Raw genomic sequence first — 144179 nt, forward strand, 5'->3', positions numbered from 1 at the left:
ATAAACAGTATATAAACACTCTGAATAGGCTACATGTCATATTAAACAGTATATAAACACTCTGAATAGGATACATGTCATATTAAACAGCATATAAACACTCTGAATAGGATACATTTCATATTAAACACCATATAAACACTCTGAATAGGATACATGTCATATTAAACACCATATAAACACTCTGAATAGGATACATGTCATATTAAACAGTATATAAACACACTGAATAGGCTACATGTCATATTAAACACCATATAAACACTCTGAACAGGCTACATGTCATATTAAACAGTATATAAACACTCTGAATAGGATACATGTCATATTAAACAGTATATAAACACTCTGAATAGGATACATGTCATATTAAATAGTATATAAACACTCTGAATAGGATACATGTCATATTAAACAGCATATAAACACTCTGAATAGGATACATGTCATATTAAACAGTATATAAACACTCTGAATAGGTTACATGTCATATTAAACAGTATATAAACACTCTGAATAGGATACATGTCATATTAAACAGTATATAAACACTCTGACTAGGATACATGTCATATTAAACAGCATATAAACACTCTGAATAGGATACATGTCATATTAAACAGTATATAAATACTCTGAATAGGATACATGTCATATTAAACAGTATATAAACACTCTGAATAGGATACATGTCATATTAAACAGTATATAAACACTCTGAATAGGATACATGTCATATTAAACAGCATATAAACACTCTGAATAGGATACATGTCATATTAAACAGCATATAAACACTCTGAATAGGATACATGTCATATTAAACAGCATATAAACACTCTGAACAGGATACATGTCATATTAAACAGCATATAAACACTCTGAATAGGATACATGTCATATTAAACAGTTTATAAACAGTATATAAACACTCTGAATAGGATACATGTCATATTAAACAGCGTATAAACACTCTGAACAGGATACATGTCATATTAAACAGCATATAAACACTCTGAATAGGATACATGTCATATTAAACAGTATATAAACAGTATATAAACACTCTGAATAGGCTACATGTCATATTAAACAGTACATAAACACTCTGAATAGGCTACATGTCATATTAAACAGTATATAAACACTCTGAATAGGCTACATGTCATATTAAACAGCATATATACACTCTGAATAGGATACATGTCATATTAAACAGCATATAAACACTCTGAATAGGATACATGTCATATTAAACACTCTGAATAGGATACATGTCATATTAAACAGCATATAAACACTCTGAACAGGATACATGTCATATTAAACAGCATATAAACACTCTGAATAGGATACATGTCATATTAAACAGTATATAAACAGTATATAAACACTCTGAATAGGCTACATGTCATATTAAACAGTATATAAACAGTATATAAACACTGAATAGGATACATGTCATATTAAACAGTATATAAACAGTATATAAACACTCTGAATAGGCTACATGTCATATTAAACAGCATATAAACACTCTGAATAGGTTACATGTCATATTAAACACCATATAAACACTCTGAATAGGCTACATGACATATTAAACACCATATAAACACTCTGAATAGGATACATGTCATATTAAACAGCATATAAATAATCTGAATAGCATATTAAACAGTATATAAACACTGAATAGGATACATGTCATATTAAACAGTATATAAACACTCTGAATAGGCTACATGTCATATTAAACAGTATATAAACTCTCTGAATAGGATACATGTCATATTAAACAGCATATAAACACTCTGAATAGGCTACATGTCATATTAAACAGTACATAAACACTCTGAATAGGCTACATGTCATATTAAACAGTATATAAACACTCTGAATAGGCTACATGTCATATTAAACAGCATATATACACTCTGAATAGGATGCATGTCATATTAAACAGCATATAAACACTCTGAATAGGATACATGTCATATTAAACACTCTGAATAGGATACATGTCATATTAAACAGCATATAAACACTCTGAACAGGATACATGTCATATTAAACAGCATATAAACACTCTGAATAGGATACATGTCATATTAAACAGTTTATAAACAGTATATAAACACTCTGAATAGGATACATGTCATATTAAACAGCGTATAAACACTCTGAACAGGATACATGTCATATTAAACAGCATATAAACACTCTGAATAGGATACATGTCATATTAAACAGTATATAAACAGTATATAAACACTCTGAATAGGCTACATGTCATATTAAACAGTACATAAACACTCTGAATAGGCTACATGTCATATTAAACAGTATATAAACACTCTGAATAGGCTACATGTCATATTAAACAGCATATATACACTCTGAATAGGATACATGTCATATTAAACAGCATATAAACACTCTGAATAGGATACATGTCATATTAAACACTCTGAATAGGATACATGTCATATTAAACAGCATATAAACACTCTGAACAGGATACATGTCATATTAAACAGCATATAAACACTCTGAATAGGATACATGTCATATTAAACAGTATATAAACAGTATATAAACACTCTGAATAGGCTACATGTCATATTAAACAGTATATAAACAGTATATAAACACTGAATAGGATACATGTCATATTAAACAGTATATAAACAGTATATAAACACTCTGAATAGGCTACATGTCTTATTAAACAGCATATAAACACTCTGAATAGGTTACATGTCATATTAAACACCATATAAACACTCTGAATAGGCTACATGACATATTAAACACCATATAAACACTCTGAATAGGATACATGTCATATTAAACAGCATATAAATAATCTGAATAGCATATTAAACAGTATATAAACACTGAATAGGATACATGTCATATTAAACAGTATATAAACACTCTGAATAGGCTACATGTCATATTAAACAGTATATAAACTCTCTGAATAGGATACATGTCATATTAAACAGCATATAAACACTCTGAATAGGCTACATGTCATATTAAACAGTACATAAACACTCTGAATAGGCTACATGTCATATTAAACAGTATATAAACACTCTGAATAGGCTACATGTCATATTAAACAGCATATATACACTCTGAATAGGATGCATGTCATATTAAACAGCATATAAACACTCTGAATAGGATACATGTCATATTAAACACTCTGAATAGGATACATGTCATATTAAACAGCATATAAACACTCTGAACAGGATACATGTCATATTAAACAGCATATAAACACTCTGAATAGGATACATGTCATATTAAACAGTATATAAACAGTATATAAACACTCTGAATAGGCTACATGTCATATTAAACAGTATATAAACAGTATATAAACACTCTGAATAGGATACATGACATATTAAACAGCATATAAACACTCTGAATAGGATACCTGTCACATTAAACAGTATATAAACAGTATATAAACACTCTGAATAGGCTACATGTCATATTAAACAGTATATAAACAGTATATAAACACTCTGAATAGGATACATGTCATATTAAACAGTATATAAACACTCTGAATAGGCTACATGTCATATTAAACAGTATATAAACACTCTGAATAGGATACATTTCATATTAAACACCATATAAACACTCTGAATAGGATACATGTCATATTAAACACCATATAAACACTCTGAATAGGATACATGTCATATTAAACAGTATATAAACACACTGAATAGGCTACATGTCATATTAAACACCATACAAACACTCTGAACAGGCTACATGTCATATTAAACAGTATATAAACAATCAGAATAGGATACATGTCATATTAAACAGTATATAAACACTCTGAATAGGATACATGTCATATTAAACAGTATATAAACACTCTGAATAGGATACATGTCATATTAAACAGTATATAAACACTCTGAATAGGATACATGTCATATTAAACAGCATATAAACACTCTGAATAGGATACATGTCATATTAAACAGCAAATAAACACTCTGAATAGGATACATGTCATATTAAACAGTATATAAACAGTATATAAACACTCTGAATAGGCTACATGTCATATTAAACACCATATAAACACTCTGAATAGGATACATGTCATATTAAACAGCATATAAACATTCTGAATAGGCTATATGTCATATTAAACAGTACATAAACACTCTGAATAGGCTACATGTCATTAAACACCATATAAACACTCTGAATAGGATACATGTCATATTAAACAGTATATAAACACTCTGAATAAGATACATGTCATATTAAACAGCATATATACACTCTGAATAGGCTACCTGTCATATTAAACACCATATAAACAATCTGAATAGGATACATGTCATATTAAACACTCTGAATAGGATACATGTCATATTAAACACCATATAAAAACTCTGAATAGGATACATGTCATATTAAACAGTATATAAACACACTGAATAGGCTACATGTCATATTAAACACCATATAAACACTCTGAATAGGCTACATGTCATATTAAACAGTATATAAACACTCTGAATAGGCCACATGTCATATTAAACAGTATATAAACACTCTGAATAGGATACATGTCATATTACACACTCTGAATAGGAAACATGTCATATTAAACAGTATATAAACACTCTGAATAGGATACATGTCATATTAAACAGCATATAAACACACTGAATAGGATACATGTCATATTAAACAGTATATAAACAGTATATAAACACTCTGAATAGGCTACATGTCATATTAAACAGTATATAAACAGTATATAAACACTCTGAATAGGATACATGTCATATTAAACAGTATATAAACACTCTGAATAGGCTACATGTCATATTAAACAGTATATAAACACTCTGAATAGGATACATGTCATATTAAACAGCATATAAACACTCTGAATAGGATACATTTCATATTAAACACCATATAAACACTCTGAATAGGATACATGTCATATTAAACACCATATAAACACTCTGAATAGGATACATGTCATATTAAACAGTATATAAACACACTGAATAGGCTACATGTCATATTAAACACCATATAAACACTCTGAACAGGCTACATGTCATATTAAACAGTATATAAACACTCTGAATAGGATACATGTCATATTAAACAGTATATAAACACTCTGAATAGGATACATGTCATATTAAATAGTATATAAACACTCTGAATAGGATACATGTCATATTAAACAGCATATAAACACTCTGAATAGGATACATGTCATATTAAACAGTATATAAACACTCTGAATAGGTTACATGTCATATTAAACAGTATATAAACACTCTGAATAGGATACATGTCATATTAAACAGTATATAAACACTCTGACTAGGATACATGTCATATTAAACAGCATATAAACACTCTGAATAGGATACATGTCATATTAAACAGTATATAAATACTCTGAATAGGATACATGTCATATTAAACAGTATATAAACACTCTGAATAGGATACATGTCATATTAAACAGTATATAAACACTCTGAATAGGATACATGTCATATTAAACAGCATATAAACACTCTGAATAGGATACATGTCATATTAAACAGCATATAAACACTCTGAATAGGATACATGTCATATTAAACAGCATATAAACACTCTGAACAGGATACATGTCATATTAAACAGCATATAAACACTCTGAATAGGATACATGTCATATTAAACAGTTTATAAACAGTATATAAACACTCTGAATAGGATACATGTCATATTAAACAGTATATAAACACTCTGAATAGGATACATGTCATATTAAACACTCTGAATAGGATACATGTCATATTAAACAGTATATAAACACTCTGAATAGGATACATGTCATATTAAACAGCATATAAACACTCTGAATAGGATACATGTCATATTAAACAGCATATAAACACTCTGAATAGGATACATGTCATATTAAACAGTATATAAACAGTATATAAACACTCTGAATAGGCTACATGTCATATTAAACAGTATATAAACAGTATATAAACACTCTGAATAGGATACATGTCATATTAAACAGTATATAAACACTCTGAATAGGCTACATGTCATATTAAACAGTATATAAACACTCTGAATAGGATACATTTCATATTAAACACCATATAAACACTCTGAATAGGATACATGTCATATTAAACACCATATAAACACTCTGAATAGGATACATGTCATATTAAACAGTATATAAACACACTGAATAGGCTACATGTCATATTAAACACCATACAAACACTCTGAACAGGCTACATGTCATATTAAACAGTATATAAACAATCTGAATAGGATACATGTCATATTAAACAGTATATAAACACTCTGAATAGGATACATGTCATATTAAACAGTATATAAACACTCTGAATAGGATACATGTCATATTAAACAGCATATAAACACTCTGAATAGGATACATGTCATATTAAACAGTATATAAACACTCTGAATAGGTTACATGTCATATTAAACAGTATATAAACACTCTGAATAGGATACATGTCATATTAAACAGTATATAAACACTCTGACTAGGATACATGTCATATTAAACAGCATATAAACACTCTGAATAGGATACATGTCATATTAAACAGTATATAAATACTCTGAATAGGATACATGTCATATTAAACAGTATATAAACACTCTGAATAGGATACATGTCATATTAAACAGTATATAAACACTCTGGATAGGATGCATGTCATATTAAACAGCATATAAACACTCTGAATAGGATACATGTCATATTAAACAGCATATAAACACTCTGAATAGGATACATGTCATATTAAACAGCATATAAACACTCTGAACAGGATACATGTCATATTAAACAGCATATAAACACTCTGAATAGGATACATGTCATATTAAACAGTTTATAAACAGTATATAAACACTCTGAATAGGATACATGTCATATTAAAGAGTATATAAACACTCTGAATAGGCTACATGTCATATTAAACAGTTTATAAACAGTATATAAACACTCTGAATAGGATACATGTCATATTAAACAGTATATAAACACTCTGAATAGGCTACATGTCATATTAAACAGTATATAAACACTCTGAATAGGATACATGTCATATTAAACACTCTGAATAGGATACATGTCATATTAAACAGTATATAAACACTCTGAATAGGATACATGTCATATTAAACACTCTGAATAGGATACATGTCATATTAAACAGTATATAAACACGCTGAATAGGATACATGTCATATTAAACAGTATATAAACACTCTGAATAGGCTACATGTCATATTAAACAGTATATAAACACTCTGAATAGGCTACATGTCATATTAAACAGTATATAAACAGTATATAAACACTCTGAATAGGATACATGTCATATTAAACAGTATATAAACACTCTGAATAGGATACATGTCATATTAAACAGCATATAAACACTCTGAATAGGATACATGTCATATTAAACAGCATATAAACACTCTGAATAGGATACATGTCATATTAAACAGTATATAAACAGTATATAAACACTCTGAATAGGCTACATGTCATATTAAACACCATATAAACACTCTGAATAGGATACATGTCATATTAAACAGTATATAAACACTGAATAGGATACATGTCATATTAAACAGTATATAAACACTCTGAATAGGCTACATGTCATATTAAACAGTATATAAACACTCTGAATAGGGTACATGTCATATTAAACAGCATATATACACTCTGAATAGGCTACATGTCATATTAAACACAATATAAACACTCTGAATAGGATACATGTCATATTAAACAGTATATAAACACTCTGAATAGGCTACATGTCATATTAAACAGTATATAAACAGTATATAAACACTCTGAATAGGATACATGTCATATTAAACACCATATAAACACTCTGAATAGGCTACATGTCATATTAAACAGTATATAAACAGTATATAAACACTCTGAATAGGATACATGTCATATTAAACACCATATAAACACTCTGAATAGGATACATGTCATATTAAACACCATATAAACACTCTGAATAGGCTACATGTCATATTAAACAGTATATAAACACTCTGAATAGGATACATGTCATATTAAACACCATATAAACACTCTGAATAGGATACATGTCATATTAAACACCATATAAACACTCTGAATAGGATACATGTCATATTAAACAGTATATAAACACACTGAATAGGCTACATGTCATATTAAACACCATACAAACACTCTGAACAGGCTACATGTCATATTAAACAGTATATAAACAATCTGAATAGGATACATGTCATATTAAACACCATATAAACACTCTGAATAGGATACATGTCATATTAAACAGCATATATACACTCTGAATAGGATACATGTCATATTAAACACTCTGAATAGGATACATGTCATATTAAACACCATATAAACACTCTGAATAGGATACATGTCATATTAAACACCATATAAACACTCTGAATAGGATACATGTCATATTAAACAGTATATAAACACTCTGAATAGGATACATGTCATATTAAACAGTATATAAACAGTATATAAACACTCTGAATAGGCTACATGTCATATTAAACAGCATATAAACACTCTGAATAGGCTACATGTCATATTAAACACCATATAAACACTCTGAATAGGCTACATGTCATATTAAACACCATATAAACACTCTGAATAGGCTACAAGTCATATTAAACAGTATATAAACAGTATATAAACACTCTGAATAGGATACATGTCATATTAAACAGTATATAAATACTCTGAATAGGATACATGTCATATTAAACAGTATATAAACACTCTGAATAGGATACATGTCATATTAAACAGTATATAAACACTCTGAATAGGATGCATGTCATATTAAACAGCATATAAACACTCTGAATAGGATACATGTCATATTAAACAGCATATAAACACTCTGAATAGGATACATGTCATATTAAACAGCATATAAACACTCTGAACAGGATACATGTCATATTAAACAGCATATAAACACTCTGAATAGGATACATGTTAAATTAAACAGTTTATAAACAGTATATAAACACTCTGAATAGGATACATGTCATATTAAACAGTATATAAACAATCTGAATAGGCTACATGTCATATTAAACAGTATATAAACACTCTGAATAGGATACATGTCATATTAAACACTCTGAATAGGATACATGTCATATTAAACAGTATATAAACACTCTGAATAGGATACATGTCATATTAAACACTCTGAATAGGATACATGTCATATTAAACAGTATATAAACACGCTGAATAGGATACATGTCATATTAAACAGTATATAAACACTCTGAATAGGCTACATGTCATATTAAACAGTATATAAACACTCTGAATAGGCTACATGTCATATTAAACAGTATATAAACAGTATATAAACACTCTGAATAGGATACATGTCATATTAAACAGTATATAAACACTCTGAATAGGATACATGTCATATTAAACAGCATATAAACACTCTGAATAGGATACATGTCATATTAAACAGCATATAAACACTCTGAATAGGATACATGTCATATTAAACAGTAAATAAACAGTATATAAACACTCTGAATAGGCTACATGTCATATTAAACACCATATAAACACTCTGAATAGGATACATGTCATATTAAACAGTATATAAACACTGAATAGGATACATGTCATATTAAACAGTATATAAACACTCTGAATAGGCTACATGTCATATTAAACAGTATATAAACACTCTGAATAGGATACATGTCATATTAAACAGCATATATACACTCTGAATAGGCTACATGTCATATTAAACACAATATAAACAATCTGAATAGGATACATGTCATATTAAACACTCTGAATAGGATTCATGTCATATTAAACAGTATATAAACACTCTGAATAGGATACATGTCATATTAAACAGTATATAAACAGTATATAAACACTCTGAATAGGCTACATGTCATATTAAACAGCATATAAACACTCTGAATAGGCTACATGTCATATTAAACACCATATAAACACTCTGAATAGGCTACATGTCATATTAAACACCATATAAACTCTCTGAATAGGCTACATGTCATATTAAACAGTATATAAACAGTATATAAACACTCTGAATAGGATACATGTCATATTAAACACCATATAAACACTCTGAATAGGCTACATGTCATATTAAACAGTATATAAACAGTATATAAACACTCTGAATAGGATACATGTCATATTAAACACCATATAAACACTCTGAATAGGATACATGTCATATTAAACACCATATAAACACTCTGAATAGGCTACATGTCATATTAAACAGTATATAAACACTCTGAATAGGATACATGTCATATTAAACACCATATAAACACTCTGAATAGGATACATGTCATATTAAACACCATATAAACACTCTGAATAGGATACATGTCATATTAAACACCATATAAACACTCTGAATAGGATACATGTCATATTAAACAGTATATAAACACTCTGAATAGGCTACATGTCATATTAAACACCATATAAACACTCTGAATAGGCTACATGTCATATTAAACACCATATAAACACTCTGAATAGGCTACATGTCATATTAAACAGTATATAAACACTCCGAATAGGCTACATGTCATATTAAACAGTATATAAACACTCTGAATAGGCTACATGTCATATTAAACAGTATATAAACACTCTGAATAGGATACATGTCATATTAAACACCATATAAACACTCTGAATAGGCTACATGTCATATTAAACACCATATAAACACTCTGAATAGGCTACATGTCATATTAAACAGCATATATACACTCTGAATAGGATACATGTCATATTAAACACTCTGAATAGGATACATGTCATATTAAACACCATATAAACACTCTGAATAGGATACATGTCATATTAAACACCATATAAACACTCTGAATAGGATACATGTCATATTAAACAGTATATAAACACTCTGAATAGGATACATGTCATATTAAACAGTATATAAACAGTATATAAACACTCTGAATAGGCTACATGTCATATTAAACAGCATATAAACACTCTGAATAGGCTACATGTCATATTAAACACCATATAAACACTCTGAATAGGCTACATGTCATATTAAACACCATATAAACACTCTGAATAGGCTACATGTCATATTAAACAGTATATAAACAGTATATAAACACTCTGAATAGGATACATGTCATATTAAACACCATATAAACACTCTGAATAGGCTACATGTCATATTAAACATTATATAAACAGTATATAAACAGTCTGAATAGGATACATGTCATATTAAACACCATATAAACACTCTGAATAGGATACATGTCATATTAAACAGTATATAAACACTCTGAATTGGCTACATGTCATATTAAACAGCATATAAACACTCTGAATAGGATACATGTCATATTAAACACCATATAAACACTCTGAATAGGATACATGTCATATTAAACAGTATATAAACACTCTGAATAGGATACATGTCATATTAAACACCATATAAACACTCTGAATAGGCTACATGTCATATTAAACAGTATATAAACACTCTGAATAGGATACATGTCATATTAAACACCATATAAACACTCTGAATAGGATACATGTCATATTAAACAGCATATAAACACTCTGAATAGGATACATGTCATATTAAACAGCATATAAACACTCTGAATAGGATACATGTCATATTAAACAGTATATAAACTGTATATAAACACTCTGAATAGGCTACATGTCATATTAAACACCATATAAACACTCTGAATAGGATACATGTCATATTAAACAGCATATAAACATTCTGAATGGGCTACATGTCATATTAAACAGTACATAAACACTCTGAATAGGCTACATGTCATTAAACACCATATAAACACTCTGAATAGGATACATGTCATATTAAACAGTATATAAACACTGAATAGGATACATGTCATATTAAACAGTATATAAACACTCTGAATAGGATACATGTCATATTAAACACTCTGAATAGGATACATGTCATATTAAACAGTATATAAACACTCTGAATAGGATACATGTCATATTAAACAGCATATAAACACTCTGAATAGGATACATGTCATATTAAACAGCATATAAACACTCTGAATAGGATACATATCATATTAAACAGCATATAAACACTCTGAACAGGATACATGTCATATTAAACAGCATATAAACACTCTGAATAGGATACATGTCATATTAAACAGTATATAAACAGTATGTAAACACTCTGAATAGGCTACATGTCATATTAAACAGTATATAAACAGTATATAAACACTCTGAATAGGATACATGTCATATTAAACAGTATATAAACACTCTGAATAGGCTACATGTCATATTAAACAATATATAAACACTCTGAATAGGATACATTTCATATTAAACACCATATAAACACTCTGAATAGGATACATGTCATATTAAACACCATATAAACACTCTGAATAGGATACATGTCATATTAAACAGTATATAAACACACTGAATAGGCTACATGTCATATTAAACACCATACAAACACTCTGAACAGGCTACATGTCATATTAAACAGTATATAAACAATCTGAATAGGATACATGTCATATTAAACAGTATATAAACACTCTGAATAGGATACATGTCATATTAAACACCATATAAACACTCTGAATAGGATACATGTCATATTAAACACCATATAAACACTCTGAATAGGATACATGTCATATTAAACAGTATATAAACACTCTGAATAGGCTACATGTCATATTAAACACCATATAAACACTCTGAATAGGCTACATGTCATATTAAACACCATATAAACACTCTGAATAGGCTACATGTCATATTAAACAGTATATAAACACTCCGAATAGGCTACATGTCATATTAAACAGTATATAAACACTCTGAATAGGATACATGTCATATTAAACACCATATAAACACTCTGAATAGGCTACATGTCATATTAAACACCATATAAACACTCTGAATAGGCTACATGTCATATTAAACAGCATATATACACTCTGAATAGGATACATGTCATATTAAACACTCTGAATAGGATACATGTCATATTAAACACCATATAAACACTCTGAATAGGATACATGTCATATTAAACACCATATAAACACTCTGAATAGGATACATGTCATATTAAACAGTATATAAACACTCTGAATAGGATACATGTCATATTAAACAGTATATAAACAGTATATAAACACTCTGAATAGGCTACATGTCATATTAAACAGCATATAAACACTCTGAATAGGCTACATGTCATATTAAACACCATATAAACACTCTGAATAGGCTACATGTCATATTAAACACCATATAAACACTCTGAATAGGCTACATGTCATATTAAACAGTATATAAACAGTATATAAACACTCTGAATAGGATACATGTCATATTAAACACCATATAAACACTCTGAATAGGCTACATGTCATATTAAACATTATATAAACAGTATATAAACAGTCTGAATAGGACACATGTCATATTAAACACCATATAAACACTCTGAATAGGATACATGTCATATTAAACAGTATATAAACACTCTGAATTGGCTACATGTCATATTAAACAGCATATAAACACTCTGAATAGGATACATGTCATATTAAACACCATATAAACACTCTGAATAGGATACATGTCATATTAAACAGTATATAAACACTCTGAATAGGATACATGTCATATTAAACACCATATAAACACTCTGAATAGGCTACATGTCATATTAAACAGTATATAAACACTCTGAATAGGATACATGTCATATTAAACACCATATAAACACTCTGAATAGGATACATGTCATATTAAACAGCATATAAACACTCTGAATAGGATACATGTCATATTAAACAGCATATAAACACTCTGAATAGGATACATGTCATATTAAACAGTATATAAACTGTATATAAACACTCTGAATAGGCTACATGTCATATTAAACACCATATAAACACTCTGAATAGGATACATGTCATATTAAACAGCATATAAACATTCTGAATGGGCTACATGTCATATTAAACAGTACATAAACACTCTGAATAGGCTACATGTCATTAAACACCATATAAACACTCTGAATAGGATACATGTCATATTAAACAGTATATAAACACTGAATAGGATACATGTCATATTAAACAGTATATAAACACTCTGAATAGGATACATGTCATATTAAACACTCTGAATAGGATACATGTCATATTAAACAGTATATAAACACTCTGAATAGGATACATGTCATATTAAACAGCATATAAACACTCTGAATAGGATACATGTCATATTAAACAGCATATAAACACTCTGAATAGGATACATATCATATTAAACAGCATATAAACACTCTGAACAGGATACATGTCATATTAAACAGCATATAAACACTCTGAATAGGATACATGTCATATTAAACAGTATATAAACAGTATGTAAACACTCTGAATAGGCTACATGTCATATTAAACAGTATATAAACAGTATATAAACACTCTGAATAGGATACATGTCATATTAAACAGTATATAAACACTCTGAATAGGCTACATGTCATATTAAACAATATATAAACACTCTGAATAGGATACATTTCATATTAAACACCATATAAACACTCTGAATAGGATACATGTCATATTAAACACCATATAAACACTCTGAATAGGATACATGTCATATTAAACAGTATATAAACACACTGAATAGGCTACATGTCATATTAAACACCATACAAACACTCTGAACAGGCTACATGTCATATTAAACAGTATATAAACAATCTGAATAGGATACATGTCATATTAAACAGTATATAAACACTCTAAATAGGATACATGTCATATTAAACAGTATATAAACACTCTGAATAGGATACATGTCATATTAAACACTCTGAATAGGATACATGTCATATTAAACAGTATATAAACACGCTGAATAGGATACATGTCATATTAAACAGTATATAAACACTCTGAATAGGCTACATGTCATATTAAACAGTATATAAACACTCTGAATAGGCTACATGTCATATTAAACAGTATATAAACAGTATATAAACACTCTGAATAGGATACATGTCATATTAAACAGTATATAAACACTCTGAATAGGATACATGTCATATTAAACAGCATATAAACACTCTGAATAGGATACATGTCATATTAAACAGCATATAAACACTCTGAATAGGATACATGTCATATTAAACAGTAAATAAACAGTATATAAACACTCTGAATAGGCTACATGTCATATTAAACACCATATAAACACTCTGAATAGGATACATGTCATATTAAACAGTATATAAACACTGAATAGGATACATGTCATATTAAACAGTATATAAACACTCTGAATAGGCTACATGTCATATTAAACAGTATATAAACACTCTGAATAGGATACATGTCATATTAAACAGCATATATACACTCTGAATAGGCTACATGTCATATTAAACACAATATAAACAATCTGAATAGGATACATGTCATATTAAACACTCTGAATAGGATACATGTCATATTAAACAGTATATAAACACTCTGAATAGGATACATGTCATATTAAACACCATATAAACACTCTGAATAGGCTACATGTCATATTAAACACCATATAAACACTCTGAATAGGCTACATGTCATATTAAACAGTATATAAACAGTATATAAACACTCTGAATAGGATACATGTCATATTAAACACCATATAAACACTCTGAATAGGCTACATGTCATATTAAACATTATATAAACAGTATATAAACAGTCTGAATAGGATACATGTCATATTAAACACCATATAAACACTCTGAATAGGATACATGTCATATTAAACAGTATATAAACACTCTGAATTGGCTACATGTCATATTAAACAGCATATAAACACTCTGAATAGGATACATGTCATATTAAACACCATATAAACACTCTGAATAGGATACATGTCATATTAAACAGTATATAAACACTCTGAATAGGATACATGTCATATTAAACACCATATAAACACTCTGAATAGGCTACATGTCATATTAAACAGTATATAAACACTCTGAATAGGATACATGTCATATTAAACACCATATAAACACTCTGAATAGGATACATGTCATATTAAACAGCATATAAACACTCTGAATAGGATACATGTCATATTAAACAGCATATAAACACTCTGAATAGGATACATGTCATATTAAACAGTATATAAACTGTATATAAACACTCTGAATAGGCTACATGTCATATTAAACACCATATAAACACTCTGAATAGGATACATGTCATATTAAACAGCATATAAACATTCTGAATGGGCTACATGTCATATTAAACAGTACATAAACACTCTGAATAGGCTACATGTCATTAAACACCATATAAACACTCTGAATAGGATACATGTCATATTAAACAGTATATAAACACTGAATAGGATACATGTCATATTAAACAGTATATAAACACTCTGAATAGGATACATGTCATATTAAACACTCTGAATAGGATACATGTCATATTAAACAGTATATAAACACTCTGAATAGGATACATGTCATATTAAACAGCATATAAACACTCTGAATAGGATACATGTCATATTAAACAGCATATAAACACTCTGAATAGGATACATATCATATTAAACAGCATATAAACACTCTGAACAGGATACATGTCATATTAAACAGCATATAAACACTCTGAATAGGATACATGTCATATTAAACAGTATATAAACAGTATGTAAACACTCTGAATAGGCTACATGTCATATTAAACAGTATATAAACAGTATATAAACACTCTGAATAGGATACATGTCATATTAAACAGTATATAAACACTCTGAATAGGCTACATGTCATATTAAACAATATATAAACACTCTGAATAGGATACATTTCATATTAAACACCATATAAACACTCTGAATAGGATACATGTCATATTAAACACCATATAAACACTCTGAATAGGATACATGTCATATTAAACAGTATATAAACACACTGAATAGGCTACATGTCATATTAAACACCATACAAACACTCTGAACAGGCTACATGTCATATTAAACAGTATATAAACAATCTGAATAGGATACATGTCATATTAAACAGTATATAAACACTCTAAATAGGATACATGTCATATTAAACAGTATATAAACACTCTGAATAGGATACATGTCATATTAAACACTCTGAATAGGATACATGTCATATTAAACAGTATATAAACACGCTGAATAGGATACATGTCATATTAAACAGTATATAAACACTCTGAATAGGCTACATGTCATATTAAACAGTATATAAACACTCTGAATAGGCTACATGTCATATTAAACAGTATATAAACAGTATATAAACACTCTGAATAGGATACATGTCATATTAAACAGTATATAAACACTCTGAATAGGATACATGTCATATTAAACAGCATATAAACACTCTGAATAGGATACATGTCATATTAAACAGCATATAAACACTCTGAATAGGATACATGTCATATTAAACAGTAAATAAACAGTATATAAACACTCTGAATAGGCTACATGTCATATTAAACACCATATAAACACTCTGAATAGGATACATGTCATATTAAACAGTATATAAACACTGAATAGGATACATGTCATATTAAACAGTATATAAACACTCTGAATAGGCTACATGTCATATTAAACAGTATATAAACACTCTGAATAGGATACATGTCATATTAAACAGCATATATACACTCTGAATAGGCTACATGTCATATTAAACACAATATAAACAATCTGAATAGGATACATGTCATATTAAACACTCTGAATAGGATACATGTCATATTAAACAGTATATAAACACTCTGAATAGGATACATGTCATATTAAACAGTATATAAACAGTATATAAACACTCTGAATAGGCTACATGTCATATTAAACAGCATATAAACACTCTGAATAGGCTACATGTCATATTAAACACCATATAAACACTCTGAATAGGCTACATGTCATATTAAACACCATATAAACTCTCTGAATAGGCTACATGTCATATTAAACAGTATATAAACAGTATATAAACACTCTGAATAGGATACATGTCATATTAAACACCATATAAACACTCTGAATAGGCTACATGTCATATTAAACAGTATATAAACAGTATATAAACACTCTGAATAGGATACATGTCATATTAAACACCATATAAACACTCTGAATAGGATACATGTCATATTAAACACCATATAAACACTCTGAATAGGCTACATGTCATATTAAACAGTATATAAACACTCTGAATAGGATACATGTCATATTAAACACCATATAAACACTCTGAATAGGATACATGTCATATTAAACACCATATAAACACTCTGAATAGGATACATGTCATATTAAACACCATATAAACACTCTGAATAGGATACATGTCATATTAAACAGTATATAAACACTCTGAATAGGCTACATGTCATATTAAACACCATATAAACACTCTGAATAGGCTACATGTCATATTAAACACCATATATACACTCTGAATAGGATACATGTCATATTAAACACTCTGAATAGGATACATGTCATATTAAACACCATATAAACACTCTGAATAGGATACATGTCATATTAAACACCATATAAACACTCTGAATAGGATACATGTCATATTAAACAGTATATAAACACTCTGAATAGGATACATGTCATATTAAACAGTATATAAACAGTATATAAACACTCTGAATAGGCTACATGTCATATTAAACAGCATATAAACACTCTGAATAGGCTACATGTCATATTAAACACCATATAAACACTCTGAATAGGCTACATGTCATATTAAACACCATATAAACACTCTGAATAGGCTACATGTCATATTAAACAGTATATCAACAGTATATAAACACTCTGAATAGGATACATGTCATATTAAACACCATATAAACACTCTGAATAGGATACATGTCATATTAAACAGCATATAAACATTCTGAATGGGCTACATGTCATATTAAACAGTACATAAACACTCTGAATAGGCTACATGTCATTAAACACCATATAAACACTCTGAATAGGATACATGTCATATTAAACAGTATATAAACACTGAATAGGATACATGTCATATTAAACAGTATATAAACACTCTGAATAGGATACATGTCATATTAAACACTCTGAATAGGATACATGTCATATTAAACAGTATATAAACACTCTGAATAGGATACATGTCATATTAAACAGCATATAAACACTCTGAATAGGATACATGTCATATTAAACAGCATATAAACACTCTGAATAGGATACATATCATATTAAACAGCATATAAACACTCTGAACAGGATACATGTCATATTAAACAGCATATAAACACTCTGAATAGGATACATGTCATATTAAACAGTATATAAACAGTATGTAAACACTCTGAATAGGCTACATGTCATATTAAACAGTATATAAACAGTATATAAACACTCTGAATAGGATACATGTCATATTAAACAGTATATAAACACTCTGAATAGGCTACATGTCATATTAAACAGTATATAAACACTCTGAATAGGATACATTTCATATTAAACACCATATAAACACTCTGAATAGGATACATGTCATATTAAACACCATATAAACACTCTGAATAGGATACATGTCATATTAAACAGTATATAAACACACTGAATAGGCTACATGTCATATTAAACACCATACAAACACTCTGAACAGGCTACATGTCATATTAAACAGTATATAAACAATCTGAATAGGATACATGTCATATTAAACAGTATATAAACACTCTGAATAGGATACATGTCATATTAAACAGTATATAAACACTCTGAATAGGATACATGTCATATTAAACACTCTGAATAGGATACATGTCATATTAAACAGTATATAAACACGCTGAATAGGATACATGTCATATTAAACAGTATATAAACACTCTGAATAGGCTACATGTCATATTAAACAGTATATAAACACTCTGAATAGGCTACATGTCATATTAAACAGTATATAAACAGTATATAAACACTCTGAATAGGATACATGTCATATTAAACAGTATATAAACACTCTGAATAGGATACATGTCATATTAAACAGCATATAAACACTCTGAATAGGATACATGTCATATTAAACAGCATATAAACACTCTGAATAGGATACATGTCATATTAAACAGTAAATAAACAGTATATAAACACTCTGAATAGGCTACATGTCATATTAAACACCATATAAACACTCTGAATAGGATACATGTCATATTAAACAGTATATAAACACTGAATAGGATACATGTCATATTAAACAGTATATAAACACTCTGAATAGGCTACATGTCATATTAAACAGTATATAAACACTCTGAATAGGATACATGTCATATTAAACAGCATATATACACTCTGAATAGGCTACATGTCATATTAAACACAATATAAACAATCTGAATAGGATACATGTCATATTAAACACTCTGAATAGGATACATGTCATATTAAACAGTATATAAACACTCTGAATAGGATACATGTCATATTAAACAGTATATAAACAGTATATAAACACTCTGAATAGGCTACATGTCATATTAAACAGCATATAAACACTCTGAATAGGCTACATGTCATATTAAACACCATATAAACACTCTGAATAGGCTACATGTCATATTAAACACCATATAAACTCTCTGAATAGGCTACATGTCATATTAAACAGTATATAAACAGTATATAAACACTCTGAATAGGATACATGTCATATTAAACACCATATAAACACTCTGAATAGGCTACATGTCATATTAAACAGTATATAAACAGTATATAAACACTCTGAATAGGATACATGTCATATTAAACACCATATAAACACTCTGAATAGGATACATGTCATATTAAACACCATATAAACACTCTGAATAGGCTACATGTCATATTAAACAGTATATAAACACTCTGAATAGGATACATGTCATATTAAACACCATATAAACACTCTGAATAGGATACATGTCATATTAAACACCATATAAACACTCTGAATAGGATACATGTCATATTAAACACCATATAAACACTCTGAATAGGATACATGTCATATTAAACAGTATATAAACACTCTGAATAGGCTACATGTCATATTAAACACCATATAAACACTCTGAATAGGATACATGTCATATTAAACACCATATAAACACTCTGAATAGGATACATGTCATATTAAACAGCATATATACACTCTGAATAGGATACATGTCATATTAAACACTCTGAATAGGATACATGTCATATTAAACACCATATAAACACTCTGAATAGGATACATGTCATATTAAACACCATATAAACACTCTGAATAGGATACATGTCATATTAAACAGTATATAAACACTCTGAATAGGATACATGTCATATTAAACAGTATATAAACAGTATATAAACACTCTGAATAGGCTACATGTCATATTAAACAGCATATAAACACTCTGAATAGGCTACATGTCATATTAAACACCATATAAACACTCTGAATAGGCTACATGTCATATTAAACACCATATAAACACTCTGAATAGGCTACATGTCATATTAAACAGTATATAAACAGTATATAAACACTCTGAATAGGATACATGTCATATTAAACACCATATAAACACTCTGAATAGGCTACATGTCATATTAAACATTATATAAACAGTATATAAACAGTCTGAATAGGATACATGTCATATTAAACACCATATAAACACTCTGAATAGGATACATGTCATATTAAACAGTATATAAACACTCTGAATAGGCTACATGTCATATTAAACAGCATATAAACACTCTGAATAGGATACATGTCATATTAAACACCATATAAACACTCTGAATAGGATACATGTCATATTAAACAGTATATAAACACTCTGAATAGGATACATGTCATATTAAACACCATATAAACACTCTGAATAGGCTACATGTCATATTAAACAGTATATAAACACTCTGAATAGAATACATGTCATATTAAACACCATATAAACACTCTGAATAGGATACATGTCATATTAAACAGCATATAAACACTCTGAATAGGATACATGTCATATTAAACAGCATATAAACACTCTGAATAGGATACATGTCATATTAAACAGTATATAAACTGTATATAAACACTCTGAATAGGCTACATGTCATATTAAACACCATATAAACACTCTGAATAGGATACATGTCATATTAAACAGCATATAAACATTCTGAATGGGCTACATGTCATATTAAACAGTACATAAACACTCTGAATAGGCTACATGTCATTAAACACCATATAAACACTCTGAATAGGATACATGTCATATTAAACAGTATATAAACACTGAATGGGATACATGTCATATTAAACAGTATATAAACACTCTGAATAGGATACATGTCATATTAAACACTCTGAATAGGATACATGTCATATTAAACAGTATATAAACACTCTGAATAGGATACATGTCATATTAAACAGCATATAAACACTCTGAATAGGATACATGTCATATTAAACAGCATATAAACACTCTGAATAGGATACATATCATATTAAACAGCATATAAACACTCTGAACAGGATACATGTCATATTAAACAGCATATAAACACTCTGAATAGGATACATGTCATATTAAACAGTATATAAACAGTATGTAAACACTCTGAATAGGCTACATGTCATATTAAACAGTATATAAACAGTATATAAACACTCTGAATAGGATACATGTCATATTAAACAGTATATAAACACTCTGAATAGGCTACATGTCATATTAAACAGTATATAAACACTCTGAATAGGCTACATGTCATATTAAACAGCATATAAACACTGAATAGGCTACATGTCATATTAAACACCATATAAACACTCTGAATTGGCTACATGTCATATTAAACACCATATAAACACTCTGAATAGGCTACATGTCATATTAAACAGTATATAAACAGTATATAAACACTCTGAATAGGATACATGTCATATTAAACACCATATAAACACTCTGAATAGGCTACATGTCATATTAAACAGTATATAAACAGTATATAAACAGTCTGAATAGGATACATGTCATATTAAACACCATATAAACACTCTGAATAGGATACATGTCATATTAAACAGTATATAAACACTCTGAATAGGATACATGTCATATTAAACAGCATATAAACACTCTGAATAGGATACATGTCATATTAAACACCATATAAACACTCTGAATAGGATACATGTCATATTAAACAGCATATAAACACTCTGAATAGGCTACATGTCATATTAAACAGTATATAAACAGTATATAAACACTCTTAATAGGCTACATGTCATATTAAACAGTATATAAACAGTATATAAACACTCTGAATAGGATACATGTCATATTAAACAGTACATAAACACTCTGAATAGGATACATGTCATATTAAATAGCATATAAACACTCTGAATAGGATACATGTCATATTAAACAGCATATAAACACTCTGAATAGGATACATGTCATATTAAACAGTATATAAACAGTATATAAACACTCTGAATAGGCTACATGTCATATTAAACACCATATAAACACTCTGAATAGGATACATGTCATATTAAACAGCATATAAACATTCTGAATGGGCTACATGTCATATTAAACAGTACATAAACACTCTGAATAGGCTACATGTCATTAAACACCATATAAACACTCTGAATAAGATACATGTCATATTAAACAGTATATAAACACTGAATAGGATACATGTCATATTAAACAGTATATAAACACTCTGAATAGGCTACATGTCATATTAAACAGTATATAAACACTCTGAATAGGATACATGTCATATTAAACAGCATATATACACTCTGAATAGGCTACATGTCATATTAAACACCATATAAACAATCTGAATAGGATACATGTCATATTAAACACTCTGAATAGGATACATGTCATATTAAACACCATATAAACACTCTGAATAGGATACATGTCATATTAAACACCATATAAACACTCTGAATAGGATACATGTCATATTAAACAGTATATAAACACTCTGAATAGGATACATGTCATATTAAACAGTATATAAACAGTATATAAACACTCTGAATAGGCTACATGTCATATTAAACAGCATATAAACACTCTGAATAGGCTACATGTCATATTAAACACCATATAAACACTCTGAATAGGCTACATGTCATATTAAACACCATATAAACTCTCTGAATAGGCTACATGTCATATTAAACAGTATATAAACAGTATATAAACACTCTGAATAGGATACATGTCATATTAAACACCATATAAACACTCTGAATAGGCTACATGTCATATTAAAAAGTATATAAACAGTATATAAACACTTTGAATAGGATACATGTCATATTAAACACCATATAAACACTCTGAATAGGATACATGTCATATTAAACACCATATAAACACTCTGAATAGGCTACATGTCATATTAAACAGTATATAAACACTCTGAATAGGATACATGTCATATTAAACACCATATAAACACTCTGAATAGGATACATGTCATATTAAACACCATATAAACACTCTGAATAGGATACATGTCATATTAAACACCATATAAACACTCTGAATAGGATACATGTCATATTAAACAGTATATAAACACTCTGAATAGGCTACATGTCATATTAAACACCATATAAACACTCTGAATAGGCTACATGTCATATTAAACACCATATAAACACTCTGAATAGGCTACATGTCATATTAAACAGTATATAAACACTCCGAATAGGCTACATGTCATATTAAACAGTATATAAACACTCTGAATAGGATACATGTCATATTAAACAGTATATAAATACTCTGAATAGGATACATGTCATATTAAACAGTATATAAACACTCCGAATAGGATACATGACATATTAAACAGTATATAAACACTCTGAATAGGATGCATGTCATATTAAACAGCATATAAACACTCTGAATAGGTTACATGTCATATTAAACAGCATATAAACACTCTGAATAGGATACATGTCATATTAAACAGCATATAAACACTCTGAACAGGATACATGTCATATTAAACAGCATATAAACACTCTGAATAGGATACATGTCATATTAAACAGTTTATAAACAGTATATAAACACTCTGAATAGGATACATGTCATATTAAACAGTATATAAACACTCTGAATAGGCTACATGTCATATTAAACAGTATATAAACACTCTGAATAGGATACATGTCATATTAAACACTCTGAATAGGATACATGTCATATTAAACAGTATATAAACACTCTGAATAGGATACATGTCATATTAAACACTCTGAATAGGATACATGTCATATTAAACAGTATATAAACACTCTGAATAGGCTACATGTCATATTAAACAGTATATAAACACTCTGAATAGGATACATGTCATATTAAACACCATATAAACACTCTGAATAGGATACGTGTCATATTAAACAGTATATAAACTCTCTGAATAGGATACATGTCATATTAAACAGTATATAAACAGTATATAAACACTCTTAATAGGCTACATGTCATATTAAACAGTATATAAACAGTATATAAACACTCTGAATAGGATACATGTCATATTAAACAGTATATAAAAACTCTGAATAGGATACATGTCATATTAAACAGCATATAAACACTCTGAATAGGATACATGTCATATTAAACAGCATATAAACACTCTGAATAGGATACATGTCATATTAAACAGTATATAAACAGTATATAAACACTCTGAATAGGCTACATGTCATATTAAACACCATATAAACACTCTGAATAGGATACATGTCATATTAAACAGCATATAAACATTCTGAATGGGCTACATGTCATATTAAACAGTACATAAACACTCTGAATAGGCTACATGTCATTAAACACCATATAAACACTCTGAATAGGATACATGTCATATTAAAAAGTATATAAACACTGAATAGGATACATGTCATATTAAACAGTATATAAACACTCTGAATAGGCTACATGTCATATTAAACAGTATATAAACACTCTGAATAGGATACATGTCATATTAAACAGCATATATACACTCTGAATAGGCTACATGTCATATTAAACACCATATAAACAATCTGAATAGGATACATGTCATATTAAACACTCTGAATAGGATACATGTCATATTAAACACCATATAAACACTCTGAATAGGATACATGTATTATTAAACACAATATAAACACTCTGAATAGGATACATGTCATATTAAACAGTATATAAACACTCTGAATAGGATACATGTCATATTAAACAGTATATAAACAGTATATAAACACTCTGAATAGGCTACATGTCATATTAAACAGCATATAAACACTCTGAATAGGCTACATGTCATATTAAACACCATATAAACACTCTGAATAGGCTACATGTCATATTAAACACCATATAAACTCTCTGAATAGGCTACATGTCATATTAAACAGTATATAAACAGTATATAAACACTCTGAATAGGATACATGTCATATTAAACACCATATAAACACTCTGAATAGGCTACATGTCATATTAAACAGTATATAAACAGTATATAAACACTCTGAATAGGATACATGTCATATTAAACACCATATAAACACTCTGAATAGGATACATGTCATATTAAACACCATATAAACACTCTGAATAGGCTACATGTCATATTAAACAGTATATAAACACTCTGAATAGGATACATGTCATATTAAACACCATATAAACACTCTGAATAGGATACATGTCATATTAAACAGTATATAAAAACTCTGAATAGGATACATGTCATATTAAACAGCATATAAACACTCTGAATAGGATACATGTCATATTAAACAGCATATAAACACTCTGAATAGGATACATGTCATATTAAACAGTATATAAACAGTATATAAACACTCTGAATAGGCTACATGTCATATTAAACACCATATAAACACTCTGAATAGGATACATGTCATATTAAACAGCATATAAACATTCTGAATGGGCTACATGTCATATTAAACAGTACATAAACACTCTGAATAGGCTACATGTCATTAAACACCATATAAACACTCTGAATAGGATACATGTCATATTAAAAAGTATATAAACACTGAATAGGATACATGTCATATTAAACAGTATATAAACACTCTGAATAGGCTACATGTCATATTAAACAGTATATAAACACTCTGAATAGGATACATGTCATATTAAACAGCATATATACACTCTGAATAGGCTACATGTCATATTAAACACCATATAAACAATCTGAATAGGATACATGTCATATTAAACACTCTGAATAGGATACATGTCATATTAAACACCATATAAACACTCTGAATAGGATACATGTATTATTAAACACAATATAAACACTCTGAATAGGATACATGTCATATTAAACAGTATATAAACACTCTGAATAGGATACATGTCATATTAAACAGTATATAAACAGTATATAAACACTCTGAATAGGCTACATGTCATATTAAACAGCATATAAACACTCTGAATAGGCTACATGTCATATTAAACAGCATATAAACACTCTGAATAGGATACATGTCATATTAAACAGCATATAAACACTCTGAACAGGATACATGTCATATTAAACAGCATATAAACACTCTGAATAGGATACATGTCATATTAAACAGTTTATAAACAGTATATAAACACTCTGAATAGGATACATGTCATATTAAACAGTATATAAACACTCTGAATAGGCTACATGTCATATTAAACAGTATATAAACACTCTGAATAGGATACATGTCATATTAAACACTCTGAATAGGATACATGTCATATTAAACAGTATATAAACACTCTGAATAGGATACATGTCATATTAAACACTCTGAATAGGATACATGTCATATTAAACAGTATATAAACACTCTGAATAGGCTACATGTCATATTAAACAGTATATAAACACTCTGAATAGGATACATGTCATATTAAACACCATATAAACACTCTGAATAGGATACGTGTCATATTAAACAGTATATAAACTCTCTGAATAGGATACATGTCATATTAAACAGTATATAAACAGTATATAAACACTCTTAATAGGCTACATGTCATATTAAACAGTATATAAACAGTATATAAACACTCTGAATAGGATACATGTCATATTAAACAGTATATAAAAACTCTGAATAGGATACATGTCATATTAAACAGCATATAAACACTCTGAATAGGATACATGTCATATTAAACAGCATATAAACACTCTGAATAGGATACATGTCATATTAAACAGTATATAAACAGTATATAAACACTCTGAATAGGCTACATGTCATATTAAACACCATATAAACACTCTGAATAGGATACATGTCATATTAAACAGCATATAAACATTCTGAATGGGCTACATGTCATATTAAACAGTACATAAACACTCTGAATAGGCTACATGTCATTAAACACCATATAAACACTCTGAATAGGATACATGTCATATTAAAAAGTATATAAACACTGAATAGGATACATGTCATATTAAACAGTATATAAACACTCTGAATAGGCTACATGTCATATTAAACAGTATATAAACACTCTGAATAGGATACATGTCATATTAAACAGCATATATACACTCTGAATAGGCTACATGTCATATTAAACACCATATAAACAATCTGAATAGGATACATGTCATATTAAACACTCTGAATAGGATACATGTCATATTAAACACCATATAAACACTCTGAATAGGATACATGTATTATTAAACACAATATAAACACTCTGAATAGGATACATGTCATATTAAACAGTATATAAACACTCTGAATAGGATACATGTCATATTAAACAGTATATAAACAGTATATAAACACTCTGAATAGGCTACATGTCATATTAAACAGCATATAAACACTCTGAATAGGCTACATGTCATATTAAACACCATATAAACACTCTGAATAGGCTACATGTCATATTAAACACCATATAAACTCTCTGAATAGGCTACATGTCATATTAAACAGTATATAAACAGTATATAAACACTCTGAATAGGATACATGTCATATTAAACACCATATAAACACTCTGAATAGGCTACATGTCATATTAAACAGTATATAAACAGTATATAAACACTCTGAATAGGATACATGTCATATTAAACACCATATAAACACTCTGAATAGGATACATGTCATATTAAACACCATATAAACACTCTGAATAGGCTACATGTCATATTAAACAGTATATAAACACTCTGAATAGGATACATGTCATATTAAACACCATATAAACACTCTGAATAGGATACATGTCATATTAAACAGTATATAAAAACTCTGAATAGGATACATGTCATATTAAACAGCATATAAACACTCTGAATAGGATACATGTCATATTAAACAGCATATAAACACTCTGAATAGGATACATGTCATATTAAACAGTATATAAACAGTATATAAACACTCTGAATAGGCTACATGTCATATTAAACACCATATAAACACTCTGAATAGGATACATGTCATATTAAACAGCATATAAACATTCTGAATGGGCTACATGTCATATTAAACAGTACATAAACACTCTGAATAGGCTACATGTCATTAAACACCATATAAACACTCTGAATAGGATACATGTCATATTAAAAAGTATATAAACACTGAATAGGATACATGTCATATTAAACAGTATATAAACACTCTGAATAGGCTACATGTCATATTAAACAGTATATAAACACTCTGAATAGGATACATGTCATATTAAACAGCATATATACACTCTGAATAGGCTACATGTCATATTAAACACCATATAAACAATCTGAATAGGATACATGTCATATTAAACACTCTGAATAGGATACATGTCATATTAAACACCATATAAACACTCTGAATAGGATACATGTATTATTAAACACAATATAAACACTCTGAATAGGATACATGTCATATTAAACAGTATATAAACACTCTGAATAGGATACATGTCATATTAAACAGTATATAAACAGTATATAAACACTCTGAATAGGCTACATGTCATATTAAACAGCATATAAACACTCTGAATAGGCTACATGTCATATTAAACACCATATAAACACTCTGAATAGGCTACATGTCATATTAAACACCATATAAACTCTCTGAATAGGCTACATGTCATATTAAACAGTATATAAACAGTATATAAACACTCTGAATAGGATACATGTCATATTAAACACCATATAAACACTCTGAATAGGCTACATGTCATATTAAACAGTATATAAACAGTATATAAACACTCTGAATAGGATACATGTCATATTAAACACCATATAAACACTCTGAATAGGATACATGTCATATTAAACACCATATAAACACTCTGAATAGGCTACATGTCATATTAAACAGTATATAAACACTCTGAATAGGATACATGTCATATTAAACACCATATAAACACTCTGAATAGGATACATGTCATATTAAACACCATATAAACACTCTGAATAGGATACATGTCATATTAAACACCATATAAACACTCTGAATAGGATACATGTCATATTAAACAGTATATAAACACTCTGAATAGGCTACATGTCATATTAAACACCATATAAACACTCTGAATAGGCTACATGTCATATTAAACACCATATAAACACTCTGAATAGGCTACATGTCATATTAAACAGTATATAAACACTCCGAATAGGCTACATGTCATATTAAACAGTATATAAACACTCTGAATAGGATACATGTCATATTAAACACCATATAAACACTCTGAATAGGATACATGTCATATTAAACAGCATATATACACTCTGAATAGGATACATGTCATATTAAACACTCTGAATAGGATACATGTCATATTAAACACCATATAAACACTCTGAATAGGATACATGTCATATTAAACACCATATAAACACTCTGAATAGGATACATGTCATATTAAACAGTATATAAACACTCTGAATAGGATACATGTCATATTAAACAGTATATAAACAGTATATAAACACTCTGAATAGGCTACATGTCATATTAAACAGCATATAAACACTGAATAGGCTACATGTCATATTAAACACCATATAAACACTCTGAATTGGCTACATGTCATATTAAACACCATATAAACACTCTGAATAGGCTACATGTCATATTAAACAGTATATAAACAGTATATAAACACTCTGAATAGGATACATGTCATATTAAACACCATATAAACACTCTGAATAGGCTACATGTCATATTAAACAGTATATAAACAGTATATAAACAGTCTGAATAGGATACATGTCATATTAAACACCATATAAACACTCTGAATAGGATACATGTCATATTAAACAGTATATAAACACTCTGAATAGGATACATGTCATATTAAACAGCATATAAACACTCTGAATAGGATACATGTCATATTAAACACCATATAAACACTCTGAATAGGATACATGTCATATTAAACAGCATATAAACACTCTGAATAGGCTACATGTCATATTAAACAGTATATAAACAGTATATAAACACTCTTAATAGGCTACATGTCATATTAAACAGTATATAAACAGTATATAAACACTCTGAATAGGATACATGTCATATTAAACAGTATATAAACACTCTGAATAGGATACATGTCATATTAAATAGCATATAAACACTCTGAATAGGATACATGTCATATTAAACAGCATATAAACACTCTGAATAGGATACATGTCATATTAAACAGTATATAAACAGTATATAAACACTCTGAATAGGCTACATGTCATATTAAACACCATATAAACACTCTGAATAGGATACATGTCATATTAAACAGCATATAAACATTCTGAATGGGCTACATGTCATATTAAACAGTACATAAACACTCTGAATAGGCTACATGTCATTAAACACCATATAAACACTCTGAATAGGATACATGTCATATTAAACAGTATATAAACACTGAATAGGATACATGTCATATTAAACAGTATATAAACACTCTGAATAGGATACATGTCATATTAAACAGTATATAAACACTGAATAGGATACATGTCATATTAAACAGTATATAAACAGTATATAAACACTCTGAATAGGATACATGTCATATTAAACAGTATATAAACACTCTGAATAGGATACATGTCATATTAAATAGCATATAAACACTCTGAATAGGATACATGTCATATTAAACAGCATATAAACACTCTGAATAGGATACATGTCATATTAAACAGTATATAAACAGTATATAAACACTCTGAATAGGCTACATGTCATATTAAACACCATATAAACACTCTGAATAGGATACATGTCATATTAAACAGCATATAAACATTCTGAATGGGCTACATGTCATATTAAACAGTACATAAACACTCTGAATAGGCTACATGTCATTAAACACCATATAAACACTCTGAATAGGATACATGTCATATTAAACAGTATATAAACACTCTGAATAGGATACATGTCATATTAAACAGCATATATACACTCTGAATAGGCTACATGTCATATTAAACACCATATAAACAATCTGAATAGGATACATGTCATATTAAACACTCTGAATAGGATACATGTCATATTAAACACCATATAAACACTCTGAATAGGATACATGTCATATTAAACACCATATAAACACTCTGAATAGGATACATGTCATATTAAACAGTATATAAACACTCTGAATAGGATACATGTCATATTAAACAGTATATAAACAGTATATAAACACTCTGAATAGGCTACATGTCATATTAAACAGCATATAAACACTCTGAATAGGCTACATGTCATATTAAACACCATATAAACACTCTGAATAGGCTACATGTCATATTAAACACCATATAAACTCTCTGAATAGGCTACATGTCATATTAAACAGTATATAAACAGTATATAAACACTCTGAATAGGATACATGTCATATTAAACACCATATAAACACTGAATAGGCTACATGTCATATTAAACAGTATATAAACAGTATATAAACACTCTGAATAGGATACATGTCATATTAAACACCATATAAACACTCTGAATAAGATACATGTCATATTAAACACCATATAAACACTCTGAATAGGCTACATGTCATATTAAACAGTATATAAACACTCTGAATAGGATACATGTCATATTAAACACCATATAAACACTCTGAATAGGATACATGTCATATTAAACACCATATAAACACTCTGAATAGGATACATGTCATATTAAACACCATATAAACACTCTGAATAGGATACATGTCATATTAAACAGTATATAAACACTCTGAATAGGCTACATGTCATATTAAACACCATATAAACACTCTGAATAGGCTACATGTCATATTAAACACCATATAAACACTCTGAATAGGCTACATGTCATATTAAACAGTATATAAACACTCCGAATAGGCTACATGTCATATTAAACAGTATATAAACACTCTGAATAGGATACATGTCATATTAAACACCATATAAACACTCCTAATAGGATACATGTCATATTAAACAGCATATATACACTCTGAATAGGATACATGTCATATTAAACACTCTGAATAGGATACATGTCATATTAAACACCATATAAACACTCTGAATAGGATACATGTCATATTAAACACCATATAAACACTCTGAATAGGATACATGTCATATTAAACAGTATATAAACACTCTGAATAGGATACATGTCATATTAAACAGTATATAAACAGTATATAAACACTCTGAATAGGCTACATGTCATATTAAACAGCATATAAACACTCTGAATAGGCTACATGTCATATTAAACACCATATAAACACTCTGAATAGGCTACATGTCATATTAAACACCATATAAACACTCTGAATAGGCTACATGTCATATTAAACAGTATATAAACAGTATATAAACACTCTGAATAGGATACATGTCATATTAAACACCATATAAACACTCTGAATAGGCTACATGTCATATTAAACAGTATATAAACAGTATATAAACAGTCTGAATAGGATACATGTCATATTAAACACCATATAAACACTCTGAATAGGATACATGTCATATTAAACAGTATATAAACACTCTGAATAGGATACATGTCATATTAAACAGCATATAAACACTCTGAATAGGATACATGTCATATTAAACACCATATAAACACTCTGAATAGGATACATGTCATATTAAACAGTATATAAACACTCTGAATAGGATACATGTCATATTAAACAGCATATAAACACTCTGAATAGGCTACATGTCATATTAAACAGTATATAAACACTCTGAATAGGATACATGTCATATTAAACACCATATAAACACTCTGAATAGGATACATGTCATATTAAACAGCATATAAACACTCTGAATAGGATACATGTCATATTAAACAGCATATAAACACTCTGAATAGGATACATGTCATATTAAAAACCATATAAACACTCTGAATAGGATACATGTCATATTAAACAGCATATAAACATTCTGAATAGGCTACATGTCATATTAAACAGTACATAAACACTCTGAATAGGCTACATGTCATTAAACACCATATAAACACTCTGAATAGGATACATGTCATATTAAACAGTATATAAACACTGAATAGGATACATGTCATATTAAACAGTATATAAACAGTATATAAACACTCTGAATAGGCTACATGTCATATTAAAAACCATATAAACACTCTGAATAGGATACATGTCATATTAAACAGCATATAAACATTCTGAATAGGCTACATGTCATATTAAACAGTACATAAACACTCTGAATAGGCTACATGTCATTAAACACCATATAAACACTCTGAATAGGATACATGTCATATTAAACAGTATATAAACACTGAATAGGATACATGTCATATTAAACAGTATATAAACACTCTGAATAGGCTACATGTCATATTAAACAGTATATAAACACTCTGAATAGGATACATGTCATATTAAACAGCATATATACACTCTGAATAGGCTACATGTCATATTAAACACCATATAAACAATCTGAATAGGATACATGTCATATTAAACACTCTGAATAGGATACATGTCATATTAAACACCATATAAACACTCTGAATAGGATACATTTCATATTAAACACCATATAAACACTCTGAATAGGATACATGTCATATTAAACAGTATATAAACACTCTGAATAGGATACATGTCATATTAAACAGCATATAAACACTCTGAATAGGATACATGTCATATTAAACAGCATATAAACACTCTGAATAGGATACATGTCATATTAAACAGTATATAAACAGTATATAAACACTCTGAATAGGCTACATGTCATATTAAACACCATATAAACACTCTGAATAGGATACATGTCATATTAAACAGCATATAAACATTCTGAATGGGCTACATGTCATATTAAACAGTACATAAACACTCTGAATAGGCTACATGTCATTAAACACCATATAAACACTCTGAATAGGATACATGTCATATTAAAAAGTATATAAACACTGAATAGGATACATGTCATATTAAACAGTATATAAACACTCTGAATAGGCTACATGTCATATTAAACACTATATAAACACTCTGAAAAGGATACATGTCATATTAAACAGCATATATACACTCTGAATAGGCTACATGTCATATTAAACACCATATAAACAATCTGAATAGGATACATGTCATATTAAACACTCTGAATAGGATACATGTCATATTAAACACCATATAAACACTCTGAATAGGATACATGTCATATTAAACACCATATAAACACTCTGAATAGGATACATGTCATATTAAACAGTATATAAACACTCTGAATAGGATACATGTCATATTAAACAGTATATAAACAGTATATAAACACTCTGAATAGGCTACATGTCATATTAAACAGCATATAAACACTCTGAATAGGCTACATGTCATATTAAACACCATATAAACACTCTGAATAGGCTACATGTCATATTAAACACCATATAAACTCTCTGAATAGGCTACATGTCATATTAAACAGTATATAAACAGTATATAAACACTCTGAATAGGATACATGTCATATTAAACACCATATAAACACTCTGAAAAGGCTACATGTCATATTAAACAGTATATAAACAGTATATAAACACTCTGAATAGGATACATGTCATATTAAACACCATATAAACACTCTGAATAGGATACATGTCATATTAAACACCATATAAACACTCTGAATAGGCTACATGTCATATTAAACAGTATATAAACACTCTGAATAGGATACATGTCATATTAAACACCATATAAACACTCTGAATAGGATACATGTCATATTAAACACCATATAAACACTCTGAATAGGATACATGTCATATTAAACACCATATAAACACTCTGAATAGGATACATGTCATATTAAACAGTATATAAACACTCTGAATAGGCTACATGTCATATTAAACACCATATAAACACTCTGAATAGGCTACATGTCATATTAAACACCATATAAACACTCTGAATAGGCTACATGTCATATTAAACAGTATATAAACACTCCGAATAGGCTACATGTCATATTAAACAGTATATAAACACTCTGAATAGGATACATGTCATATTAAACACCATATAAACACTCTGAATAGGATACATGTCATATTAAACAGCATATATACACTCTGAATAGGATACATGTCATATTAAACACTCTGAATAGGATACATGTCATATTAAACACCATATAAACACTCTGAATAGGATACATGTCATATTAAACACCATATAAACACTCTGAATAGGATACATGTCATATTAAACAGTATATAAACACTCTGAATAGGATACATGTCATATTAAACAGTATATAAACAGTATATAAACACTCTGAATAGGCTACATGTCATATTAAACAGCATATAAACACTCTGAATAGGATACATGTCATATTAAACAGCATATAAACACTCTGAATAGGATACATGTCATATTAAACAGCATATAAACACTCTGAATAGGATACATGTCATATTAAACAGTATATAAACAGTATATAAACACTCTGAATAGGCTACATGTCATATTAAACACCATATAAACACTCTGAATAGGATACATGTCATATTAAACAGCATATAAACATTCTGAATGGGCTACATGTCATATTAAACAGTACATAAACACTCTGAATAGGCTACATGTCATTAAACACCATATAAACACTCTGAATAGGATACATGTCATATTAAACAGTATATAAACACTGAATAGGATACATGTTATATTAAACAGTATATAAACACTCTGAATAGGCTACATGTCATATTAAACAGTATATAAACACTCTGAATAGGATACATGTCATATTAAACAGCATATATACACTCTGAATAGGCTACATGTCATATTAAACACCATATAAACAATCTGAATAGGATACATGTCATATTAAACACTCTGAATAGGATACATGTCATATTAAACACCATATAAACACTCTGAATAGGATACATGTCATATTAAACACCATATAAACACTCTGAATAGGATACATGTCATATTAAACAGTATATAAACACTCTGAATAGGATACATGTCATATTAAACAGTATATAAACAGTATATAAACACTCTGAATAGGCTACATGTCATATTAAACAGCATATAAACACTCTGAATAGGCTACATGTCATATTAAACACCATATAAACACTCTGAATAGGCTACATGTCATATTAAACACCATATAAACTCTCTGAATAGGCTACATGTCATATTAAACAGTATATAAACAGTATATAAACACTCTGAATAGGATACATGTCATATTAAACACCATATAAACACTGAATAGGCTACATGTCATATTAAACAGTATATAAACAGTATATAAACACTCTGAATAGGATACATGTCATATTAAACACCATATAAACACTCTGAATAGGATACATGTCATATTAAACACCATATAAACACTCTGAATAGGCTACATGTCATATTAAACAGTATATAAACACTCTGAATAGGATACATGTCATATTAAACACCATATAAACACTCTGAATAGGCTACATGTCATATTAAACACCATATAAACACTCTGAATAGGCTACATGTCATATTAAACAGTATATAAACACTCCGAATAGGCTACATGTCATATTAAACAGTATATAAACACTCTGAATAGGATACATGTCATATTAAACACCATATAAACACTCTGAATAGGATACATGTCATATTAAACAGCATATATACACTCTGAATAGGATACATGTCATATTAAACACTCTGAATAGGATACATGTCATATTAAACACCATATAAACACTCTGAATAGGATACATGTCATATTAAACACCATATAAACACTCTGAATAGGATACATGTCATATTAAACAGTATATAAACACTCTGAATAGGATACATGTCATATTAAACAGTATATAAACAGTATATAAACACTCTGAATAGGCTACATGTCATATTAAACAGCATATAAACACTCTGAATAGGCTACATGTCATATTAAACACCATATAAACACTCTGAATAGGCTACATGTCATATTAAACACCATATAAACACTCTGAATAGGCTACATGTCATATTAAACAGTATATAAACAGTATATAAACACTCTGAATAGGATACATGTCATATTAAACACCATATAAACACTCTGAATAGGTTACATGTCATATTAAACAGTATATAAACAGTATATAAACAGTCTGAATAGGATACATGTCATATTAAACACCATATAAACACTCTGAATAGGATACATGTCATATTAAACAGTATATAAACACTCTGAATAGGATACATGTCATATTAAACAGCATATAAACACTCTGAATAGGAGACATGTCATATTAAACACCATATAAACACTCTGAATAGGATACATGTCATATTAAACAGTATATAAACACTCTGAATAGGATACATGTCATATTAAACAGCATATAAACACTCTGAATAGGATACATGTCATATTAAACAGTATATAAACACTCTGAATAGGATACATGTCATATTAAACACCATATAAACACTCTGAATAGGATACATGTCATATTAAACAGCATATAAACACTCTGAATAGGATACATGTCATATTAAACAGCATATAAACACTCTGAATAGGATACATGTCATATTAAAAACCATATAAACACTCTGAATAGGATACATGTCATATTAAACAGCATATAAACATTCTGAATAGGCTACATGTCATATTAAACAGTACATAAACACTCTGAATAGGCTACATGTCATTAAACACCATATAAACACTCTGAATAGGATACATGTCATATTAAACAGTATATAAACACTGAATAGGATACATGTCATATTAAACAGTATATAAACAGTATATAAACACTCTGAATAGGCTACATGTCATATTAAAAACCATATAAACACTCTGAATAGGATACATGTCATATTAAACAGCATATAAACATTCTGAATAGGCTACATGTCATATTAAACAGTACATAAACACTCTGAATAGGCTACATGTCATTAAACACCATATAAACACTCTGAATAGGATACATGTCATATTAAACAGTATATAAACACTGAATAGGATACATGTCATATTAAACAGTATATAAACACTCTGAATAGGCTACATGTCATATTAAACAGTATATAAACACTCTGAATAGGATACATGTCATATTAAACAGCATATATACACTCTGAATAGGCTACATGTCATATTAAACACCATATAAACAATCTGAATAGGATACATGTCATATTAAACACTCTGAATAGGATACATGTCATATTAAACACCATATAAACACTCTGAATAGGATACATGTCATATTAAACAGCATATAAACACTCTGAATAGGCTACATGTCATATTAAACAGCATATAAACACTCTGAATAGGATACATGTCATATTAAACACCATATAAACACTCTGAATAGGATACATGTCATATTAAACAGTATATAAACACTCTGAATAGGATACATGTCATATTAAACAGTATATAAACAGTATATAAACACTCTGAATAGGCTACATGTCATATTAAACTTCATATAAACACTCTGAATAGGCTACATGTCATATTAAACACCATATAAACACTCTGAATAGGCTACATGTCATATTAAACACCATATAAACACTCTGAATAGGCTACAAGTCATATTAAACAGTATATAAACAGTATTTAAACACGCTGAATAGGATACATGTCATATTAAACACCATATAAACACTCTGAATAGGCTACATGTCATATTAAACAGTATATAAACAGTATATAAACAGTCTGAATAGGATACATGTCATATTAAACACCATATAAACACTCTGAATAGGATACATGTCATATTAAACAGTATATAAACACTCTGAATAGGCTACATGTCATATTAAACAGCATATAAACACTCTGAATAGGATACATGTCATATTAAACACCATATAAACACTCTGAATAGGATACATGTCATATTAAACAGTATATAAACAGTATATAAACACTCTGAATCGGCTACATGTCATATTAAACAGTATATAAACAGTATATAAACACTCTGAATAGGATACATGTCATATTAAACAGTATATAAACACTCTGAATAGGCTACATGTCATATTAAACAGTATATAAACACTCTGAATAGGATACATGTCATATTAAACAGCATATAAACACTCTGAATAGGATACATTTCATATTAAACATCATATAAACACTCTGAATAGGATACATGTCATATTAAACAGTATATAAACACACTGAATAGGCTACATGTCATATTAAACACCATACAAATACTCTGAACAGGCTACATGTCATATTAAACAGTATATAAACAATCTGAATAGGATACATGTCATATTAAACAGTATATAAACACTCTGCATAGGATACATGTCATATTAAACAGTATATAAACACTCTGAATAGGATACATGTCATATTAAACAGCATATAAACACTCTGAATAGGATACATGTCATATTAAACAGTATATAAACACTCTGAATAGGTTACATGTCATATTAAACAGTATATAAACACTCTGAATAGGATACATGTCATATTAAACAGTATATAAACACTCTGACTAGGATACATGTCATATTAAACAGCATATAAACACTCTGAATAGGATACATGTCATATTAAACAGTATATAAATACTCTGAATATGATACATGTCATATTAAACAGTATATAAACACTCTGAATAGGATACATGTCATATTAATCAGTATATAAACACTCTGAATAGGATGCATGTCATATTTAACAGCATATAAACACTCTGAATAGGATACATGTCATATTAAACAGCATATCAACACTCTGAATAGGATACATGTCATATTAAACAGCATATAAACACTCTGAACAGGATACATGTCATATTAAACAGCATATAAACACTCTGAATAGGATACATGTCATATTAAACAGTTTATAAACAGTATATAAACACTCTGAATAGGATACATGTCATATTAAACAGTATATAAACACTCTGAATAGGCTACATGTCATATTAAACAGTATATAAACACTCTGAATAGGATACATGTCATATTAAACACTCTGAATAGGATACATGTCATATTAAACAGTATATAAACACTCTGAATAGGATACATGTCATATTAAACACTCTGAATAGGATACATGTCATATTAAACAGTATATAAACACGCTGAATAGGATACATGTCATATTAAACAGTATATAAACACTCTGAATAGGCTACATGTCATATTAAACAGTATATAAACACTCTGAATAGGCTACATGTCATATTAAACAGTATATAAACACTCTGAATAGGATACATGTCATATTAAACACCATATAAACACTCTGAATAGGATACGTGTCATATTAAACAGTATATAAACTCTCTGAATAGGATACATGTCATATTAAACAGTATATAAACAGTATATAAACACTCTGAATAGGCTACATGTCATATTAAACAGTATATAAACAGTATATAAACACTCTGAATAGGATACATGTCATATTAAACAGTATATAAACACTCTGAATAGGATACATGTCATATTAAACAGCATATAAACACTCTGAATAGGATACATGTCATATTAAACAGCATATAAACACTCTGAATAGGATACATGTCATATTAAACAGTATATAAACAGTATATAAACACTCTGAATAGGCTACATGTCATATTAAACACCATATAAACACTCTGAATAGGATACATGTCATATTAAACAGCATATAAACATTCTGAATGGGCTACATGTCATATTAAACAGTACATAAACACTCTGAATAGGCTACATGTCATTAAACACCATATAAACACTCTGAATAGGATACATGTCATATTAAAAAGTATATAAACACTGAATAGGATACATGTCATATTAAACAGTATATAAACACTCTGAATAGGCTACATGTCATATTAAACAGTATATAAACACTCTGAATAGGATACATGTCATATTAAACAGCATATATACACTCTGAATAGGCTACATGTCATATTAAACACCATATAAACAATCTGAATAGGATACATGTCATATTAAACACTCTGAATAGGATACATGTCATATTAAACACCATATAAACACTCTGAATAGGATACATGTATTATTAAACACAATATAAACACTCTGAATAGGATACATGTCATATTAAACAGTATATAAACACTCTGAATAGGATACATGTCATATTAAACAGTATATAAACAGTATATAAACACTCTGAATAGGCTACATGTCATATTAAACAGCATATAAACACTCTGAATAGGCTACATGTCATATTAAACACCATATAAACACTCTGAATAGGCTACATGTCATATTAAACACCATATAAACTCTCTGAATAGGCTACATGTCATATTAAACAGTATATAAACAGTATATAAACACTCTGAATAGGATACATGTCATATTAAACACCATATAAACACTCTGAATAGGCTACATGTCATATTAAACAGTATATAAACAGTATATAAACACTCTGAATAGGATACATGTCATATTAAACACCATATAAACACTCTGAATAGGATACATGTCATATTAAACACCATATAAACACTCTGAATAGGCTACATGTCATATTAAACAGTATATAAACACTCTGAATAGGATACATGTCATATTAAACACCATATAAACACTCTGAATAGGATACATGTCATATTAAACACCATATAAACACTCTGAATAGGATACATGTCATATTAAACACCATATAAACACTCTGAATAGGATACATGTCATATTAAACAGTATATAAACACTCTGAATAGGCTACATGTCATATTAAACACCATATAAACACTCTGAATAGGCTACATGTCATATTAAACACCATATAAACACTCTGAATAGGCTACATGTCATATTAAACAGTATATAAACACTCCGAATAGGCTACATGTCATATTAAACAGTATATAAACACTCTGAATAGGATACATGTCATATTAAACACCATATAAACACTCTGAATAGGATACATGTCATATTAAACAGCATATATACACTCTGAATAGGATACATGTCATATTAAACACTCTGAATAGGATACATGTCATATTAAACACCATATAAACACTCTGAATAGGATACATGTCATATTAAACACCATATAAACACTCTGAATAGGATACATGTCATATTAAACAGTATATAAACACTCTGAATAGGATACATGTCATATTAAACAGTATATAAACAGTATATAAACACTCTGAATAGGCTACATGTCATATTAAACAGCATATAAACACTGAATAGGCTACATGTCATATTAAACACCATATAAACACTCTGAATAGGCTACATGTCATATTAAACAGTATATAAACAGTATATAAACACTCTGAATAGGATACATGTCATATTAAACACCATATAAACACTCTGAATAGGCTACATGTCATATTAAACAGTATATAAACAGTATATAAACAGTCTGAATAGGATACATGTCATATTAAACACCATATAAACACTCTGAATAGGATACATGTCATATTAAACAGTATATAAACACTCTGAATAGGATACATGTCATATTAAACAGCATATAAACACTCTGAATAGGCTACATGTCATATTAAACAGTATATAAACAGTATATAAACACTCTTAATAGGCTACATGTCATATTAAACAGTATATAAACAGTATATAAACACTCTGAATAGGATACATGTCATATTAAACAGTATATAAACACTCTGAATAGGATACATGTCATATTAAACAGCATATAAACACTCTGAATAGGATACATGTCATATTAAACAGCATATAAACACTCTGAATAGGATACATGTCATATTAAACAGTATATAAACAGTATATAAACACTCTGAATAGGCTACATGTCATATTAAACACCATATAAACACTCTGAATAGGATACATGTCATATTAAACAGCATATAAACATTCTGAATGGGCTACATGTCATATTAAACAGTACATAAACACTCTGAATAGGCTACATGTCATTAAACACCATATAAACACTCTGAATAGGATACATGTCATATTAAACAGTATATAAACACTCTGAATAGGATACATGTCATATTAAACAGCATATATACACTCTGAATAGGCTACATGTCATATTAAACACCATATAAACAATCTGAATAGGATACATGTCATATTAAACACTCTGAATAGGATACATGTCATATTAAACACCATATAAACACTCTGAATAGGATACATGTCATATTAAACACCATATAAACACTCTGAATAGGATACATGTCATATTAAACAGTATATAAACACTCTGAATAGGATACATGTCATATTAAACAGTATATAAACAGTATATAAACACTCTGAATAGGCTACATGTCATATTAAACAGCATATAAACACTCTGAATAGGCTACATGTCATATTAAACACCATATAAACACTCTGAATAGGCTACATGTCATATTAAACACCATATAAACTCTCTGAATAGGCTACATGTCATATTAAACAGTATATAAACAGTATATAAACACTCTGAATAGGATACATGTCATATTAAACACCATATAAACACTGAATAGGCTACATGTCATATTAAACAGTATATAAACAGTATATAAACACTCTGAATAGGATACATGTCATATTAAACACCATATAAACACTCTGAATAGGCTACATGTCATATTAAACAGTATATAAACAGTATATAAACAGTCTGAATAGGATACATGTCATATTAAACACCATATAAACACTCTGAATAGGATACATGTCATATTAAACAGTATATAAACACTCTGAATAGGATACATGTCATATTAAACAGCATATAAACACTCTGAATAGGCTACATGTCATATTAAACACCATATAAACAATCTGAATAGGATACATGTCATATTAAACACTCTGAATAGGATACATGTCATATTAAACACCATATAAACACTCTGAATAGGATACATGTCATATTAAACAGCATATAAACACTCTGAATAGGCTACATGTCATATTAAACAGCATATAAACACTCTGAATAGGATACATGTCATATTAAACACCATATAAACACTCTGAATAGGATACATGTCATATTAAACAGTATATAAACACTCTGAATAGGATACATGTCATATTAAACAGTATATAAACAGTATATAAACACTCTGAATAGGCTACATGTCATATTAAACTTCATATAAACACTCTGAATAGGCTACATGTCATATTAAACACCATATAAACACTCTGAATAGGCTACATGTCATATTAAACACCATATAAACACTCTGAATAGGCTACAAGTCATATTAAACAGTATATAAACAGTATTTAAACACGCTGAATAGGATACATGTCATATTAAACACCATATAAACACTCTGAATAGGCTACATGTCATATTAAACAGTATATAAACAGTATATAAACAGTCTGAATAGGATACATGTCATATTAAACACCATATAAACACTCTGAATAGGATACATGTCATATTAAACAGTATATAAACACTCTGAATAGGCTACATGTCATATTAAACAGCATATAAACACTCTGAATAGGATACATGTCATATTAAACACCATATAAACACTCTGAATAGGATACATGTCATATTAAACAGTATATAAACAGTATATAAACACTCTGAATCGGCTACATGTCATATTAAACAGTATATAAACAGTATATAAACACTCTGAATAGGATACATGTCATATTAAACAGTATATAAACACTCTGAATAGGCTACATGTCATATTAAACAGTATATAAACACTCTGAATAGGATACATGTCATATTAAACAGCATATAAACACTCTGAATAGGATACATTTCATATTAAACATCATATAAACACTCTGAATAGGATACATGTCATATTAAACAGTATATAAACACACTGAATAGGCTACATGTCATATTAAACACCATACAAACACTCTGAACAGGCTACATGTCATATTAAACAGTATATAAACAATCTGAATAGGATACATGTCATATTAAACAGTATATAAACACTCTGCATAGGATACATGTCATATTAAACAGTATATAAACACTCTGAATAGGATACATGTCATATTAAACAGCATATAAACACTCTGAATAGGATACATGTCATATTAAACAGTATATAAACACTCTGAATAGGTTACATGTCATATTAAACAGTATATAAACACTCTGAATAGGATACATGTCATATTAAACAGTCTATAAACACTCTGACTAGGATACATGTCATATTAAACAGCATATAAACACTCTGAATAGGATACATGTCATATTAAACAGTATATAAATACTCTGAATATGATACATGTCATATTAAACAGTATATAAACACTCTGAATAGGATACATGTCATATTAATCAGTATATAAACACTCTGAATAGGATGCATGTCATATTTAACAGCATATAAACACTCTGAATAGGATACATGTCATATTAAACAGCATATCAACACTCTGAATAGGATACATGTCATATTAAACAGCATATAAACACTCTGAACAGGATACATGTCATATTAAACAGCATATAAACACTCTGAATAGGATACATGTCATATTAAACAGTTTATAAACAGTATATAAACACTCTGAATAGGATACATGTCATATTAAACAGTATATAAACACTCTGAATAGGCTACATGTCATATTAAACAGTATATAAACACTCTGAATAGGATACATGTCATATTAAACACTCTGAATAGGATACATGTCATATTAAACAGTATATAAACACTCTGAATAGGATACATGTCATATTAAACACTCTGAATAGGATACATGTCATATTAAACAGTATATAAACACGCTGAATAGGATACATGTCATATTAAACAGTATATAAACACTCTGAATAGGCTACATGTCATATTAAACAGTATATAAACACTTTGAATAGGCTACATGTCATATTAAACAGTATATAAACACTCTGAATAGGATACATGTCATATTAAACACCATATAAACACTCTGAATAGGATACGTGTCATATTAAACAGTATATAAACTCTCTGAATAGGATACATGTCATATTAAACAGTATATAAACAGTATATAAACACTCTGAATAGGCTACATGTCATATTAAACAGTATATAAACAGTATATAAACACTCTGAATAGGATACATGTCATATTAAACAGTATATAAACACTCTGAATAGGATACATGTCATATTAAACAGCATATAAACACTCTGAATAGGATACATGTCATATTAAACAGCATATAAACACTCTGAATAGGATACATGTCATATTAAACAGTATATAAACAGTATATAAACACTCTGAATAGGCTACATGTCATATTAAACACCATATAAACACTCTGAATAGGATACATGTCATATTAAACAGCATATAAACATTCTGAATGGGCTACATGTCATATTAAACAGTACATAAACACTCTGAATAGGCTACATGTCATTAAACACCATATAAACACTCTGAATAGGATACATGTCATATTAAAAAGTATATAAACACTGAATAGGATACATGTCATATTAAACAGTATATAAACACTCTGAATAGGCTACATGTCATATTAAACAGTATATAAACACTCTGAATAGGATACATGTCATATTAAACAGCATATATACACTCTGAATAGGCTACATGTCATATTAAACACCATATAAACAATCTGAATAGGATACATGTCATATTAAACACTCTGAATAGGATACATGTCATATTAAACACCATATAAACACTCTGAATAGGATACATGTCATATTAAACACCATATAAACACTCTGAATAGGATACATGTCATATTAAACAGTATATAAACACTCTGAATAGGATACATGTCATATTAAACAGTATATAAACAGTATATAAACACTCTGAATAGGCTACATGTCATATTAAACAGCATATAAACACTCTGAATAGGCTACATGTCATATTAAACACCATATAAACACTCTGAATAGGCTACATGTCATATTAAACAGTATATAAACAGTATATAAACACTCTGAATAGGATACATGTCATATTAAACACCATATAAACACTCTGAATAGGCTACATGTCATATTAAACAGTATATAAACAGTATATAAACACTCTGAATAGGATACATGTCATATTAAACACCATATAAACACTCTGAATAGGATACATGTCATATTAAACACCATATAAACACTCTGAATAGGCTACATGTCATATTAAACAGTATATAAACACTCTGAATAGGATACATGTCATATTAAACACCATATAAACACTCTGAATAGGATACATGTCATATTAAACACCATATAAACACTCTGAATAGGATACATGTCATATTAAACACCATATAAACACTCTGAATAGGATACATGTCATATTAAACAGTATATAAACACTCTGAATAGGCTACATGTCATATTAAACACCATATAAACACTCTGAATAGGCTACATGTCATATTAAACACCATATAAACACTCTGAATAGGCTACATGTCATATTAAACAGTATATAAACACTCCGAATAGGCTACATGTCATATTAAACAGTATATAAACACTCTGAATAGGATACATGTCATATTAAACACCATATAAACACTCTGAATAGGATACATGTCATATTAAACAGCATATATACACTCTGAATAGGATACATGTCATATTAAACACTCTGAATAGGATACATGTCATATTAAACACCATATAAACACTCTGAATAGGATACATGTCATATTAAACACCATATAAACACTCTGAATAGGATACATGTCATATTAAACAGTATATAAACACTCTGAATAGGATACATGTCATATTAAACAGTATATAAACAGTATATAAACACTCTGAATAGGCTACATGTCATATTAAACAGCATATAAACACTGAATAGGCTACATGTCATATTAAACACCATATAAACACTCTGAATAGGCTACATGTCATATTAAACAGTATATAAACAGTATATAAACACTCTGAATAGGATACATGTCATATTAAACACCATATAAACACTCTGAATAGGCTACATGTCATATTAAACAGTATATAAACAGTATATAAACAGTCTGAATAGGATACATGTCATATTAAACACCATATAAACACTCTGAATAGGATACATGTCATATTAAACAGTATATAAACACTCTGAATAGGATACATGTCATATTAAACAGCATATAAACACTCTGAATAGGCTACATGTCATATTAAACAGTATATAAACAGTATATAAACACTCTTAATAGGCTACATGTCATATTAAACAGTATATAAACAGTATATAAACACTCTGAATAGGATACATGTCATATTAAACAGTATATAAACACTCTGAATAGGATACATGTCATATTAAACAGCATATAAACACTCTGAATAGGATACATGTCATATTAAACAGCATATAAACACTCTGAATAGGATACATGTCATATTAAACAGTATATAAACAGTATATAAACACTCTGAATAGGCTACATGTCATATTAAACACCATATAAACACTCTGAATAGGATACATGTCATATTAAACAGCATATAAACATTCTGAATGGGCTACATGTCATATTAAACAGTACATAAACACTCTGAATAGGCTACATGTCATTAAACACCATATAAACACTCTGAATAGGATACATGTCATATTAAACACCATATAAACACTCTGAATAGGATACATGTCATATTAAACAGTATATAAACACTCTGAATAGGCTACATGTCATATTAAACACCATATAAACACTCTGAATAGGCTACATGTCATATTAAACACCATATAAACACTCTGAATAGGCTACATGTCATATTAAACAGTATATAAACACTCCGAATAGGCTACATGTCATATTAAACAGTATATAAACACTCTGAATAGGATACATGTCATATTAAACACCATATAAACACTCTGAATAGGATACATGTCATATTAAACAGCATATATACACTCTGAATAGGATACATGTCATATTAAACACTCTGAATAGGATACATGTCATATTAAACACCATATAAACACTCTGAATAGGATACATGTCATATTAAACACCATATAAACACTCTGAATAGGATACATGTCATATTAAACAGTATATAAACACTCTGAATAGGATACATGTCATATTAAACAGTATATAAACAGTATATAAACACTCTGAATAGGCTACATGTCATATTAAACAGCATATAAACACTGAATAGGCTACATGTCATATTAAACACCATATAAACACTCTGAATAGGCTACATGTCATATTAAACAGTATATAAACAGTATATAAACACTCTGAATAGGATACATGTCATATTAAACACCATATAAACACTCTGAATAGGCTACATGTCATATTAAACAGTATATAAACAGTATATAAACAGTCTGAATAGGATACATGTCATATTAAACACCATATAAACACTCTGAATAGGATACATGTCATATTAAACAGTATATAAACAGTATATAAACACTCTTAATAGGCTACATGTCATATTAAACAGTATATAAACAGTATATAAACACTCTGAATAGGATACATGTCATATTAAACAGTATATAAACACTCTGAATAGGATACATGTCATATTAAACAGCATATAAACACTCTGAATAGGATACATGTCATATTAAACAGCATATAAACACTCTGAATAGGATACATGTCATATTAAACAGTATATAAACAGTATATAAACACTCTGAATAGGCTACATGTCATATTAAACACCATATAAACACTCTGAATAGGATACATGTCATATTAAACAGCATATAAACATTCTGAATGGGCTACATGTCATATTAAACAGTACATAAACACTCTGAATAGGCTACATGTCATTAAACACCATATAAACACTCTGAATAGGATACATGTCATATTAAACAGTATATAAACACTCTGAATAGGATACATGTCATATTAAACAGCATATATACACTCTGAATAGGCTACATGTCATATTAAACACCATATAAACAATCTGAATAGGATACATGTCATATTAAACACTCTGAATAGGATACATGTCATATTAAACACCATATAAACACTCTGAATAGGATACATGTCATATTAAACACCATATAAACACTCTGAATAGGATACATGTCATATTAAACAGTATATAAACACTCTGAATAGGATACATGTCATATTAAACAGTATATAAACAGTATATAAACACTCTGAATAGGCTACATGTCATATTAAACAGCATATAAACACTCTGAATAGGCTACATGTCATATTAAACACCATATAAACACTCTGAATAGGCTACATGTCATATTAAACACCATATAAACTCTCTGAATAGGCTACATGTCATATTAAACAGTATATAAACAGTATATAAACACTCTGAATAGGATACATGTCATATTAAACACCATATAAACACTGAATAGGCTACATGTCATATTAAACAGTATATAAACAGTATATAAACACTCTGAATAGGATACATGTCATATTAAACACCATATAAACACTCTGAATAGGCTACATGTCATATTAAACAGTATATAAACAGTATATAAACAGTCTGAATAGGATACATGTCATATTAAACACCATATAAACACTCTGAATAGGATACATGTCATATTAAACAGTATATAAACACTCTGAATAGGATACATGTCATATTAAACAGCATATAAACACTCTGAATAGGCTACATGTCATATTAAACAGTATATAAACAGTATATAAACACTCTTAATAGGCTACATGTCATATTAAACAGTATATAAACAGTATATAAACACTCTGAATAGGATACATGTCATATTAAACAGTATATAAACACTCTGAATAGGATACATGTCATATTAAACAGCATATAAACACTCTGAATAGGATACATGTCATATTAAACAGCATATAAACACTCTGAATAGGATACATGTCATATTAAACAGTATATAAACAGTATATAAACACTCTGAATAGGCTACATGTCATATTAAACACCATATAAACACTCTGAATAGGATACATGTCATATTAAACAGCATATAAACATTCTGAATGGGCTACATGTCATATTAAACAGTACATAAACACTCTGAATAGGCTACATGTCATTAAACACCATATAAACACTCTGAATAGGATACATGTCATATTAAACAGTATATAAACACTCTGAATAGGATACATGTCATATTAAACAGCATATATACACTCTGAATAGGCTACATGTCATATTAAACACCATATAAACAATCTGAATAGGATACATGTCATATTAAACACTCTGAATAGGATACATGTCATATTAAACACCATATAAACACTCTGAATAGGATACATGTCATATTAAACACCATATAAACACTCTGAATAGGATACATGTCATATTAAACAGTATATAAACACTCTGAATAGGATACATGTCATATTAAACAGTATATAAACAGTATATAAACACTCTGAATAGGCTACATGTCATATTAAACAGCATATAAACACTCTGAATAGGCTACATGTCATATTAAACACCATATAAACACTCTGAATAGGCTACATGTCATATTAAACACCATATAAACTCTCTGAATAGGCTACATGTCATATTAAACAGTATATAAACAGTATATAAACACTCTGAATAGGATACATGTCATATTAAACACCATATAAACACTGAATAGGCTACATGTCATATTAAACAGTATATAAACAGTATATAAACACTCTGAATAGGATACATGTCATATTAAACACCATATAAACACTCTGAATAGGATACATGTCATATTAAACACCATATAAACACTCTGAATAGGCTACATGTCATATTAAACAGTATATAAACACTCTGAATAGGATACATGTCATATTAAACACCATATAAACACTCTGAATAGGATACATGTCATATTAAACACCATATAAACACTCTGAATAGGATACATGTCATATTAAACACCATATAAACACTCTGAATAGGATACATGTCATATTAAACAGTATATAAACACTCTGAATAGGCTACATGTCATATTAAACACCATATAAACACTCTGAATAGGCTACATGTCATATTAAACACCATATAAACACTCTGAATAGGCTACATGTCATATTAAACAGTATATAAACACTCCGAATAGGCTACATGTCATATTAAACAGTATATAAACACTCTGAATAGGATACATGTCATATTAAACACCATATAAACACTCTGAATAGGATACATGTCATATTAAACAGCATATATACACTCTGAATAGGATACATGTCATATTAAACACTCTGAATAGGATACATGTCATATTAAACACCATATAAACACTCTGAATAGGATACATGTCATATTAAACACCATATAAACACTCTGAATAGGATACATGTCATATTAAACAGTATATAAACACTCTGAATAGGATACATGTCATATTAAACAGTATATAAACAGTATATAAACACTCTGAATAGGCTACATGTCATATTAAACAGCATATAAACACTCTGAATAGGCTACATGTCATATTAAACACCATATAAACACTCTGAATAGGCTACATGTCATATTAAACACCATATAAACACTCTGAATAGGCTACATGTCATATTAAACAGTATATAAACAGTATATAAACACTCTGAATAGGATACATGTCATATTAAACACCATATAAACACTCTGAATAGGCTACATGTCATATTAAACAGTATATAAACAGTATATAAACAGTCTGAATAGGATACATGTCATATTAAACACCATATAAACACTCTGAATAGGATACATGTCATATTAAACAGTATATAAACACTCTGAATAGGATACATGTCATATTAAACAGCATATAAACACTCTGAATAGGATACATGTCATATTAAACACCATATAAACACTCTGAATAGGATACATGTCATATTAAACAGTATATAAACACTCTGAATAGGATACATGTCATATTAAACAGCATATAAACACTCTGAATAGGATACATGTCATATTAAACAGTATATAAACACTCTGAATAGGATACATGTCATATTAAACACCATATAAACACTCTGAATAGGATACATGTCATATTAAACAGCATATAAACACTCTGAATAGGATACATGTCATATTAAACAGCATATAAACACTCTGAATAGGATACATGTCATATTAAAAACCATATAAACACTCTGAATAGGATACATGTCATATTAAACAGCATATAAACATTCTGAATAGGCTACATGTCATATTAAACAGTACATAAACACTCTGAATAGGCTACATGTCATTAAAGACCATATAAACACTCTGAATAGGATACATGTCATATTAAACAGTATATAAACACTGAATAGGATACATGTCATATTAAACAGTATATAAACAGTATATAAACACTCTGAATAGGCTACATGTCATATTAAAAACCATATAAACACTCTGAATAGGATACATGTCATATTAAACAGCATATAAACATTCTGAATAGGCTACATGTCATATTAAACAGTACATAAACACTCTGAATAGGCTACATGTCATTAAACACCATATAAACACTCTGAATAGGATACATGTCATATTAAACAGTATATAAACACTCTGAATAGGATACATGTCATATTAAACACCATATAAACACTCTGAATAGGATACATGTCATATTAAACACCATATAAACACTCTGAATAGGATACATGTCATATTAAACAGTATATAAACACTCTGAATAGGCTACATGTCATATTAAACACCATATAAACACTCTGAATAGGCTATATGTCATATTAAACACCATATAAACACTCTGAATAGGCTACATGTCATATTAAACAGTATATAAACACTCCGAATAGGCTACATGTCATATTAAACAGTATATAAACACTCTGAATAGGATACATGTCATATTAAACACCATATAAACACTCTGAATAGGATACATGTCATATTAAACAGCATATATACACTCTGAATAGGATACATGTCATATTAAACACTCTGAATAGGATACATGTCATATTAAACACCATATAAACACTCTGAATAGGATACATGTCATATTAAACACCATATAAACACTCTGAATAGGATACATGTCATATTAAACAGTATATAAACACTCTGAATAGGATACATGTCATATTAAACAGTATATAAACAGTATATAAACACTCTGAATAGGCTACATGTCATATTAAACAGCATATAAACACTCTGAATAGGCTACATGTCATATTAAACACCATATAAACACTCTGAATAGGCTACATGTCATATTAAACACCATATAAACACTCTGAATAGGCTACATGTCATATTAAACAGTATATAAACAGTATATAAACACTCTGAATAGGATACATGTCATATTAAACACCATATAAACACTCTGAATAGGCTACATGTCATATTAAACAGTATATAAACAGTATATAAACAGTCTGAATAGGATACATGTCATATTAAACACCATATAAACACTCTGAATAGGATACATGTCATATTAAACAGTATATAAACACTCTGAATAGGATACATGTCATATTAAACAGCATATAAACACTCTGAATAGGATACATGTCATATTAAACACCATATAAACACTCTGAATAGGATACATGTCATATTAAACAGTATATAAACACTCTGAATAGGATACATGTCATATTAAACAGCATATAAACACTCTGAATAGGATACATGTCATATTAAACAGTATATAAACACTCTGAATAGGATACATGTCATATTAAACACCATATAAACACTCTGAATAGGATACATGTCATATTAAACAGCATATAAACACTCTGAATGGGATACATGTCATATTAAACAGCATATAAACACTCTGAATAGTATACATGTCATATTAAAAACCATATAAACACTCTGAATAGGATACATGTCATATTAAACAGCATATAAACATTCTGAATAGGCTACATGTCATATTAAACAGTACATAAACACTCTGAATAGGCTACATGTCATTAAAGACCATATAAACACTCTGAATAGGATACATGTCATATTAAACAGTATATAAACACTGAATAGGATACATGTCATATTAAACAGTATATAAACAGTATATAAACACTCTGAATAGGCTACATGTCATATTAAAAACCATATAAACACTCTGAATAGGATACATGTCATATTAAACAGCATATAAACATTCTGAATAGGCTACATGTCATATTAAACAGTACATAAACACTCTGAATAGGCTACATGTCATTAAACACCATATAAACACTCTGAATAGGATACATGTCATATTAAACAGTATATAAACACTGAATAGGATACATGTCATATTAAACAGTATATAAACACTCTGAATAGGCTACATGTCATATTAAACAGTATATAAACACTCTGAATAGGATACATGTCATATTAAACAGCATATATACACTCTGAATAGGCTACATGTCATATTAAACACCATATAAACAATCTGAATAGGATACATGTCATATTAAACACTCTGAATAGGATACATGTCATATTAAACACCATATAAACACTCTGAATAGGATACATGTCATATTAAACACCATATAAACACTCTGAATAGGATACATGTCATATTAAACAGTATATAAACACTCTGAATAGGATACATGTCATATTAAACAGTATATAAACAGTATATAAACACTCTGAATAGGCTACATGTCATATTAAACTTCATATAAACACTCTGAATAGGCTACATGTCATATTAAACACCATATAAACACTCTGAATAGGCTACATGTCATATTAAACACCATATAAACACTCTGAATAGGCTACAAGTCATATTAAACAGTATATAAACAGTATTTAAACACGCTGAATAGGATACATGTCATATTAAACACCATATAAACACTCTGAATAGGCTACATGTCATATTAAACAGTATATAAACAGTATATAAACAGTCTGAATAGGATACATGTCATATTAAACACCATATAAACACTCTGAATAGGATACATGTCATATTAAACAGTATATAAACACTCTGAATAGGCTACATGTCATATTAAACAGCATATAAACACTCTGAATAGGATACATGTCATATTAAACACCATATAAACACTCTGAATAGGATACATGTCATATTAAACAGTATATAAACAGTATATAAACACTCTGAATCGGCTACATGTCATATTAAACAGTATATAAACAGTATATAAACACTCTGAATAGGATACATGTCATATTAAACAGTATATAAACACTCTGAATAGGCTACATGTCATATTAAACAGTATATAAACACTCTGAATAGGATACATGTCATATTAAACAGCATATAAACACTCTGAATAGGATACATTTCATATTAAACATCATATAAACACTCTGAATAGGATACATGTCATATTAAACAGTATATAAACACACTGAATAGGCTACATGTCATATTAAACACCATACAAACACTCTGAACAGGCTACATGTCATATTAAACAGTATATAAACAATCTGAATAGGATACATGTCATATTAAACAGTATATAAACACTCTGCATAGGATACATGTCATATTAAACAGTATATAAACACTCTGAATAGGATACATGTCATATTAAACAGCATATAAACACTCTGAATAGGATACATGTCATATTAAACAGTATATAAACACTCTGAATAGGTTACATGTCATATTAAACAGTATATAAACACTCTGAATAGGATACATGTCATATTAAACAGTATATAAACACTCTGACTAGGATACATGTCATATTAAACAGCATATAAACACTCTGAATAGGATACATGTCATATTAAACAGTATATAAATACTCTGAATATGATACATGTCATATTAAACAGTATATAAACACTCTGAATAGGATACATGTCATATTAATCAGTATATAAACACTCTGAATAGGATGCATGTCATATTTAACAGCATATAAACACTCTGAATAGGATACATGTCATATTAAACAGCATATCAACACTCTGAATAGGATACATGTCATATTAAACAGCATATAAACACTCTGAACAGGATACATGTCATATTAAACAGCATATAAACACTCTGAATAGGATACATGTCATATTAAACAGTTTATAAACAGTATATAAACACTCTGAATAGGATACATGTCATATTAAACAGTATATAAACACTCTGAATAGGCTACATGTCATATTAAACAGTATATAAACACTCTGAATAGGATACATGTCATATTAAACACTCTGAATAGGATACATGTCATATTAAACAGTATATAAACACTCTGAATAGGATACATGTCATATTAAACACTCTGAATAGGATACATGTCATATTAAACAGTATATAAACACGCTGAATAGGATACATGTCATATTAAACAGTATATAAACACTCTGAATAGGCTACATGTCATATTAAACAGTATATAAACACTCTGAATAGGCTACATGTCATATTAAACAGTATATAAACACTCTGAATAGGATACATGTCATATTAAACACCATATAAACACTCTGAATAGGATACGTGTCATATTAAACAGTATATAAACTCTCTGAATAGGATACATGTCATATTAAACAGTATATAAACAGTATATAAACACTCTGAATAGGCTACATGTCATATTAAACAGTATATAAACAGTATATAAACACTCTGAATAGGATACATGTCATATTAAACAGTATATAAACACTCTGAATAGGATACATGTCATATTAAACAGCATATAAACACTCTGAATAGGATACATGTCATATTAAACAGCATATAAACACTCTGAATAGGATACATGTCATATTAAACAGTATATAAACAGTATATAAACACTCTGAATAGGCTACATGTCATATTAAACACCATATAAACACTCTGAATAGGATACATGTCATATTAAACAGCATATAAACATTCTGAATGGGCTACATGTCATATTAAACAGTACATAAACACTCTGAATAGGCTACATGTCATTAAACACCATATAAACACTCTGAATAGGATACATGTCATATTAAACAGTATATAAACACTGAATAGGATACATGTCATATTAAACAGTATATAAACACTCTGAATAGGCTACATGTCATATTAAACAGTATATAAACACTCTGAATAGGATACATGTCATATTAAACAGCATATATACACTCTGAATAGGCTACATGTCATATTAAACACCATATAAACAATCTGAATAGGATACATGTCATATTAAACACTCTGAATAGGATACATGTCATATTAAACACCATATAAACACTCTGAATAGGATACATGTCATATTAAACACCATATAAACACTCTGAATAGGATACATGTCATATTAAACAGTATATAAACACTCTGAATAGGATACATGTCATATTAAACAGTATATAAACAGTATATAAACACTCTGAATAGGCTACATGTCATATTAAACAGCATATAAACACTCTGAATAGGCTACATGTCATATTAAACACCATATAAACACTCTGAATAGGCTACATGTCATATTAAACACCATATAAACTCTCTGAATAGGCTACATGTCATATTAAACAGTATATAAACAGTATATAAACACTCTGAAAAGGATACATGTCATATTAAACACCATATAAACACTCTGAATAGGCTACATGTCATATTAAACAGTATATAAACAGTATATAAACACTCTGAATAGGATACATGTCATATTAAACACCATATAAACACTCTGAATAGGATACATGTCATATTAAACACCATATAAACACTCTGAATAGGCTACATGTCATATTAAACAGTATATAAACACTCTGAATAGGATACATGTCATATTAAACAGTATATAAACACTCTGAATAGGATACATGTCATATTAAACAGCATATATACACTCTGAATAGGCTACATGTCATATTAAACAGTATATAAACACTCTGAATAGGATACATGTCATATTAAACACTCTGAATAGGATACATGTCATATTAAACAGTATATAAACACTCTGAATAGGATACATGTCATATTAAACAGCATATAAACACTCTGAATAGGATACATGTCATATTAAACAGTATATAAACACTCTGACTAGGATACATGTCATATTAAACAGCATATAAACACTCTGAATAGGATACATGTCATATTAAACAGTATATAAATACTCTGAATAGGATACATGTCATATTAAACAGTATATAAACACTCTGAATAGGATTCATGTCATATTAATCAGTATATAAACACTCTGAATAGGATGCATGTCATATTTAACAGCATATAAACACTCTGAATAGGATACATGTCATATTAAACAGCATATAAACACTCTGAATAGGATACATGTCATATTAAACAGCATATAAACACTCTGAACAGGATACATGTCATATTAAACAGCATATAAACACTCTGAATAGGATACATGTCATATTAAACAGTTTATAAACAGTATATAAACACTCTGAATAGGATACATGTCATATTAAACAGTATATAAACACTCTGAATAGGCTACATGTCATATTAAACAGTATATAAACACTCTGAATAGGATACATGTCATATTAAACACTCTGAATAGGATACATGTCATATTAAACCGTATATAAACACTCTGAATAGGATACATGTCATATTAAACACTCTGAATAGGATACATGTCATATTAAACAGTATATAAACAGTATATAAACACTCTGAATAGGATACATGTCATATTAAACAGTATATAAACACTCTGAATAGGATACATGTCATATTAAACAGCATATAAACACTCTGAATAGGATACATGTCATATTAAACAGTATATAAACACTCTGAATAGGATACGTGTCATATTAAACAGTATATAAACACTCTGAATAGGCTACATGTCATATTAAACAGTATATAAACACTCTGAATAGGATACATGTCATATTAAACACCATATAAACACTCTGAATAGGATACGTGTCATATTAAACAGTATATAAACTCTCTGAATAGGATACATGTCATATTAAACAGTATATAAACAGTATATAAACACTCTGAATAGGCTACATGTCATATTAAACAGTATATAAACAGTATATAAACACTCTGAATAGGATACATGTCATATTAAACAGTATATAAACACTCTGAATAGGATACATGTCATATTAAACAGCATATAAACACTCTGAATAGGATACATGTCATATTAAACAGTATATAAACAGTATATAAACACTCTGAATAGGCTACATGTCATATTAAACACCATATAAACACTCTGAATAGGATACATGTCATATTAAACAGAATATAAACATTCTGAATGGGCTACATGTCATATTAAACAGTACATAAACACTCTGAATAGGCTACATGTCATTAAACACCATATAAACACTCTGAATAGGATACATGTCATATTAAACAGTATATAAACACTGAATAGGATACATGTCATATTAAACAGTATATAAACACTCTGAATAGGCTACATGTCATATTAAACAGTATATAAACACTTTGAATAGGATACATGTCATATTAAATAGCATATATACACTCTGAAAAGGCTAAATGTCATATTAAACACCATATAAACAATCTGAATAGGATACATGTCATATTAAACACTCTGAATAGGATACATGTCATATTAAACACCATATAAACACTCTGAATAGGATACATGTCATATTAAACACCATATAAACACTCTGAATAGGATACATGTCATATTAAACAGTATATAAACACTCTGAATAGGATACATGTCATATTAAACAGTATATAAACAGTATATAAACACTCTGAATAGGCTACATGTCATATTAAACAGCATATAAACACTCTGAATAGGCTACATGTCATATTAAACACCATATAAACACTCTGAATAGGCTACATGTCATATTAAACACCATATAAACTCTCTGAATAGGCTACATGTCATATTAAACAGTATATAAACAGTATATAAACACTCTGAATAGGATACATGTCATATTAAACACCATATAAACACTCTGAATAGGCTACATGTCATATTAAACAGTATATAAACAGTATATAAACACTCTGAATAGGATACATGTCATATTAAACACCATATAAACACTCTGAATAGGATACATGTCATATTAAACACCATATAAACACTCTGAATAGGCTACATGTCATATTAAACAGTATATAAACACTCTGAATAGGATACATGTCATATTAAACAGTATATAAACACTCTGAATAGGATACATGTCATATTAAACAGCATATATACACTCTGAATAGGCTACATGTCATATTAAACAGTATATAAACACTCTGAATAGGATACATGTCATATTAAACACTCTGAATAGGATACATGTCATATTAAACAGTATATAAACACTCTGAATAGGATACATGTCATATTAAACAGCATATAAACACTCTGAATAGGATACATGTCATATTAAACAGCATATTAACACTCTGAATAGGATACATATCATATTAAACAGCATATAAACACTCTGAACAGGATACATGTCATATTAAACAGCATATAAACACTCTGAATAGGATACATGTCATATTAAACAGTATATAAACAGTATATAAACACTCTGAATAGGCTACATGTCATATTAAACAGTATATAAACAGTATATAAACACTCTGAATAGGATACATGTCATATTAAACAGTATATAAACACTCTGAATAGGCTACATGTCATATTAAACAGTATATAAACACTCTGAATAGGATACATGTCATATTAAACAGCATATAAACACTCTGAATAGGATACATTTCATATTAAACACCATATAAACACTCTGAATAGGATACATGTCATATTAAACACCATATAAACACTCTGAATAGGATACATGTCATATTAAACAGTATATAAACACACTGAATAGGCTACATGTCATATTAAACACCATACAAACACTCTGAACAGGCTACATGTCATATTAAACAGTATATAAACACTCTGAATAGGATACATGTCATATTAAACAGTATATAAACACTCTGAATAGGATACATGTCATATTAAACAGTATATAAACACTCTGAATAGGATACATGTCATATTAAACAGTATATAAACACTCTGACTAGGATACATGTCATATTAAACAGCATATAAACACTCTGAATAGGATACATGTCATATTAAACACCATATAAACACTCTGAATAGGATACATGTCATATTAAACAGTATATAAACACTCTGAATAGGATACATGTCATATTAAACAGTATATAAACAGTATATAAACACTCTGAATAGGCTACATGTCATATTAAACAGCATATAAACACTCTGAATAGGCTACATGTCATATTAAACACCATATAAACACTCTGAATAGGCTACATGTCATATTAAACACCATATAAACACTCTGAATAGGCTACAAGTCATATTAAACAGTATATAAACAGTATATAAACACTCTGAATAGGATACATGTCATATTAAACACCATATAAACACTCTGAATAGTCTACATGTCATATTAAACAGTATATAAACAGTATATAAACAGTCTGAATAGGATACATGTCATATTAAACACCATATAAACACTCTGAATAGGATACATGTCATATTAAACAGTATATAAACACTCTGAATAGGCTACATGTCATATTAAACAGCATATAAACACTCTGAATAGGATACATGTCATATTAAACACCATATAAACACTCTGAATAGGATACATGTCATATTAAACAGTATATAAACAGTATATAAACACTCTGAATCGGCTACATGTCATATTAAACAGTATATAAACAGTATATAAACACTCTGAATAGGATACATGTCATATTAAACAGTATATAAACACTCTGAATAGGCTACATGTCATATTAAACAGTATATAAACACTCTGAATAGGATACATGTCATATTAAACAGCATATAAACACTCTGAATAGGATACATTTCATATTAAACACCATATAAACACTCTGAATAGGATACATGTCATATTAAACACCATATAAACACTCTGAATAGGATACATGTCATATTAAACAGTATATAAACACACTGAATAGGCTACATGTCATATTAAACACCATACAAACACTCTGAACAGGCTACATGTCATATTAAACAGTATATAAACAATCTGAATAGGATACATGTCATATTAAACAGTATATAAACACTCTGAATAGGATACATGTCATATTAAACACCATATAAACACTCTGAATAGGATACATGTCATATTAAACAGTATATAAACACTCTGAATAGGATACATGTCATATTAAACAGTATATAAACAGTATATAAACACTCTGAATAGGCTACATGTCATATTAAACAGCATATAAACACTCTGAATAGGCTACATGTCATATTAAACACCATATAAACACTCTGAATAGGCTACATGTCATATTAAACAGTATATAAACAGTATATAAACACTCTGAATAGGATACATGTCATATTAAACACCATATAAACACTCTGAATAGGCTACATGTCATATTAAACAGTATATAAACAGTATATAAACACTCTGAATAGGATACATGTCATATTAAACACCATATAAACACTCTGAATAGGATACATGTCATATTAAACACCATATAAACACTCTGAATAGGCTACATGTCATATTAAACAGTATATAAACACTCTGAATAGGATACATGTCATATTAAACAGTATATAAACACTCTGAATAGGATACATGTCATATTAAACAGCATATATACACTCTGAATAGGCTACATGTCATATTAAACAGTATATAAACACTCTGAATAGGATACATGTCATATTAAACACTCTGAATAGGATACATGTCATATTAAACAGTATATAAACACTCTGAATAGGATACATGTCTTATTAAACAGCATATAAACACTCTGAATAGGATACATGTCATATTAAACAGTATATAAACACTCTGACTAGGATACATGTCATATTAAACAGCATATAAACACTCTGAATAGGATACATGTCATATTAAACAGTATATAAATACTCTGAATAGGATACATGTCATATTAAACAGTATATAAACACTCTGAATAGGATACATGTCATATTAATCAGTATATAAACACTCTGAATAGGATGCATGTCATATTTAACAGCATATAAACACTCTGAATAGGATACATGTCATATTAAACAGCATATAAACACTCTGAATAGGATACATGTCATATTAAACAGCATATAAACACTCTGAACAGGATACATGTCATATTAAACAGCATATAAACACTCTGAATAGGATACATGTCATATTAAACAGTTTATAAACAGTATATAAACACTCTGAATAGGATACATGTCATATTAAACAGTATATAAACACTCTGAATAGGCTACATGTCATATTAAACAGTATATAAACACTCTGAATAGGATACATGTCATATTAAACACTCTGAATAGGATACATGTCATATTAAACCGTATATAAACACTCTGAATAGGATACATGTCATATTAAACACTCTGAATAGGATACATGTCATATTAAACAGTATATAAACACGCTGAATAGGATACATGTCATATTAAACAGTATATAAACACTCTGAATAGGATACATGTCATATTAAACAGTATATAAACACTCTGACTAGGATACATGTCATATTAAACAGCATATAAACACTCTGAATAGGATACATGTCATATTAAACACCATATAAACACTCTGAATAGGATACATGTCATATTAAACAGTATATAAACACTCTGAATAGGATACATGTCATATTAAACAGTATATAAACAGTATATAAACACTCTGAATAGGCTACATGTCATATTAAACAGCATATAAACACTCTGAATAGGCTACATGTCATATTAAACACCATATAAACACTCTGAATAGGCTACATGTCATATTAAACACCATATAAACACTCTGAATAGGCTACAAGTCATATTAAACAGTATATAAACAGTATATAAACACTCTGAATAGGATACATGTCATATTAAACACCATATAAACACTCTGAATAGTCTACATGTCATATTAAACAGTATATAAACAGTATATAAACAGTCTGAATAGGATACATGTCATATTAAACACCATATAAACACTCTGAATAGGATACATGTCATATTAAACAGTATATAAACACTCTGAATAGGCTACATGTCATATTAAACAGCATATAAACACTCTGAATAGGATACATGTCATATTAAACACCATATAAACACTCTGAATAGGATACATGTCATATTAAACAGTATATAAACAGTATATAAACACTCTGAATCGGCTACATGTCATATTAAACAGTATATAAACAGTATATAAACACTCTGAATAGGATACATGTCATATTAAACAGTATATAAACACTCTGAATAGGCTACATGTCATATTAAACAGTATATAAACACTCTGAATAGGATACATGTCATATTAAACAGCATATAAACACTCTGAATAGGATACATTTCATATTAAACACCATATAAACACTCTGAATAGGATACATGTCATATTAAACACCATATAAACACTCTGAATAGGATACATGTCATATTAAACAGTATATAAACACACTGAATAGGCTACATGTCATATTAAACACCATACAAACACTCTGAACAGGCTACATGTCATATTAAACAGTATATAAACAATCTGAATAGGATACATGTCATATTAAACAGTATATAAACACTCTGAATAGGATACATGTCATATTAAACACCATATAAACACTCTGAATAGGATACATGTCATATTAAACAGTATATAAACACTCTGAATAGGATACATGTCATATTAAACAGTATATAAACAGTATATAAACACTCTGAATAGGCTACATGTCATATTAAACAGCATATAAACACTCTGAATAGGCTACATGTCATATTAAACACCATATAAACACTCTGAATAGGCTACATGTCATATTAAACACCATATAAACTCTCTGAATAGGCTACATGTCATATTAAACAGTATATAAACAGTATATAAACACTCTGAATAGGATACATGTCATATTAAACACCATATAAACACTCTGAATAGGCTACATGTCATATTAAACAGTATATAAACAGTATATAAACACTCTGAATAGGATACATGTCATATTAAACACCATATAAACACTCTGAATAGGATACATGTCATATTAAACACCATATAAACACTCTGAATAGGCTACATGTCATATTAAACAGTATATAAACACTCTGAATAGGATACATGTCATATTAAACAGTATATAAACACTCTGAATAGGATACATGTCATATTAAACAGCATATATACACTCTGAATAGGCTACATGTCATATTAAACAGTATATAAACACTCTGAATAGGATACATGTCATATTAAACACTCTGAATAGGATACATGTCATATTAAACAGTATATAAACACTCTGAATAGGATACATGTCTTATTAAACAGCATATAAACACTCTGAATAGGATACATGTCATATTAAACAGTATATAAACACTCTGACTAGGATACATGTCATATTAAACAGCATATAAACACTCTGAATAGGATACATGTCATATTAAACAGTATATAAATACTCTGAATAGGATACATGTCATATTAAACAGTATATAAACACTCTGAATAGGATACATGTCATATTAATCAGTATATAAACACTCTGAATAGGATGCATGTCATATTTAACAGCATATAAACACTCTGAATAGGATACATGTCATATTAAACAGCATATAAACACTCTGAATAGGATACATGTCATATTAAACAGCATATAAACACTCTGAACAGGATACATGTCATATTAAACAGCATATAAACACTCTGAATAGGATACATGTCATATTAAACAGTTTATAAACAGTATATAAACACTCTGAATAGGATACATGTCATATTAAACAGTATATAAACACTCTGAATAGGCTACATGTCATATTAAACAGTATATAAACACTCTGAATAGGATACATGTCATATTAAACACTCTGAATAGGATACATGTCATATTAAACCGTATATAAACACTCTGAATAGGATACATGTCATATTAAACACTCTGAATAGGATACATGTCATATTAAACAGTATATAAACACGCTGAATAGGATACATGTCATATTAAACAGTATATAAACACTCTGAATAGGCTACATGTCATATTAAACAGTATATAAACACTCTGAATAGGCTACATGTCATATTAAACAGTATATAAACACTCTGAATAGGATACATGTCATATTAAACACCATATAAACACTCTGAATAGGATACGTGTCATATTAAACAGTATATAAACTCTCTGAATAGGATACATGTCATATTAAACAGTATATAAACAGTATATAAACACTCTGAATAGGCTACATGTCATATTAAACAGTATATAAACAGTATATAAACACTCTGAATAGGATACATGTCATATTAAACAGTATATAAACACTCTGAATAGGATACATGTCATATTAAACAGTATATAAACACTCTGAATAGGATACATGTCATATTAAACAGCATATATACACTCTGAATAGGCTACATGTCATATTAAACAGTATATAAACACTCTGAATAGGATACATGTCATATTAAACACTCTGAATAGGATACATGTCATATTAAACAGTATATAAACACTCTGAATAGGATACATGTCATATTAAACACTCTGAATAGGATACATGTCATATTAAACAGTATATAAACACTCTGAATAGGATACATGTCTTATTAAACAGCATATAAACACTCTGAATAGGATACATGTCATATTAAACAGTATATAAACACTCTGACTAGGATACATGTCATATTAAACAGCATATAAACACTCTGAATAGGATACATGTCATATTAAACAGTATATAAATACTCTGAATAGGATACATGTCATATTAAACAGTATATAAACACTCTGAATAGGATACATGTCATATTAATCAGTATATAAACACTCTGAATAGGATGCATGTCATATTTAACAGCATATAAACACTCTGAATAGGATACATGTCATATTAAACAGCATATAAACACTCTGAATAGGATACATGTCATATTAAACAGCATATAAACACTCTGAACAGGATACATGTCATATTAAACAGCATATAAACACTCTGAATAGGATACATGTCATATTAAACAGTTTATAAACAGTATATAAACACTCTGAATAGGATACATGTCATATTAAACAGTATATAAACACTCTGAATAGGCTACATGTCATATTAAACAGTATATAAACACTCTGAATAGGATACATGTCATATTAAACACTCTGAATAGGATACATGTCATATTAAACCGTATATAAACACTCTGAATAGGATACATGTCATATTAAACACTCTGAATAGGATACATGTCATATTAAACAGTATATAAACACGCTGAATAGGATACATGTCATATTAAACAGTATATAAACACTCTGAATAGGCTACATGTCATATTAAACAGTATATAAACACTCTGAATAGGCTACATGTCATATTAAACAGTATATAAACACTCTGAATAGGATACATGTCATATTAAACACCATATAAACACTCTGAATAGGATACGTGTCATATTAAACAGTATATAAACTCTCTGAATAGGATACATGTCATATTAAACAGTATATAAACAGTATATAAACACTCTGAATAGGCTACATGTCATATTAAACAGTATATAAACAGTATATAAACACTCTGAATAGGATACATGTCATATTAAACAGTATATAAACACTCTGAATAGGATACATGTCATATTAAACAGTATATAAACACTCTGAATAGGATACATGTCATATTAAACAGCATATATACACTCTGAATAGGCTACATGTCATATTAAACAGTATATAAACACTCTGAATAGGATACATGTCATATTAAACACTCTGAATAGGATACATGTCATATTAAACAGTATATAAACACTCTGAATAGGATACATGTCTTATTAAACAGCATATAAACACTCTGAATAGGATACATGTCATATTAAACAGTATATAAACACTCTGACTAGGATACATGTCATATTAAACAGCATATAAACACTCTGAAAAGGATACATGTCATATTAAACAGTATATAAATACTCTGAATAGGATACATGTCATATTAAACAGTATATAAACACTCTGAATAGGATACATGTCATATTAATCAGCATATAAACACTCTGAATAGGATGCATGTCATATTTAACAGCATATAAACACTCTGAATAGGATACATGTCATATTAAACAGCATATAAACACTCTGAATAGGATACATGTCATATTAAACAGCATATAAACACTCTGAACAGGATACATGTCATATTAAACAGCATATAAACACTCTGAATAGGATACATGTCATATTAAACAGTTTATAAACAGTATATAAACACTCTGAATAGGATACATGTCATATTAAACAGTATATAAACACTCTGAATAGGCTACATGTCATATTAAACAGTATATAAACACTCTGAATAGGATACATGTCATATTAAACACTCTGAATAGGATACATGTCATATTAAACCGTATATAAACACTCTGAATAGGATACATGTCATATTAAACACTCTGAATAGGATACATGTCATATTAAACAGTATATAAACACTCTGAATAGGATACATGTCATATTAAACAGTATATAAACACTCTGAATAGGCTACATGTCATATTAAACAGTATATAAACACTCTGAATAGGCTACATGTCATATTAAACAGTATATAAACACTCTGAATAGGATACATGTCATATTAAACACCATATAAACACTCTGAATAGGATACGTGTCATATTAAACAGTATATAAACTCTCTGAATAGGATACATGTCATATTAAACAGTATATAAACAGTATATAAACACTCTGAATAGGCTACATGTCATATTAAACAGTATATAAACAGTATATAAACACTCTGAATAGGATACATGTCATATTAAACAGTATATAAACACTCTGAATAGGATACATGTCATATTAAACAGCATATAAACACTCTGAATAGGATACATGTCATATTAAACAGCATATAAACACTCTGAATAGGATACATGTCATATTAAACAGTATATAAACAGTATATAAACACTCTGAATAGGCTACATGTCATATTAAACACCATATAAACACTCTGAATAGGATACATGTCATATTAAACAGCATATAAACATTCTGAATGGGCTACATGTCATATTAAACAGTACATAAACACTCTGAATAGGCTACATGTCATTAAACACCATATAAACACTCTGAATAGGATACATGTCATATTAAACAGTATATAAACACTGAATAGGATACATGTCATATTAAACAGTATATAAACACTCTGAATAGGCTACATGTCATATTAAACAGTATATAAACACTTTGAATAGGATACATGTCATATTAAATAGCATATATACACTCTGAAAAGGCTACATGTCATATTAAACACCATATAAACAATCTGAATAGGATACATGTCATATTAAACACTCTGAATAGGATACATGTCATATTAAACACCATATAAACACTCTGAATAGGATACATGTCATATTAAACACCATATAAACACTCTGAATAGGATACATGTCATATTAAACAGTATATAAACACTCTGAATAGGATACATGTCATATTAAACAGTATATAAACAGTATATAAACACTCTGAATAGGCTACATGTCATATTAAACAGCATATAAACACTCTGAATAGGCTACATGTCATATTAAACACCATATAAACACTCTGAATGGGCTACATGTCATATTAAACACCATATAAACTCTCTGAATAGGCTACATGTCATATTAAACAGTATATAAACAGTATATAAACACTCTGAATAGGATACATGTCATATTAAACACCATATAAACACTCTGAATAGGCTACATGTCATATTAAACAGTATATAAACAGTATATAAACACTCTGAATAGGATACATGTCATATTAAACACCATATAAACACTCTGAATAGGATACATGTCATATTAAACACCATATAAACACTCTGAATAGGCTACATGTCATATTAAACAGTATATAAACACTCTGAATAGGATACATGTCATATTAAACAGTATATAAACACTCTGAATAGGATACATGTCATATTAAACAGCATATATACACTCTGAATAGGCTACATGTCATATTAAACAGTATATAAACACTCTGAATAGGATACATGTCATATTAAACACTCTGAATAGGATACATGTCATATTAAACAGTATATAAACACTCTGAATAGGATACATGTCATATTAAACAGCATATAAACACTCTGAATAGGATACATGTCATATTAAACAGCATATTAACACTCTGAATAGGATACATATCATATTAAACAGCATATAAACACTCTGAACAGGATACATGTCATATTAAACAGCATATAAACACTCTGAATAGGATACATGTCATATTAAACAGTATATAAACAGTATATAAACACTCTGAATAGGCTACATGTCATATTAAACAGTATATAAACAGTATATAAACACTCTGAATAGGATACATGTCATATTAAACAGTATATAAACACTCTGAATAGGCTACATGTCATATTAAACAGTATATAAACACTCTGAATAGGATACATGTCATATTAAACAGCATATAAACACTCTGAATAGGATACATTTCATATTAAACACCATATAAACACTCTGAATAGGATACATGTCATATTAAACACCATATAAACACTCTGAATAGGATACATGTCATATTAAACAGTATATAAACACACTGAATAGGCTACATGTCATATTAAACACCATACAAACACTCTGAACAGGCTACATGTCATATTAAACAGTATATAAACACTCTGAATAGGATACATGTCATATTAAACAGTATATAAACACTCTGAATAGGATACATGTCATATTAAACAGTATATAAACACTCTGAATAGGATACATGTCATATTAAACAGCATATAAACACTCTGAATAGGTTACATGTCATATTAAACAGTATATAAACACTCTGAATAGGATACATGTCATATTAAACAGTATATAAACACTCTGACTAGGATACATGTCATATTAAACAGCATATAAACACTCTGAATAGGATACATGTCATATTAAACACCATATAAACACTCTGAATAGGATACATGTCATATTAAACAGTATATAAACACTCTGAATAGGATACATGTCATATTAAACAGTATATAAACAGTATATAAACACTCTGAATAGGCTACATGTCATATTAAACAGCATATAAACACTCTGAATAGGCTACATGTCATATTAAACACCATATAAACACTCTGAATAGGCTACATGTCATATTAAACACCATATAAACACTCTGAATAGGCTACAAGTCATATTAAACAGTATATAAACAGTATATAAACACTCTGAATAGGATACATGTCATATTAAACACCATATAAACACTCTGAATAGGCTACATGTCATATTAAACAGTATATAAACAGTATATAAACAGTCTGAATAGGATACATGTCATATTAAACACCATATAAACACTCTGAATAGGATACATGTCATATTAAACAGTATATAAACACTCTGAATAGGCTACATGTCATATTAAACAGCATATAAACACTCTGAATAGGATACATGTCATATTAAACACCATATAAACACTCTGAATAGGATACATGTCATATTAAACAGTATATAAACAGTATATAAACACTCTGAATCGGCTACATGTCATATTAAACAGTATATAAACAGTATATAAACACTCTGAATAGGATACATGTCATATTAAACAGTATATAAACACTCTGAATAGGCTACATGTCATATTAAACACCATATAAACACTCTGAATAGGATACATGTCATATTAAACAGCATATAAACATTCTGAATGGGCTACATGTCATATTAAACAGTACATAAACACTCTGAATAGGCTACATGTCATTAAACACCATATAAACACTCTGAATAGGATACATGTCATATTAAACAGTATATAAACACTGAATAGGATACATGTCATATTAAACAGTATATAAACACTCTGAATAGGCTACATGTCATATTAAACAGTATATAAACACTTTGAATAGGATACATGTCATATTAAATAGCATATATACACTCTGAAAAGGCTACATGTCATATTAAACACCATATAAACAATCTGAATAGGATACATGTCATATTAAACACTCTGAATAGGATACATGTCATATTAAACACCATATAAACACTCTGAATAGGATACATGTCATATTAAACACCATATAAACACTCTGAATAGGATACATGTCATATTAAACAGTATATAAACACTCTGAATAGGATACATGTCATATTAAACAGTATATAAACAGTATATAAACACTCTGAATAGGCTACATGTCATATTAAACAGCATATAAACACTCTGAATAGGCTACATGTCATATTAAACACCATATAAACACTCTGAATGGGCTACATGTCATATTAAACACCATATAAACTCTCTGAATAGGCTACATGTCATATTAAACAGTATATAAACAGTATATAAACACTCTGAATAGGATACATGTCATATTAAACACCATATAAACACTCTGAATAGGCTACATGTCATATTAAACAGTATATAAACAGTATATAAACACTCTGAATAGGATACATGTCATATTAAACACCATATAAACACTCTGAATAGGATACATGTCATATTAAACACCATATAAACACTCTGAATAGGCTACATGTCATATTAAACAGTATATAAACACTCTGAATAGGATACATGTCATATTAAACAGTATATAAACACTCTGAATAGGATACATGTCATATTAAACAGCATATATACACTCTGAATAGGCTACATGTCATATTAAACAGTATATAAACACTCTGAATAGGATACATGTCATATTAAACACTCTGAATAGGATACATGTCATATTAAACAGTATATAAACACTCTGAATAGGATACATGTCATATTAAACAGCATATAAACACTCTGAATAGGATACATGTCATATTAAACAGCATATTAACACTCTGAATAGGATACATATCATATTAAACAGCATATAAACACTCTGAACAGGATACATGTCATATTAAACAGCATATAAACACTCTGAATAGGATACATGTCATATTAAACAGTATATAAACAGTATATAAACACTCTGAATAGGCTACATGTCATATTAAACAGTATATAAACAGTATATAAACACTCTGAATAGGATACATGTCATATTAAACAGTATATAAACACTCTGAATAGGCTACATGTCATATTAAACAGTATATAAACACTCTGAATAGGATACATGTCATATTAAACAGCATATAAACACTCTGAATAGGATACATTTCATATTAAACACCATATAAACACTCTGAATAGGATACATGTCATATTAAACACCATATAAACACTCTGAATAGGATACATGTCATATTAAACAGTATATAAACACACTGAATAGGCTACATGTCATATTAAACACCATACAAACACTCTGAACAGGCTACATGTCATATTAAACAGTATATAAACACTCTGAATAGGATACATGTCATATTAAACAGTATATAAACACTCTGAATAGGATACATGTCATATTAAACAGTATATAAACACTCTGAATAGGATACATGTCATATTAAACAGCATATAAACACTCTGAATAGGTTACATGTCATATTAAACAGTATATAAACACTCTGAATAGGATACATGTCATATTAAACAGTATATAAACACTCTGACTAGGATACATGTCATATTAAACAGCATATAAACACTCTGAATAGGATACATGTCATATTAAACACCATATAAACACTCTGAATAGGATACATGTCATATTAAACAGTATATAAACACTCTGAATAGGATACATGTCATATTAAACAGTATATAAACAGTATATAAACACTCTGAATAGGCTACATGTCATATTAAACAGCATATAAACACTCTGAATAGGCTACATGTCATATTAAACACCATATAAACACTCTGAATAGGCTACATGTCATATTAAACACCATATAAACACTCTGAATAGGCTACAAGTCATATTAAACAGTATATAAACAGTATATAAACACTCTGAATAGGATACATGTCATATTAAACACCATATAAACACTCTGAATAGGCTACATGTCATATTAAACAGTATATAAACAGTATATAAACAGTCTGAATAGGATACATGTCATATTAAACACCATATAAACACTCTGAATAGGATACATGTCATATTAAACAGTATATAAACACTCTGAATAGGCTACATGTCATATTAAACAGCATATAAACACTCTGAATAGGATACATGTCATATTAAACACCATATAAACACTCTGAATAGGATACATGTCATATTAAACAGTATATAAACAGTATATAAACACTCTGAATCGGCTACATGTCATATTAAACAGTATATAAACAGTATATAAACACTCTGAATAGGATACATGTCATATTAAACAGTATATAAACACTCTGAATAGGCTACATGTCATATTAAACAGTATATAAACACTCTGAATAGGATACATGTCATATTAAACAGCATATAAACACTCTGAATAGGATACATTTCATATTAAACACCATATAAACACTCTGAATAGGATACATGTCATATTAAACACCATATAAACACTCTGAATAGGATACATGTCATATTAAACAGTATATAAACACACTGAATAGGCTACATGTCATATTAAACACCATACAAACACTCTGAACAGGCTACATGTCATATTAAACAGTATATAAACAATCTGAATAGGATACATGTCATATTAAACAGTATATAAACACTCTGAATAGGATACATGTCATATTAAACAGTATATAAACACTCTGAATAGGATACATGTCATATTAAACAGCATATAAACACTCTGAATAGGATACATGTCATATTAAACAGTATATAAACACTCTGAATAGGTTACATGTCATATTAAACAGTATATAAACACTCTGAATAGGATACATGTCATATTAAACAGTATATAAACACTCTGACTAGGATACATGTCATATTAAACAGCATATAAACACTCTGAATAGGATACATGTCATATTAAACCTTATATAAATACTCTGAATAGGATACATGTCATATTAAACAGTATATAAACACTCTGAATAGGATACATGTCATATTAATCAGTATATAAACACTCTGAATAGGATGCATGTCATATTTAACAGCATATAAACACTCTGAATAGGATACATGTCATATTAAACAGCATATAAACACTCTGAATAGGATACATGTCATATTAAACAGCATATAAAAACTCTGAACAGGATACATGTCATATTAAACAGCATATAAACACTCTGAATAGGATACATGTCATATTAAACAGTTTATAAACAGTATATAAACACTCTGAATAGGATACATGTCATATTAAACAGTATATAAACACTCTGAATAGGCTACATGTCATATTAAACAGTATATAAACACTCTGAATAGGATACATGTCATATTAAACACTCTGAATAGGATACATGTCATATTAAACCGTATATAAACACTCTGAATAGGATACATGTCATATTAAACACTCTGAATAGGATACATGTCATATTAAACAGTATATAAACACGCTGAATAGGATACATGTCATATTAAACAGTATATAAACACTCTGAATAGGCTACATGTCATATTAAACAGTATATAAACACTCTGAATAGGCTACATGTCATATTAAACAGTATATAAACACTCTGAATAGGATACATGTCATATTAAACACCATATAAACACTCTGAATAGGATACGTGTCATATTAAACAGTATATAAACTCTCTGAATAGGATACATGTCATATTAAACAGTATATAAACAGTATATAAACACTCTGAATAGGCTACATGTCATATTAAACAGTATATAAACAGTATATAAACACTCTGAATAGGATACATGTCATATTAACCTCTTGAGGATACCCTAGGATAGGGGGCGCCACAGCGCATTTTGAAAAAAAATCGTTCCCATTTTCAACGGCCTACTAATCAAACTCAGAAGATAGGGCATGCATATACTTATTATATATGGATAGAAAACACTCTAAAGTTTCTAAAACTGTTTGAATGGTGTCTGTGAGTATAACAGAACTCATTTGGCAGGCAAAACCCTGAGACATTTTCTGACAGGAAGTGGATACCTGATGTGTTGTATTGAGTTCTAACCTATCCCATTGAAAAACACAGGGGTTTAGGAATATTTTGGCACTTCCTATTGCTTCCACTAGATGTCGCCAGTCCTTTCACAGTGGTTTGAGCCTTATAGAGTCAAAACTCAGTGAATGACAGGAGTTTGAAATTGGTCACAGGGGATGGGCCATCACCATTATGACGCCGGCGGCCATGTCTGCCCCCACCTTTGGAAACGGTTTTAAAGGCAATGAAATCATCCCCCTCGAATCTTATTGGCTCTCTTGGTGTTAGTGGCCCTGAACATTTATTTTATACAACGTTTGACATGTTTGAACGAACCTACATGCGCGAGGATTGCTTTCAGTATGAAGTGCAGAGCTGCGTTTGGAGAGAGCCATAGGACGCGCTACCAACATCAGGCTAATGGAACGTGAAGTATGGACTTTTTGACCGAAAATACATCTGTTGTGGACCTGGGATGCTTTCTGATGAAGACAACTAAAGGTAGGCGATTATTGACAATATTATTGAAGATGAGATGGTTCATACTGTTGCATCCAAGATGGCGCCGAGCACTGTATATTAGCTGATTTTCTGAGTATCGCATCTCCTTTTATCGCAAAGTGTGATTACCCAGTAAAGTTAATTTAAAATCTGGTATGACGGGTGTTCTCAAGAGATATTCATCTATAAATGTTAGATTGACAATATACATTTAAAAAATCGTTATAGTATAGCAATTTATTGAAACGTAGCATTGTTTACCGGGACGCTTTTGAGGGGAAATTAGGTAGTCAACGTCAGACAGAGATGTAAAATGCTGTTTTTATATATAAATATGACCTTTATTGAACAAAAGAATGCATGCATTGTATAACATGATGTCCTAGGGGTGCCATCTGATGAAGTTTGTAAAAGGTTAGTGCTACATTTAGCTGTTTATTGATAATATGTGATGGAAGTGGTTGGTCGGAAAATGGCTATGAAGCTGCTTTTTACGATGGACTCATCTAATATAATCTAATGATTTGCTTTTCCTGTAAAACCTTTTTGAAATCGGACGACGTGGGTCGATTCAGGAGAGGTGTATCTATAAAAAAAAAAAAAAAATATTTTTTATTTTTGTAAAAAATTATGATAATTTTTTAATGCTAATTGGCGATATGATTTTTCGCTGGATTTTGATCCCGCTAACGGGATCAGATGCTCAAGATTAAACAGTATATAAACACTCTGAATAGGATACATGTCATATTAAACAGCATATAAACACTCTGAATAGGATACATGTCATATTAAACAGCATATAAACACTCTGAATAGGATACATGTCATATTAAACAGTATATAAACAGTATATAAACACTCTGAATAGGCTACATGTCATATTAATCAGTATATAAACACTCTGAATAGGATGCATGTCATATTTAACAGCATATAAACACTCTGAATAGGATACATGTCATATTAAACAGCATATAAACACTCTGAATAGGATACATGTCATATTAAACAGCATATAAACACTCTGAACAGGATACATGTCATATTAAACAGCATATAAACACTCTGAATAGGATACATGTCATATTAAACAGTTTATAAACAGTATATAAACACTCTGAATAGGATACATGTCATATTAAACAGTATATAAACACTCTGAATAGGCTACATGTCATATTAAACAGTATATAAACACTCTGAATAGGATACATGTCATATTAAACACTCTGAATAGGATACATGTCATATTAAACCGTATATAAACACTCTGAATAGGATACATGTCATATTAAACACTCTGAATAGGATACATGTCATATTAAACAGTATATAAACACGCTGAATAGGATACATGTCATATTAAACAGTATATAAACACTCTGAATAGGCTACATTTCATATTAAACAGTATATAAACACTCTGAATAGGCTACATGTCATATTAAACAGTATATAAACACTCTGAATAGGATACATGTCATATTAAACACCATATAAACACTCTGAATAGGATACGTGTCATATTAAACAGTATATAAACTCTCTGAATAGGATACATGTCATATTAAACAGTATATAAACAGTATATAAACACTCTGAATAGGCTACATGTCATATTAAACAGTATATAAACAGTATATAAACACTCTGAATAGGATACATGTCATATTAAACAGTATATAAACACTCTGAATAGGATACATGTCATATTAAACAGCATATAAACACTCTGAATAGGATACATGTCATATTAAACAGCATATAAACACTCTGAATAGGATACATGTCATATTAAACAGTATATAAACAGTATATAAACACTCTGAATAGGCTACATGTCATATTAAACACCATATAAACACTCTGAATAGGATACATGTCATATTAAACAGCATATAAACATTCTGAATGGGCTACATGTCATATTAAACAGTACATAAACACTCTGAATAGGCTACATGTCATTAAACACCATATAAACACTCTGAATAGGATACATGTCATATTAAACAGTATATAAACACTGAATAGGATACATGTCATATTAAACAGTATATAAACACTCTGAATAGGCTACATGTCATATTAAACAGTATATAAACACTTTGAATAGGATACATGTCATATTAAATAGCATATATACACTCTGAAAAGGCTACATGTCATATTAAACACCATATAAACAATCTGAATAGGATACATGTCATATTAAACACTCTGAATAGGATACATGTCATATTAAACACCATATAAACACTCTGAATAGGATACATGTCATATTAAACACCATATAAACACTCTGAATAGGATACATGTCATATTAAACAGTATATAAACACTCTGAATAGGATACATGTCATATTAAACAGTATATAAACAGTATATAAACACTCTGAATAGGCTACATGTCATATTAAACAGCATATAAACACTCTGAATAGGCTACATGTCATATTAAACACCATATAAACACTCTGAATAGGCTACATGTCATATTAAACACCATATAAACTCTCTGAATAGGCTACATGTCATATTAAACAGTATATAAACAGTATATAAACACTCTGAATAGGATACATGTCATATTAAACACCATATAAACACTCTGAATAGGCTACATGTCATATTAAACAGTATATAAACACTCTGAATAGGATACATGTCATATTAAACAGTATATAAACACTCTGAATAGGCTACATGTCATATTAAACAGTATATAAACACTCTGAATAGGCTACATGTCATATTAAACAGTATATAAACACTCTGAATAGGATACATGTCATATTAAACACCATATAAACACTCTGAATAGGATACGTGTCATATTAAACAGTATATAAACTCTCTGAATAGGATACATGTCATATTAAACAGTATATAAACAGTATATAAACACTCTGAATAGGCTACATGTCATATTAAACAGTATATAAACAGTATATAAACACTCTGAATAGGATACATGTCATATTAAACAGTATATAAACACTCTGAATAGGATACATGTCATATTAAACAGCATATAAACACTCTGAATAGGATACATGTCATATTAAACAGCATATAAACACTCTGAATAGGATACATGTCATATTAAACAGTATATAAACAGTATATAAACACTCTGAATAGGCTACATGTCATATTAATCAGTATATAAACACTCTGAATAGGATGCATGTCATATTTAACAGCATATAAACACTCTGAATAGGATACATGTCATATTAAACAGCATATAAACACTCTGAATAGGATACATGTCATATTAAACAGCATATAAACACTCTGAACAGGATACATGTCATATTAAACAGCATATAAACACTCTGAATAGGATACATGTCATATTAAACAGTTTATAAACAGTATATAAACACTCTGAATAGGATACATGTCATATTAAACAGTATATAAACACTCTGAATAGGCTACATGTCATATTAAACAGTATATAAACACTCTGAATAGGATACATGTCATATTAAACACTCTGAATAGGATACATGTCATATTAAACCGTATATAAACACTCTGAATAGGATACATGTCATATTAAACACTCTGAATAGGATACATGTCATATTAAACAGTATATAAACACGCTGAATAGGATACATGTCATATTAAACAGTATATAAACACTCTGAATAGGCTACATTTCATATTAAACAGTATATAAACACTCTGAATAGGCTACATGTCATATTAAACAGTATATAAACACTCTGAATAGGATACATGTCATATTAAACACCATATAAACACTCTGAATAGGATACGTGTCATATTAAACAGTATATAAACTCTCTGAATAGGATACATGTCATATTAAACAGTATATAAACAGTATATAAACACTCTGAATAGGCTACATGTCATATTAAACAGTATATAAACAGTATATAAACACTCTGAATAGGATACATGTCATATTAAACAGTATATAAACACTCTGAATAGGATACATGTCATATTAAACAGCATATAAACACTCTGAATAGGATACATGTCATATTAAACAGCATATAAACACTCTGAATAGGATACATGTCATATTAAACAGTATATAAACAGTATATAAACACTCTGAATAGGCTACATGTCATATTAAACACCATATAAACACTCTGAATAGGATACATGTCATATTAAACAGCATATAAACATTCTGAATGGGCTACATGTCATATTAAACAGTACATAAACACTCTGAATAGGCTACATGTCATTAAACACCATATAAACACTCTGAATAGGATACATGTCATATTAAACAGTATATAAACACTGAATAGGATACATGTCATATTAAACAGTATATAAACACTCTGAATAGGCTACATGTCATATTAAACAGTATATAAACACTTTGAATAGGATACATGTCATATTAAATAGCATATATACACTCTGAAAAGGCTACATGTCATATTAAACACCATATAAACAATCTGAATAGGATACATGTCATATTAAACACTCTGAATAGGATACATGTCATATTAAACACCATATAAACACTCTGAATAGGATACATGTCATATTAAACACCATATAAACACTCTGAATAGGATACATGTCATATTAAACAGTATATAAACACTCTGAATAGGATACATGTCATATTAAACAGTATATAAACAGTATATAAACACTCTGAATAGGCTACATGTCATATTAAACAGCATATAAACACTCTGAATAGGCTACATGTCATATTAAACACCATATAAACACTCTGAATAGGCTACATGTCATATTAAACACCATATAAACTCTCTGAATAGGCTACATGTCATATTAAACAGTATATAAACAGTATATAAACACTCTGAATAGGATACATGTCATATTAAACACCATATAAACACTCTGAATAGGCTACATGTCATATTAAACAGTATATAAACAGTATATAAACACTCTGAATAGGATACATGTCATATTAAACACCATATAAACACTCTGAATAGGATACATGTCATATTAAACACCATATAAACACTCTGAATAGGCTACATGTCATATTAAACAGTATATAAACACTCTGAATAGGATACATGTCATATTAAACAGTATATAAACACTCTGAATAGGATACATGTCATATTAAACAGCATATATACACTCTGAATAGGCTACATGTCATATTAAACAGTATATAAACACTCTGAATAGGATACATGTCATATTAAACACTCTGAATAGGATACATGTCATATTAAACAGTATATAAACACTCTGAATAGGATACATGTCATATTAAACAGCATATAAACACTCTGAATAGGATACATGTCATATTAAACAGCATATTAACACTCTGAATAGGATACATATCATATTAAACAGCATATAAACACTCTGAACAGGATACATGTCATATTAAACAGCATATAAACACTCTGAATAGGATACATGTCATATTAAACAGTATATAAACAGTATATAAACACTCTGAATAGGCTACATGTCATATTAAACAGTATATAAACAGTATATAAACACTCTGAATAGGATACATGTCATATTAAACAGTATATAAACACTCTGAATAGGCTACATGTCATATTAAACAGTATATAAACACTCTGAATAGGATACATGTCATATTAAACAGCATATAAACACTCTGAATAGGATACATTTCATATTAAACACCATATAAACACTCTGAATAGGATACATGTCATATTAAACACCATATAAACACTCTGAATAGGATACATGTCATATTAAACAGTATATAAACACACTGAATAGGCTACATGTCATATTAAACACCATACAAACACTCTGAACAGGCTACATGTCATATTAAACAGTATATAAACACTCTGAATAGGATACATGTCATATTAAACAGTATATAAACACTCTGAATAGGATACATGTCATATTAAACAGTATATAAACACTCTGAATAGGATGCATGTCATATTAAACAGCATATAAACACTCTGAATAGGTTACATGTCATATTAAACAGTATATAAACACTCTGAATAGGATACATGTCATATTAAACAGTATATAAACACTCTGACTAGGATACATGTCATATTAAACAGCATATAAACACTCTGAATAGGATACATGTCATATTAAACACCATATAAACACTCTGAATAGGATACATGTCATATTAAACAGTATATAAACACTCTGAATAGGATACATGTCATATTAAACAGTATATAAACAGTATATAAACACTCTGAATAGGCTACATGTCATATTAAACAGCATATAAACACTCTGAATAGGCTACATGTCATATTAAACACCATATAAACACTCTGAATAGGCTACATGTCATATTAAACACCATATAAACACTCTGAATAGGCTACAAGTCATATTAAACAGTATATAAACAGTATATAAACACTCTGAATAGGATACATGTCATATTAAACACCATATAAACACTCTGAATAGGCTACATGTCATATTAAACAGTATATAAACAGTATATAAACAGTCTGAATAGGATACATGTCATATTAAACACCATATAAACACTCTGAATAGGATACATGTCATATTAAACAGTATATAAACACTCTGAATAGGCTACATGTCATATTAAACAGCATATAAACACTCTGAATAGGATACATGTCATATTAAACACCATATAAACACTCTGAATAGGATACATGTCATATTAAACAGTATATAAACAGTATATAAACACTCTGAATCGGCTACATGTTATATTAAACAGTATATAAACAGTATATAAACACTCTGAATAGGATACATGTCATATTAAACAGTATATAAACACTCTGAATAGGCTACATGTCATATTAAACAGTATATAAACACTCTGAATAGGATACATGTCATATTAAACAGCATATAAACACTCTGAATAGGATACATTTCATATTAAACACCATATAAACACTCTGAATAGGATACATGTCATATTAAACACCATATAAACACTCTGAATAGGATACATGTCATATTAAACAGTATATAAACACACTGAATAGGCTACATGTCATATTAAACACCATACAAACACTCTGAACAGGCTACATGTCATATTAAACAGTATATAAACAATCTGAATAGGATACATGTCATATTAAACAGTATATAAACACTCTGAATAGGATACATGTCATATTAAACAGTATATAAACACTCTGAATAGGATACATGTCATATTAAACAGCATATAAACACTCTGAATAGGATACATGTCATATTAAACAGTATATAAACACTCTGAATAGGTTACATGTCATATTAAACAGTATATAAACACTCTGAATAGGATACATGTCATATTAAACAGTATATAAACACTCTGACTAGGATACATGTCATATTAAACAGCATATAAACACTCTGAATAGGATACATGTCATATTAAACAGTATATAAATACTCTGAATAGGATACATGTCATATTAAACAGTATATAAACACTCTGAATAGGATACATGTCATATTAATCAGTATATAAACACTCTGAATAGGATGCATGTCATATTTAACAGCATATAAACACTCTGAATAGGATACATGTCATATTAAACAGCATATAAACACTCTGAATAGGATACATGTCATATTAAACAGCATATAAACACTCTGAACAGGATACATGTCATATTAAACAGCATATAAACACTCTGAATAGGATACATGTCATATTAAACAGTTTATAAACAGTATATAAACACTCTGAATAGGATACATGTCATATTAAACAGTATATAAACACTCTGAATAGGCTACATGTCATATTAAACAGTATATAAACACTCTGAATAGGATACATGTCATATTAAACACTCTGAATAGGATACATGTCATATTAAACCGTATATAAACACTCTGAATAGGATACATGTCATATTAAACACTCTGAATAGGATACATGTCATATTAAACAGTATATAAACACGCTGAATAGGATACATGTCATATTAAACAGTATATAAACACTCTGAATAGGCTACATGTCATATTAAACAGTATATAAACACTCTGAATAGGCTACATGTCATATTAAACAGTATATAAACACTCTGAATAGGATACATGTCATATTAAACACCATATAAACACTCTGAATAGGATACGTGTCATATTAAACAGTATATAAACTCTCTGAATAGGATACATGTCATATTAAACAGTATATAAACAGTATATAAACACTCTGAATAGGCTACATGTCATATTAAACAGTATATAAACAGTATATAAACACTCTGAATAGGATACATGTCATATTAAACAGTATATAAACACTCTGAATAGGATACATGTCATATTAAACAGCATATAAACACTCTGAATAGGATACATGTCATATTAAACAGTATATAAACAGTATATAAACACTCTGAATAGGCTACATGTCATATTAAACACCATATAAACACTCTGAATAGGATACATGTCATATTAAACAGCATATAAACATTCTGAATGGGCTACATGTCATATTAAACAGTACATAAACACTCTGAATAGGCTACATGTCATTAAACACCATATAAACACTCTGAATAGGATACATGTCATATTAAACAGTATATAAACACTGAATAGGATACATGTCATATTAAACAGTATATAAACACTCTGAATAGGCTACATGTCATATTAAACAGTATATAAACACTCTGAATAGGATACATGTCATATTAAATAGCATATATACACTCTGAAAAGGCTACATGTCATATTAAACACCATATAAACAATCTGAATAGGATACATGTCATATTAAACACTCTGAATAGGATACATGTCATATTAAACACCATATAAACACTCTGAATAGGATACATGTCATATTAAACACCATATAAACACTCTGAATAGGATACATGTCATATTAAACAGTATATAAACACTCTGAATAGGATACATGTCATATTAAACAGTATATAAACAGTATATAAACACTCTGAATAGGCTACATGTCATATTAAACAGCATATAAACACTCTGAATAGGCTACATGTCATATTAAACACCATATAAACACTCTGAATAGGCTACATGTCATATTAAACACCATATAAACTCTCTGAATAGGCTACATGTCATATTAAACAGTATATAAACAGTATATAAACACTCTGAATAGGATACATGTCATATTAAACACCATATAAACACTCTGAATAGGCTACATGTCATATTAAACAGTATATAAACAGTATATAAACACTCTGAATAGGATACATGTCATATTAAACACCATATAAACACTCTGAATAGGATACATGTCATATTAAACACCATATAAACACTCTGAATAGGCTACATGTCATATTAAACAGTATATAAACACTCTGAATAGGATACATGTCATATTAAACACCATATAAACACTCTGAATAGGATACATGTCATATTAAACACCATATAAACACTCTGAATAGGATACATGTCATATTAAACACCATATAAACACTCTGAATAGGATACATGTCATATTAAACAGTATATAAACACTCTGAATAGGCTACATGTCATATTAAACACCATATAAACACTCTGAATAGGCTACATGTCATATTAAACACCATATAAACACTCTGAATAGGCTACATGTCATATTAAACAGTATATAAACACTCCGAATAGGCTACATGTCATATTAAACAGTATATAAACACTCTGAATAGGATACATGTCATATTAAACACCATATAAACACTCTGAATAGGATACATGTCATATTAAACAGCATATATACACTCTGAATAGGATACATGTCATATTAAACACTCTGAATAGGATACATGTCATATTAAACACCATATAAACACTCTGAATAGGATACATGTCATATTAAACACCATATAAACACTCTGAATAGGATACATGTCATATTAAACAGTATATAAACACTCTGAATAGGATACATGTCATATTAAACAGTATATAAACAGTATATAAACTCTCTGAATAGGCTACATGTCATATTAAACAGTATATAAACAGTATATAAACACTCTGAATAGGATACATGTCATATTAAACACCATATAAACACTCTGAATAGGCTACATGTCATATTAAACAGTATATAAACAGTATATAAACACTCTGAATAGGATACATGTCATATTAAACACCATATAAACACTCTGAATAGGATACATGTCATATTAAACACCATATAAACACTCTGAATAGGCTACATGTCATATTAAACAGTATATAAACACTCTGAATAGGATACATGTCATATTAAACACCATATAAACACTCTGAATAGGATACATGTCATATTAAACACCATATAAACACTCTGAAGAGGATACATGTCATATTAAACACCATATAAACACTCTGAATAGGATACATGTCATATTAAACAGTATATAAACACTCTGAATAGGCTACATGTCATATTAAACACCATATAAACACTCTGAATAGGCTACATGTCATATTAAACACCATATAAACACTCTGAATAGGCTACATGTCATATTAAACAGTATATAAACACTCCGAATAGGCTACATGTCATATTAAACAGTATATAAACACTCTGAATAGGATACATGTCATATTAAACACCATATAAACACTCTGAATAGGATACATGTCATATTAAACAGCATATATACACTCTGAATAGGATACATGTCATATTAAACACTCTGAATAGGATACATGTCATATTAAACACCATATAAACACTCTGAATAGGATACATGTCATATTAAACACCATATAAACACTCTGAATAGGATACATGTCATATTAAACAGTATATAAACACTCTGAATAGGATACATGTCATATTAAACAGTATATAAACAGTATATAAACACTCTGAATAGGCTACATGTCATATTAAACAGCATATAAACACTCTGAATAGGCTACATGTCATATTAAACACCATATAAACACTCTGAATAGGCTACATGTCATATTAAACACCATATAAACACTCTGAATAGGCTACATGTCATATTAAACAGTATATAAACAGTATATAAACACTCTGAATAGGATACATGTCATATTAAACACCATATAAACACTCTGAATAGGCTACATGTCATATTAAACATTATATAAACAGTATATAAACAGTCTGAATAGGATACATGTCATATTAAACACCATATAAACACTCTGAATAGGATACATGTCATATTAAACAGTATATAAACACTCTGAATAGGCTACATGTCATATTAAACAGCATATAAACACTCTGAATAGGATAGATGTCATATTAAACACCATATAAACACTCTGAATAGGATACATGTCATATTAAACAGTATATAAACACTCTGAATAGGATACATGTCATATTAAACACCATATAAACACTCTGAATAGGCTACATGTCATATTAAACAGTATATAAACACTCTGAATAGGATACATGTCATATTAAACACCATATAAACACTCTGAATAGGATACATGTCATATTAAACAGCATATAAACACTCTGAATAGGATACATGTCATATTAAACAGCATATAAACACTCTGAATAGGATACATGTCATATTAAACAGTATATAAACAGTATATAAACACTCTGAATAGGCTACATGTCATATTAAACACCATATAAACACTCTGAATAGGATACATGTCATATTAAACAGCATATAAACATTCTGAATGGGCTACATGTCATATTAAACAGTACATAAACACTCTGAATAGGCTACATGTCATATTAAACACCATATAAACACTCTGAATAGGATACATGTCATATTAAACAGTATATAAACACTGAATAGGATACATGTCATATTAAACAGTATATAAACACTCTGAATAGGCTACATGTCATATTAAACAGTATATAAACACTCTGAATAGGATACATGTCATATTAAACAGCATATATACACTCTGAATAGGCTACATGTCATATTAAACAGTATATAAACACTCTGAATAGGATACATGTCATATTAAACACTCTGAATAGGATACATGTCATATTAAACAGTATATAAACACTCTGAATAGGATACATGTCATATTAAACAGCATATAAACACTCTGAATAGGATACATGTCATATTAAACAGCATATAAACACTCTGAATAGGATACATATCATATTAAACAGCATATAAACACTCTGAACAGGATACATGTCATATTAAACAGCATATAAACACTCTGAATAGGATACATGTCATATTAAACAGTATATAAACAGTATATAAACACTCTGAATAGGCTACATGTCATATTAAACAGTATATAAACAGTATATAAACACTCTGAATAGGATACATGTCATATTAAACAGTATATAAACACTCTGAATAGGCTACATGTCATATTAAACAGTATATAAACACTCTGAATAGGATACATGTCATATTAAACAGCATATAAACACTCTGAATAGGATACATTTCATATTAAACACCATATAAACACTCTGAATAGGATACATGTCATATTAAACACCATATAAACACTCCGAATAGGATACATGTCATATTAAACAGTATATAAACACACTGAATAGGCTACATGTCATATTAAACACCATACAAACACTCTGAATAGGCTACATGTCATATTAAACAGTATATAAACACTCTGAATAGGATACATGTCATATTAAACAGCATATAAACACTCTGAATAGGATACATGTCATATTAAACAGTATATAAACACTCTGAATAGGTTACATGTCATATTAAACAGTATATAAACACTCTGAATAGGATACATGTCATATTAAACACCATATAAACACTCTGAAGAGGATACATGTCATATTAAACACCATATAAACACTCTGAATAGGATACATGTCATATTAAACAGTATATAAACACTCTGAATAGGCTACATGTCATATTAAACACCATATAAACACTCTGAATAGGCTACATGTCATATTAAACACCATATAAACACTCTGAATAGGCTACATGTCATATTAAACAGTATATAAACACTCCGAATAGGCTACATGTCATATTAAACAGTATATAAACACTCTGAATAGGATACATGTCATATTAAACACCATATAAACACTCTGAATAGGATACATGTCATATTAAACAGCATATATACACTCTGAATAGGATACATGTCATATTAAACACTCTGAATAGGATACATGTCATATTAAACACCATATAAACACTCTGAATAGGATACATGTCATATTAAACACCATATAAACACTCTGAATAGGATACATGTCATATTAAACAGTATATAAACACTCTGAATAGGATACATGTCATATTAAACAGTATATAAACAGTATATAAACACTCTGAATAGGCTACATGTCATATTAAACAGCATATAAACACTCTGAATAGGCTACATGTCATATTAAACACCATATAAACACTCTGAATAGGCTACATGTCATATTAAACACCATATAAACACTCTGAATAGGCTACATGTCATATTAAACAGTATATAAACAGTATATAAACACTCTGAATAGGATACATGTCATATTAAACACCATATAAACACTCTGAATAGGCTACATGTCATATTAAACATTATATAAACAGTATATAAACAGTCTGAATAGGATACATGTCATATTAAACACCATATAAACACTCTGAATAGGATACATGTCATATTAAACAGTATATAAACACTCTGAATAGGCTACATGTCATATTAAACAGCATATAAACACTCTGAATAGGATAGATGTCATATTAAACACCATATAAACACTCTGAATAGGATACATGTCATATTAAACAGTATATAAACACTCTGAATAGGATACATGTCATATTAAACACCATATAAACACTCTGAATAGGCTACATGTCATATTAAACAGTATATAAACACTCTGAATAGGATACATGTCATATTAAACACCATATAAACACTCTGAATAGGATACATGTCATATTAAACAGCATATAAACACTCTGAATAGGATACATGTCATATTAAACAGTATATAAACACTGAATAGGATACATGTCATATTAAACAGTATATAAACACTCTGAATAGGCTACATGTCATATTAAACAGTATATAAACACTCTGAATAGGATACATGTCATATTAAATAGCATATATACACTCTGAAAAGGCTACATGTCATATTAAACACCATATAAACAATCTGAATAGGATACATGTCATATTAAACACTCTGAATAGGATACATGTCATATTAAACACCATATAAACACTCTGAATAGGATACATGTCATATTAAACACCATATAAACACTCTGAATAGGATACATGTCATATTAAACAGTATATAAACACTCTGAATAGGATACATGTCATATTAAACAGTATATAAACAGTATATAAACACTCTGAATAGGCTACATGTCATATTAAACAGCATATAAACACTCTGAATAGGCTACATGTCATATTAAACACCATATAAACACTCTGAATAGGCTACATGTCATATTAAACACCATATAAACTCTCTGAATAGGCTACATGTCATATTAAACAGTATATAAACAGTATATAAACACTCTGAATAGGATACATGTCATATTAAACACCATATAAACACTCTGAATAGGCTACATGTCATATTAAACAGTATATAAACAGTATATAAACACTCTGAATAGGATACATGTCATATTAAACACCATATAAACACTCTGAATAGGATACATGTCATATTAAACACCATATAAACACTCTGAATAGGCTACATGTCATATTAAACAGTATATAAACACTCTGAATAGGATACATGTCATATTAAACACCATATAAACACTCTGAATAGGATACATGTCATATTAAACGCCATATAAACACTCTGAATAGGATACATGTCATATTAAACACCATATAAACACTCTGAATAGGATACATGTCATATTAAACAGTATATAAACACTCTGAATAGGCTACATGTCATATTAAACACCATATAAACACTCTGAATAGGCTACATGTCATATTAAACACCATATAAACACTCTGAATAGGCTACATGTCATATTAAACAGTATATAAACACTCCGAATAGGCTACATGTCATATTAAACAGTATATAAACACTCTGAATAGGATACATGTCATATTAAACACCATATAAACACTCTGAATAGGATACATGTCATATTAAACAGCATATATACACTCTGAATAGGATACATGTCATATTAAACACTCTGAATAGGATACATGTCATATTAAACACCATATAAACACTCTGAATAGGATACATGTCATATTAAACACCATATAAACACTCTGAATAGGATACATGTCATATTAAACAGTATATAAACACTCTGAATAGGATACATGTCATATTAAACAGTATATAAACAGTATATAAACTCTCTGAATAGGCTACATGTCATATTAAACAGTATATAAACAGTATATAAACACTCTGAATAGGATACATGTCATATTAAACACCATATAAACACTCTGAATAGGCTACATGTCATATTAAACAGTATATAAACAGTATATAAACACTCTGAATAGGATACATGTCATATTAAACACCATATAAACACTCTGAATAGGATACATGTCATATTAAACACCATATAAACACTCTGAATAGGCTACATGTCATATTAAACAGTATATAAACACTCTGAATAGGATACATGTCATATTAAACACCATATAAACACTCTGAATAGGATACATGTCATATTAAACACCATATAAACACTCTGAAGAGGATACATGTCATATTAAACACCATATAAACACTCTGAATAGGATACATGTCATATTAAACAGTATATAAACACTCTGAATAGGCTACATGTCATATTAAACACCATATAAACACTCTGAATAGGCTACATGTCATATTAAACACCATATAAACACTCTGAATAGGCTACATGTCATATTAAACAGTATATAAACACTCCGAATAGGCTACATGTCATATTAAACAGTATATAAACACTCTGAATAGGATACATGTCATATTAAACACCATATAAACACTCTGAATAGGATACATGTCATATTAAACAGCATATATACACTCTGAATAGGATACATGTCATATTAAACACTCTGAATAGGATACATGTCATATTAAACACCATATAAACACTCTGAATAGGATACATGTCATATTAAACACCATATAAACACTCTGAATAGGATACATGTCATATTAAACAGTATATAAACACTCTGAATAGGATACATGTCATATTAAACAGTATATAAACAGTATATAAACACTCTGAATAGGCTACATGTCATATTAAACAGCATATAAACACTCTGAATAGGCTACATGTCATATTAAACACCATATAAACACTCTGAATAGGCTACATGTCATATTAAACACCATATAAACACTCTGAATAGGCTACATGTCATATTAAACAGTATATAAACAGTATATAAACACTCTGAATAGGATACATGTCATATTAAACACCATATAAACACTCTGAATAGGCTACATGTCATATTAAACATTATATAAACAGTATATAAACAGTCTGAATAGGATACATGTCATATTAAACACCATATAAACACTCTGAATAGGATACATGTCATATTAAACAGTATATAAACACTCTGAATAGGCTACATGTCATATTAAACAGCATATAAACACTCTGAATAGGATAGATGTCATATTAAACACCATATAAACACTCTGAATAGGATACATGTCATATTAAACAGTATATAAACACTCTGAATAGGATACATGTCATATTAAACACCATATAAACACTCTGAATAGGCTACATGTCATATTAAACAGTATATAAACACTCTGAATAGGATACATGTCATATTAAACACCATATAAACACTCTGAATAGGATACATGTCATATTAAACAGCATATAAACACTCTGAATAGGATACATGTCATATTAAACAGCATATAAACACTCTGAATAGGATACATGTCATATTAAACAGTATATAAACAGTATATAAACACTCTGAATAGGCTACATGTCATATTAAACACCATATAAACACTCTGAATAGGATACATGTCATATTAAACAGCATATAAACATTCTGAATGGGCTACATGTCATATTAAACAGTACATAAACACTCTGAATAGGCTACATGTCATATTAAACACCATATAAACACTCTGAATAGGATACATGTCATATTAAACAGTATATAAACACTGAATAGGATACATGTCATATTAAACAGTATATAAACACTCTGAATAGGCTACATGTCATATTAAACAGTATATAAACACTCTGAATAGGATACATGTCATATTAAACAGCATATATACACTCTGAATAGGCTACATGTCATATTAAACAGTATATAAACACTCTGAATAGGATACATGTCATATTAAACACTCTGAATAGGATACATGTCATATTAAACAGTATATAAACACTCTGAATAGGATACATGTCATATTAAACAGCATATAAACACTCTGAATAGGATACATGTCATATTAAACAGCATATAAACACTCTGAATAGGATACATATCATATTAAACAGCATATAAACACTCTGAACAGGATACATGTCATATTAAACAGCATATAAACACTCTGAATAGGATACATGTCATATTAAACAGTATATAAACAGTATATAAACACTCTGAATAGGCTACATGTCATATTAAACAGTATATAAACAGTATATAAACACTCTGAATAGGATACATGTCATATTAAACAGTATATAAACACTCTGAATAGGCTACATGTCATATTAAACAGTATATAAACACTCTGAATAGGATACATGTCATATTAAACAGCATATAAACACTCTGAATAGGATACATTTCATATTAAACACCATATAAACACTCTGAATAGGATACATGTCATATTAAACACCATATAAACACTCCGAATAGGATACATGTCATATTAAACAGTATATAAACACACTGAATAGGCTACATGTCATATTAAACACCATACAAACACTCTGAATAGGCTACATGTCATATTAAACAGTATATAAACACTCTGAATAGGATACATGTCATATTAAACAGCATATAAACACTCTGAATAGGATACATGTCATATTAAACAGTATATAAACACTCTGAATAGGTTACATGTCATATTAAACAGTATATAAACACTCTGAATAGGATACATGTCATATTAAACACCATATAAACACTCTGAAGAGGATACATGTCATATTAAACACCATATAAACACTCTGAATAGGATACATGTCATATTAAACAGTATATAAACACTCTGAATAGGCTACATGTCATATTAAACACCATATAAACACTCTGAATAGGCTACATGTCATATTAAACACCATATAAACACTCTGAATAGGCTACATGTCATATTAAACAGTATATAAACACTCCGAATAGGCTACATGTCATATTAAACAGTATATAAACACTCTGAATAGGATACATGTCATATTAAACACCATATAAACACTCTGAATAGGATACATGTCATATTAAACAGCATATATACACTCTGAATAGGATACATGTCATATTAAACACTCTGAATAGGATACATGTCATATTAAACACCATATAAACACTCTGAATAGGATACATGTCATATTAAACACCATATAAACACTCTGAATAGGATACATGTCATATTAAACAGTATATAAACACTCTGAATAGGATACATGTCATATTAAACAGTATATAAACAGTATATAAACACTCTGAATAGGCTACATGTCATATTAAACAGCATATAAACACTCTGAATAGGCTACATGTCATATTAAACACCATATAAACACTCTGAATAGGCTACATGTCATATTAAACACCATATAAACACTCTGAATAGGCTACATGTCATATTAAACAGTATATAAACAGTATATAAACACTCTGAATAGGATACATGTCATATTAAACACCATATAAACACTCTGAATAGGCTACATGTCATATTAAACATTATATAAACAGTATATAAACAGTCTGAATAGGATACATGTCATATTAAACACCATATAAACACTCTGAATAGGATACATGTCATATTAAACAGTATATAAACACTCTGAATAGGCTACATGTCATATTAAACAGCATATAAACACTCTGAATAGGATAGATGTCATATTAAACACCATATAAACACTCTGAATAGGATACATGTCATATTAAACAGTATATAAACACTCTGAATAGGATACATGTCATATTAAACACCATATAAACACTCTGAATAGGCTACATGTCATATTAAACAGTATATAAACACTCTGAATAGGATACATGTCATATTAAACACCATATAAACACTCTGAATAGGATACATGTCATATTAAACAGCATATAAACACTCTGAATAGGATACATGTCATATTAAACAGCATATAAACACTCTGAATAAGATACATGTCATATTAAACAGTATATAAACAGTATATAAACACTCTGAATAGGCTACATGTCATATTAAACACCATATAAACACTCTGAATAGGATACATGTCATATTAAACAGCATATAAACATTCTGAATGGGCTACATGTCATATTAAACAGTACATAAACACTCTGAATAGGCTACATGTCATTAAACACCATATAAACACTCTGAATAGGATACATGTCATATTAAACAGTATATAAACACTGAATAGGATACATGTCATATTAAACAGTATATAAACACTCTGAATAGGCTACATGTCATATTAAACAGTATATAAACACTCTGAATAGGATACATGTCATATTAAACAGCATATATACACTCTGAATAGGCTACATGTCATATTAAACAGTATATAAACACTCTGAATAGGATACATGTCATATTAAACACTCTGAATAGGATACATGTCATATTAAACAGTATATAAACACTCTGAATAGGATACATGTCATATTAAACAGCATATAAACACTCTGAATAGGATACATGTCATATTAAACAGCATATAAACACTCTGAATAGGATACATATCATATTAAACAGCATATAAACACTCTGAACAGGATACATGTCATATTAAACAGCATATAAACACTCTGAATAGGATACATGTCATATTAAACAGTATATAAACAGTATATAAACACTCTGAATAGGCTACATGTCATATTAAACAGTATATAAACAGTATATAAACCCTCTGAATAGGATACATGTCATATTAAACAGTATATAAACACTCTGAATAGGCTACATGTCATATTAAACAGTATATAAACACTCTGAATAGGATACATGTCATATTAAACAGCATATAAACACTCTGAATAGGATACATTTCATATTAAACACCATATAAACACTCTGAATAGGATACATGTCATATTAAACACCATATAAACACTCTGAATAGGATACATGTCATATTAAACAGTATATAAACACACTGAATAGGCTACATGTCATATTAAACACCATACAAACACTCTGAATAGGCTACATGTCATATTAAACAGTATATAAACACTCTGAATAGGATACATGTCATATTAAACAGCATATAAACACTCTGAATAGGATACATGTCATATTAAACAGTATATAAACACTCTGAATAGGTTACATGTCATATTAAACAGTATATAAACACTCTGAATAGGATACATGTCATATTAAACAGTATATAAACACTCTGACTAGGATACATGTCATATTAAACACTCTGAATAGGATACATGTCATATTAAACAGTATATAAACACTCTGAATAGGATACATGTCATATTAAACAGTATATAAACACTCTGAATAGGCTACATGTCATATTAAACAGTATATAAACACTCTGAATAGGATACATGTCATATTAAACAGCATATAAACACTCTGAATAGGATACATTTCATATTAAACACCATATAAACACTCTGAATAGGATACATGTCATATTAAACACCATATAAACACTCTGAATAGGATACATGTCATATTAAACAGTATATAAACACACTGAATAGGCTACATGTCATATTAAACACCATACAAACACTCTGAACAGGCTACATGTCATATTAAACAGTATATAAACAATCTGAATAGGATACATGTCATATTAAACAGTATATAAACACTCTGAATAGGATACATGTCATATTAAACAGTATATAAACACTCTGAATAGGATACATGTCATATTAAACAGCATATAAACACTCTGAATAGGATACATGTCATATTAAACAGTATATAAACACTCTGAATAGGTTACATGTCATATTAAACAGTATATAAACACTCTGAATAGGATACATGTCATATTAAACAGTATATAAACACTCTGACTAGGATACATGTCATATTAAACAGCATATAAACACTCTGAATAGGATACATGTCATATTAAACAGTATATAAATACTCTGAATAGGATACATGTCATATTAAACAGTATATAAACACTCTGAATAGGATACATGTCATATTAATCAGTATATAAACACTCTGAATAGGATGCATGTCATATTTAACAGCATATAAACACTCTGAATAGGATACATGTCATATTAAACAGCATATAAACACTCTGAATAGGATACATGTCATATTAAACAGCATATAAACACTCTGAACAGGATACATGTCATATTAAACAGCATATAAACACTCTGAATAGGATACATGTCATATTAAACAGTATATAAACACTCTGAATAGGCTACATGTCATATTAAACAGTATATAAACACTCTGAATAGGATACATGTCATATTAAACACTCTGAATAGGATACATGTCATATTAAACCGTATATAAACACTCTGAATAGGATACATGTCATATTAAACACTCTGAATAGGATACATGTCATATTAAACAGTATATAAACACGCTGAATAGGATACATGTCATATTAAACAGTATATAAACACTCTGAATAGGCTACATGTCATATTAAACAGTATATAAACACTCTGAATAGGCTACATGTCATATTAAACAGTATATAAACACTCTGAATAGGATACATGTCATATTAAACACCATATAAACACTCTGAATAGGATACGTGTCATATTAAACAGTATATAAACTCTCTGAATAGGATACATGTCATATTAAACAGTATATAAACAGTATATAAACACTCTGAATAGGCTACATGTCATATTAAACAGTATATAAACAGTATATAAACACTCTGAATAGGATACATGTCATATTAAACAGTATATAAACACTCTGAATAGGATACATGTCATATTAAACAGCATATAAACACTCTGAATAGGATACATGTCATATTAAACAGCATATAAACACTCTGAATAGGATACATGTCATATTAAACAGTATATAAACAGTATATAAACACTCTGAATAGGCTACATGTCATATTAAACACCATATAAACACTCTGAATAGGATACATGTCATATTAAACAGCATATAAACATTCTGAATGGGCTACATGTCATATTAAACAGTACATAAACACTCTGAATAGGCTACATGTCATTAAACACCATATAAACACTCTGAATAGGATACATGTCATATTAAACAGTATATAAACACTGAATAGGATACATGTCATATTAAACAGTATATAAACACTCTGAATAGGCTACATGTCATATTAAACAGTATATAAACACTCTGAATAGGATACATGTCATATTAAATAGCATATATACACTCTGAAAAGGCTACATGTCATATTAAACACCATATAAACAATCTGAATAGGATACATGTCATATTAAACACTCTGAATAGGATACATGTCATATTAAACACCATATAAACACTCTGAATAGGATACATGTCATATTAAACACCATATAAACACTCTGAATAGGATACATGTCATATTAAACAGTATATAAACACTCTGAATAGGATACATGTCATATTAAACAGTATATAAACAGTATATAAACACTCTGAATAGGATACATGTCATATTAAACACCATATAAACACTCTGAATAGGATACATGTCATATTAAACACCATATAAACACTCTGAATAGGCTACATGTCATATTAAACAGTATATAAACACTCTGAATAGGATACATGTCATATTAAACACCATATAAACACTCTGAATAGGATACATGTCATATTAAACACCATATAAACACTCTGAATAGGATACATGTCATATTAAACACCATATAAACACTCTGAATAGGATACATGTCATATTAAACAGTATATAAACACTCTGAATAGGCTACATGTCATATTAAACACCATATAAACACTCTGAATAGGCTACATGTCATATTAAACACCATATAAACACTCTGAATAGGCTACATGTCATATTAAACAGTATATAAACACTCCGAATAGGCTACATGTCATATTAAACAGTATATAAACACTCTGAATAGGATACATGTCATATTAAACACCATATAAACACTCTGAATAGGATACATGTCATATTAAACAGCATATATACACTCTGAATAGGATACATGTCATATTAAACACTCTGAATAGGATACATGTCATATTAAACACCATATAAACACTCTGAATAGGATACATGTCATATTAAACACCATATAAACACTCTGAATAGGATACATGTCATATTAAACAGTATATAAACACTCTGAATAGGATACATGTCATATTAAACAGTATATAAACAGTATATAAACTCTCTGAATAGGCTACATGTCATATTAAACAGTATATAAACAGTATATAAACACTCTGAATAGGATACATGTCATATTAAACACCATATAAACACTCTGAATAGGCTACATGTCATATTAAACAGTATATAAACAGTATATAAACACTCTGAATAGGATACATGTCATATTAAACACCATATAAACACTCTGAATAGGATACATGTCATATTAAACACCATATAAACACTCTGAATAGGCTACATGTCATATTAAACAGTATATAAACACTCTGAATAGGATACATGTCATATTAAACACCATATAAACACTCTGAATAGGATACATGTCATATTAAACACCATATAAACACTCTGAATAGGATACATGTCATATTAAACACCATATAAACACTCTGAATAGGATACATGTCATATTAAACAGTATATAAACACTCTGAATAGGCTACATGTCATATTAAACACCATATAAACACTCTGAATAGGCTACATGTCATATTAAACACCATATAAACACTCTGAATAGGCTACATGTCATATTAAACAGTATATAAACACTCCGAATAGGCTACATGTCATATTAAACAGTATATAAACACTCTGAGTAGGATACATGTCATATTAAACACCATATAAACACTCTGAATAGGATACATGTCATATTAAACAGCATATATACACTCTGAATAGGATACATGTCATATTAAACACTCTGAATAGGATACATGTCATATTAAACACCATATAAACACTCTGAATAGGATACATGTCATATTAAACACCATATAAACACTCTGAATAGGATACATGTCATATTAAACAGTATATAAACACTCTGAATAGGATACATGTCATATTAAACAGTATATAAACAGTATATAAACACTCTGAATAGGCTACATGTCATATTAAACAGCATATAAACACTCTGAATAGGCTACATGTCATATTAAACACCATATAAACACTCTGAATAGGCTACATGTCATATTAAACACCATATAAACACTCTGAATAGGCTACATGTCATATTAAACAGTATATAAACAGTATATAAACACTCTGAATAGGATACATGTCATATTAAACACCATATAAACACTCTGAATAGGCTACATGTCATATTAAACATTATATAAACAGTATATAAACAGTCTGAATAGGATACATGTCATATTAAACACCATATAAACACTCTGAATAGGATACATGTCATATTAAACAGTATATAAACACTCTGAATAGGCTACATGTCATATTAAACAGCATATAAACACTCTGAATAGGATAGATGTCATATTAAACACCATATAAACACTCTGAATAGGATACATGTCATATTAAACAGTATATAAACACTCTGAATAGGATACATGTCATATTAAACACCATATAAACACTCTGAATAGGCTACATGTCATATTAAACAGTATATAAACACTCTGAATAGGATACATGTCATATTAAACACCATATAAACACTCTGAATAGGATACATGTCATATTAAACAGCATATAAACACTCTGAATAGGATACATGTCATATTAAACAGCATATAAACACTCTGAATAGGATACATGTCATATTAAACAGTATATAAACAGTATATAAACACTCTGAATAGGCTACATGTCATATTAAACACCATATAAACACTCTGAATAGGATACATGTCATATTAAACAGCATATAAACATTCTGAATGGGCTACATGTCATATTAAACAGTACATAAACACTCTGAATAGGCTACATGTCATTAAACACCATATAAACACTCTGAATAGGATACATGTCATATTAAACAGTATATAAACACTGAATAGGATACATGTCATATTAAACAGTATATAAACACTCTGAATAGGCTACATGTCATATTAAACAGTATATAAACACTCTGAATAGGATACATGTCATATTAAACAGCATATATACACTCTGAATAGGCTACATGTCATATTAAACAGTATATAAACACTCTGAATAGGATACATGTCATATTAAACACTCTGAATAGGATACATGTCATATTAAACAGTATATAAACACTCTGAATAGGATACATGTCATATTAAACAGCATATAAACACTCTGAATAGGATACATGTCATATTAAACAGCATATAAACACTCTGAATAGGATACATATCATATTAAACAGCATATAAACACTCTGAACAGGATACATGTCATATTAAACAGCATATAAACACTCTGAATAGGATACATGTCATATTAAACAGTATATAAACAGTATATAAACACTCTGAATAGGCTACATGTCATATTAAACAGTATATAAACAGTATATAAACACTCTGAATAGGATACATGTCATATTAAACAGTATATAAACACTCTGAATAGGCTACATGTCATATTAAACAGTATATAAACACTCTGAATAGGATACATGTCATATTAAACAGCATATAAACACTCTGAATAGGATACATTTCATATTAAACACCATATAAACACTCTGAATAGGATACATGTCATATTAAACACCATATAAACACTCTGAATAGGATACATGTCATATTAAACAGTATATAAACACACTGAATAGGCTACATGTCATATTAAACACCATACAAACACTCTGAATAGGCTACATGTCATATTAAACAGTATATAAACACTCTGAATAGGATACATGTCATATTAAACAGCATATAAACACTCTGAATAGGATACATGTCATATTAAACAGTATATAAACACTCTGAAGAGGTTACATGTCATATTAAACAGTATATAAACACTCTGAATAGGATACATGTCATATTAAACAGTATATAAACACTCTGACTAGGATACATGTCATATTAAACAGCATATAAACACTCTGAATAGGATACATGTCATATTAAACAGTATATAAATACTCTGAATAGGATACATGTCATATTAAACAGTATATAAACACTCTGAATAGGATACATGTCATATTAAACAGTTTATAAACAGTATATAAACACTCTGAATAGGATACATGTCATATTAAACAGTATATAAACACTCTGAATAGGCTACATGTCATATTAAACAGTATATAAACAGTATATAAACACTCTGAATAGGATACATGTCATATTAAACAGTATATAAACACTCTGAATAGGCTACATGTCATATTAAACAGTATATAAACACTCTGAATAGGATACATGTCATATTAAACAGCATATAAACACTCTGAATAGGATACATTTCATATTAAACACCATATAAACACTCTGAATAGGATACATGTCATATTAAACACCATATAAACACTCTGAATAGGCTACATGTCATATTAAACAGTATATAAACACTCTGAATAGGATACATGTCATATTAAACAGTATATAAACACTCTGAATAGGATACATGTCATATTAAACAGTATATAAACACTCTGAATAGGATACATGTCATATTAAACAGCATATAAACACTCTGAATAGGTTACATGTCATATTAAACAGTATATAAACACTCTGAATAGGATACATGTCCTATTAAACAGTATATAAACACTCTGACTAGGATACATGTCATATTAAACAGCATATAAACACTCTGAATAGGATACATGTCATATTAAACACCATATAAACACTCTGAATAGGATACATGTCATATTAAACAGTATATAAACACTCTGAATAGGATACATGTCATATTAAACAGTATATAAACAGTATATAAATACTCTGAATAGGCTACATGTCATATTAAACAGCATATAAACACTCTGAATAGGCTACATGTCATATTAAACACCATATAAACACTCTGAATAGGCTACATGTCATATTAAACACCATATAAACACTCTGAATAGGCTACAAGTCATATTAAACAGTATATAAACAGTATATAAACACTCTGAATAGGATACATGTCATATTAAACACCATATAAACACTCTGAATAGGCTACATGTCATATTAAACAGTATATAAACAGTATATAAACAGTCTGAATAGGATACATGTCATATTAAACACCATATAAACACTCTGAATAGGATACATGTCATATTAAACAGTATATAAACACACTGAATAGGCTACATGTCATATTAAACACCATACAAACACTCTGAACAGGCTACATGTCATATTAAACAGTATATAAACACTCTGAATAGGATACATGTCATATTAAACAGTATATAAACACTCTGAATAGGATACATGTCATATTAAACAGTATATAAACACTCTGAATAGGATACATGTCATATTAAACAGCATATAAACACTCTGAATAGGATACATGTCATATTAAACAGTATATAAACACTCTGAATAGGTTACATGTCATATTAAACAGTATATAAACACTCTGAATAGGATACATGTCATATTAAACAGTATATAAACACTCTGACTAGGATACATGTCATATTAAACAGCATATAAACACTCTGAATAGGATACATGTCATATTAAACAGTATATAAATACTCTGAATAGGATACATGTCATATTAAACAGTATATAAACACTCTGAATAGGATACATGTCATATTAAACAGTATATAAACATTCTGAATAGGATGCATGTCATATTAAACAGCATATAAACACTCTGAATAGGATACATGTCATATTAAACAGCATATAAACACTCTGAATAGGATACATGTCATATTAAACAGCATATAAACACTCTGAACAGGATACATGTCATATTAAACAGCATATAAACACTCTGAATAGGATACATGTCATATTAAACAGTTTATAAACAGTATATAAACACTCTGAATAGGATACATGTCATATTAAACAGTATATAAACACTCTGAATAGGCTACATGTCATATTAAACAGTATATAAACAGTATATAAACACTCTGAATAGGATACATGTCATATTAAACAGTATATAAACACTCTGAATAGGCTACATGTCATATTAAACAGTATATAAACACTCTGAATAGGATACATGTCATATTAAACAGCATATAAACACTCTGAATAGGATACATTTCATATTAAACACCATATAAACACTGTGAATAGGATACATGTCATATTAAACACCATATAAACACTCTGAATAGGATACATGTCATATTAAACAGTATATAAACACACTGAATAGGCTACATGTCATATTAAACACCATACAAACACTCTGAACAGGCTACATGTCATATTAAACAGTATATAAACACTCTGAATAGGATACATGTCATATTAAACAGTATATAAACACTCTGAATAGGATACATGTCATATTAAACAGCATATAAACACTCTGAATAGGTTACATGTCATATTAAACAGTATATAAACACTCTGAATAGGATACATGTCCTATTAAACAGTATATAAACACTCTGACTAGGATACATGTCATATTAAACAGCATATAAACACTCTGAATAGGATACATGTCATATTAAACACCATATAAACACTCTGAATAGGATACATGTCATATTAAACAGTATATAAACACTCTGAATAGGATACATGTCATATTAAACAGTATATAAACAGTATATAAACACTCTGAATAGGCTACATGTCATATTAAACAGCATATAAACACTCTGAATAGGCTACATGTCATATTAAACACCATATAAACACTCTGAATAGGCTACATGTCATATTAAACACCATATAAACACTCTGAATAGGCTACAAGTCATATTAAACAGTATATAAACAGTATATAAACACTCTGAATAGGATACATGTCATATTAAACACCATATAAACACTCTGAATAGGCTACATGTCATATTAAACAGTATATAAACAGTATATAAACAGTCTGAATAGGATACATGTCATATTAAACACCATATAAACACTCTGAATAGGATACATGTCATATTAAACAGTATATAAACACTCTGAATAGGCTACATGTCATATTAAACAGCATATAAACACTCTGAATAGGATACATGTCATATTAAACACCATATAAACACTCTGAATAGGATACATGTCATATTAAACAGTATATAAACAGTATATAAACACTCTGAATCGGCTACATGTCATATTAAACAGTATATAAACAGTATATAAACACTCTGAATAGGATACATGTCATATTAAACAGTATATAAACACTCTGAATAGGCTACATGTCATATTAAACAGTATATAAACACTCTGAATAGGATACATGTCATATTAAACAGCATATAAACACTCTGAATAGGATACATTTCATATTAAACACCATATAAACACTCTGAATAGGATACATGTCATATTAAACAGTATATAAACACTCTGAATAGGATACATGTCATATTAAACAGTATATAAACACTCTGAATAGGATACATGTCATATTAAACAGTATATAAACACTCTGAATAGGATACATGTCATATTAAACAGCATATAAACACTCTGAATAGGATACATGTCATATTAAACAGTATATAAACACTCTGAATAGGTTACATGTCATATTAAACAGTATATAAACACTCTGAATAGGATACATGTCATATTAAACAGTATATAAACACTCTGACTAGGATAAATGTCATATTAAACAGCATATAAACACTCTGAATAGGATACATGTCATATTAAACAGTATATAAATACTCTGAATAGGATACATGTCATATTAAACAGTATATAAACACTCTGAATAGGATACATGTCATATTAAACAGTATATAAACACTCTGAATAGGATGCATGTCATATTAAACAGCATATAAACACTCTGAATAGGATACATGTCATATTAAACAGCATATAAACACTCTGAATAGGATACATGTCATATTAAACAGCATATAAACACTCTGAACAGGATACATGTCATATTAAACAGCATATAAACACTCTGAATAGGATACATGTCATATTAAACAGTTTATAAACAGTATATAAACACTCTGAATAGGATACATGTCATATTAAACAGTATATAAACACTCTGAATAGGCTACATGTCATATTAAACAGTATATAAACAGTATATAAACACTCTGAATAGGATACATGTCATATTAAACAGTATATAAACACTCTGAATAGGCTACATGTCATATTAAACACCATATAAACACTCTGAATAGGATACGTGTCATATTAAACAGTATATAAACTCTCTGAATAGGATACATGTCATATTAAACAGTATATAAACAGTATATAAACACTCTGAATAGGCTACATGTCATATTAAACAGTATATAAACAGTATATAAACACTCTGAATAGGATACATGTCATATTAAACAGTATATAAACACTCTGAATAGGATACATGTCATATTAAACAGCATATAAACACTCTGAATAGGATACATGTCATATTAAACAGCATATAAACACTCTGAATAGGATACATGTCATATTAAACAGTATATAAACAGTATATAAACACTCTGAATAGGCTACATGTCATATTAAACACCATATAAACACTCTGAATAGGATACATGTCATATTAAACAGCATATAAACATTCTGAATGGGCTACATGTCATATTAAACAGTACATAAACACTCTGAATAGGCTACATGTAATTAAACACCATATAAACACTCTGAATAGGATACATGTCATATTAAACAGTATATAAACACTGAATAGGATACATGTCATATTAAACAGTATATAAACACTCTGAATAGGATACATGTCATATTAAATAGCATATATACACTCTGAAAAGGCTACATGTCATATTAAACACCATATAAACAATCTGAATAGGATACATGTCATATTAAACACTCTGAATAGGATACATGTCATATTAAACACCATATAAACACTCTGAATAGGATACATGTCATATTAAACACCATATAAACACTCTGAATAGGATACATGTCATATTAAACAGTATATAAACACTCTGAATAGGATACATGTCATATTAAACAGTATATAAACAGTATATAAACACTCTGAATAGGCTACATGTCATATTAAACAGCATATAAACACTCTGAATAGGCTACATGTCATATTAAACACCATATAAACACTCTGAATAGGCTACATGTCATATTAAACACCATATAAACTCTCTGAATAGGCTACATGTCATATTAAACAGTATATAAACAGTATATAAACACTCTGAATAGGATACATGTCATATTAAACACCATATAAACACTCTGAATAGGCTACATGTCATATTAAACAGTATATAAACAGTATATAAACACTCTGAATAGGATACATGTCATATTAAACACCATATAAACACTCTGAATAGGATACATGTCATATTAAACACCATATAAACACTCTGAATAGGCTACATGTCATATTAAACAGTATATAAACACTCTGAATAGGATACATGTCATATTAAACACCATATAAACACTCTGAATAGGATACATGTCATATTAAACACCATATAAACACTCTGAATAGGATACATGTCATATTAAACACCATATAAACACTCTGAATAGGATACATGTCATATTAAACAGTATATAAACACTCTGAATAGGCTACATGTCATATTAAACACCATATAAACACTCTGAATAGGCTACATGTCATATTAAACACCATATAAACACTCTGAATAGGCTACATGTCATATTAAACAGTATATAAACACTCCGAATAGGCTACATGTCATATTAAACAGTATATAAACACTCTGAATAGGATACATGTCATATTAAACACCATATAAACACTCTGAATAGGATACATGTCATATTAAACAGCATATATACACTCTGAATAGGATACATGTCATATTAAACACTCTGAATAGGATACATGTCATATTAAACACCATATAAACACTCTGAATAGGATACATGTCATATTAAACACCATATAAATACTCTGAATAGGATACATGTCATATTAAACAGTATATAAACACTCTGAATAGGATACATGTCATATTAAACAGTATATTATCAGTATATAAACTCTCTGAATAGGCTACATGTCATATTAAACAGTATATAAACAGTATATAAACACTCTGAATAGGATACATGTCATATTAAACAGTATATAAACACTCTGAATAGGATACATGTCATATTAAACAGTATATAAACACTCTGAATAGGATACATGTCATATTAAACAGTATATAAACACTCTGAATAGGATACATGTCATATTAAACAGCATATAAACACTCTGAATAGGATACATGTCATATTAAACAGTATATAAACACTCTGAATAGGTTACATGTCATATTAAACAGTATATAAACACTCTGAATAGGATACATGTCATATTAAACAGTATATAAACACTCTGACTAGGATAAATGTCATATTAAACAGCATATAAACACTCTGAATAGGATACATGTCATATTAAACAGTATATAAATACTCTGAATAGGATACATGTCATATTAAACAGTATATAAACACTCTGAATAGGATACATGTCATATTAAACAGTATATAAACACTCTGAATAGGATGCATGTCATATTAAACAGCATATAAACACTCTGAATAGGATACATGTCATATTAAACAGCATATAAACACTCTGAATAGGATACATGTCATATTAAACAGCATATAAACACTCTGAACAGGATACATGTCATATTAAACAGCATATAAACACTCTGAATAGGATACATGTCATATTAAACAGTTTATAAACAGTATATAAACACTCTGAATAGGATACATGTCATATTAAACAGTATATAAACACTCTGAATAGGCTACATGTCATATTAAACAGTATATAAACAGTATATAAACACTCTGAATAGGATACATGTCATATTAAACAGTATATAAACACTCTGAATAGGCTACATGTCATATTAAACACCATATAAACACTCTGAATAGGATACGTGTCATATTAAACAGTATATAAACTCTCTGAATAGGATACATGTCATATTAAACAGTATATAAACAGTATATAAACACTCTGAATAGGCTACATGTCATATTAAACAGTATATAAACAGTATATAAACACTCTGAATAGGATACATGTCATATTAAACAGTATATAAACACTCTGAATAGGATACATGTCATATTAAACAGCATATAAACACTCTGAATAGGATACATGTCATATTAAACAGCATATAAACACTCTGAATAGGATACATGTCATATTAAACAGTATATAAACAGTATATAAACACTCTGAATAGGCTACATGTCATATTAAACACCATATAAACACTCTGAATAGGATACATGTCATATTAAACAGCATATAAACATTCTGAATGGGCTACATGTCATATTAAACAGTACATAAACACTCTGAATAGGCTACATGTAATTAAACACCATATAAACACTCTGAATAGGATACATGTCATATTAAACAGTATATAAACACTGAATAGGATACATGTCATATTAAACAGTATATAAACACTCTGAATAGGATACATGTCATATTAAATAGCATATATACACTCTGAAAAGGCTACATGTCATATTAAACACCATATAAACAATCTGAATAGGATACATGTCATATTAAACACTCTGAATAGGATACATGTCATATTAAACACCATATAAACACTCTGAATAGGATACATGTCATATTAAACACCATATAAACACTCTGAATAGGATACATGTCATATTAAACAGTATATAAACACTCTGAATAGGATACATGTCATATTAAACAGTATATAAACAGTATATAAACACTCTGAATAGGCTACATGTCATATTAAACAGCATATAAACACTCTGAATAGGCTACATGTCATATTAAACACCATATAAACACTCTGAATAGGCTACATGTCATATTAAACACCATATAAACTCTCTGAATAGGCTACATGTCATATTAAACAGTATATAAACAGTATATAAACACTCTGAATAGGATACATGTCATATTAAACACCATATAAACACTCTGAATAGGCTACATGTCATATTAAACAGTATATAAACAGTATATAAACACTCTGAATAGGATACATGTCATATTAAACACCATATAAACACTCTGAATAGGATACATGTCATATTAAACACCATATAAACACTCTGAATAGGCTACATGTCATATTAAACAGTATATAAACACTCTGAATAGGATACATGTCATATTAAACACCATATAAACACTCTGAATAGGATACATGTCATATTAAACACCATATAAACACTCTGAATAGGATACATGTCATATTAAACACCATATAAACACTCTGAATAGGATACATGTCATATTAAACAGTATATAAACACTCTGAATAGGCTACATGTCATATTAAACACCATATAAACACTCTGAATAGGCTACATGTCATATTAAACACCATATAAACACTCTGAATAGGCTACATGTCATATTAAACAGTATATAAACACTCCGAATAGGCTACATGTCATATTAAACAGTATATAAACACTCTGAATAGGATACATGTCATATTAAACACCATATAAACACTCTGAATAGGATACATGTCATATTAAACAGCATATATACACTCTGAATAGGATACATGTCATATTAAACACTCTGAATAGGATACATGTCATATTAAACACCATATAAACACTCTGAATAGGATACATGTCATATTAAACACCATATAAATACTCTGAATAGGATACATGTCATATTAAACAGTATATAAACACTCTGAATAGGATACATGTCATATTAAACAGTATATTATCAGTATATAAACTCTCTGAATAGGCTACATGTCATATTAAACAGTATATAAACAGTATATAAACACTCTGAATAGGATACATGTCATATTAAACACCATATAAACACTCTGAATAGGCTACATGTCATATTAAACAGTATATAAACAGTATATAAACACTCTGAATAGGATACATGTCATATTAAACACCATATAAACACTCTGAATAGGATACATGTCATATTAAACACCATATAAACACTCTGAATAGGCTACATGTCATATTAAACAGTATATAAACACTCTGAATAGGATACATGTCATATTAAACACCATATAAACACTCTGAATAGGATACATGTCATATTAAACACCATATAAACACTCTGAATAGGATACATGTCATATTAAACACCATATAAACACTCTGAATAGGATACATGTCATATTAAACAGTATATAAACACTCTGAATAGGCTACATGTCATATTAAACACCATATAAACACTCTGAATAGGCTACATGTCATATTAAACACCATATAAACACTCTGAATAGGCTACATGTCATATTAAACAGTATATAAACACTCCGAATAGGCTACATGTCATATTAAACAGTATATAAACACTCTGAATAGGATACATGTCATATTAAACACCATATAAACACTCTGAATAGGATACATGTCATATTAAACAGCATATATACACTCTGAATAGGATACATGTCATATTAAACACTCTGAATAGGATACATGTCATATTAAACACCATATAAACACTCTGAATAGGATACATGTCATATTAAACACCATATAAACACTCTGAATAGGATACATGTCATATTAAACAGTATATAAACACTCTGAATAGGATACATGTCATATTAAACAGTATATAAACAGTATATAAACACTCTGAATAGGCTACATGTCATATTAAACAGCATATAAACACTCTGAATAGGCTACATGTCATATTAAACACCATATAAACACTCTGAATAGGCTACATGTCATAGTAAACACCATATAAACACTCTGAATAGGCTACATGTCATATTAAACAGTATATAAACAGTATATAAACACTCTGAATAGGATACATGTCATATTAAACACCATATAAACACTCTGAATAGGCTACATGTCATATTAAACATTATATAAACAGTATATAAACCGTCTGAATAGGATACATGTCATATTAAACACCATATAAACACTCTGAATAGGATACATGTCATATTAAACAGTATATAAACACTCTGAATAGGCTACATGTCATATTAAACAGCATATAAACACTCTGAATAGGATAGATGTCATATTAAACACCATATAAACACTCTGAATAGGATACATGTCATATTAAACAGTATATAAACACTCTGAATAGGATACATGTCATATTAAACACCATATAAACACTCTGAATAGGCTACATGTCATATTAAACAGTATATAAACACTCTGAATAGGATACATGTCATATTAAACACCATATAAACACTCTGAATAGGATACATGTCATATTAAACAGCATATAAACACTCTGAATAGGATACATGTCATATTAAACAGCATATAAACACTCTGAATAGGATACATGTCATATTAAACAGTATATAAACAGTATATAAACACTCTGAATAGGCTACATGTCATATTAAACACCATATAAACACTCTGAATAGGATACATGTCATATTAAACAGCATATAAACATTCTGAATGGGCTACATGTCATATTAAACAGTACATAAACACTCTGAATAGGCTACATGTCATTAAACACCATATAAACACTCTGAATAGGATACATGTCATATTAAACAGTATATAAACACTGAATAGGATACATGTCATATTAAACAGTATATAAACACTCTGAATAGGCTACATGTCATATTAAACAGTATATAAACACTCTGAATAGGATACATGTCATATTAAACAGCATATATACACTCTGAATAGGCTACATGTCATATTAAACAGTATATAAACACTCTGAATAGGATACATGTCATATTAAACACTCTGAATAGGATACATGTCATATTAAACATTATATAAACACTCTGAATAGGATACATGTCATATTAAACAGCATATAAACACTCTGAATAGGATACATGTCATATTAAACAGCATATAAACACTCTGAATAGGATACATGTCATATTAAACAGCATATAAACACTCTGAACAGGATACATGTCATATTAAACAGCATATAAACACTCTGAATAGGATACATGTCATATTAAACCGTATATAAACACTCTGAATAGGATACATGTCATATTAAACAGCATATAAACACTCTGAATAGGATACATGTCATATTAAACAGTATATAAACAGTATATAAACACTCTGAATAGGCTACATGTCATATTAAACAGTATATAAACAGTATATAAACACTCTGAATAGGATACATGTCATATTAAACAGTATATAAACACTCTGAATAGGCTACATGTCATATTAAACAGTATATAAACACTCTGAATAGGATACATGTCATATTAAACAGCATATAAACACTCTGAATAGGATACATTTCATATTAAACACCATATAAACACTCTGAATAGGATACATGTCATATTAAACACCATATAAACACTCTGAATAGGATACATGTCATATTAAACAGTATATAAACACACTGAATAGGCTACATGTCATATTAAACACCATACAAACACTCTGAACAGGCTACATGTCATATTAAACAGTATATAAACACTCTGAATAGGATACATGTCATATTAAACAGTATATAAACACTCTGAATAGGATACATGTCATATTAAACAGTATATAAACACTCTGAATAGGATACATGTCATATTAAACAGCATATAAACACTCTGAATAGGATACATGTCATATTAAACAGTATATAAACACTCTGAATAGGTTACATGTCATATTAAACAGTATATAAACACTCTGAATAGGATACATGTCATATTAAACAGCATATAAACACTCTGAATAGGATACATGTCATATTAAACAGCATATAAACACTCTGAACAGGATACATGTCATATTAAACAGCATATAAACACTCTGAATAGGATACATGTCATATTAAACCGTATATAAACACTCTGAATAGGATACATGTCATATTAAACAGCATATAAACACTCTGAATAGGATACATGTCATATTAAACAGTATATAAACAGTATATAAACACTCTGAATAGGCTACATGTCATATTAAACAGTATATAAACAGTATATAAACACTCTGAATAGGATACATGTCATATTAAACAGTATATAAACACTCTGAATAGGCTACATGTCATATTAAACAGTATATAAACACTCTGAATAGGATACATGTCATATTAAACAGCATATAAACACTCTGAATAGGATACATTTCATATTAAACACCATATAAACACTCTGAATAGGATACATGTCATATTAAACACCATATAAACACTCTGAATAGGATACATGTCATATTAAACAGTATATAAACACACTGAATAGGCTACATGTCATATTAAACACCATACAAACACTCTGAACAGGCTACATGTCATATTAAACAGTATATAAACACTCTGAATAGGATACATGTCATATTAAACAGTATATAAACACTCTGAATAGGATACATGTCATATTAAACAGTATATAAACACTCTGAATAGGATACATGTCATATTAAACAGCATATAAACACTCTGAATAGGATACATGTCATATTAAACAGTATATAAACACTCTGAATAGGTTACATGTCATATTAAACAGTATATAAACACTCTGAATAGGATACATGTCATATTAAACAGTATATAAACACTCTGACTAGGATACATGTCATATTAAACAGCATATAAACACTCTGAATAGGATACATGTCATATTAAACAGTATATAAATACTCTGAATAGGATACATGTCATATTAAACAGTATATAAACACTCTGAATAGGATACATGTCATATTAAACAGTATATAAACACTCTGAATAGGATGCATGTCATATTAAACAGCATATAAACACTCTGAATAGGATACATGTCATATTAAACAGCATATAAACACTCTGAATAGGATACATGTCATATTAAACAGCATATAAACACTCTGAACAGGATACATGTCATATTAAACAGCATATAAACACTCTGAATAGGATACATGTCATATTAAACAGTTTATAAACAGTATATAAACACACTGAATAGGATACATGTCATATTAAACAGTATATAAACACTCTGAATAGGCTACATGTCATATTAAACAGTATATAAACACTCTGAATAGGATACATGTCATATTAAACACTCTGAATAGGATACATGTCATATTAAACAGTATATAAACACTCTGAATAGGATACATGTCATATTAAACACTCTGAATAGGATACATATCATATTAAACAGTATATAAACACTCTGAATAGGATACATGTCATATTAAACAGTATATAAACACTCTGAATAGGCTACATGTCATATTAAACAGTATATAAACACTCTGAATAGGCTACATGTCATATTAAACAGTATATAAACACTCTGAATAGGATACATGTCATATTAAACACCATATAAACACTCTGAATAGGATACGTGTCATATTAAACAGTATATAAACTCTCTGAATAGGATACATGTCATATTAAACAGTATATAAACAGTATATAAACACTCTGAATAGGCTACATGTCATATTAAACAGTATATAAACAGTATATAAACACTCTGAATAGGATACATGTCATATTAAACAGTATATAAACACTCTGAATAGGATACATGTCATATTAAACAGCATATAAACACTCTGAATAGGATACATGTCATATTAAACAGCATTTAAACACTCTGAATAGGATACATGTCATATTAAACAGTATATAAACAGTATATAAACACTCTGAATAGGCTACATGTCATATTAAACACCATATAAACACTCTGAATAGGATACATGTCATATTAAACAGTTTATAAACAGTATATAAACACTCTGAATAGGATACATGTCATATTAAACAGTATATAAACACTCTGAATAGGCTACATGTCATATTAAACAGTATATAAACACTCTGAATAGGATACATGTCATATTAAACACTCTGAATAGGATACATGTGATATTAAACAGTATATAAACACTCTGAATAGGATACATGTCATATTAAACACTCGGAATAGGATACATGTCATATTAAACAGTATATAAACACTCTGAATAGGATACATGTCATATTAAACAGTATATAAACACTCTGAATAGGCTACATGTCATATTAAACAGTATATAAACACTCTGAATAGGCTACATGTCATATTAAACAGTATATAAACACTCTGAATAGGATACATGTCATATTAAACACCATATAAACACTCTGAATAGGATACGTGTCATATTAAACAGTATATAAACTCTCTGAATAGGATACATGTCATATTAAACAGTATATAAACAGTATATAAACACTCTGAATAGGCTACATGTCATATTAAACAGTATATAAACAAAATATAAACACTCTGAATAGGATACATGTCATATTAAACAGTATATAAACACTCTGAATAGGATACATGTCATATTAAACAGCATATAAACACTCTGAATAGGATACATGTCATATTAAACAGCATATAAACACTCTGAATATGATACATGTCATATTAAACAGTATATAAACAGTATATAAACACTCTGAATAGGCTACATGTCATATTAAACACCATATAAACACTCTGAATAGGATACATGTCATATTAAACAGCATATAAACATTCTGAATGGGCTACATGTCATATTAAACAGTACATAAACACTCTGAATAGGCTACATGTCATTAAACACCATATAAACACTCTGAATAGGATACATGTCATATTAAACAGTATATAAACACTGAATAGGATACATGTCATATTAAACAGTATATAAACACTCTGAATAGAATACATGTCATATTAAACAGTATATAAACACTCTGAATAGGATACATGTCATATTAAACAGCATATATACACTCTGAATAGGCTACATGTCATATTAAACACCATATAAACAATCTGAATAGGATACATGTCATATTAAACACTCTGAATAGGATACATGTCATATTAAACACCATATAAACACTCTGAATAGGATACATGTCATATTAAACACCATATAAACACTCTGAATAGGATACATGTCATATTAAACAGTATATAAACACTCTGAATAGGATACATGTCATATTAAACAGTATATAAACAGTATATAAACACTCTGAATAGGCTACATGTCATATTAAACAGCATATAAACACTCTGAATAGGCTACATGTCATATTAAACACCATATAAACACTCTAAATAGGCTACATGTTATATTAAACAGTATATAAACAGTATATAAACACTCTGAATAGGATACATGTCATATTAAACACCATATAAACACTCTGAATAGGCTACATGTCATATTAAACAGTATATAAACAGTATATAAACACTCTGAATAGGATACATGTCATATTAAACACCATATAAACACTCTGAATAGGATACATGTCATATTAAACACCATATAAACACTCTGAATAGGCTACATGTCATATTAAACAGTATATAAACACTCTGAATAGGATACATGTCATATTAAACACCATATAAACACTCTGAATAGGATACATGTCATATTAAACACCATATAAACACTCTGAATAGGATACATGTCATATTAAACACCATATAAACACTCTGAATAGGATACATGTCATATTAAACAGTATATAAACACTCGGAATAGGCTACATGTCATATTAAACACCATATAAACACTCTGAATAGGCTACATGTCATATTAAACACCATATAAACACTCTGAATAGGCTACATGTCATATTAAACAGTATATAAACACTCCAAATAGGCTACATGTCATATTAAACAGTATATAAACACTCTGAATAGGATACATGTCATATTAAACACCATATAAACACTCTGAATAGGATACATGTCATATTAAACAGCATATATACACTCTGAATAGGATACATGTCATATTAAACACTCTGAATAGGATACATGTCATATTAAACACCATATAAACACTCTGAATAGGATACATGTCATATTAAACAGTATATAAACACTCTGAATAGGATACATGTCATATTAAACAGTATATAAACAGTATATAAACACTCTGAATAGGCTACATGTCATATTAAACACCATATAAACACTCTGAATAGGCTACATGTCATATTAAACACCATATAAACACTCTGAATAGTCTACATGTCATATTAAACAGTATATAAACACTCCAAATAGGCTACATGTCATATTAAACAGTATATAAACACTCTGAATAGGATACATGTCATATTAAACACCATATAAACACTCTGAATAGGATACATGTCATATTAAACAGCATATATACACTCTGAATAGGATACATGTCATATTAAACACTCTGAATAGGATACATGTCATATTAAACACCATATAAACACTCTGAATAGGATACATGTCATATTAAACACCATATAAACACTCTGAATAGGATACATGTCATATTAAACACCATATAAACACTCTGAATAGGATACATGTCATATTAAACAGTATATAAACACTCTGAATAGGATACATGTCATATTAAACAGTATATAAACAGTATATAAACACTCTGAATAGGCTACATGTCATATTAAACAGCATATAAACACTCTGAATAGGCTACATGTCATATTAAACACCATATAAACACTCTGAATAGGCTACATGTCATATTAAACACCATATAAACACTCTGAATAGGCTACATGTCATATTAAACAGTATATAAACAGTATATAAACACTCTGAATAGGATACATGTCATATTAAACACCATATAAACAGTCTGAATAGGCTACATGTCATATTAAACAGTATATAAACAGTATATAAACAGTCTGAATAGGATACATGTCATATTAAACACCATATAAACACTCTGAATAGGATACATGTCATATTAAACAGTATATAAACACTCTGAATAGGCTACATGTCATATTAAACAGCATATAAACACTCTGAATAGGATACATGTCATATTAAACACCATATAAACACTCTGAATAGGATACATGTCATATTAAACAGTATATAAACACTCTGAATAGGATACATGTCATATTAAACACCATATAAACAAACTGAATAGGCTACATGTCATATTAAACAGTATATAAACACTCTGAATAGGATACATGTCATATTAAACACCATATAAACACTCTGAATAGGATACATGTCATATTAAACAGCATATAAACACTCTGAATAGGATACATGTCATATTAAACAGCATATAAACACTCTGAATAGGATACATGTCATATTAAACAGTATATAAACAGTATATAAACACTCTGAATAGGCTACATGTCATATTATAAACCATATAAACACTCTGAATAGGATACATGTCATATTAAACAGCATATAAACATTCTGAATAGGCTACATGTCATATTAAACAGTACATAAACACTCTGAATAGGTTACATGTCATTAAACACCATATAAACACTCTGAATAGGATACATGTCATATTAAACAGTATATAAACACTGAATAGGCTACATGTCATATTAAACAGTATATAAACAGTATATAAACAGTCTGAATAGGATACATGTCATATTAAACACTCTGAATAGGATACATGTCATATTAAACAGTATATAAACACTCTGAATAGGATACATGTCATATTAAACAGTATATAAACACTCTGAATAGGCTACATGTCATATTAAACAGTATATAAACACTCTGAATAGGCTACATGTCATATTAAACAGTATATAAACACTCTGAAAAGGATACATGTCATATTAAACACCATATAAACACTCTGAATAGGATACGTGTCATATTAAACAGTATATAAACTCTCTGAATAGGATACATGTCATATTAAACAGCATATAAACACTCTGAATAGGATACATGTCATATTAAACAGTATATAAACAGTATATAAACACTCTGAATAGGCTACATGTCATATTAAACACCATATAAACACTCTGAATAGGATACATGTCATATTAAACAGCATATAAACATTCTGAATGGGCTACATGTCATATTAAACAGTACATAAACACTCTGAATAGGCTACATGTCATTAAACACCATATAAACACTCTGAATAGGATACATGTCATATTAAACAGTATATAAACACTGAATAGCATACATGTCATATTAAACAGTATATAAACACTCTGAATAGGCTACATGTCATATTAAACAGTATATAAACACTCTGAATAGGATACATGTCATATTAAACAGCATATATACACTTTGAATAGGCTACATGTCATATTAAACACCATATAAACAATCTGAATAGGATACATGTCATATTAAACACTCTGAATAGGATACATGTCATATTAAACACCATATAAACACTCTGAATAGGATACATGTCATATTAAACACCATATAAACACTCTGAATAGGATACATGTCATATTAAACAGTATATAAACACTCTGAATAGGATACATGTCATATTAAACAGTATATAAACAGTATATAAACACTCTGAATAGGCTACATGTCATATTAAACAGCATATAAACACTCTGAATAGGCTACATGTCATATTAAACACCATATAAACACTCTAAATAGGCTACATGTCATATTAAACACCATATAAACTCTCTGAATAGGCTACATGTCATATTAAACAGTATATAAACAGTATATAAACACTCTGAATAGGATACATGTCATATTAAACACCATATAAACACTCTGAATAGGCTACATGTCATATTAAACAGTATATAAACAGTATATAAACACTCTGAATAGGATACATGTCATATTAAACACCATATAAACACTCTGAATAGGATACATGTCATATTAAACACCATATAAACACTCTGAATAGGCTACATGTCATATTAAACAGTATATAAACACTCTGAATAGGATACATGTCATATTAAACACCATATAAACACTCTGAATAGGATACATGTCATATTAAACACCATATAAACACTCTGAATAGGATACATGTCATATTAAACAGTATATAAACACTCGGAATAGGCTACATGTCATATTAAACACCATATAAACACTCTGAATAGGCTACATGTCATATTAAACACCATATAAACACTCTGAATAGGCTACATGTCATATTAAACAGTATATAAACACTCCGAATAGGCTACATGTCATATTAAACAGTATATAAACACTCTGAATAGGATACATGTCATATTAAACACCATATAAACACTCTGAATAGGATACATGTCATATTAAACAGCATATATACACTCTGAATAGGATACATGTCATATTAAACACTCTGAATAGGATACATGTCATATTAAACACCATATAAACACTCTGAATAGGCTACATGTCATATTAAACAGTATATAAACACTCTGAATAGGATACATGTCATATTAAACACCATATAAACACTCTGAATAGGATACGTGTCATATTAAACAGTATATAAACTCTCTGAATAGGATACATGTCATATTAAACAGTATATAAACAGTATATAAACACTCTGAATAGGCTACATGTCATATTAAACAGTATATAAACAAAATATAAACACTCTGAATAGGATACATGTCATATTAAACAGTATATAAACACTCTGAATAGGATACATGTCATATTAAACAGCATATAAACACTCTGAATAGGATACATGTCATATTAAACAGCATATAAACACTCTGAATAGGATACATGTCATATTAAACAGTATATAAACAGTATATAAACACTCTGAATAGGCTACATGTCATATTAAACACCATATAAACACTCTGAATAGGATACATGTCATATTAAACAGCATATAAACATTCTGAATGGGCTACATGTCATATTAAACAGTACATAAACACTCTGAATAGGCTACATGTCATTAAACACCATATAAACACTCTGAATAGGATACATGTCATATTAAACAGTATATAAACACTGAATATGATACATGTCATATTAAACAGTATATAAACACTCTGAATAGGCTACATGTCATATTAAACAGTATATAAACACTCTGAATAGGATACATGTCATATTAAACACCATATAAACAATCTGAATAGGATACATGTCATATTAAACACTCTGAATAGGATACATGTCATATTAAACAGTATATAAACACTGAATATGATACATGTCATATTAAACAGTATATAAACACTCGGAATAGGCTACATGTCATATTAAACACCATATAAACACTCTGAATAGGCTACATGTCATATTAAACACCATATAAACACTCTGAATAGGCTACATGTCATATTAAACAGTATATAAACACTCCGAATAGGCTACATGTCATATTAAACAGTATATAAACACTCTGAATAGGATACATGTCATATTAAACACCATATAAACACTCTGAATAGGATACATGTCATATTAAACAGTATATAAACACTCGGAATAGGCTACATGTCATATTAAACACCATATAAACACTCTGAATAGGCTACATGTCATATTAAACACCATATAAACACTCTGAATAGGCTACATGTCATATTAAACAGTATATAAACACTCCGAATAGGCTACATGTCATATTAAACAGTATATAAACACTCTGAATAGGATACATGTCATATTAAACACCATATAAACACTCTGAATAGGATACATGTCATATTAAACAGCATATATACACTCTGAATAGGATACATGTCATATTAAACACTCTGAATAGGATACATGTCATATTAAACACCATATAAACACTCTGAATAGGCTACATGTCATATTAAACAGTATATAAACACTCTGAATAGGATACATGTCATATTAAACACCATATAAACACTCTGAATAGGATACGTGTCATATTAAACAGTATATAAACTCTCTGAATAGGATACATGTCATATTAAACAGTATATAAACAGTATATAAACACTCTGAATAGGCTACATGTCATATTAAACAGTATATAAACAAAATATAAACACTCTGAATAGGATACATGTCATATTAAACAGTATATAAACACTCTGAATAGGATACATGTCATATTAAACAGCATATAAACACTCTGAATAGGATACATGTCATATTAAACAGCATATAAACACTCTGAATAGGATACATGTCATATTAAACAGTATATAAACAGTATATAAACACTCTGAATAGGCTACATGTCATATTAAACACCATATAAACACTCTGAATAGGATACATGTCATATTAAACAGCATATAAACATTCTGAATGGGCTACATGTCATATTAAACAGTACATAAACACTCTGAATAGGCTACATGTCATTAAACACCATATAAACACTCTGAATAGGATACATGTCATATTAAACAGTATATAAACACTGAATATGATACATGTCATATTAAACAGTATATAAACACTCTGAATAGGCTACATGTCATATTAAACAGTATATAAACACTCTGAATAGGATACATGTCATATTAAACACCATATAAACAATCTGAATAGGATACATGTCATATTAAACACTCTGAATAGGATACATGTCATATTAAACAGTATATAAACACTGAATATGATACATGTCATATTAAACAGTATATAAACACTCGGAATAGGCTACATGTCATATTAAACACCATATAAACACTCTGAATAGGCTACATGTCATATTAAACACCATATAAACACTCTGAATAGGCTACATGTCATATTAAACAGTATATAAACACTCCGAATAGGCTACATGTCATATTAAACAGTATATAAACACTCTGAATAGGATACATGTCATATTAAACACCATATAAACACTCTGAATAGGATACATGTCATATTAAACAGCATATATACACTCTGAATAGGATACATGTCATATTAAACACTCTGAATAGGATACATGTCATATTAAACACCATATAAACACTCTGAATAGGCTACATGTCATATTAAACAGTATATAAACACTCTGAATAGGATACATGTCATATTAAACACCATATAAACACTCTGAATAGGATACGTGTCATATTAAACAGTATATAAACTCTCTGAATAGGATACATGTCATATTAAACAGTATATAAACAGTATATAAACACTCTGAATAGGCTACATGTCATATTAAACAGTATATAAACAAAATATAAACACTCTGAATAGGATACATGTCATATTAAACAGTATATAAACACTCTGAATAGGATACATGTCATATTAAACAGCATATAAACACTCTGAATAGGATACATGTCATATTAAACAGCATATAAACACTCTGAATAGGATACATGTCATATTAAACAGTATATAAACAGTATATAAACACTCTGAATAGGCTACATGTCATATTAAACACCATATAAACACTCTGAATAGGATACATGTCATATTAAACAGCATATAAACATTCTGAATGGGCTACATGTCATATTAAACAGTACATAAACACTCTGAATAGGCTACATGTCATTAAACACCATATAAACACTCTGAATAGGATACATGTCATATTAAACAGTATATAAACACTGAATATGATACATGTCATATTAAACAGTATATAAACACTCTGAATAGGCTACATGTCATATTAAACAGTATATAAACACTCTGAATAGGATACATGTCATATTAAACAGCATATATACACTCTGAATAGGCTACATGTCATATTAAACACCATATAAACAATCTGAATAGGATACATGTCATATTAAACACTCTGAATAGGATACATGTCATATTAAACACCATATAAACACTCTGAATAGGATACATGTCATATTAAACACCATATAAACACTCTGAATAGGATACATGTCATATTAAACAGTATATAAACACTCTGAATAGGATACATGTCATATTAAACAGTATATAAACAGTATATAAACACTCTGAATAGGCTACATGTCATATTAAACAGCATATAAACACTCTGAATAGGCTACATGTCATATTAAACACCATATAAACACTCTAAATAGGCTACATGTCATATTAAACACCATATAAACTCTCTGAATAGGCTACATGTCATATTAAACAGTATATAAACAGTATATAAACACTCTGAATAGGATACATGTCATATTAAACACCATATAAACACTCTGAATAGGCTACATGTCATATTAAACAGTATATAAACAGTATATAAACACTCTGAATAGGATACATGTCATATTAAACACCATATAAACACTCTGAATAGGATACATGTCATATTAAACACCATATAAACACTCTGAATAGGCTACATGTCATATTAAACAGTATATAAACACTCTGAATAGGATACATGTCATATTAAACACCATATAAACACTCTGAATAGGATACATGTCATATTAAACACCATATAAACACTCTGAATAGGATACATGTCATATTAAACAGTATATAAACACTCGGAATAGGCTACATGTCATATTAAACACCATATAAACACTCTGAATAGGCTACATGTCATATTAAACACCATATAAACACTCTGAATAGGCTACATGTCATATTAAACACCATATAAACACTCTGAATAGGCTACATGTCATATTAAACAGTATATAAACACTCCGAATAGGCTACATGTCATATTAAACAGTATATAAACACTCTGAATAGGATACATGTCATATTAAACACCATATAAACACTCTGAATAGGATACATGTCATATTAAACAGCATATATACACTCTGAATAGGATACATGTCATATTAAACACTCTGAATAGGATACATGTCATATTAAACACCATATAAACACTCTGAATAGGCTACATGTCATATTAAACAGTATATAAACACTCTGAATAGGATACATGTCATATTAAACACCATATAAACACTCTGAATAGGATACGTGTCATATTAAACAGTATATAAACTCTCTGAATAGGATACATGTCATATTAAACAGTATATAAACAGTATATAAACACTCTGAATAGGCTACATGTCATATTAAACAGTATATAAACAAAATATAAACACTCTGAATAGGATACATGTCATATTAAACAGTATATAAACACTCTGAATAGGATACATGTCATATTAAACAGCATATAAACAATCTGAATAGGATACATGTCATATTAAACAGCATATAAACACTCTGAATAGGATACATGTCATATTAAACAGTATATAAACAGTATATAAACACTCTGAATAGGCTACATGTCATATTAAACACCATATAAACACTCTGAATAGGATACATGTCATATTAAACAGCATATAAACATTCTGAATGGGCTACATGTCATATTAAACAGTACATAAACACTCTGAATAGGCTACATGTCATTAAACACCATATAAACACTCTGAATAGGATACATGTCATATTAAACAGTATATAAACACTGAATATGATACATGTCATATTAAACAGTATATAAACACTCTGAATAGGCTACATGTCATATTAAACAGTATATAAACACTCTGAATAGGATACATGTCATATTAAACAGCATATATACACTCTGAATAGGCTACATGTCATATTAAACACCATATAAACAATCTGAATAGGATACATGTCATATTAAACACTCTGAATAGGATACATGTCATATTAAACAGCATATAAACACTCTGAATAGGATACATGTCATATTAAACACCATATAAACACTCTGAATAGGATACATGTCATATTAAACAGTATATAAACACTCTGAATAGGATACATGTCATATTAAACAGTATATAAACAGTATATAAACACTCTGAATAGGCTACATGTCATATTAAACAGCATATAAACACTCTGAATAGGCTACATGTCATATTAAACACCATATAAACACTCTAAATAGGCTACATGTCATATTAAACACCATATAAACTCTCTGAATAGGCTACATGTCATATTAAACAGTATATAAACAGTATATAAACACTCTGAATAGGATACATGTCATATTAAACACCATATAAACACTCTGAATAGGCTACATGTCATATTAAACAGTATATAAACAGTATATAAACACTCTGAATAGGATACATGTCATATTAAACACCATATAAACACTCTGAATAGGATACATGTCATATTAAACACCATATAAACACTCTGAATAGGATACATGTCATATTAAACACCATATAAACACTCTGAATAGGATACATGTCATATTAAACAGTATATAAACACTCGGAATAGGCTACATGTCATATTAAACACCATATAAACACTCTGAATAGGCTACATGTCATATTAAACACCATATAAACACTCTGAATAGGCTACATGTCATATTAAACAGTATATAAACACTCCGAATAGGCTACATGTCATATTAAACAGTATATAAACACTCTGAATAGGATACATGTCATATTAAACACCATATAAACACTCTGAATAGGATACATGTCATATTAAACAGCATATATACACTCTGAATAGGATACATGTCATATTAAACACTCTGAATAGGATACATGTCATATTAAACACCATATAAACACTCTGAATAGGATACATGTCATATTAAACACCATATAAACACTCTGAATAGGATACATGTCATATTAAACAGTATATAAACACTCTGAATAGGATACATGTCATATTAAACAGTATATAAACAGTATATAAACACTCTGAATAGGCTACATGTCATATTAAACAGCATATAAACACTCTGAATAGGCTACATGTCATATTAAACACCATATAAACACTCTGAATAGGCTACATGTCATATTAAACACCATATAAACACTCTGAATAGGCTACATGTCATATTAAACAGTATATAAACAGTATATAAACACTCTGAATAGGATACATGTCATATTAAACACCATATAAACAGTCTGAATAGGCTACATGTCATATTAAACAGTATATAAACAGTATATAAACAGTCTGAATAGGATACATGTCATATTAAACACCATATAAACACTCTGAATAGGATACATGTCATATTAAACAGTATATAAACACTCTGAATAGGCTACATGTCATATTAAACAGCATATAAACACTCTGAATAGGATACATGTCATATTAAACACCATATAAACACTCTGAATAGGATACATGTCATATTAAACAGTATATAAACACTCTGAATAGGATACATGTCATATTAAACACCATATAAACACTCTGAATAGGCTACATGTCATATTAAACAGTATATAAACACTCTGAATAGGATACATGTCATATTAAACACCATATAAACACTCTGAATAGGATACATGTCATATTAAACAGCATATAAACACTCTGAATAGGATACATGTCATATTAAACAGTATATAAACAATATATAAACACTCTGAATAGGATACATGTCATATTAAACACCATATAAACACTCTGAATAGGCTACATGTCATATTAAACAGTATATAAACAGTATATAAACACTCTGAATAGGATACATGTCATATTAAACACCATATAAACACTCTGAATAGGATACATGTCATATTAAACACCATATAAACACTCTGAATAGGCTACATGTCATATTAAACAGTATATAAACACTCTGAATAGGATACATGTCATATTAAACACCATATAAACACTCTGAATAGGATACATGTCATATTAAACACCATATAAACACTCTGAATAGGATACATGTCATATTAAACACCATATAAACACTCTGAATAGGATACATGTCATATTAAACAGTATATAAACACTCTGAATAGGCTACATGTCATATTAAACACCATATAAACACTCTGAATAGGCTACATGTCATATTAAACACCATATAAACACTCTGAATAGGCTACATGTCATATTAAACAGTATATAAACACTCCGAATAGGCTACATGTCATATTAAACAGTATATAAACACTCTGAATAGGATACATGTCATATTAAACACCATATAAACACTCTGAATAGGATACATGTCATATTAAACAGCATATATACACTCTGAATAGGATACATGTCATATTAAACACTCTGAATAGGATACATGTCATATTAAACACCATATAAACACTCTGAATAGGATACATGTCATATTAAACACCATATAAACACTCTGAATAGGATACATGTCATATTAAACAGTATATAAACACTCTGAATAGGATACATGTCATATTAAACAGTATATAAACAGTATATAAACACTCTGAATAGGCTACATGTCATATTAAACAGCATATAAACACTCTGAATAGGCTACATGTCATATTAAACACCATATAAACACTCTGAATAGGCTACATGTCATATTAAACACCATATAAACACTCTGAATAGGCTACATGTCATATTAAACAGTATATAAACAGTATATAAACACTCTGAATAGGATACATGTCATATTAAACACCATATAAACAGTCTGAATAGGCTACATGTCATATTAAACAGTATATAAACAGTATATAAACAGTCTGAATAGGATACATGTCATATTAAACACCATATAAACACTCTGAATAGGATACGTGTCATATTAAACAGTATATAAACACTCTGAATAGGCTACATGTCATATTAAACAGCATATAAACACTCTGAATAGGATACATGTCATATTAAACACCATATAAACACTCTGAATAGGATACATGTCATATTAAACAGTATATAAACACTCTGAATACGATACATGTCATATTAAACACCATATAAACACTCTGCATAGGCTACATGTCATATTAAACAGTATATAAACACTCTGAATAGGATACATGTCATATTAAACACCATATAAACACTCTGAATAGGATACATGTCATATTAAACAGCATATAAACACTCTGAATAGGATACATGTCATATTAAACAGCATATAAACACTCTGAATAGGATACATGTCATATTAAACAGTATATAAACAGTACATAAACACTCTGAATAGGCTACATGTCATTAAACACCATATAAACACTCTGAATAGGATACATGTCATATTGAACAGCATATAAACATTCTGAATAGGCTACATGTCATATTAAACAGTACATAAACACTCTGAATAGGCTATATGTCATTAAACACCATATAAACACTCTGAATAGGATACATGTCATATTAAACAGTATATAAACACTGAATAGGATACATGTCATATTAAACAGTATATAAACACTCTGAATAGGCTACATGTCATATTAAACAGTATATAAACACTCTGAATAGGATACATGTCATATTAAACAGCATATATACACTCTGAATAGGCTACATGTCATATTAAACACCATATAAACAATCTGAATAGGATACATGTCATATTAAACACTCTGAATAGGATACATGTCATATTAAACACCATATAAACACTCTGAATAGGATACATGTCATATTAAACACCATATAAACACTCTGAATAGGATACATGTCATATTAAACAGTATATAAACACTCTGAATAGGATACATGTCATATTAAACAGTATTTAAACAGTATATAAACACTCTGAATAGGCTACATGTCATATTAAACAGCATATAAACACTCTGAATAGGCTACATGTCATATTAAACACCATATAAACACTCTGAATAGGCTACATGTCATATTAAACACCATATAAACACTCTGAATAGGCTACATGTCATATTAAACAGTATATAAACAGTATATAAACACTCTGAATAGGATACATGTCATATTAAACACCATATAAACACTCTGAATAGGCTACATGTCATATTAAACAGTATATAAACAGTATATAAACAGTCTGAATAGGATACATGTCATATTGAACACCATATAAACACTCTGAATAGGATACATGTCATATTAAACAGTATATAAACACTCTGAATAGGCTACATGTCATATTAAACAGCATATAAACACTCTGAATAGGATACATGTCATATTAAACACCATATAAACACTCTGAATAGGATACATGTCATATTAAACAGTATATAAACACTCTGAATAGGATACATATCATATTAAACACCATATAAACACTCTGAATAGGCTACATGTCATATTAAACAGTATATAAACACTCTGAATAGGATACATGTCATATTAAACACCATATAAACACTCTGAATAGGATACATGTCATATTAAACACCATATAAACACTCTGAATAGGATACATGTCATATTAAACACCATATAAACACTCTGAATAGGCTACATGTCATATTAAACAGTATATAAACAGTATATAAACACTCTGAATAGGATACATGTCATATTAAACACCATATAAACACTCTGAATATGCTACATGTCATATTAAACAGTATATAAACAGTATATAAACAGTCTGAATAGGATACATGTCATATTAAACACCATATAAACACTCTGAATAGGATACATGTCATATTAAACAGTATATAAACACTCTGAATAGGCTACATGTCATATTAAACAGCATATAAACACTCTGAATAGGATACATGTCATATTAAACACCATATAAACACTCTGAATAGGATACATGTCATATTAAACAGTATATAAACACTCTGAATAGGATACATGTCATATTAAACACCATATAAACACTCTGAATAGGCTACATGTCATATTAAACAGTATATAAACACTCTGAATAGGATACATGTCATATTAAACAGCATATAAACACTCTGAATAGGATACATGTCATATTAAACAGTATATAAACAGTACATAAACACTCTGAATAGGCTACATGTCATTAAACACCATATAAACACTCTGAATAGGATACATGTCATATTGAACAGCATATAAACATTCTGAATAGGCTACATGTCATATTAAACAGTACATAAACACTCTGAATAGGCTATATGTCATTAAACACCATATAAACACTCTGAATAGGATACATGTCATATTAAACAGTATATAAACACTGAATAGGATACATGTCATATTAAACAGTATATAAACACTCTGAATAGGCTACATGTCATATTAAACAGTATATAAACACTCTGAATAGGATACATGTCATATTAAACAGCATATATACACTCTGAATAGGCTACATGTCATATTAAACACCATATAAACAATCTGAATAGGATACATGTCATATTAAACACTCTGAATAGGATACATGTCATATTAAACACCATATAAACACTCTGAATAGGATACATGTCATATTAAACACCATATAAACACTCTGAATAGGATACATGTCATATTAAACAGTATATAAACACTCTGAATAGGATACATGTCATATTAAACAGTATTTAAACAGTATATAAACACTCTGAATAGGCTACATGTCATATTAAACAGCATATAAACACTCTGAATAGGCTACATGTCATATTAAACACCATATAAACACTCTGAATAGGCTACATGTCATATTAAACACCATATAAACACTCTGAATAGGATACATGTCATATTAAACAGTATATAAACAGTATATAAACACTCTGAATAGGCTACATGTCATATTAAACAGTATATAAACAAAATATAAACACTCTGAATAGGATACATGTCATATTAAACAGTATATAAACACTCTGAATAGGATACATGTCATATTAAACAGCATATAAACACTCTGAATAGGATACATGTCATATTAAACAGCATATAAACACTCTGAATAGGATACATGTCATATTAAACAGTATATAAACAGTATATAAACACTCTGAATAGGCTACATGTCATATTAAACACCATATAAACACTCTGAATAGGATACATGTCATATTAAACAGCATATAAACATTCTGAATGGGCTACATGTCATATTAAACAGTACATAAACACTCTGAATAGGCTACATGTCATTAAACACCATATAAACACTCTGAATAGGATACATGTCATATTAAACAGTATATAAACACTGAATATGATACATGTCATATTAAACAGTATATAAACACTCTGAATAGGCTACATGTCATATTAAACAGTATATAAACACTCTGAATAGGATACATGTCATATTAAACAGCATATATACACTCTGAATAGGCTACATGTCATATTAAACACCATATAAACAATCTGAATAGGATACATGTCATATTAAACACTCTGAATAGGATACATGTCATATTAAACACCATATAAACACTCTGAATAGGATACATGTCATATTAAACACCATATAAACACTCTGAATAGGATACATGTCATATTAAACAGTATATAAACACTCTGAATAGGATACATGTCATATTAAACAGTATATAAACAGTATATAAACACTCTGAATAGGCTACATGTCATATTAAACAGCATATAAACACTCTGAATAGGCTACATGTCATATTAAACACCATATAAACACTCTAAATAGGCTACATGTCATATTAAACACCATATAAACTCTCTGAATAGGCTACATGTCATATTAAACAGTATATAAACAGTATATAAACACTCTGAATAGGATACATGTCATATTAAACACCATATAAACACTCTGAATAGGCTACATGTCATATTAAACAGTATATAAACAGTATATAAACACTCTGAATAGGATACATGTCATATTAAACACCATATAAACACTCTGAATAGGATACATGTCATATTAAACACCATATAAACACTCTGAATAGGCTACATGTCATATTAAACAGTATATAAACACTCTGAATAGGATACATGTCATATTAAACACCATATAAACACTCTGAATAGGATACATGTCATATTAAACACCATATAAACACTCTGAATAGGATACATGTCATATTAAACAGTATATAAACACTCGGAATAGGCTACATGTCATATTAAACACCATATAAACACTCTGAATAGGCTACATGTCATATTAAACACCATATAAACACTCTGAATAGGCTACATGTCATATTAAACACCATATAAACACTCTGAATAGGCTACATGTCATATTAAACAGTATATAAACACTCCGAATAGGCTACATGTCATATTAAACAGTATATAAACACTCTGAATAGGATACATGTCATATTAAACACCATATAAACACTCTGAATAGGATACATGTCATATTAAACAGCATATATACACTCTGAATAGGATACATGTCATATTAAACACTCTGAATAGGATACATGTCATATTAAACACCATATAAACACTCTGAATAGGCTACATGTCATATTAAACAGTATATAAACACTCTGAATAGGATACATGTCATATTAAACACCATATAAACACTCTGAATAGGATACGTGTCATATTAAACAGTATATAAACTCTCTGAATAGGATACATGTCATATTAAACAGTATATAAACAGTATATAAACACTCTGAATAGGCTACATGTCATATTAAACAGTATATAAACAAAATATAAACACTCTGAATAGGATACATGTCATATTAAACAGTATATAAACACTCTGAATAGGATACATGTCATATTAAACAGCATATAAACAATCTGAATAGGATACATGTCATATTAAACAGCATATAAACACTCTGAATAGGATACATGTCATATTAAACAGTATATAAACAGTATATAAACACTCTGAATAGGCTACATGTCATATTAAACACCATATAAACACTCTGAATAGGATACATGTCATATTAAACAGCATATAAACATTCTGAATGGGCTACATGTCATATTAAACAGTACATAAACACTCTGAATAGGCTACATGTCATTAAACACCATATAAACACTCTGAATAGGATACATGTCATATTAAACAGTATATAAACACTGAATATGATACATGTCATATTAAACAGTATATAAACACTCTGAATAGGCTACATGTCATATTAAACAGTATATAAACACTCTGAATAGGATACATGTCATATTAAACAGCATATATACACTCTGAATAGGCTACATGTCATATTAAACACCATATAAACAATCTGAATAGGATACATGTCATATTAAACACTCTGAATAGGATACATGTCATATTAAACAGCATATAAACACTCTGAATAGGATACATGTCATATTAAACACCATATAAACACTCTGAATAGGATACATGTCATATTAAACACCATATAAACACTCTGAATAGGATACATGTCATATTAAACAGTATATAAACACTCTGAATAGGATACATGTCATATTAAACAGTATATAAACAGTATATAAACACTCTGAATAGGCTACATGTCATATTAAACAGCATATAAACACTCTGAATAGGCTACATGTCATATTAAACACCATATAAACACTCTAAATAGGCTACATGTCATATTAAACACCATATAAACTCTCTGAATAGGCTACATGTCATATTAAACAGTATATAAACAGTATATAAACACTCTGAATAGGATACATGTCATATTAAACACCATATAAACACTCTGAATAGGCTACATGTCATATTAAACAGTATATAAACAGTATATAAACACTCTGAATAGGATACATGTCATATTAAACACCATATAAACACTCTGAATAGGATACATGTCATATTAAACACCATATAAACACTCTGAATAGGATACATGTCATATTAAACACCATATAAACACTCTGAATAGGATACATGTCATATTAAACAGTATATAAACACTCGGAATAGGCTACATGTCATATTAAACACCATATAAACACTCTGAATAGGCTACATGTCATATTAAACACCATATAAACACTCTGAATAGGCTACATGTCATATTAAACAGTATATAAACACTCCGAATAGGCTACATGTCATATTAAACAGTATATAAACACTCTGAATAGGATACATGTCATATTAAACACCATATAAACACTCTGAATAGGATACATGTCATATTAAACAGCATATATACACTCTGAATAGGATACATGTCATATTAAACACTCTGAATAGGATACATGTCATATTAAACACCATATAAACACTCTGAATAGGATACATGTCATATTAAACACCATATAAACACTCTGAATAGGATACATGTCATATTAAACAGTATATAAACACTCTGAATAGGATACATGTCATATTAAACAGTATATAAACAGTATATAAACACTCTGAATAGGCTACATGTCATATTAAACAGCATATAAACACTCTGAATAGGCTACATGTCATATTAAACACCATATAAACACTCTGAATAGGCTACATGTCATATTAAACACCATATAAACACTCTGAATAGGCTACATGTCATATTAAACAGTATATAAACAGTATATAAACACTCTGAATAGGATACATGTCATATTAAACACCATATAAACAGTCTGAATAGGCTACATGTCATATTAAACAGTATATAAACAGTATATAAACAGTCTGAATAGGATACATGTCATATTAAACACCATATAAACACTCTGAATAGGATACATGTCATATTAAACAGTATATAAACACTCTGAATAGGCTACATGTCATATTAAACAGCATATAAACACTCTGAATAGGATACATGTCATATTAAACACCATATAAACACTCTGAATAGGATACATGTCATATTAAACAGTATATAAACACTCTGAATAGGATACATGTCATATTAAACACCATATAAACACTCTGAATAGGCTACATGTCATATTAAACAGTATATAAACACTCTGAATAGGATACATGTCATATTAAACACCATATAAACACTCTGAATAGGATACATGTCATATTAAACAGCATATAAACACTCTGAATAGGATACATGTCATATTAAACAGTATATAAACAATATATAAACACTCTGAATAGGATACATGTCATATTAAACACCATATAAACACTCTGAATAGGATACATGTCATATTAAACACCATATAAACACTCTGAATAGGATACATGTCATATTAAACACCATATAAACACTCTGAATAGGCTACATGTCATATTAAACAGTATATAAACACTCTGAATAGGATACATGTCATATTAAACACCATATAAACACTCTGAATAGGATACATGTCATATTAAACACCATATAAACACTCTGAATAGGATACATGTCATATTAAACACCATATAAACACTCTGAATAGGATACATGTCATATTAAACAGTATATAAACACTCTGAATAGGCTACATGTCATATTAAACACCATATAAACACTCTGAATAGGCTACATGTCATATTAAACACCATATAAACACTCTGAATAGGCTACATGTCATATTAAACAGTATATAAACACTCCGAATAGGCTACATGTCATATTAAACAGTATATAAACACTCTGAATAGGATACATGTCATATTAAACACCATATAAACACTCTGAATAGGATACATGTCATATTAAACAGCATATATACACTCTGAATAGGATACATGTCATATTAAACACTCTGAATAGGATACATGTCATATTAAACACCATATAAACACTCTGAATAGGATACATGTCATATTAAACACCATATAAACACTCTGAATAGGATACATGTCATATTAAACAGTATATAAACACTCTGAATAGGATACATGTCATATTAAACAGTATATAAACAGTATATAAACACTCTGAATAGGCTACATGTCATATTAAACAGCATATAAACACTCTGAATAGGCTACATGTCATATTAAACACCATATAAACACTCTGAATAGGCTACATGTCATATTAAACACCATATAAACACTCTGAATAGGCTACATGTCATATTAAACAGTATATAAACAGTATATAAACACTCTGAATAGGATACATGTCATATTAAACACCATATAAACAGTCTGAATAGGCTACATGTCATATTAAACAGTATATAAACAGTATATAAACAGTCTGAATAGGATACATGTCATATTAAACACCATATAAACACTCTGAATAGGATACGTGTCATATTAAACAGTATATAAACACTCTGAATAGGCTACATGTCATATTAAACAGCATATAAACACTCTGAATAGGATACATGTCATATTAAACACCATATAAACACTCTGAATAGGATACATGTCATATTAAACAGTATATAAACACTCTGAATACGATACATGTCATATTAAACACCATATAAACACTCTGAATAGGCTACATGTCATATTAAACAGTATATAAACACTCTGAATAGGATACATGTCATATTAAACACCATATAAACACTCTGAATAGGATACATGTCATATTAAACAGCATATAAACACTCTGAATAGGATACATGTCATATTAAACAGCATATAAACACTCTGAATAGGATACATGTCATATTAAACAGTATATAAACAGTACATAAACACTCTGAATAGGCTACATGTCATTAAACACCATATAAACACTCTGAATAGGATACATGTCATATTGAACAGCATATAAACATTCTGAATAGGCTACATGTCATATTAAACAGTACATAAACACTCTGAATAGGCTATATGTCATTAAACACCATATAAACACTCTGAATAGGATACATGTCATATTAAACAGTATATAAACACTGAATAGGATACATGTAATATTAAACAGTATATAAACACTCTGAATAGGCTACATGTCATATTAAACAGTATATAAACACTCTGAATAGGATACATGTCATATTAAACAGCATATATACACTCTGAATAGGCTACATGTCATATTAAACACCATATAAACAATCTGAATAGGATACATGTCATATTAAACACTCTGAATAGGATACATGTCATATTAAACACCATATAAACACTCTGAATAGGATACATGTCATATTAAACACCATATAAACACTCTGAATAGGATACATGTCATATTAAACAGTATATAAACACTCTGAATAGGATACATGTCATATTAAACAGTATTTAAACAGTATATAAACACTCTGAATAGGCTACATGTCATATTAAACAGCATATAAACACTCTGAATAGGCTACATGTCATATTAAACACCATATAAACACTCTGAATAGGCTACATGTCATATTAAACACCATATAAACACTCTGAATAGGCTACATGTCATATTAAACAGTATATAAACAGTATATAAACACTCTGAATAGGATACATGTCATATTAAACACCATATAAACACTCTGAATAGGCTACATGTCATATTAAACAGTATATAAACAGTATATAAACAGTCTGAATAGGATACATGTCATATTGAACACCATATAAACACTCTGAATAGGATACATGTCATATTAAACAGTATATAAACACTCTGAATAGGCTACATGTCATATTAAACAGCATATAAACACTCTGAATAGGATACATGTCATATTAAACACCATATAAACACTCTGAATAGGATACATGTCATATTAAACAGTATATAAACACTCTGAATAGGATACATGTCATATTAAACACCATATAAACACTCTGAATAGGCTACATGTCATATTAAACAGTATATAAACACTCTGAATAGGATACATGTCATATTAAACACCATATAAACACTCTGAATAGGATACATGTCATATTAAACACCATATAAACACTCTGAATAGGATACATGTCATATTAAACACCATATAAACACTCTGAATAGGCTACATGTCATATTAAACAGTATATAAACAGTATATAAACACTCTGAATAGGATACATGTCATATTAAACACCATATAAACACTCTGAATAGGCTACATGTCATATTAAACAGTATATAAACAGTATATAAACAGTCTGAATAGGATACATGTCATATTAAACACCATATAAACACTCTGAATAGGATACATGTCATATTAAACAGTATATAAACACTCTGAATAGGCTACATGTCATATTAAACAGCATATAAACACTCTGAATAGGATACATGTCATATTAAACACCATATAAACACTCTGAATAGGATACATGTCATATTAAACAGTATATAAACACTCTGAATAGGATACATGTCATATTAAACACCATATAAACACTCTGAATAGGCTACATGTCATATTAAACAGTATATAAACACTCTGAATAGGATACATGTCATATTAAACACCATATAAACACTCTGAATAGGATACATGTCATATTAAACACCATATAAACACTCTGAATAGGATACATGTCATATTAAACACCATATAAACACTCTGAATAGGATACATGTCATATTAAACACCATATAAACACTCTGAATAGG

The sequence above is a fragment of the Salmo salar genome, chromosome 11, assembly GCF_965601325.2.
Source record: "Salmo salar chromosome 11, fSalSal1, whole genome shotgun sequence".
In the NCBI taxonomy this organism is placed as follows: Eukaryota; Metazoa; Chordata; class Actinopteri; order Salmoniformes; family Salmonidae; genus Salmo; species Salmo salar.